General features: G+C 43.0%; 1 protein-coding gene and 1 pseudogene across 1 annotated transcript; one reads left to right on the top strand and one right to left on the bottom strand.

The window, feature by feature from the left end:
- The first annotated feature begins 54,900 nt into the window (after positions 1–54,900).
- Positions 54,901–106,815, top strand: LOC124551305 (1,5-anhydro-D-fructose reductase-like). The gene is made up of 7 exons (XM_047126316.1): positions 54,901–55,021; positions 63,479–63,646; positions 75,790–75,990; positions 83,241–83,497; positions 103,491–103,650; positions 105,123–105,220; positions 106,610–106,815. Exons 1-7 carry the CDS (start codon positions 54,947–54,949, stop codon positions 106,650–106,652), a joined length of 1,002 nt encoding a protein of 333 aa, XP_046982272.1. The 5' UTR covers positions 54,901–54,946; the 3' UTR covers positions 106,653–106,815.
- Positions 84,316–84,433, bottom strand: LOC124551415 (annotated as a pseudogene).
- Positions 106,816–144,179: the final 37,364 nt, after the last annotated feature.

Below are 144,179 nucleotides of genomic sequence, written 5' to 3' on the forward strand. Positions count from 1 at the left end.
TTACTCATGAACCCATCCTACCATCTGATTCCTTCTTTTAGTCAAGTAATGTCCCAAATTTCTCTTCTCCTGTATTTGCGTTTATCCCGTATATGCGTTAATCGCGGATTTGCGTTTTTCCCATATATGCGTTTTCCCATATATGCGTTTTCCCATATATGCGTTTTCCCATATATGCGTTTTCCCATATATGCGTTTTCCCATATATGCGTTTTCCCATATATGCGTTTTCCCATATATGCGTTTTCCCATATATGCGTTTTCCCATATATGCGTTTTCCCATATTTGGCCGTTTTCCCATATTTGGCCGTTTTCCCATATTTGGCCGTTATCCCATATTTGGCCGTTATCCCATATTTGGCCGTTATCCCATATTTGGCCGTTATCCCATATTTGGCCGTTATCCCATATTTGGCCGTTATCCCATATTTGGCCGTTATCCCATATTTGGCCGTTATCCCATATTTGGCCGTTATCCCATATTTGGCCGTTATCCCATATTTGGCGTTTTCCCCATATTTGGCGTTTTCTCCATATTTGGCGTTTTCCCCATATTTGGCGTTTTCCCCATATTTGGCGTTTTCCCCATATTGGCGTTCTTCCCATTACTCATGAACCCTGTAATATTATTGGTATTTCCGTCCTATGAAAACTTTGAGTTCCCCTGGAAAGGCATTCAACTAATTGTATATTAAGTGATCAACTTATGAGACATATGCTTTGAAAGACATTTATTTTATATAATTAACATGAAAGACATTTATTTTATATAATTAACATGAAAGACATTTATTTTATATAACTAACATTACTGTAAAGATGCGCATCTAGCGCGGACGCTAATACATCGATTGCGCAGTCAAAGAAACATTTTAACAGTAGCTGAACGACGTTCCGCTTCGATCTAAATAAAAGATGACAGTAAAAAAACTTTGGTAGATCTTCAGATTTTTTAATGTACTTCTGCCTGTGGTGTGAAAGCGTGAAGAAGGTCGACGTTAAGCTGAAAAAGTGAGCGGTCTTGCCAGCGTGCAGACAACATTATTAATTAATAACATTCAAGTAATTTATGTTCGAAACTGTAACTCGGCAAGCTATTGTTATCGGAGGCGTTGAACAGTGCAAGAATTGTCTTTAACGAAGGAGAAAAGTGACTGTAATTTGTGACAAAATCGCGAACATAGGAGCTAGTACAGGACAGGCTGAAATCTGATCGCACCATAGAGTTAGATAATTACTTATGTAAGTTATGCTGTCTATAAAGTAGCTCTAATTGCTTGTGTGAATTATTAGAATATATTTAGTGTTTACCAGATTTCTTATTCTGTTCTTTTCATTTATACTTTTTTATCCTCCATGCCATATTATTTTTATAAATGTCAAACAGCCTTTACTACAGCAGAGAACACTGCGGCATCCTGGTCGTAGACAGAAGGCCGCTCCTTGTCTTCTATACAACTCATAGCTGCCCCATCTATTAATAATTTCATTTGCAAATGCATTTTTTTTACTATTCATTGTTAAAGGTCCCTTAGGTAATTATAAAATTCATGCTGATTACGTAAAGAAATCCGGGTTGTTCTTTTCCAAATAGTAGAAGTCTTTGCGTAATCAAAAACTAGCCTCCTCCTGACAACGATCAGGAGCCGACCAGAAGACGGACGTCTTCGACCGCTTTCGTGTCTCCTGTGGCAAAGCTGTGCCAAACTGGGAACACGGCTTTCTAGTATGAAATACAGATTTAAATTGAAAGAATTGAGATATATTTAATAGTAATTTTTTTTATCATACTAGATGTGGCGCCCGAACAGGGACCTGATAAAAATTTTTTAATCTGTTCTGTTATTGTTTCATGACATCATCCGGTGGACATCGGGAAGCCGTAAAGGAAGTACTGAACGAAACCGAGGAAGTATTAAAAAAAAAATTTCGAAAAATAACAGCAGTGCGCAAAACGACTGATGTAAGTACGGTTTTCATTACGCATAAAATCTCGCGTCTTGTATAAAAAAAACCTGATTTCCGGAATTTCTTTCCTTACTGCTTCATGTTATCCTATCGCTGTTATTTCCTTGCAGAGTTGCTTATTTATGTAGTTAGAATTCATTTCTGATCATCTCTTCATGCAAAGTTTATTTGTTAGTATTATCAGCATCTTCATTGTTGCTACGGTTAAGAACACAAGATGGATGCCATAATAGCAGTAAGGGATGTGCCAAAGTGCCACCTGCTGCTTTAGTTTTAAGTTATGGCAAATCTCGTTTTTACCAAGTAGTAAAGGTTTTCTTTAAATCCCTCATTCAGACCAGAATGTCTGTATATGTGAAGTATTAACCTAAGTTAAGCTTTCAAAGGATTGATATTTTAAGTCGCTAGAACCGTGTACGATGCAAAACTGATACATTGTAATCTGTAGATTACACCGAATATAAGCAGCAACATATAGTTAATGTACAAAGAAATGAATAATGGTACCCGCAACTGGAGAGCAACTTTATTTATTACTATGAGTCAACCAGTTAAGATATTTGCATTTATAATAAGAATTAGGTCCTGTATTGGAGAAACTTAGAGAGACTATTCCTATGTCACGAGTATTATACGGAAACGGTCAATATTAAGACACCTAGTCGAGGACTGAGATAATCTGCTTATATTCTTCTGCTATGTCCGCATGCCGTGATTTTGAGATATATTTGAAGATGCTTTGGAAGCGGATTTGTGCGACATTTTAATACTGAAGTCAAGTTATGCTACGTGGATGACACTAAAAACGGTGGAGCCGAAGAATGAATTTGCTCAACTAATTATTTCACCTATTATCTATCATCGTATCTTTCATTTCCTTGCACTATCCTATTGTAGTTTTCTTCTTTAGCGTTCTTACCTTTCTACCCTACCCGGTAGGGGAAGAAATTTGGAAATTGGTTCAAAAGACTTGACGTGTGTATATTGTGTGTATTGACGATCGTAGCTCGTTGGTTAATGCGTATCTGCAGTTACTTATCGAAACGTGATGTAAATCTGATTTGCTGTGAGCAAAAGCATCCTAGGAAATAGGAATAATTTTCCCAATTTCTGTTAGATGAAGTTTTGAACGTGAACTGTTCGGCACGCCAAAGTGGGTATATTTTACTGATTATTGATGTAACTGAATGAATGAACAAAGAAACAAAAAAAAAAGGCTGTTATAGAACAATAAGAAAAGGAAAAGAATCAGATTTAAAATATATATAAAATCTAACGTGCTTCAAAAGCACCATTCAGAATAGCAAACACGTTTTTCGTTAGGTCTTGGACAGTAATTAAAAAAAACTATGTATATTTTGTAAATGATCCTTTCATGATAAGTAATTTTAGCATTACCTGTGCTACTCTGTGGTATAGAGACACCTATATGGACACGTATGGATTGCTGCGTGTGACTCAGTGACAAAATAATGGACACGTGTGTAAAATCGTAATTTGACACATGTATGGACACGAAAAGCTAGTTATCTCTTGTGTGAATCAAAACCGTAATAAACTTATGGACACGTGTGATGTTCCGCGTGTGAGGTAGCATTTCAAGCATGCTCACGCTGTAACGACGATACAGTGACTATCAGTCAATGGATAGACAAGCTATTGTGCTCACTGAAATTGGTGACAGTAGTCATTTTCATCGATGACTGTTCTTCGTCGCTGGTGCAGTCAATTTACCGTCAAGGTTGACCATGTCGCCTTGACGAGCTGCTCCAGTACCCACGATTCAACAAAATGCACAAGTTAAAAAAAAAAAGGGTTGGCAGCCACAGAACTGTCTGCCTCGTGCAGGACGCGGACTGCCAACGCTGTTAAACCGCCAGTTCGTTACCACGTGACTGTGAAGCACTGTGAAAACATTCAATGACCGCTCGCCGGCCCGTACTCAACAATAAGCACTCCTCTCCATAACGGGCGCGAGCGTACTCCAGATTTGAGATGAAAATGGACATAAAAATAATAAAACGTTGATAAACTATGCACGATATTACTATATTTACATTAAAATGACACTAATGATGACTTTTCCTTAACTATGAAAATTGCTACGGCAATATTGCTAAATACATTGCTTAAGAAAGACCTGAACAAGACGAAACGTGTTTTGCTAATATTTGCTAATGAAAGAATATAAAACCTAGACACAAAATATGAATAATGTACAATGTATATGTACATAGTGTATGCAGTAATTTTTATTGTCTTAAATTCTTACTCTATATTCCCTTAGATTAAGATGCTAGTTAATGAGCAAGTCCTAATACAGATTTTTTTTCTGTATTTTCATGTGCTGAAACATGAATTGGAATGAGATTAAGACAGCCACCAAACTGTCTCATTCGTCATTGAACCAGTCATCAACTTTCCTGATTCCCGACATGACCCGATGGATCGTCGAGTCAAGAAATATCACTTCCCCCTTCACATAGGGAAATTCCCAGTGTTTTCCACCAGAATGTGAAAAGGTGATCCCCAGTTTTAGTGCAGTGAAAAGTGACAGGTGATGAAAGAATTCCCCTGTGAAAATCATCAGAGTTCATGGGAAATACTACCAACTACAAAGTGAAGAGTGATGTCGCTACGAGAAAGACTGATAAAAGTTTTATGTTCTGTTCACAATTGGCGGAAATGCACCAATACTGTAATAGGATTTTTTTTCTTCTTGCAATATTTATGTATATATGGATCTGTATGTGTATTTAATTTGTACTGGTATCTATGTTAGTATTTAAATGTTTCAATTGACTGAATGAGAGTAATTCTTGAGAACACGCAGAAAAGGAACCTATGTTAAATCCTTGAACACTTATGATGGCATCATGCTACAACCAAGTTTGTTAATGATCAAGCAACTGTGATTAGTTTTGACGACTTAGTGTGAAACGTATATAATTCTATGTGCCTTATGTCATGTTTGTTTTGCTCCCTACAAGGAGAGATCCTTAAATACTTAATTCACGAAGTACGTGAATCCAATAATATTACGATTGCGCGTGAGTCGTAACGATCTTTCAGACTCATTACTCCTCACGCGAGAAGCGATGTAATATTATTGGTATTTCCGTCCTATGAAAACTTTGAGTACCCTTGGAAAGGCATTCAACTATCTGTATATTAAATGATCAACTTATGAGACATATTCTTTGAAAGACATTTATTTTATATAATTAACATGAAAGACATTTATTTTATATAATTAACATTACTGTAAAGATGCGCATCTAGCGCGGACGCTAATACATCTATTGCGTAGTCAAAGAAACATTTTAACAGAAGCTGAACGACGTTCCGCTTCGATCTAAATAAAAGATGACAGTAAAAAAACTTTGGTAGATCTTCAGATTTTTTAATGTACTTCTGCTTGTGGTGTGAAAGCGTGAAGAAGGTCGACTTTAAGCTGAAAAAGTGAGCGGTCTTGCCAGCGTGCAGACAACATTATTAATTAATAACATTCAAGTAATTTATGTTCGAAACTGTAACTCGGCAAGCTATTGTTATCGGAGGCGTTGAACAGTGCAAGAATTGTCTTTAACGACAATTTGTGACAAAAACGCGAACATAGGAGCTAGTACAGGACAGGCTGAAATCTGATCGCACCACAGAGTTAGATAATTACTTATGTAAGTTATGCTGTCTATAAAGTAGCTCTAATTGCTTGTGAGAATTATTAGCATATATTTAGTGTTCACCAGAATTCTTATTCTGTTCTTTTCCTTTATACTTTTTTATCCTCCATGCCATATTATTGTTATAAATATCAAACAGCCTTTACTACAGCAGAGAATACTGCGGCATCCTGGTCGTAGACAGAAGGCCGCTCCTTGTCTTCTATACAACTCATAGCTGCCCCATCTATTAATAATTTCATTTGCAAATGCATTTTTTTTACTATTCATTGTTAAAGGTCCCTTAGGTAATTATAAAATTCATGCTGATTACGTAAAGAAATCCGGGTTGTTCTTTTCCAAATAATAGAAGTCTTTGCGTAATCAAAAACTAGCCTCCTCCTGACAACGATCAGGAGCCGACCAGAAGACGGACGTCTTCGACCGCTTTCGTGTCTCCTGTGGCAAAGCTGTGCCAAACTGGGAACACGGCATTCTAGTATGAAATACAGATTTAAATTGAAAGAATTGAGATATATTTAATAGTAATAATTTTTTTTATCATACTAGATGTGGCGCCCGAACAGGGACCTGATAAAAATTTTTTAATCTGTTCTGTTATTGTTTCATGACATCATCCGGTGGACATCGGGAAGCCGTAAAGGAAGTACTGAACGAAACCGAGGAAGTATTAAAAAAAAAATTTCGAAAAATAACAGCAGTGCGCAAAACGACTGATGTAAGTACGGTTTTCATTAAAAAAAACTGATTTCTGGAATTTCTTTCCTTACTGCCTCATTTTATCCTATCGCTGTTATTTCCTTGCAGAGTTGCTTATTTATGTAGTTAGAATTCATTTCTGATCATCTCTTCATGCAAAGTTTATTTGTTAGTATTATCAGCATCTTCATTGTTGCTACGGTTAAGAACACAAGATGGATGCCATAATAGCAGGATTCAGTGTCTAGTAGGTTTTTCCCGTATTTGTGTTTTTCCCGTATTTGCGTTTTTCCCGTATTTGCGTTTTCCCATACTCCTTCTTTTAGTCAAATTGTGTCCCAAATTTCTCTTCTCCCATATTTGCGTTTATCCTGTTTTTGCGTTTTTCCCGTTTTTGCGTTTTTCCCATTTTTGCGTTTTTCCCATTTTTGCGTTTTTCCCATTTTTGCGTTTTTCCCATTACTCATGAACCCATCCCACCAACCAATTCCTTCTTCTTTTAGTCAAGTTGTGTCCCAAATTTCTTGTCTCACATATTTGCGTTTTTCCCATATTTGCGATTTTCCCATTACACATGAACCCATTCCACCAACCGATTCCTTCTTTTGGTCAAGTTGTGTCCCAAATTTCTCTACACCCATATTTGCGGGCATCACAAATTTGCCTGTATCCCGAATTTGCGTTTACCTCGAATTTGCGTTTATCCCCAATTTGCGTTTATCCCCAATTTGCGTTTATCCCCAATTTGCGTTTATCCCCAATTGGCGTTTATCCCCAATTGGCGTTTATCCCCAATTGGCGTTTATCCCCAATTGGCGTTTATCCCCAATTGGCGTTTATCCCCAATTGGCGTTTATCCCCAATTGGCGTTTATCCCCAATTGGCGTTTATCCCCAATTGGCGTTTATCCCCAATTGGCGTTTATCCCCAATTGGCGTTTATCCCCAATTGGCGTTTATCCCCAATTTGCGTTTATCCCCAATTTGCGTTTATCCCCAATTTGCGTTTATCCCCAATTTGCGTTTATCCCCAATTTGTGTTTATCCCCAATTTTCGTTTATCTCCAATTTTCGTTTATCCCGTATATGCGTTTTTCCCGTATATGCGTTTTTCCCATATTCCTTCTTTTAGTCAAGTTGTGTCCCAAATTTCTCTTCTCCCATATTTGCGTTTATCCTGTATTTGCGTTTTTCCCATATTTGCTTTTTTCCCATATTTGCTTTTTTCCCGTATTTGCGGTTTTCCCGTATTTGCGGTTTTCCCGTATTTGCGGTTTTCCCGTATTTGCGGTTTTCCCGTATTTGCGGTTTTCCCGTATTTGCGGTTTTCCCGTATTTGCGGTTTTCCCGTATTTGCGGTTTTCCCGTATTTGCGGTTTTCCCGTATTTGCGGTTTTCCCGTATTTGCGGTTTTCCCATATTTGCGGTTTTCCCATATTTGCGGTTTTCCCATATTTGCGGTTTTCCCATATTTGCGGTTTTCCCATATTTGCGGTTTTCCCATATTTGCGGTTTTCCCATATTTGCGGTTTTCCCATATTTGCGGTTTTCCCATATTTGCGGTTTTCCCATATTTGCGGTTTTCCCATATTTGCGGTTTTCCCATATTTGCGGTTTTCCCATATTTGCGGTTTTCCCATATTTGCGGTTTTCCCATATTTGCGGTTTTTTGCATGTTCGCGTTTTCCATGTTCGCGTTTTTCCCATGTACTCGTTTTTACATGTTCGCGTTTTTCTTGTACTTGTGTTGTTTTTCATTACCCATGAACCAATCTTACAAATCGATTCCTTCTTCAAATCAAGTTGTACCACAAAATTCTCTGCTCCCGTATTTTTCATTTTCCAATATTTGCGATTTTCCCATATCTGCTATTCTCCGAGATTTTCGATTTTCCAGTATTTGCGATTTTCCCATATTTACGCTTTACCAACATTTGCGACTTTCCAATACATGCGATTTTCGCTTATTTCCAAAATTCCCACATTTAGCTTTCAGCCATATTTGCGTTTCTGCTATATTTGCATTTCCCCATATTTGATTTTTCTCGTATTTGCGTTTTTCTCATGTCTGCGTTTTTCCCATGTCTGCGTTTTTCCCATGTCTGCGTTTTTCCCATGTCTGCGTTTTTCCCATGTCTGCGTTTTTCCCATGTCTGCGTTTTTCCCATGTCTGCGTTTTTCCCATGTCTGCGTTTTTCCCATGTCTGCGTTTTTCCCATGTCTGCGTTTTTCCCATGTCTGCGTTTTTCCCATGTCTGCGTTTTTCCCATGTCTGCGTTTTTCCCATGTCTGCGTTTTTCCCATGTTCGCGTTTTTCCCATGTTCGCGTTTTTCTTGTACTTGTGTTGTTTTGCATTACCCATTTCTGCGTTTTCCCCGTGTCTGCGTTTTCCCCGTGTCTGCGTTTTCCCCGTGTCTGCGTTTTCCCCGTGTCTGCGTTTTCCCCGTGTCTGCGTTTTCCCCGTGTCTGCGTTTTCCCCGTGTCTGGGTTTTCCCCATGACTGCGTTTTCATTTCCCCCATGTCTGCGTTTTCCCCGTGTCTGCGTTTTTCCCGTGTCTGCATTTGTCCCGTATCGTGTTTGCCCGTATTTGCGATTGTCCCGTATTTGCGTGGGTCCCGTTTTTGTGTTGGTCCCATATTTGCGTGGGTCCCATATTTGCGTCAGTCCCATATTTGCGTTTTTCGCATTACTCATGATCCCATCCTACCAACCGATTCCTTCTTTTAGTCAAGTTGTGCCCCAAATTTCTCTTGTCCCATATTTGCGTTGGTCCCATATTTGCGTTTTTCACACATTTGCGTTTTTCCCACATTTGCGTTTTTCCCACATTTGCGTTTTTCCCCACATTTGCGTTTTTCCCCACATTTGCGTTTTTCCCCACATTTGCGTTTTTCCCCACATTTGCGTTTTTCCCCACATTTGCGTTTTTCCCCACATTTGCGTTTTTCCCCACATTTGCGTTTTTCCCCACATTTGCGTTTTTCCCCACATTTGCGTTTTTCCCCACATTTGCGTTTTTCCCCACATTTGCGTTTTTCCCCACATTTGCGTTTTTCCCCACATTTGCGTTTTTCCCCACATTTGCGTTTTTCCCCACATTTGCGTTTTTCCCCACATTTGCGTTTTTCCCCACATTTGCGTTTTTCCCCACATTTGCGTTTTTCCCCACATTTGCGTTTTTCCCCACATTTGCGTTTTTCCCCACATTTGCGTTTTTCCCCACATTTGCGTTTTTCGCTTATTGGCGTTTTTCCCTTATTGGCGTCTGCCCCATATTGGCGTCTGCCCCATATTGGCGTCTGCCCCATATTTCGATTTTTCCTATAATTGCGTTTTTCGCATTAATCATGAACCCATCCTACCAACTGATTCCATCTTTTAGTCAAGTTGTGCCCCAAATTTCTCTTGTCCCATATTTGCGTTGGTCCCATATTTGCGTTTTTCACACATTTGCGTTTTTCCCACATTTGCGTTTTTCCCACATTTGCGTTTTTCCCCACATTTGCGTTTTTCCCCACATTTGCGTTTTTCCCCACATTTGCGTTTTTCCCCACATTTGCGTTTTTCCCCACATTTGCGTTTTTCCCCACATTTGCGTTTTTCCCCACATTTGCGTTTTTCCCCACATTTGCGTTTTTCCCCACATTTGCGTTTTTCCCCACATTTGCGTTTTTCCCCACATTTGCGTTTTTCCCCACATTTGCGTTTTTCCCCACATTTGCGTTTTTCCCCACATTTGCGTTTTTCCCCACATTTGCGTTTTTCCCCACATTTGCGTTTTTCCCCACATTTGCGTTTTTCCCCACATTTGCGTTTTTCCCCACATTTGCGTTTTTCCCCACATTTGCGTTTTTCCCCACATTTGCGTTTTTCCCCACATTTGCGTTTTTCCCCACATTTGCGTTTTTCCCCACATTTGCGTTTTTCCCCACATTTGCGTTTTTCGCTTATTGGCGTTTTTCCCTTATTGGCGTTTTTCCCTTATTGGCGTCTGCCCCATATTGGCGTCTGCCCCATATTTCGATTTTTCCTATAATTGCGTTTTTCGCATTAATCATGAACCCATCCTACCAACTGATTCCATCTTTTAGTCAAGTTGTGCCCCATATTTGCGTTTGTCCCATGTTTGCGTTTGTCCCATGTTTGCGTTTGTCCCATGTTTGCGTTTGTCCCATGTTTGCGTTTGTCCCATGTTTGCGTTTGTCCCATGTTTGCGTTTGTCCCATGTTTGCGTTTGTCCCATGTTTGCGTTTGTCCCATGTTTGCGTTTGTCCCATGTTTGCGTTTGTCCCATGTTTGCGTTTGTCCCATGTTTGCGTTTGTCCCATGTTTGCGTTTGTCCCATGTTTGCGTTTGTCCCATGTTTGCGTTTGTCCCATGTTTGCGTTTGTCCCATGTTTGCGTTTGTCCCATGTTTGCGTTTGTCCCATGTTTGCGTTTGTCCCATGTTTGCGTTTGTCCCATGTTTGCGTTTGTCCCATGTTTGCGTTTGTCCCATGTTTGCGTTTGTCCCATGTTTGCGTTTGTCCCATGTTTGCGTTTGTCCCATGTTTGCGTTTGTCCCATGTTTGCGTTTGTCCCATGTTTGCGTTTGTCCCATGTTTGCGTTTGTCCCATGTTTGCGTTTGTCCCATGTTTGCGTTTGTCCCATGTTTGCGTTTGTCCCATGTTTGCGTTTGTCCCATGTTTGCGTTTGTCCCATGTTTGCGTTTGTCCCATGTTTGCGTTTGTCCCATGTTTGCGTTTGTCCCATGTTTGCGTTTTTGCCATGTTTGCGTTTTTGCCATGTTTGCGTTTTTGCCATGTTTGCGTTTTTGCCATGTTTGCGTTTTTGCCATGTTTGCGTTTTTCTCATACTTGCTTTTGTTTTGCATTACCCATGAACTCATCCTGCCAACCGATTCCTTCTTCTACTCAAGTTGTGCCAAAAAATTCTCTTCTCCCATATTTGCGATTTTCTGATGTTTGCGATTTTCCCATGTTTGGGATTTTACCACATTTGCGGTTTTCCCGAATTTGCGTTTGTGCCGGATTTGCGTTTGTGCCGGATTTGCGTTTGTGCCTTATTTTCGTTTTGCTGTAGTTGAGTTTTTGCCACATTTGCGTTTGTTGCCGTATTTTTGTTTTTCCCATACTTGTGTCTAACGTCTATACTTTGCCATCCTGGAAGCTCAAAGAATATTAATTTCACTTCAGATGCTATGTCCATCAGTAGAGGCCTAAAATAAATCCGCAGTGACCGCACAATGGTCAGTTAAGATGCTAGTCCCGACTAAAATGTTTGTCTGACTGAGTAAAACTAAAAACATTCGTCCTTTGAATCCTAGACTGTCAATAATATTGTGTAGTATTTCATATTTTGCAACATTACTGTCCATCTGTTGGTAATACTGAAGGTTGAGTAATTTGACGGGCCTACTGAAATTAGATTTTGTTGTGCAAAGTCCTTGGATTCCATAGTCTCTATCTAATACAGCATATCTTCGTCATCTCTGGCTCGTCCGCTAAAGTGTTTATTTTGCGCAGTTCGCTGTGTTGTGAAGTAGAAATGGGTTCAAAAAAATGTGTGTGAAATCTTATGGTCCCTAAGCTTACACACTACTTAACCTAAATTATCCAAAGGACAAACACACACACCCATGCCTGAGGGAGGACTCGAACCTCCGCCGGGATCAACCGAAATGGGTTCGTAAACAGGTGAACGGGTTTTTCATTTGAGAATTATTGGAAATATTTAGGAGTTTGGCAGTCTTATGGTGTGTTAAATGAAACGAATGCAGAAATCGCCAAAAGAGAACGGAGAAGTATGATCAGATAATTAAAGAGGTCAAATTCATTGCAGAAAGAATTGGAAAAAAAATTAAGAGATCATCGAAAGGTGGACCTGGTGCTGACGAACTACTGAAGATTTCGCAGGCGCAATATTTTTAGCACAATTTATGCACTTCTTCCTTTTGTTCTTTTTTTAAAAAAATTGGATCTAAGTACATAAATATTACTCAAATATAATGACAATTACAGGTGTGGAGTAAATGTACCAAAGACTGCACTGTCCCAAAGAGAGTGCAGTCCCCGTTCCTGGGAGTTGGCTGAACTGATCATCTCTCCATAGGGCCCAACTGCGAATTCGTACCGCATAGCGTGTTTTCTGGCGTCTCAAGGATAATTTTCGTTTCAGAATGACTTCAAATCACGAGAACCGGACGTGGAGCTAATCTTTACCGAAAAGTTGCTCAGTAAGGCCAGGCAATGGATCGAAAATGGAGCAAACAAGGGAAAGGTAGCGGCTGCTCTTGTGACGAACGAGTCTACTTTAACCCTAGAAACAGCAAACCATTTTTCATAATGAGCATTACCAAAGGTGGGGGAAGGGAGCGTACTTTCTGCCAAGCCTGAAATTATTTTCAAAAAATCGTTAATTCTTGTTAATTGTGTAAGGTGTCAGGCAAATCCAACACCTTCCATGAAAACCCTGACATGATAAGCAAATCCAGTAGTATGTCAAATATACTCCTGGAAATCGAAAAAAGAACACATTGACACCGGTGTGTGAGACCCACCATACTTGCTCCGGACACTGCGAGAGGGCTGTACAAGCAATGATCACACGCACGGCACAGCGGACACACCAAGCACCGCGGTGTTGGCCGTCGAATGGCGCTAGCTGCGCAGCATTTGTGCACCGCCGCCGTCAGTGTCAGCCAGTTTGCCGTGGCATACGGAGCTCCATCGCAGTCTTTAACACTGGTAGCATGCCGCGACAGCGTGGACGTGAACCGTATGTGCAGTTGACGGACTTTGAGCGAGGGCGTATAGTGGGCATGCGGGAGGCCGGGTGGACGTACCGCCGAATTGCTCAACACGTGGGACGTGAGGTCTCCACAGTACATCGATGTTGTCGCCAGTGGTCGGCGGAAGGTGCACGTGCCCGTCGACCTGGGACCGGTCCGCAGCGACGCACGGATGCATGCCAAGACCGTAGGATCCTACGCAGTGCCGTAGGGGACCGCACCGCCACTTCCCAGCAAATTAGGGACACTGTTGCTCCTGGGGTATCGGCGAGGACCATTCGCAACCGTCTCCATGAAGCTGGGCTACGGTCCCGCACACCGTTAGGCCGTCTTCCGCTCACGCCACAACATCGTGCAGCCCGCCTCCAGTGGTGTCGCGACAGGCGTGAATGGAGGGACGAATGGATACGTGTCGTCTTCAGCGATGAGAGTCGCTTCTGCCTTGGTGCCAATGATGGTCGTATGCGTGTTTGGCGCCGTGCAGGTGAGCGCCACAATCAGGACAGCATACGACCGAGGCACACAGGGCCAACACCCGGCATCATGGTGTGGGGAGCGATCTCCTACACTGGCCGTACACCACTGGTGATCATCGAGGGGACACTGAATAGTGCACGGTACATCCAAACCGTCATCGAACCCATCGTTCTACCAGTCCTAGACCTTCAAGGGAACTTGCTGTTCCAACAGGACAATGCACGTCCGCATGTATCCTGTGCCACCCAACGTGCTCTAGAAGGTGTAAGTCAACTACCCTGGCCAGCAAGATCTCCGGATCTGTCCCCCATTGAGCATGTTTGGGACTGGATGAAGCGTCGTCTCACGCGGTCTGCACGTCCAGCACGAACGCTGGTCCAACTGAGGCACCAGGTGGAAATGGCATGGCAAGCCGTTCCACAGGACTACATCCAGCATCTCTACGATCGTCTCCATGGGAGAATAGCAGCCTGCATTGCTGCGAAAGGTGGATATACACTGTACTAGTGCCGACATTGTGCATGCTCTGTTGCCTGTGTCTATGTGCCTGTGGTTCTGTCAGTGTGATCATGTGATGTATCTGACCCCAGGAATGTGTCAATAAAGTTTCCCCTTCTTGGGACAATGAATTCACGGTGTTCTTATTTCAATTTCCAGGAGTGTAGCTCCGAATAAATCGTGACATTAAATTAACCAAACTAATACGAGTAACGAGTGAGCAAATGGAATACCACAGACTAACACAAGAATACGTAAATGCATGTCATACCTACCCACCGTAAGACAGACGCAGTTCCGAGGGGAGAAACGAGAACAGAAGCCGAGAGCAGAACCGTGTTAAGCTAGAAGGCCCTACAATAAGGGACGGACACCCACGTTGCCAGCTAACCGCTAGGACCACCCCCAAGTCCATGTTAAAAGCTAGAGCCCTCCAGAAGAACAGTATAGATCTTACGATAACACTAAAAGGGCCACCCCAGCCGCAAGTTTTAGCGTGAGACTTTTTCGCGTCTCTGTTACGTCAGGACCACCCCCCCCCCCCCAGCCCATGTTGAGAGATAAAGCCCTCCAGAAGAACAGTATAGATCTTACGATAACATGAAAAGGACCACACCAGCTGCAAGTCTTAGCGTAAGACTTTTTCGCGTCTCTGTTACGTTGCAAACTTTAAAAACATTGCCCCACAACGAAAAGTATAACGTTTCTCATTGGATAGACAGAATTTTTATAGGCGGAGCTTGAAGTTAGCATTGAGACCCTGATTGGTCAGATGAAAACACAGCCAGATAGTTTTTTTAAACCAACTTCGGTAAATTGTAGTAAGGAGAAGTTAGGAGAGGGTTGCTTCCGAGACGGCGAGGTGAGCGGAGCTGTGCCGTCCGTCGCCCCCTGACGAACACAGACAAGGGAACGAACGCACGCGATGCTGCATAACAGCGCATAAAGCTTCACTCAGAACTGCAGAAGTCTCATCTGTTACACCCTCTTTTTGCATAATACTAGTGTCATCGTCAATTATAGCTCATGGTATTCACATTTGCCACTTGAAGTAAAAATCTGAAACGCGATGATTTTTCTGTTATATAGTTATTGAGAAGCCACATCAGCCATTGTAATTTACGACAAGTTAGATAAGTAATTAAAGATAATTGAGGGTCACTGTAGACCATTTTGATAGTTTTCTCTTTTGTGAAACTTAATTTAAACCTAGATTATAGATGTGATATGGCATAGGTCATCCTTCGATCCATTGTAGAACTTGGAAACCCACTCAGGGAATATTCGTTCACATTTTTGTTGAACGCAGTTGGTTTTTATCATCCTGTATTATAACATTTACTTTTATCAATAGTGCAATTTATAAACAATGTTTTGTGAGTAGAATCAAATTTCCAATGGTAAACTTAACTGCTTTTTCGACGTTATTTTACCAGCTAACTAAAAATAGGAAAGCCTCGAACCCATTCCACTAAATTTAGTTAGTATTAAGATTCTTTTACAGGGACTGCAGTGGAGCTGACGCTGAAATCATTAAGTATTTGGTTGTATTATCGCTAGTCTCACTGAACTCTTCTGAACTCTACATGTTATGTGTGGTCTGGCGTCTCCTTACCAGCAACGGATCCCAGGTTCAAACTAGTCAATTCCCTAAAAAACACGCTCAGAGCGTCGTTGCGCGAAAGTGGTAGGGAGACACGATATAGAACAAATAGACACCACGCAGAATGTTACAATTGTAATAACAACATACTTTTAAAGAGATATCAATATCTGTTCCGGATGCAGAGTCTGACAATACCTGTTACCAAGTTCTTAGCAATTAGAATGGTCTAACAATAACGTGCATCAACGACTTTATCATTTAAAAAATTCAAAAATTCCCAATTCATTCTATATTGTAGATTTTTACCCCCAGCATATTTTTTAAAGAGATTCTGATGTGTAACTAAGGCCTTGATCCAGGAAATACTGAATACGACCCTCACTGCGAAATGTCACAACAACTAGCGAAGCTTAAACTTTTAGGTTCAATTTAACTAAAAAATCAAGACAGTTGGTGAAAAAATTCATTAAATAACATTTTTTCAAAATTTTAAAATATAAACTGCCTAGATTACAATATTTTCAAAAGGTGGGTACTAAGTACCCCCGCCAACCTCTTTTGTATTGCGAGGGTTTTAAAGAGAAGAGTGACTGAAAGCCGTTATGGCCAGCCGCGGTGGCCGTGCGGTTCTAGGCGCTCCAGTCCGGAGCCGCGCTGCTGCTACGGTCGCAGGTTCGAATCCTGCCTCAGGCATGGGTGTGTGTGATGCCCTTAGGTTAGCTAGGTTTAAGTAGTTCTAAGTTCTAGGGGACTGATGACCACAGCAGTTCAATAGAAAAGTAAATAGTTTGTGATCAAAACAACGGTTGTATCAAAAAGAATGACACGATTTTTTTTTTAAAAAAAATCATAACTATGTTTTTTGAGATATGTGCGTGAATAACATACTGTTGGAAAGAGCAAACTCTCGAGTTTTACATGGTTCCCGCTAGGTAACAACAGTTTCGCCCACTTCAGTTGTAGTGTGGTCGGGACAACAGAAAGCGTTTTGTGTTCTACGTCTTGCACAGTGCAGGTCAGTAATAACTGTTCAGTGTGACTTCCGTACTAGGTATGGTGTGAATCCTCCCCTAGAACTTAGAACTACTTAAACCTAACTAACCTAAGCACATCAAACACATCCATGCCCGAGGCAGGATTCGAACCTGCGACCGTAGCGGTCGCTCGGTTCCAGACTGTAGCGCCTAGAACTGCACGGCCACTTTGGCCGGCCAATATGTCCACCATCATTCCTCAACAATAGCTGCAGTCGAGGAATAATGTTGTGAACATCCAGAGTTATGGTGAGGCATTGGCTTCGGATGTCTTTCAGCGTCCCTAGAGATGTCGGTCGATCACGATACACTTGCGACTTCAGGTAACCCAAAGCCGATAAACGCACGAACTGAGGTCTGGGGACCTGGGAGGCCAAGCATGACGAAAGTGGCGGCTGAGCACACGATCATCACCAAACGACGCGCGCAAGAAATCTTTCGCGCGTCTAGCAATATGGGGTGGAGCGCCATCCTCCATAAATATCGTACGTTCCGGCAGGTGTTTATCAGCCAGATCTGGTATGATTTTTTTTTAGTAATTTAATTGAAAGCCTTGTTGCTTTGGTAAAAGTAAAATTGGTTCTTTTTGTCGTGACAGAATAGATTACTATTAATCACACCAGATTTGTCGGAGAACAGCAGCAACATGTGTAATTGATCCAGCTTTAAGAAATTCTATTACCTTTTAGCGGAAAATTCGTGCGGTACTCTCCGACGTTAGAAAAGTCGTGGTGTTCCGTTCGGAGCAGGAGGCGGCTGTCTTTTCTCATTCGCAATATCGAAAATTACTAAAAAAAATGAACAGAAATTTTTTTCGGAGGAAGATCGCGCGGAGAAAACAGACGGAAGTTACATGAAAGAAACCTAAGGGACCAACTAATTGGATTTGTACGAACATATAAACGGAACTGAAAGAACTTGGAATAAATACTATAACGATGTCGTCACGACAGCCTCCTGTTCCGACAGAACACACGCTGGATCATAAGCTACATAAATCTCTTAAACAGGAAAGATTATCACAAGTATAATTAATGAAAATAAGGTTGAGAGATTTTCTTTGAAATTAAATAAACTTCAAGGCTTCAAGTATTATATTATGAAACGGAAACTTACATTAACATGGCCACCCATTGTGGCGGTGGAGCGAATCTTCATGATACACATTCTCGCTTGTTTGTGGCTACATATATTTTTTAATCACTTAAACTCTTAAAGTTACAATAAAATGATTATATCAGTATGGAGCACAATACTTTTGCGTCCGACTCGCAACACATTCACAGAACAGCTAGAGAGCGGCGCGGCTCCCTGCAGAAGTAAAAATTGGCAATTGTTATTTTTTTTAACATAGGTGCATCGTTTTTTTTTTTTTTTTTTTTTTTAACTGATCGATAGCAGCGTATAACAGTTTATAGCTATCGTGATATTCTGCGCTTTTCAGGAGCGCGGCAAAGATATCTGGTTACGACATTCATTGGTATACGTTAAAAGTTCGCACATACTGACGCGAATACAGAAAAAAACACTTTTACATGTTAAAAATCGCAGTGATAAAGGCTGTAATGTCACAATGCCTCCCATGTGAGGCATGATGATTCCGGAAGGATCATCAGGACTCACATGTAGTTTCAAGACATTACTGTGTTTTATCATCTGTTTACTTTCGTTCTAACATAAAATTGGAATGAGTTTGTCATCTAGTTATTTTGTGCTTCCAGTACAGTTATGAAAACAAATAGTCTTTCAGAGTCTTTTGTGCACTTTGGCACTTCTCTCAGTTCATTGTAAGCTGTCCTTGCACTGTTATCTTAATTGCTGTTACTGTGAAACAAAATATGACAAAAAACAATCTTAAGTCTAACACACACAAAGATAAATGAATAATACTCTATATAGAAAACAAAACATGTCAGTAGACAAACATACTCAGATACATTGAAATAATTACTTAAACAGTCCTCTAAAATTGTCTGTGACCTGTTTGATCTCGTAATGTTTTTTATCCGTTTCATTAGATTCTTTTAGAATGTCGTTGTTAATCAGGACGTTTCACTTGACACTACACTGTACACTTTTATTTGTCACGCGCTCACTTAACCGGAGTCTGCAACGTCTATTCTCGTTCGGTGAGCGGCGTCGTCCGAGAGGTCACGACCCTGGGTAGCGTCTTTTTTTGTGTTCGCTCGTGTTGCCTCTCTAGTGTCTCGCATCAAGCGTCATGTCGTTTACATGCAAATAAACAGAAAGAAACCTGTGTTAGGTTCGTGCTATAATGTAGACTTACAGGTAAAGGTCTTATATAGTTCTGGACAGGATTGATAACCTTCCCTTCCAGTTAACGTTTCAGTGCTCAGTAATGCCTTGTCTTTATTTAACTATCTATCGCAAAATATCCGACGTGACTGATTAAATGGAAATTAATTTGAAGCTAAGACTTCTCTTTTTACAGAATAAATAAAGTTCATAATTAAGTTTCACTGTGATAGCTTTAGCAATGTCTCTTGCGTAGTTGTGAGACGGAAAACATTCTAAGGTCAATGACACGCCTCCACAGCGCGCGCGTCGGTTGTGTTTCAAATGTTAATTGTTGAGTCCAATTGCAAGCAGCTCCGCGCTGTTGCCGGTTACTATTCCAGTGCAACACGCGCTCGTGTATGCTCGTATGAAGTTCAACGTGTGTCACTCGCGCTCTGCTAAAATGAGAACACGCGGAAAACACACGTCTAGTGTCCAGTGTTGCCAATTTAGCGACTTTGTCGCTAGAAATGGCGACTTTTGCCTTCGTCTTAGCGACAAAAAAAAACTTTTTAGCGGCAAAAATTATTTAGCGACTTATCTGGCGACTTTTGGACTACTAACGACTTTTGAAGTACACATCAAAACTATTTTGGGCCAGTATTTTCATTAACAAAACTAAGATTTTAACTATAGAATGGGTATTACACTGACTTTGTTCTCGATTTACTAAGTTGAATTAAGCTCTTAGCAGATCATGTAGCATTGTTCAGCATTTAGTAAGCCTGAATGTAGGAATTGCCTACAGAGTAAGAAAACCTTGACTATAGAACAATTTATTATTCATTACATACTAGCCTATTATCGTCGATAGCGTATCGATCTATAGTTCTTCAACTTTTGAACTCCTTTTATTTTTCGAATTGACAAAAAACATACGTAATATTAAGAATAATAAAATACATTTCTGTCCAGCAACTTCTAATTTTTCGAAATTTTAACTAGCAGCGAAATTATTACCACATGCACAGCGGTAACGCAAGAACAATTCGGTGTGGGTACCTCAGACGTTATTACATTTTAAACAATGAACAGTAGGACTGATATCGAGTTACCGAGTGAGTAGATTGTTTCATGACTTCTAGTTCGCTTGAGTTTTGATTTATTTTCAGTGATTATAAGTTGATGAAACTTATGTTGTGGTGGCTTACATAACGGATTTACTGCAGAAGAAGAAGCAGCACGCTCAAAAACATTGGTTTCAGTCACCCATTGAATTCAGGTTCTGCTTCCCACGCATCCCGATGTTTTTGAGCGTGCTGCTTCTTCTTCTGCAGTAAATCCGTTATGTAAGCCACCACAACATAAGTTTCATCAACTTATAATCACTGAAAATACATCAAAACTCAAGCGAACTAGAAGTCATGAAACAATCTACTCACTCGGTAACTCGATATCAGTCCTACTGTTCATTGTTTAAAACGTAATAACGTCTGAGGTACCCACACCGAATTGTTCTTGCGTTACCGCTGTTGCACATACTTGACATCTTGCCTTGGATGAGTCTCCAACTCTGGTTTCAGCCACCCATTGAATTCAGATTCTGCTTCCCACGCATCCCGGAGTTGGAGACTTATCCAAGCCAAGATGTCAAGTATGTGCAACAGAGTTTGTGATGTTAGAAAGCATTCGAAAACTATTAAGCATAAACAAGAAATTGATTTAAAAAAAACACAAATCACCTTACCTGTGAAAATTGTTCCGAAAACTACAGTTGGAATAGCAAGCAGAGCGGAAGGCGCCTTTTCTTTATTTATTGCTGAACATTGTTCTATTTTAGCTGTAGATCATTTAGGAATACTGTGCAAGAAGCTGTTTTCCGCTGATGAGGGCGCTAAAAACATGCAATTACATCGTACGAAGTGCACTAGCATTATAACCGAAGTTTTGGCTCCCTATTTTTCACAATCATTGGTTGAAGATATAGGTAACCAAAAATACAGTGTACTAATAGATGATTTCACAGATGTATCAATATCTAAAATGCTTGGTATCGCTATACGGTACTATATTGTAAACAACCAAACCATTAGATCAGCATTTCTAAAACTCGCTGTAGTAGAAACTGGAAATGCAAGAAATCTGGCTGCTGTTCTTGTGAATTCTTTGAAAGATCTCGAACTTCCAATCTCTAATATGGTAGGAATTTGCACAGATAATGCTTCTGCAATGGTTGGAATAAACAATAGGCTTTTTGAACAACTCAAGAGAGAATATGGTTTGAAGCATTTGGTATTGATCCGTTGCATTTCTCACTCTCTTCAGCTTGCAGTTTCGCACGCCTCAGTGAATACCATACCTAGAAACATACAGTTTCTTGTATGGGAAACCTACAATTGGTTCTCCATTTCACCCAAAAGGTAAGAGGAATATGAAAAGGTTTATGAGACAAAAAATTGTGGAAAACAGCCACTAAAAATTTTGAAGGTCTGTGCAACACGTTGACTTTCAATTGAACCAGCAATACGAAGAATTCTGGAGCACTGGGAAGAACTAAAGCTACATTTTTCATTTTCCAGGGTTCAAGACAATTGTTACACTGCCGATCTTGACCGATTATGACAACTCAAATCATCTTTACATGTGTTACCTTAAATATGCTTTAAAAGACGTACAAATAGCAATAAAAGCTTTTGAAGGAGAAGACAATGACCCCACTAAATTACTACATACACTTGTACTTCTCATGCAGTCGCTCGGACAAAACATAGTTTTTCCAACTGTTGATTTGTTGACAAAACCAGTTCCAAGCGAATGTATGAACGCAAATCCAAACCTTGGCTTTATGTTTGAACAGAAATTGTCTGAATAAAGTTTGCCTGAAGAAAATAAAGTTTATCTGAAGAAAAGATGCATTCAGTTTAGTCTGAAACTCACAAAAAAAATTCAACAAAGACTGCCAAGTAACGTTACGATCCTGAAAAAAAATGTCAATGCTGAATGTTGAAGAAACACTAAAAGTGAATAGAAATAATGCTGTAACGGATGTAGCCAAAGAATTAGGTTTTAGTGGCGATTTCATAGACGGTGTGCTGCAAGAATGGCATAATATCAACTTCATTAGGTGGAATAACACTACTAACACTGTTCGATTTTGGAGTGAGGTTTTGCAGTATAACAATGCCGCAGGTAATAATCCTTTTTCTTTGATTTCACAACTAGCAATGACTGTTCTATGCCTACTGCATTCAAATGCAGAAGTGGAAAGAGTATTCAGTTCTATGAACATTATAAAAACTAAACAACGTAACAGATTATCGTTAAAGACAATTAATGCTTTGATCATATTGAGAGACCAGCTGAAGAATCAAAATAAAGATTGTGCATCTTTTGATATAACATCAGACGTATTGGAGCTTATTGGTGCGAACAAAAGTTACTCTTTTGCGACAAAACCAGTCGAACTGCAACATCATCTTTTGAGTGATGTTCAACCCTCTACATCAACTACAGTTCTGTCAGAGCATGAAACAGAAGAGTTATTCGATCCTCTGAGTGACGACGATGAATAGCTCACGTACCGGTATGTATATATTTTGTAACCTAATTTGAGTTCATGCTTTGTTTTGTTACAAATATAGTTGTATATTTCTAGTATATTTGACTACTGTGATTGAAACAACAATTTATGTGTTGTGTCAATTATGATAACATGTTTAATTAAACGTTAGTGTATTTTATATGTATGTTGTTGCAAGCGATGCATCATTTAATTAAGACAATATAGCAATTATGTATGAGACAATTTTTATTAATATTTTATTTCCCCCCCCCCCCCCCCCCCGTCCCCACTGGCTTATTGCACCATTCAAATTCTCAGTACAACTCTAGTAAAATCAGTTTTAGCGACTTTCTAGCGACATTTGATATTGAATCTAGCGACTCAGGTTTTTTAGGGTTGGCAACACTGCTAGTGTCCTTTCTCCATCGTCGACCGGCGTATCAAAAACTTGGGTAGAAAATACCACCGTCTGTTTCGAGGATTTCACACGACAGTCCCTGCGACCTGCCATGCTGCTTACACACAGGTAAGTGAAGCCAACGTTTTACATATAGTTTGCAAAATGCTTTGCTGTGATCGCTGTCACTACCTGCACTTGCGTGTACACATGTCACTGCACACGTATTTTGTACACTTCATCACTCGTATTTTGTTTAGAACGTCTTAAAGTGTCTGCAAATTCACATCTCCCATCTCACATGGTGATTTCAAAGTTCACAGTTCAAGTTACTCACAGGTAAATACATGACAAGATTAAACAATGTCCACAAATTACATACATGCATACATACATTTCTTAAGTCTGCTTACAGTCACAAAATTCTGTTAACCTTTTCAGTCACGCCACGCCGGATTAGCGTATTGAATACCACTACTTGTGCATCAAGGCACGATTATTTCGGTTATTCTCTCTCCCTTTTACAAAGGTAAAATTTTTTTTAAAACAAATCTTTTAAGCAGCTTGTTATTTCGTTTCTCTTCAAAATTTAGTGTCACTGTGTATGTAGAGCACAGATTGAACAAATTCTGTCTCTACTGGTCGAGCATACTCATGCATTTCTCTCCGGAAGATTCATGATTCATAAAGTTACTGGCTGCAAGTACTACTCGCGGAATGTATTATAATCTCTCAACATTGCTACTCGCGATACGCGATTAGAACAAAATTTTCGCTAACGGATCTCTTCCACAAATTTCGTTTCCACTTCAACCGTCTAAAGAGCACTCAGATGAGCCTGTCAAATTCTAATCCTCACTTTTTTTTAATGGGATAGGATGGGGAAGTGGAAGAGGAGAGGATCAAATATGAACATAAATACACTATATACATATACAAATTCTAGCACAACTACACTAGGATATTTTTGTGACCTTAGATGCATGACATGCGTCACGTGTGCCTTCAAGTGGTTATTCTTTAATCTAATATCAGATCTTAGTTTTATTATTATAATGTGAGTCATATCTGGTGACAGCTTTCTAGTTTCTCACGCTTCCTTCTGGGCGATTGTCGGGCTTGGCTGTGAAATAGCTAATTACTTTAGTGCATCTTACATGTTTAAAGAAGAAACGTTTACCATCAGGAATACTTCAGACTTGTCAGTACGACGTATATGTTTCCATGTAGTGGCACTCTCGACTACATGACCTAACAGCTGTTGTAAAACAGAATAAAGGAAATGCTTTGTTGCTTAGCTATAAAATCTTTATGAGGCTTACTGTTCGTAGATGATACTTTGAATCTGAGATTGAATCTCCTGAAAACTATCAAATACTACGTGATATTCTCTCTCTCTGTTATTTACTGCTTTTGACAGTTCAAACACTTGGCTACACAAATCTGTTTAATTCTGAAGATCGCGCTAACAAAAGGTATAGTTCATGGCGGTGTTACAATAACGCACAGTTAACACGCAATAGGCTGTACTCTGCACACTTAAAGACTAACATTCCATCTTGAGGGCTGAAAAAGAAATTGCTTAACCTAATATTTCACATACATATATATTCATTGGAGTTGGAAGGTGGCAATCTGCTACTTCCTTCCGTATCTCCTTTCACCAATAACGGCATTCCTCAATGCCAACAGCCAACTTGAACTGCTTACACCTATGACTAACTTAAAACTGAGAATCTGTCCTCTCAAATGGAATGTGCTTTCTTTTTCGTACGCCATAATAAATCAAATCTTCAATTACCTCCATAGTTTATCGCCAAAGTGTGAGTACTCGTATTGGTGTGTTTGAATAACGAAGTGTTTCACAGGTTAAACCTTAGGCTAATGTTCCTTTGCTTGTTACTTTGCCTCGTTATACTTCTTGAGATCCTGGTGGTGATACAATCCTTTAATTCTGCCAGATGCTGGATCCGCTATTAGATAACATCCTGTACGTGGTTTTCTAATTACTACAAATGGTCCGTCGTACAATAGCCTCCATTTCCGATTTCTTTTCAACAACTTCGATGGCTTAAAATGTGTCCGTAAAAGCACCTTTTCATTAATATCATATGTAAGAGCCTTAGATAATTTCTTGTCATAAGACTTCTTGCGTAGATTCGCCTGTACAGCTAAGGATACCAATGCTTGCCTAAGTTTTGCATCTAAATCTAATTCTGGTTCTACAATTTTAGGTATGGGACCTAACCATTCATTTCTTTCCAGATGACTCGTCATTAATTCCGCAGGTGTAAATCCAGTTGAGAAGTGTGGAAGATTGTTGACAATCTGCTCGAATGAAGATACAAAGTCAATCCAACGGGTTTGTCGATTAGGTATGTAGGTTCGAATGAATCTATTGAACTCTTTGAAGATACGTTCGGTGGGATTAGATTGCGGTCTGAAACGAGATATAAGTATTTGTTAGATGCCATGTCTGGCAAGAAAATTGCGCCATTGTCTGCCAGTGAAATTCGATGCATTATCTGATAGAATGGCCTCCGGCTTGCCAAATCGAGGAAAATAGTCTTGTTCGATTCGACGGATGATCGGAAGTGCACTGGATGATTTCACTGCATAAAGTCTCACATGTTTTGTGAAAAGATCCATCAATGCGACTAGGTATTTCACCCCTCCCCTCCCTTGCGGCAGGGGGCCGGCGAGATCAAGGGCCAGAACTTGATTTGGTCTCTCAGTAATAATTGGATTCAGAGGAATTAGGTTCGAATGGTTGAAGGGTTTTGCCTTCTGGCAGATAAGACATGTACTTAACAACTTGTGGATTCGATGGTGTAAGTTTGGTACATAGCAATACGCAGAAATCTTTCGTTTGCATTTTTCAGGTCCATAATGACCCCAGGAAAGATGTGTGTACCAGATAAGGTGTTCAACGTATGCGTGTGGTATACACACACACCATCTACCAGAGAGGAGAGAAGTTCGATGGAATAAAACATCGTTGAGTAGTTTATAAAATTTGGACAAGTGGTGATCGGGTTTTGTTAGAAGAAGTTGTTTGACCTTACGCCATTTGGGATCTGTTTCTTGGAGTATACGCATTTGCTTGCAGAGCTGAATGAAATACTTTCTATGTAGTGGGTCTTTCATTAGAATAATTCGGTAGTTAGACATCTGCTCGATAAGTTCACTGGACTCGGGAAGTCCTTGCGGCATGCGTGACAAAGCATCCGCGATAATGTTGTTTTTACCCTTGATGTATACTATTTCGAAATCATACTCTTGCAAGAAGAGACCTCATCGTGTAAGACGAGGATGGAGAAGTTTACACGAGAGCAAGAAACTAAGAGCTTGGTGATCAGAAAAGACCTTAATTTTCCGACCATGGATGTAGTAATTGAACCTTTTAAAGGACCATACAATGGCCAGAGCCTCCAACTCTGTCACCGAGTATGACCTCTCACATTCTGTGAGAAGCCTACTTGCAAAGCTGATAACTCTTATCTCTTATTTTCCATCAATTACTTCTATTTGAAACAAACAAGAACCAAGCCCCTGAAATGAAGCATCTGACGAAATACAGAATTCTTTATCCATGTCTGGCTGGAACAAAATATTGCTGTTAAGAAGTGCTTGTTTAATGCGATCAAAATCTGCCTGACACTCTGGCGTCCAATGCCAGTGAGTATTTTTCTTTAGAAGATCATGCAATGCTTGACTGTTCATCGACTGGTCCGAAATAAACTTTCTGAAAAAGGAAGTCATTCCGAGGAAGCCTTTCAACTGGCGTTTAGAAGAGGGCACAGGAAAGTTTTTAATAGCTGCTAGTTTGTCTGGATCTGGGGTAATTCCCTGTGATGATACAAGAGTCCTAAAAATTTAATCTCGCTTTTACCAAATTTAGACTTATGTAGATTAGCTGTGATTCCATAGTCAACAAACCTCTGGAAAACTTTGCTTATTATGTCTAAATGTTCTTCCCAAGATTTCGTAGCAATCAGTAAGTCATCAACATACACTGTTACTCGATCCAACAGTTCAGGTCCTAATACATGATCAAGTGCAGCTATGAATACGCCTGAACTCACATTCAAACCAAATGGAACTACTTTGAATTGGTCTGACCTACCTGCAAATATAAACGCTGTATATTTTCGAGACTGCGATGTCATCTTGACCTGCCAGTAGCTCGATCTCAAGTCTACCGATGTGAGGAATTTTACTCCATAAAACCTTTGTAATTGTTCATCCATAGCCTCAGGTCGAGTTCTTACTGGAATAATTATTTTATTCATGTTTCTTGCATCCAAAACTGGCAATAACGGACTACTGTAAGGTGAGTCTGACGGTTCAATGATCTCCCACTTAAGCATTTTACGTATTTCATTTTTCACAGCCTCGCGCCTTGCATACGGGACAGAGTACGTTGCCTTGCAAAAAGTAGAATGGGGAACGACCTTCATGTCATATTCGTAGTCACGTATTACTCCAGGTTTCGAAGAAAAGACATGAAGATACCTCATAAGTAAGTGCAGTAAATCTTGCCTTTGTATGTAATCAAGTTCACTTGATTCGCTTACTTTATTCAAAATCTCTTCTCTAGTCGGAAGTCCGTCATCAGTATCAAAATCCGTCCAACTGTTACCCTGTCTTGTCATGTGTGCTTGGTTCAAAAACATTCGCTGTACCAGTCTGCGTACCTTAACTTTGTGCTCAGTGTTGACTCTTTTGACCTTGCCGCACAACAATTGCAGCGTTACCTCCTGTTCACCTACTCGGATTGTACAGATACCCTTTTCTATATCAATCACTGCCTTATTCTTCCTCAGGAACTCCATTCCTAATAAGCATGACACTGACAAATTCTTAACTACTAGAAATACACACATGAAAGAAGTAGAATTAATCCTTATCGGTACCTGAGCTTGCAAATTGACTCGCTGTGATAAAGATCCGACCGCTCCTGTTACTGAAAAACCTTGTACTGGTAACGTTAAAATTTTCATCCCTGCAGAAACTTTCTGAAACATACATAGTGATAAAGCATTTACGTTTGCACCAGTATCAATAATAGCATCTATTGGTGTATTGGCTATGTAAATTTTAGTCATTGCTTGTACTTCGTCTTCCCATACGTCATTCAAGTCTGTCTCAATATTTTCCTGCAACAAATTGTCTCTCAAGTCAGTGTCGCGATCATAACGTATTACGTTAAGTCGTTCAAGGTCGAGTTTGCCCCCATTATGTCCCGCAGCATCCCCAAGGAGGCAAAAAGGTGCTGCCTTTAGTTTTCCGCTTTCTTGTGATGCGACTGATTTGATTCTTCTGTCACATCACTTGACCATTCTCGCTGGTTTTTTACCCATTGTGTGTGTTGATTTGTATCAAACCCTTGTCGGTACTGCACTTGGTTACCAGGCTGAAAAATCGGTACATTACTTGCCTGCGTAAAATATACCGGTGGATTGTATTGTTTTCTTGGTTTATTGTTATTGTATCTAAAGTCCTGTTGTGGTGGCGTGTACTGTTGTTGTTGCATGAATGGTTGTTGCTGAGGCGTGTATTGCTGTTGTTGCTGGTGTTGTGGCTGCCCATAGGGTTGTGGTGGAGGTAGCTGACCTCCGCAATTTTGATTGTTGCAACGTTTACCCTTGTATTTGTTCCCATTCTGGTAGAAGTTACTACCGTTATTGTTTGATTGGTGTGGGGCATTCCCGTAATACTGTTGTTGCGTGTTGTACACTCCTGGAAATTGAAATAAGAACACCGTGAATTCATTGTCCCAGGAAGGGGAAACTTTATTGACACATTCCTGGGGTCAGATACATCACATGATCACACTGACAGAACCACAGGCACATAGACACAGGCAACAGAGCATGCACAATGTCGGCACTAGTACAGTGTATATCCACCTTTCGCAGCAATGCAGGCTGCTATTCTCCCATGGAGACGATCGTAGAGATGCTGGATGTAGTCCTGTGGAACGGCTTGCCATGCCATTTCCACCTGGCGCCTCAGTTGGACCAGCGTTCGTGCTGGACGTGCAGACCGCGTGAGACGACGCTTCATCCAGTCCCAAACATGCTCAATGGGGGACAGATCCGGAGATCTTGCTGGCCAGGGTAGTTGACGTACACCTTCTAGAGCACGTTGGGTGGCACGGGATACATGCGGACGTGCATTGTCCTGTTGGAACAGCAAGTTCCCTTGCCGGTCTAGGAATGGTAGAACGATGGGTTCGATGACGGTTTGGATGTACCGTGCACTATTCAGTGTCCCCTCGGCGATCACCAGTGGTGTACGGCCAGTGTAGGAGATTGCTCCCCACACCATGATGCCGGGTGTTGGCCCTGTGTGCCTCGGTCGTATGCAGTCCTGATTGTGGCGCTCACCTGCACGGCGCCCAACACGCATACGACCATTATTGGCACCAAGGCAGAAGCGACTCTCATCGCTGAAGACGACACGTCTCCATTCGTCCCTCCATTCACGCCTGTCGCGACACCACTGGAGGCGGGCTGCATGATGTTGGGGCGTGAGTGGAAGACGGCCTAACGGTGTGCGGGACCGTAGCCCAGCTTCATGGAGACGGTTGCGAATGGTCCTCGCCGATACCCCAGGAGCAACAGTGTCCCTAATTTGCTGGGAAGTGGCGGTGCGGTCCCCTACGGCACTGCGTAGGATCCTACGGTCTTGGCGTGCATCCGTGCGTCGCTGCGGTCCGGTCCCAGGTCGACGGGCACGTGCACCTTCCGCCGACAACTGGCGACAACATCGATGTACTGTGGAGACCTCACGCCCCACGTGTTGAGCAATTCGGCGGTACGTCCACCCGGCCTCCCGCATGCCCACTATACGCCCTCGCTCAAAGTCCGTCAACTGCACATACGGTTCACGTCCACACTGTCGCGGCATGCTACCAGTGTTAAAGACTGCGATGGAGCTCCGTATGCCACGGCAAACTGGCTGACACTGACGGCGGCGGTGCACAAATGCTGCGCAGCTAGCGCCATTCGACGGCCAACACCGCGGTTCCTGGTGTGTCCGCTGTGCCGTGCGTGTGATCATTGCTTGTACAGCCCTCTCGCAGTGTCCAGAGCAAATATGGTGGTTCTGACACACCGGTGTCAATGTGTTCTTTTTTCTATTTCCAGGAGTGTATATTGGATTGTACCGTTGGTTGCCGTAATGCTTGTTTTTGTGTTTACCATTACGGTAACCATTGTTTCGGCCTCTATTGCGGTTATTGTACTGTTTGTTTCCGTATTGTGTTTTGTGTGAACCATTTCCATTACTACCGTTTCCATTCGAATACGTGCCTGCGTTGTTGTTCTTACGGTTAGCATTCGCACGCGCGTCTTCGTGTATAAGATCGAGCGAATCAAGGACGGGATAAAAATGCGTCCTGATCTTCCTCTGACACGTTCACTAATTTTTCGCGTATGGAAATGGGTAGTTTTGACTTAAGAATCATAATAACATCTTTTGTTGTTATGGGAGTGTCCCAATATTGCATCTTTCTCAAGTACATTTCAAAGTACCGGCGAAGTCCGCCACTGTTCGAATGGAAAGGTTCGGCGTTGTAGACCTCTTTGCGTAGGCGTTGCTGAACACCTGCGCTCCAAAATTTGCTTAAAAAGTTCTTCTCAAACTCGCTAAATGTTTTGCACTTATCAACCATCTCGGTTCCCCATATAGCACTTTCTCCTTGTATGTATCCGGTAATGAATTGTATTCTCTGTTTGTCATTCCAGGCAGCTGGAAAGACTCCTGAAAAGTTCTTTAGGAAAACGACTGGATGAATATTTCGCTTTTCCGGTTGGAATGGTTGAAAAACTCTGTGTTTCAATACACTCTCCTCTTTCATGAGGGTTGTGAGTGTCAATTGTTCAGTGTTGTTGTTGTGTGAATCGTTAAATTCATTTTTCGGTCGCGGAATGTACTGTGGTGTGTTGTGTTGTCTGGTATTGATGTTCATCTGGCTCAGAAGGTAGTGAGTGTTTCCCGTCCCTCTGGTTATCATACTGTAGTGTTTGAATTTGCTGTTTCAGGTCGGATATCTCATCTGTTACTTGCTTCCGCCATTCCGGCAAATCCCGGGTAAACACTCGTCTAATTTGGCCTAATTCAGTACAAACAGTGTCTCCTGAACTGCCGGGTGCAGATAATATGTCTAAGGTTGCGGATTTAACAACATCTTTCAAGTCACGTGTAACCTTCTCCTCAACAAGCTTCTCTTGTACATCAATCCATTCTTTGTAATGTTCGGTAAGTGCTTTAGTGTGCGAAGCAACACTACTGTTAACTCTTTCCTCAATAGTTCGGTCCGAAATGTCATTCGCCATGGCACTTACATTTGATTCTACAGTGGCTACCGCTGTCGCTAACTCGTCTACCTGTCGTGCAACTGTTTTATACGCAAGTTTTACCGAATAGGTTTCTTTGCGACACGCTTCGATTTGAGTTGTGAGATTCTGACCAATGTTATCAATTTTGTTATTCAGAGTGCTTATCTGTGTTGTCAAAGTGGTTACTTGCGCCGTGACGTCACCCTTAACCGAATCTATCTGTGCTGTGAGAGAGCCTACTTGCGTAGTGAGGGTACCTACTTTCGCATCAATGGTGGTATTTACGTCATTCCTAACTGAGTCAATCTGTGTTGTCATATCCGTTTTCAACTCTGATAAAAACTTATCTCTGTCTTTCTCACGTTGTTCGCGATCACGTTCGCGCTGTTCCCTCTCCTGTCTGTCTAGTATCAATTCCTGTAACATTTTGACAATGTCAATTGATACCGTTATCGGGGAGGTGGGTGTTTCCTGCTGAGTGTCGTCCACGTTAACTACCTCTTGTCTGTCGTCTGTCCTGGCCGTCGTTCCGCGTGAGCGGAGTCGGTAATGTTTGTTAACAGTGCCGTCGCTTTCGTCTGCAGAGTTCGCGCTCGATTGTCCGTCCGCGATAATGAAATTCAACTATTGCCAACTTAAAATGGGTACTGCCAACTGAATTTCTGATTGTCAATTATTCTTGCCGCGCAAGTTAAAGTCGCGGCGCGTTCATCAAATGTCTAATGTTACGTGGGTAATAACTGACACACGTCTGTAGCAAAAAGACAAGATGGAGTCAACGCTGTTACACAGAAAAGACTGAAATGGCATCCATCTTGAAATTACACGAGAATACTAACTACAGTATAAAACAAATAGTCAAGCAAAAGGTTACAGAATATGTTCAAATATTTACGTTAAGCTACAGAAAGGATAGAGTGAGGTCGAATTTTAAGGTCAAATGATCTACTCTTTAGACAGAACTATGGCAAACGAAAATTTGGTACTCACTCGGCGTTGTGTTCAAAACTGCAAATCTGCGTCTTATTAAATCCCAAGATATTTGTGTAAATACCGCGTCCTTCAATATTGCGTATATTTATTGCTCATCCGTAATTTTATGCAGCATTGGGTTCCAAAGAGCGATACATGAAATAAGACAATCACATATTAGTACAGTGACACTTTCAATATTTTAGTCAAGTCCCTGTTCGGGCGCCAGATCTAGTATGATTTTTTTTTTTTTAGTAATTTAATTGAAAGCTTTGTTGCTTTGGTAAAAGTAAAATTGGTTCTCTTTGTCGTGACAGAATAAATTACTATTAATCACACCAGATTTGTCGGAGAACAGCAGCAACATGTGTAATTGATCCAGCTTTAAGAAATTCTATTACCTTTCAGCGGAAAATTCGTGCGGTACTCTCCGACGTTAGAAAAGTCGTGGTGTTCCGTTCGGAGCAGGAGGCGGCTGTCTTTTCTCATTCGCGATATCGAAAATTACTAAAAAAAATGAACAGAATTTTTTTTCGGAGGAAGATCGCGCGGAGAAAACAGACGGAAGTTACATGAAAGAAACCTAAGGGACCAACTAATTGGATTTGTACGAACATATAAACGGAACTGAAAGAACTTGGAATAAATACTATAACGATGTCGTCACGACAGCCTCCTGTTCCGACAGAACACACGCTGGATCATAAGCTGCATAAATCTCTTAAACAGGAAAGATTATCACAAGTATAATTAATGAAAATAAGGTTGAGAGATTTTCTTTGAAATTAAATAAACTTCAAGGCTTCAAGTATTATATTATGAAACGGAAACTTACATTAACATGGCCACCCATTGTGGCGGTGGAGCGAATCTTCATGATATACATTCTCGCTTGTTTGTGGCTACATATATTTTTTAATCACTTAAACTCTTAAAGTTACAATAAAATGATTATATCAGTATGGAGCACAATACTTTTGCGTCCGACTCGCAACACATTCACAGAACAGCTAGAGAGCGGCGCGGCTCCCTGCAGAAGTAAAAATTGGCAATTGTTATTTTTTTTAACATAGGTGCATCGTTTTCTTTTTTTTACTGATCGATAGCAGCGTATAACAGTTTATAGCTATCGTGACATTCTGCGCTTTTCAGGAGCGCGGCAAAGATATCTGGTTACGACATTCATTGGTATATGTTAAAAGTTAGCACATACTGACGCGAATACAGAAAAAAAAACTTTTACATGTTAAAAATCGCAGTGATAAAGGCTGTAATGTCACACAGACTTGGGATGATGCGATTCTGTAACATATCGGCGTACCTCTCACCCGTCACGGTAGCAGTCACTGACGATTTGCTGTCCAGCGCCATCTGTCGGACATTTTGTGAGCTTTGTTTTTTTTTTTTTTTTGTTGGTTCTAATAAAACCCCATGCCATTCCAAATATGTGTGTCAATTTTTACCTCTGTATCTACAGTATTCCGCGGTTTATTAAGTTTTCAAATTTATACCGACTTTTTGATCACCCGGCACTGCGGTTGGTAACGCCTATATAAATAAAACATGTGTCTGGCACAGTTGTTAGAACGGTTACTGCTACTACAATGGAGGGTTATCAAGATGTAAGTGAGTTTGAACGTGGTGTTACGGCCGGCGCACGGGAAATGGAACACGACATCTCCGAGATAGCGATGAAGTGGCGATTTGCCCATAAGACCATACTAGAAGCGTACTAAGAATATCAAGTATTCGGTAAAACATTAAATCTCCGACACTGCTGCGGTAGGAAAAAGTTCCTGCAAGTACGGCACCAACTACGACTGAAGAGAATCCTTCAGTGCGACAGAAGTGCAACCCTTCCGCAAATTGCTGCAGATTTCAGTGCTGGGCCATCAACAAGCGTCAGCGTGAGAACCATTCAACGAAACATCGTCGATATGTGGTTTCGGAGCCGGAGGCCCACCCGTGTACCCTTGATGACTGCACGACAGAAAGCTTTACGCCTCGCCTGGGCCCGTCAACACCGACATTGGACTGTTGATGACTGGAAACATGTTGCCTGGTCGGACTAGTCTCGTTTCAAATTGTATCTAGCGGATGCACACCTACGGGTATGGAGACAACCTCATGAACCCATAGATCCTACATGTCAGCAGGGGACTGTCCTAGCTATGTAATGGTGTGGGGCGTGTGGAATCCCTTATACGTCTAGATACGACTCTGACAGGTGTCACGTGCGTAAGCATCGTCTGAACACTTGCATCCATTCATAGCCATTGTGCATTCCAAAGGACTTGGGCAATTCCAGCAGGACAATGCAACACCCCACATGTCCAGAACTGCTACAGAGTGGCTCCACAAACATTCTTCTGTGTTTAAACACTTCCGCTGGCCTGCAAACTACCCAGACATGAACATTTTTGAGCACATCTGGGATGCCTTACGACGTTCTGTTTAGATTTTCACCCCCCACCCCGTACTCCTACAGATTTATGGACAGCCCTGCAGGATTCATGGTGTCAGTTCCCTCCAGCCGTGCTTCAGACATTAGTCAAGTGCATGCCACGTCGTGCTGCGGCACTTCTTCGTGCTCACGGGGGCGCTGTACGATACTAGCCCGGTGTACCAGTTCTTTGGCTCTTCAGTGTAGACATTTCACCTACAGGTTTTGATGAACGAGTTTGAGAGTCTCCAAATATGTCACATAGGTGGCTGTATTTTTTGATTGCATTGGCTTAAATTTTTTACACCGCCAAGGGAACGTAGACCTCAGCGTTTGGTTCAAATGGCTCAAATGGCTCTGAGCACTATGGGACCTAACATCTTAGGTCATCAGTCCCTTAGAACTTAGAACTACTTAAACCTAACTAACCTAAGGACATCACACACATCCATGCCCGAGGCAGGATTCGAACCTGCGACCGTAGCAGTCCCGCGGTTCCGGACTGCAGCGCCTAGAACCGCACGGCCACCGCGGCCGGCGCTCAGCGTTTGACATATATTTCAAATTGATACGACTACCCGTTCCTGAGAAAAAGGTGCCTTCACACACGGACGATAACTGGCAAAAAAAGTACTTTTTTATTTGATATAGTTATAATTAATTATTTTTGAATGTTTTTCTTTGGTTGTAAAGCGAAACCTTGTTTCTTGCCAGACGTTATGAATCTACGTCAAGGGAAAGTACCGTACTCTATGGGTTTTGATGACTGAGGTTAGAAGTATCAAAACATGTGGTCGTAGTTTTTGATTGAATTGTTTAGAAGCTTATACTTTTTATACCGTTGAGGGAACGAAGACATTAGTATTTGACGCAAATTTCAACTTGCTACCTTCACCTATTCTCCATAAAAAGGGAACCAAAGTGACGGACTGACATACAGAAGGGCAGAAGATGCAAAACCCTTAAAAATTACACGTATTCTTGTTTGTTTTTTTTTTTGGAAAGAATTTATTTATTCGTCTACATCAACGTTAACTCCTTCAAAATATTCTCCATTAGTTATTAAAAACTTTTGCAACTGCATCTTTTGGGATAGCTTTCAGCTATGCTTGTAAAACGGCCGCCCTTTAAAGTTTCCTTTAATTTTGAGAATAGAAAAAGTGACATGGGGGCGATGTACCCATGTCGAACAGAGCAGCTGGATCATCGCTGTAATATTGCTTTTGGGTAAAAATTCAGGAGCATGCAACGAAATGTGGCACAAGCTCGATTTTGCATCCGGTCATTCTGGTTTAGGTTTTCTGTGATTTCCCTAAATCGCGGGATGATCACTTTTTTAGCCATCACTGCCAAATGTAGACGTTGGTGTGCGGTGGAGGAATGTTAAACGTGGATGGAAACTGTCAGGGTGCGCCATATTAAAACTCAGCCGTGATCTTCAAGTATTTTATTATTCCCAGCTAGAGTGCTGCATTCCTCTCTGTCTACGTCAGGGGGTCCCGCGATGCCAAGGACTGTCTGCAAAACAGCTTGGCGCAGAAGCGCTACCTCAGCGACCCGTGCAACGTACTGCGGTGTGCCGGCCGTTTACAGCCGGCAGCCGACTCAGTGGCCTTTGCCTCGGGATGCCTCCAGCGTGTGTTGGGAGCCAACAAGACTGCCTGTGGTAGCGAGCCGTCGAGTGGCCCGCCGCTGGCTGGCTGCGGACCCCCTGTTGGCCTCAGATGGTCGAACCAGCAACCCACTGTGGACTGCAACACTGGCGCCACATCTGCTTCTGTGTGCAGATGGTGGTGTGACACATCCCACCATCCGGGAGAGCCGCCACACTTGAATCCCCCTAGTTAGAAAACCGACACCTATTTATACGCGGCTGTGTGCCTCTGTTTTGCTAATGCACCGCTCCGAGTCACGTACTCATAACACCTAGGTTGGGCCAGTGGCCCCATCTGCGTGTAACTTGCGCTATGCAAACCGCTACGTTTACTCTTTTCGACGGTTCTACGGCCCTGTGGTCTCCATTCTACTTTGCAACCACTGGTAAGCATAACTTACTGTCAACAGGCCCACGCCTGGATGTAACTTGTGCGCTCATAAATATAGCACCGAATCTTTTTCCTATCTTAAACGGTGGTGTCATTACACTTTGAAAGGGCATGGCCGCTTTCCTTCGCCATCCTTGACACAATCCGAGCTTGTGCTCCATCTCTACTGACCTCGATGTAACGGGTCGTTAAACCCGATCTTCATTCCCTCCTTCGAAGAACATGGTGTACATAAACTTTGGATTTGACTGCACTTGTCTAGGTTTTGTCGGCCTGGGAGATCCAGAATGATGCCCCTCGGACGATTAAGCCTTAGAATCGCCGTCATATCCGCAAACCTGTTTTGAATTCCTGTTATGACACGTTTCGGTACTTGTGCATCGTTTATGACGTCATCTAGAAAGTCCTAAGCGACTCACACTCGTTGCTGGTTTTGTTCGAAATAAAACAATTTTGGAACAAATTTTGCTCTCACCGATTTCATACCAAAAACACCCCAAAATCGTTTTTGACTCGAGCGAATCGACATTCAGATATTATCACCGAATTTTCTGATTGAGATTCCGCCATCATTCGTAATAGTTTCTCTTACTTTTTCTTCGATTCAATCGGTTGATGACGTCCTGGTCGGTCGTCATCTTCATCGCCCACGCGCCCTCCTTCGAGACGCTTATCTGACTCAGGTTCGACTCACAGCACACACGCCAAATGCAATATTTAACACTTCTAAGACTTTGCTGCACTTTATTCCCAGTTTCTGCAGCAAAATTTAATACAAATTATCTGCTTGGTCACCGATAGCCCCAAAACACATCTACTCTGTTTGACAGCTGACAAGAGTTTAAGTATCTAATGTGGCTGATTCCTCACAGCCACTTTCAAACGTAAATGGAAAAAAAATCGCCGGAAATGGTCTAATACATCCTACAAAATTGAGAACTTCCCTATTATTTCTTAACATAGCATTTATAATTGCTTCATTCCTACAAATGTGTTTCTGGTGGCCACCAGACTGCAGTTATTTTTTACAACACTTATTCTGAAACAATAATACCTTCCAAACGCGCACTAGCATTAAAAAATAATAGGTTAGATGCGAGTGGGACTCACGCACTGAGTATTCAGTACAAACTTAACTATGTATACAGACAGTTCATCCATCCCGAGAGTTGAGAATCTCTACGATTTTTGCGTATTACCGACATTGATACAGACAGGATATTGGTCGCGGGAATGTTTCAATTTTAAGTTTGATGTAGGATAACAAGTGACAAAAGAAAATCTTTTCGTTTGGTATCATTAATAATAAGCAATTTTCTGATTTTTTTTCCTTAACTTGAACTGTGGTACCTTGTTGCCTGCCGAATTTCATTATTCTAGGTCAGCAGGGCAACCCTATACATGTTGATGATTGAGTTAGAAGCTCAACATTTATACACAATCGAGCGATCATAGACCTCAGTATGTGACAAATTTCAAATTGATACGGCTACACCTCCCTGCCAAAAATGTATGTTAACCGAAGGGTAGGCAGAGAGAGTCGGATAACAAATGACAAAAACCTTTTTTCGTATGAGCTTTTCCCCTTTTACTTGCGATTTCTTCCTGCAAACATCATGATTCTAGGCAATGAGAAGTACCCTATAAGTTTTTATGAGTGAATATGAAAATGAATGGATATGAAAATATGAGACATAAATTGCCGTATCTTTTGATTGTATTGACTTAAGAGGCTTCAGTTTTAGACCGTATGCCTCAGTATGTGACATAAATGTCAACTTGATCCATTCAGCGGTCGGACGGTCGGACAAGTGTCAGAAATTATTCTCTTCCTTTTATATACACTCATGCTCATAAATTAAGGATAATTGCAGAATTTGGTGCAATACAATGTGGCACTACACAAAACTGGCGCTAATAGCATAGGCACATAGGGAACACACACGTCACAGATCTGTAAGTCCACAGTATTGGTGACAAGTTGAGAAAACCATCGCTGAACACATGTGCTACAAAGCGCGACTGTTTCCTGCGCATGTACCCCTACATCAATATGGGATATGATCACCATGCACACGTACACAGCCGGCCGTGGTGGCCGTGCGGTTCTAGACGCTTCAGTCCAGAACAGCGAGACTGCTACGGTCGCAGGTTCGAATCCTGCCTCGGGCATGGATGTGTGTGATGTCCTTAGGTTAGTTAGGTTTAACTAGTTCTAAGTTCTAGGGGACTGATGACCTCAGAAGTTAAGTCCCATAGTGCTGAGAGCCATTTGAACCACAAGTACACAGGCCGCATAATGGGTTGGCATACTCTGGATCAGGTGGTCGAGCAGCTGCTGGGGTATAGCCTCCCATTCTTGCACCAGCGCCTGTCGGAGCTCCTGAAGTGTCCTAGGGGTTTAAAGCGATACGTCGACCGAGAGTATCCCAGTCGTGTTCGATGGGGTTCAGGTCTGGAGAACGGACAGAACACTCCATTCACCTGATATCTTCTGTTTCAAGGTACTCCTATACGATGGCAGCTCGGTGGGGCCGTGCGTTATCATCCATCAGGAGGAAGGTGGGACCAACTGCACCATTGAAAAGGCGACATACTGGTGCAAAATGACGTCCGGATACACCTGACCTGTTACAGTTCCTCTCTCTAAGAGGAGCAGGGGTGTATGTGCACCAATCATAATACTATTGGCATGGAGATTTTTTTAGCATCCATGTACGATTCTCTTACTGATGAATTCGAAGAGTTCAAAGTATGCCAGAATACAGAAAGCGCACCATTGATTTCTAAATTACTGGATTTTTTTTAGTGAGGATCCCAAACAGTCGGGCAGGAGTCAAGACATGTAGGGGTGTACGTGCACCAATCATAATCCCACCCCACACCATCAAACCACGAACTCCATACACGTCCCTTTCAAGGACATGAGAGGTGACAACTAAGTCTATAATACACACTTTCTAATAACAATTTCTATCATATTTTGCTCAAATACAGAAAAAACTTACATTAATTATCAGACAGCGTTACAATGGCGGCCTACCGCTAGACGAAACAAAAACAGGAGAGAGAGTTCAATCAAAGCATTGTCTCTGATCTTCATCACCTATTTTACGCAGAGATTATACAAAAAAAGCTGTTCTCTGTTAATTACATCGATATTTGTGAGTTTTGATGGTAATAATTTACATTCTTCACTATTTGTTATACATCGTGCAGACGTACTTAGTCTTTAGACAATTATGGTTCACACGTCCCATGACAAAAACTTCTTTTCCCTTTCTCCAAATGTCCATTTATGTGACGTACCGTCACACGACCAGGGCGTGTGACTTTGCTGACAGCACGACAGAGACTGCAGCGCCTCTCCTGGATTTGTCACTGTAGCGGTTGGACCATCGACGATTGGAAAACAGCACTACATGTTCCCAAACCAGGATGGAATTTTTATAGATGACAATAAGCCATGTCAACGGGCCACAACTGTTCGAAATTTGTTTGAAAAACATTCTTGCTTGGCCTCCCAGATGGTTTGGCTCGATATATGGAGTGGAGGTGGAAAAGGGGTTGTACTTTTCACTAATAAGGATGATGACGTAAAACTGTTTGTGTCACTAAGACAGTAGCCTCTGTGTGCGAGAACCACAAATGTAAACAAAGTGATCCAGGTAGTTGGTGGATATACCACTAATACATTGAAAATTTTCTTTAAGAGAACAACAAAATTAATTTCCAGGAAGAAGTGTCCTACTGGCTTCTACAGTCACGGAAAAAAAATCGGAACACCAGGTAGCAGCCGCGCGGGATTAGCCGTGCGGTCTCAAGCAATGCAGTCCTGGACTGAGAGGATGATCCAGACCGAGGTTCGAGTCCTCCCTCGGGCATCGGTGTGTGTGTTTGTCCTTAGGATAATTTGCCGGCCGGTGTGGCCGTGCGGTTAAAGGCGCTTCAGTCTGGGACCGCGTGACCGCTACGGTCGCAGGTTCGAATCATGCCTCGGGCATGGATGTGTGTGATGTCCTTAGGTTAGTTAGGTTTAATTAGTTCTAAGTTCTAGGTGACTGATGACCTCAGCAGTTGAGTCGCATAGTGCTCAGAGCCATTTGAACCATTTTTTAGGATAATTTAAGTTAAGCAGTGTGTAAGTTTAGGGACTGATGACCTTAGCAGTTAAGTCCCATAAGATTTCGCACACACCAGGTAGGAGTTGTGCTACATAAACGAAAGTTAGTAGGTGTGTTTCCACACCTGAAAGCTATGAGGATACAAATCAGGTCTGCTTTAAATACACGCTGTAACTGTCAGTGTTAGACGTGGTAAGTTGATGTTAGACAACAATACCTTTAAAGCTACAAAGAGGGCATTACCAACATTTCACTGAGTTAGGATGACGTCGTGTAATAGGGCTACAGGAAGGTGGCTGTTCCTTCTGCGATACCGCAGAAGCACTTGGAAGGAATGTAGCTGCTGTACGTTTTTGCTGGCAACGGCGGTCACTTGGATGTACGTTGGCAAGGAAAGCGAACGCCAGACGGCCACGTGGCACTACCGAGAGGGAAGACCATCGTGTTCGGCGTACGGTTCTGACGAATCGTAATGCATCTGCAGCAGCTGTTTGAGCAGCAGTTGGTATCACGTGACAAAAAGAACTGTTATAAATCGGTTACTTCAAGGACAGTTCCGAACCCGATACCATGTAGCGTTCGTTCCACTGACCCCCAACCACTGTTATATGCGACTTCAGTGGTGTCAAGCGACAGCCCATTGGAGGGCAGGGTGGAAATCTGTTGTGTTTTCTGATGAAAGGTGGTTCTGCCTCGATGCCAGTGATGGCCGTGTGTTGATTAGAAGAATGTCAGTTGAGGGCCTGCAACCATCCTGGTTGCGTGCTGGACACACTGGACCAACACCTGGAGTCATGGGCCGGTGTGTGATTTCGTATGACAGACGGAGCGCTCTCGTCGTTATCCTATGCACCCAGATTGCAAATTTGTACATCAGTCTGATGATTCGATCTGTGGTGCTGGCATTCATGCACAACATTCCAGGGGTGTTTTCCAACAGTATAACTCTCCCTCACATACCGTTGTCGTAACCCAACAGGCTCTAAAGAGTGTCAACGGGTTGTCTTGGCCTGCTCGATCACCAGATCTGTCTCCAGTCGAGCATCTACCGGAAATCATCGGACAGCTCCAGCGTCATCCAGAAACAGCGTTAACAATCCCTCTATTGACCTAACAAGTGCAACAGGCAAGGAACTTCATGCCACAATCTGACATACGGCACCAATAAGACATAATCCACGGACGTTTGCATGGTTGTGTTCAATATTATGGTTGTTACACCGGTTATTACTCTACTAGAATTTCACGTTTGCGGTTGCATTAAACTGTGATCTTGCAGTGTTAATCACTTAAATGTGTTACCTAAACAAATGTGTTCCCAAAATTTCATTACTCTGCAATAATTATTTTCTGGTATTGTGAGTTACCACACCAGTCCATTCTTCGGACAAGATGTTGCAAAGTTTACTGCAGAAAAATGGTTCAAATGGCTCTGAGCACTATGGGACTTAACTTCTGACCTAACTACATCACACACATCCATGCCCGAAGCAGGATTCGAGCCTGCGACCGTAGCAGTCACGCGGTTCCAGACTGTGGCGCCTAGAACCGCTCGGTCACTACGGCCGGCTACTGCAGAATTTCCGTAGCTGTTGAGGAAAAATGGAAACATTGTCAACACGTCTTTCTATTTTGCAACTGATAAACGTGACTGGTCTTTTAGGTCAAGTATGTCATGGCATACACCAGCTGTGGTGTTTCCCCTTCAGAACATCGACACTATCATATACCTCTGTTTTTTATAAGCTGTTTGAGATGGAAGAGTTGACAAATTTTAATCACACTGCATGTAGGGATCTTACACACTTGCATTGACAACTATGTTTCAGCAGTATCTTTATAATCAAAGAAGTCAGCAGATGTTGTTGTTGTTGTGGTCTTCAGTCCTGAGACTGGTTTGATGCAGCTCTCCATGCTACTCTATCCTGTGCAAGCTTCTTCACCTCCCAGTAGCTACTGCAACCTACATCCTTCTGAATCTGCTTAGTGTATTCATCTCTTGGTCTCCCTCTACGATTTTTACTCTCCACGCTGCCCTCCAATACTAAATTGGTGATCCATTGATGCCTCAGAACATGTACTACCAACTGATCCCTTCTTCTGGTCAAGTTGTGCCACAAACGTCTCCCCAATCCTATTCAATACTTCCTCATTAGTTATGTGATCTACCCATCTAATCTTCACCATTCTTCTGTAGCACCACATTTCGAAAGCTTCTATTCTCTTCTTGTCCAAACTATTTATCGTCCATGTTTCACTTCCATACATGGCTACACTCCATACGAATACCTTCAGAAATGACTTCCGGACACTTAAATCAATACTCGGTGTTAACAAATTTTTCTTCTTCAGAAACGCTTTCCTTGCCATTGCCAGCCTACATTTTATATCCTCTCTACCTCGACCATCGTCAGTTATTTTGCTCCCCAAATAGCAAAACTCCTTTACTACTTTAAGTGTCTCATTTCCTAATCTAATTCCCTCAGCTCACCCGACTTAATTCGACTACATTCCATTATACTCGTTTTGCTTTTGTTGATGTTCATCTTATATCCTCCTTTCAAGACACTGTCCATTCCATTCAACTGCTCTTCCAAGTCCTTTGCTGTCTCTGACAGAATTACAATGTCATCGGCGAACCTCAAAGTTTTCATTTCTTCTCCATGAATTTTAATACCTACTCCGAATTTTTCTTTTGTTTCCTTTACTGCTTGCTCAATATAGAGATTGAACAACATCGGGGAGAGGCTACAAACCTGTCTTACTCCCCACCCAACCACTGCTTCCCTTTCATGTCCCTCGACTCTTATAACTGCCATCTGGTTTCTGTACAAATTGTAAATAGCCTTTCGCTCCCTGTATTTTATCTCTGCCACCTTTAGAATTTGAAGAGAGTATTCCAGTCAACATTGTCAAAAGCTTTCTCTAAGCCTACAAATGCTAGAAGCGTAGGTTTGCCTTTCCTTAATCTTTCTTCTAAGATAAGTCGTAAGGTCAGTATTGCCTCACGTGGTCCAGTGTTTCTACGGAATCCAAACTGATCTTCCCCGAGGTTGGCTTCTACTAGTTTTTCCATTCGTCTGTAAAGAATTCGTGTTAGTATTTTGCAGCTGTGGCTTATTAAACTGATGGTTCGGTAATTTTCACATCTGTAAGCACCTGCTTTCTTTGGGATTGGAGTTATTACATTCTTCTTGAAGTCTGAGGGTATTTCGCCTGTTTCATACATCTTGGTCACCAGATGGTAAAGTTTTGTCAGGACTGGCTCTCCCAAGGCCGTCAGTAGTTCTAATGGAAAGTTGGCTACTCCCGGGGCCTTGTTTCGACTCAGGTCTTTCAGTGCTCTGTCAAACTCTTCACGCAGTATCATATCTCCCATTTCATCTTCATCTACATCCTCTTCCACTTCCATAATATTGTCCCCAAGTACATCGCCCTTGTATAAACCCTCTATATATTCCTTCCACCTTTCTGCTTTCCCTTCTTTGCTTAGAACTGGGTTTCCATCTGAGCTCTTGATATTCATAGAAGTCGTTCTCTTATCTCCAAAGGTCTCTTTGATTTTACTGTAGGCAGTATCTATCTTACACCTAGTGAGATAGGCCTCTACATCCTTACATTTGTCCCCTAGCCATCCCTGCTTAGCCATTTTGCACTTCCTTTCGATCTCATTTTTGAGACGTTTGTATTCCTTTTTGCCTGCCTCATTTACTGCATTTTTATATTTTCTCCTTTCATCAATTAAATTCAATATTTCTTCTGTTACTCAAGGATTTCTACTAGCTCTCGTCTTTTTACCTACTTGATCCTCTGCTGCCTTCGCTACTTCATCCCTCAAAGCTACCCATTCTTCTTCTACTGTATTTCTTTCCCCCATTCCTGTCAATTGTTCCCTTATGCTCTCCCTGAAACTCTGTACAACCTCTGGTTCTATCAGTTTATCCAGGTCCCATCTCCTTAAATTCCCACCTTTTTGCAGTTTCTTCAGTTTTAATCTACAGCTCATAACCAATAGATTGTGGTCAGAGTCCACATCTGCCCCTGGAAATGTCTTACAATTTAAAACCTTTGTTCCTTAATCTCTGTCTTACCATTATATAATCTATCTGATACCTTTTAGTATCTCCAGGGTTCTTCCATGTATACAACCTTCTTTCATGATTCTTAACCCTGCTGTTCTGTTCACTTTTACTTGACATATATACTGTTCGGGTCAATATGACCCGACATATCAAAATGCTTTAGAAACATAAATTTTGGTACAGTTTTAGCTATCGACATTGTTGTTCTATTCCAGTACCTTGTTAGTAATAATAATAATAATAATAATAATAATAATAATGGTAATAATAATAATAATAACAATGCATACAACTTTATTGAGGGATATTTTTCATTTAAATATGCACATAAATTTGAAACAACAGACAGTTTCCATTACAGGCATTCAACTTAGAAAGCACTACAGTTTTTCCATACTTCTATTCTTATTGTTGACAGTTTAGACGTAAGTATTGACATTTTCTAACAACAGACAGTTGTCATTACAGATATTCATCTTAGAGCACACTACAGTACAGAACACACTACAGTTTTTTTATTACATTCCAACATAGAAAGCACTACAACTTTAGAATCCTCTCTTCTTACTGATTGTAGTTTAGGCACAAGTATTCACATAAATTTGAAACAACAGAATTTTCAATACAATCATCTTATAAAATACTACAGTTCTTTTCTTACTGCTTGCACTGTGGACACAAGTAGGTTACATGTTTCTTGCAAATATGTTTACTACATTTTCCACACACCATGTTTGTTTTATTGTCATTACTTGATGGACAGAACTTACAGCGTGCACGTTTTGTAGATTTTCTTGTTGTTACCGATTCTGACACACCACCCACATCATTCGGGTTTTGGATGCTTGTGACCATTCTCAAAGAATCTTCTGTTCTTGGGAAATGCGTTCTTGATGCAATATGTTCTTTTATCAGTGACTTTCCAAGTTCCTCCAAGAATATTCTCCTTCTAGTCAATTTGCTTGCATTCCAATTAGGGTCAACCGAAATCCACAAAACGTATGCATTATAAGCAGAAACATCAAGAATATTGTAGAAAACTATCATTGGCCACCTATTACTTTTTCGTTTGCATGTATATGTACCTAATAACTGATCAAGCGTGTCTACAGCACCTTTGGTTGAATTATAGTCCAAAATCATTTTTGGCTTCTTATCAGCCCTGTCACTGATTTCCGCATCATGGTGGAGAGTGCTCATAAGTACAACATTCTTGTGTCTCTTAGGAATATAATTAACCACAGTAGTGTCATTTGTGAAGTAAAATGAAGAGCTGTGTACCTCCTTGTTGGTCATTTTGTGTGGAAGCTCCGGCTTATTTTTCCGTATAGTTCCCAACATAGTCAATTTCCTTTTCAGAAGCAGCTGCCCCAAATTGTACGACGTAAAAAAGTTGTCACACGTGATATTCTGACCACGTAACTCAGAAGTGAGATCAGATACCACCCTCATTCCCTGATTTCTTTCTGGTGCCGCTCCACTCACCTTTCCTGTATAAATTTGGGCTTTCAGTACGTATGAAGTTTTGCTGTCACACATGGTCCATATTTTGATCCCATATTTTGCCGGTTTACTTGGGATATACTGCTTGAATGGACAGCGACCTCTAAATGCTACTAACTGCTCGTCAACAGTAACATTTTCTCCTGGATTATACAGTTTAGGAAGGACCTCTACCCACTTCTCCCAAATACTACGAATTGCGGCAAGTTTGTCAGTACGTCGTCTTTCCTCTCTAGTAGATTTCTTGTCAAATCGCAGGACACGTGATATCTTACAGAATGTTTCATGAGACATGGTTGCTCGAAATATGTTTCGCCCAGTATCTTTATCCCACAAACTTTTTGTAGACTCCCCATGAGATCGATATACACCCGCTAGGAGTAAGAGTCCTAAGTATGCATGGAAAACAGAACCATCAATATCTGTCCACTGTTCACCATAAACTCGCTGCCCTTCAATATTTGTCATCTCTATTATTTCATTTTGAAGCGCTGTGTGAAATACTGCTTCAAATGAACATTTTACATCAGATATTCTGCTGACTGCATACCTGGTAACTCCTGGGGTACTCTTGATGATGTTCGAAGCTGGTAGGCGACCATGTTGTGCTGGTGGATGCAACTGCCATTCTATATTCCCATTTTTAGAAAGAAAAGTCTCTACACTATTTTGTATGGGCTGTGGACTGTCGTAACTGTCATCGGAACACTCGCTTTCAGATGCATTGCTGATGTGATCTTCAAACTCAGAAAGTGATCCTTCATCTGGTGAGGCATTTACTATTTCTTCCAACTCACGATCATTCAATGGTCTCATCGCCATGGTGTCACAAGTCAAACTGGGCAGAAACAAAGCATTCCAATTATTGAGAACTGCCAATTATTATTTCCTGGGGAAAGCAACAAACAAGCCCATTGTTGTGAACGCATGGAGCTTTAGGTGATTGTTGAGAGTAAGTTGGAATGATGCAGTCACTATTCCCACACAACACAACAAAAATAATTTTCGCCATTTCCAGATTTTAGAAATAAATACGAGTTACACTAAACATATTTGTGTCGGGTCATTATGACCCGAACATTACATATGCAACTATTACAGTTGAAGCCCAAACTTCTTAAACTTTTTTAAAACCTTTTAAAACACATGCTGCTCATCCATTTTCAGACAAAGTCACAAAGTTTCATAAATATATATTGGTATTTACATAATGTAAAATAACGTTCATATTCGTTTCGGGTCATATAGACCCGAACAGAACAGCAGGGTTAAACCAAGTGTTAGCTATGATTATGTTGTGCTCTGTGCAAAATTCTACCAGGCGGCTTCCTCTTTCATTTCTTAGCCCCAATCCATATTCACCTACTATGTTTCCTTCTCTCCCTTTTCCTACACTCGAATTCCAGTCACCCATGACTATTAAATTTTCGTCTCCCTTCACAATCTGAATAATTTCTTTTATCTCATCATACATTTCTTCAATTTCTTCGTCATCTGCAGAGCTAGTTGGCATATAAACTTGTACTACTGTAGTAGGTGTGGGCTTCGTATCTATCTTGGCCACAATAATGCGTTCACTATGCTGTTTGTAGTAGCTTACCCGCATTCCTATTTTCCTATTCATTATTAAACCTACTCCTGCATTACCCCTATTTGATTTTGTATTTATGACCCTGTAGTCACCTGACCAGAAGTCTTGTTCCTCCTGCCACCGAACTTCACTAATTCCCACTATATCTAACTTCAACCTATCCATTTCCCTTTTTAAATTTTCTAACCTACCTGCCCGATTAAGGAATCTGACATTCCATGCTCCGATCCGTAGAACGCCAGTTTTCTTTCTCCTGATAACGACATCCTCTTGAGTAGTCCCCGCCCGGAGATCCGAATGGGGGACTATTTTACCTCCGGAGTATTTTACCCAAGAGGACGCCATCATCATTTAATCATACAGTAAAGCTGCATGCCCTCGGGAAAAATTACGGCTGTAGTTTCCCCTTGCTTTCAGCCGTTCGCAGTACCAGCACAGCAAGGCCGTTTTGGTTGTTGCTACAAGGCCAGATCAGTCAATCATCCAGACTGTTGCCCTTGCAACTACTGAAAAGGCTGGTGCCCCTCTTCAGGAACCACACGTTTGTCTGGCCTCTCAACAGATACCCCTCCGTTGTGGTTGCACCTACGGTACGGCTGTCTGTATCGCTGAGGCACGCAAGCCTCCCCACCAACGGCAAGGTCCATGGTTCATGGGGGGGAAGTCAGCAGTATGTACTGGAATTATGTGGAATGAGTTTATAGCTTTACCTGACTCAAAATCGTGTCTAGATCTTGCAGAACAAAGGCCTTGCCTACCTTCCTCTGTTTTTGTATAACTGTGAAATCTCTCTTGGATCTCAAAAAGTTCTACCCATTCGCCAAAAAGGTGGTGTCATCTCTTCAAACAATCCCAGCCGAAACGCAGGAGTCCTTGACGTATGGCATTTGCAATTCTAGAGGGAAGCACTGCTTAGTACAAAGTCCATGCGCCGTATAGTAACAAGTGTATAGTAACGAGTGTTTCAAACATTTTCTCCATTATATGACTTGCATTAAATTTAGGAACATGCAATAGAGTGCCAAGAACTCAATAGCATTGTAAATGCGTTTTGTTAGAAAATATCACATAGACCGTTTGACATTCACGGTCTTCATTTATCGCATAAACAACGCCTAGGAATTATTGAAGAATGTTAGCAGCTTTCACTCTGTTAATAGTAGGCAGAAATCAAATCTGCATGTGGAATGCACTTCCTTGACTCTTATTCAGAAAGGAGTGCAGTATTCTGCCGCATCCTTTTTCAATAAGCTACCACAAGAACTCAAAAATCTTAGCAGTAGCCCAAACACTTTTAAGTCTAAACAAGATTTTCCTCATGGCTCACTCCTATTTTGTCGAGGAGCTTCTGGAAGAGCTGAAAAATTAAGCAAATTCCAGTGTTACATTGTTGATTTTCTTTATTTAAACTTACGAATTGTCGCCTGAATATGTTACTTATATTTCATTTTATCTGTTTCTAATATCGTGTTATAATGTCATGTATTGACTCGTTCCATGACCATGGAGACTTCTCCTTAATTTGATACCACGGAACAATAAATAAATAAATAAATAAAATCCTATCCTTCCTCCCATGGGGCGTTAGTTGAGTATAGCATGGGAGAAGACTCTCAAGAAAGCTGGATATCAACATGGAAGTCGTGCCATTTTCATAATTTGACCCTCTCTGATAGGTGTCCTGGAATGGTTCATTCAGTAGAACGATCAGGATTAGAATTTCGGTCTGGTAGGCAGTTTAAATTTGTCATCACGGATAATCCTCTTATCCTGTCTGGCAGATAGAGACGAGCGAAGGTCTCTTCGCAGCCGAGACTCGAAATGGTTTCAGCCTGATCGAGCAACCAATTCTCATTGCCAGTCACTATCACCAGCAATCAGATCAGATGTCACTTACAAGTACTGCATGTCATTGAATATATATAGCCACTAGTCACCTGGATTAGATAAGGTAAGAAATAACTGTTGTCAGCTCAAGATACGTGCGGCTCTGCTCAAAGCACACATAGAGGCGTGATGCAATAGCAGTCGAGATAAGAACCCCAAACACAGCGGGAGACGTTGTTTGCTTGTGACAAGAGAGGCTGACTGAGACAGCACTCACCTGGTGATGTCGAGAGCCAGCTTGTGCCACAGCAGCTATGCAGCGGAAATTCCTCATGCCTTGACACCAAAGGAAACTATGCGAATGAGTTAGCGTACACTCCACAAAATGGACATCGTCGACATTCAAGAAATGCCAATAACTGGCACCACGAACAGCGAATGAAAAATGGTGCACCACGGTGATCACGAAGGTTACCACCATCAAGATCGAAGGCGAACTCCTTAGGAGCTACAAACCGTGCAGGCCGTTCACCTAGGTATCCACTCTTAAAGAATGCATATCAGCGTAACGTGGTGATGAGAAATAATGGAATGTGATGTCGTGCAACCGGAGACAAAACAGTCTGTCGTGGAGCTTATCGTGGAACTGGAAGTCCTTTAAGGTGTAACTGCAGATAGTGCGATAATATGTTTCATAGGCACCCAAGAAACAAACATCCACAGGCTGAATTTGTGCAGTCGTTCCAGGAGATATGAACTACAAGATCACAAACTTTTCAAGGAGGATGGTCTGCTCTAAATGAGTATGATTTTTATACGCCGTCCAGGAGTCAAGCAAAAGCGAGTTATCTTGACCAGTTGCTGGCCAAAAGCAGTGTTCATAACGTAGTTGTAATTGTCTTTCGCCCATGTTCCCATACTTACTTGTTGTGACGTAAATATTCCCCACTGCCCTAGTAATATCATGCACACGAGAAATAATTGTACGGGACGGAGCACCTCCAACTTCTCGCAGCTCAGTATATAACTTTTCAGCTAATTTATCATCCAGATTAACAGTCGGCTTAATTGTGTACGAATGCGTTAAGGCACTGCTGTTAATTGATCTTGATACAAATCTCTTGGTACCTCTAATTGCATTTCCTCTTCAAATTCAGATTGGTCGGAGCTGAAATCATATTCCTTACTGAACGACGGGATAACTTTGTTTATTATTTAAAATTTCGGTATCTCACTGGAATCTACGTCGCTCGCAATTAGATGATCAAAACGTAATTGGTCACTATCATGCACATCTTGTAAATTGTATCGAGCATCCTTGAAACGTGCAGACACCAATTTTTGTAAGAACTGCTCCCTGTACTTCCTTCAATATACGTCATTCATCTTATGTACTACACGGTCGCATTACTGCGGACATTTTCGAAAGCAGTTCATAATTGTCTTTTTACTATGCTTCGGAGGATCTTCCAACGTGCGCAACTACGTTTAGTAATCGCTCCTTGTACAACGGTTAACTTTTACTACGTTTCACTGGAGACACCTGTTTCAGTACGACTTTCACCTGTTAAGCAGGAATCGTCATCATCGAACTCCTCACGTACACTACTGGCCATTAAAATTGCTACACCTCGAAGATGACGTGCTACAGACGCGAAATTTAACCGACAGGAAGAAGATGCTGTCATATGCAAATGATTAGCTTTTCAGAGCATTCAGACAAGGTTGGCGCCGGTGGCGACACCTACAACGTGCTGCCATGAGGAAAGTTTACAACCGATTTCTCATACACAAACAGCAGTTGACCGGCGTCGCCTGGTGAAACGTTGTGATGTCTCGTGTGAGGAGGAGGAATGCGTACCATCACGTTTCCGACTTTGATAAAGGTCGGATTGTAGCCTAACGCTATTGCGGTTTATCGTATCGCGACATTGCTGCTCGCGTTGGTCGAGATCCAACGACTGTTAGCAGAATATGGAATCGGTGGGTTCAGGAGGGTAATACGGAACGCCGTGCTGGATCCCAACGGCCTCGTATCACTAGCAGTCGAGATGACAGGCATCTTATCCGCATGGCTGTAACGGATCGTGCAGCCACGTCTTGATCCCTGAGTCAACAGATGGGAACGTTTGCAAGACAACAACCATCTGCACGAACAGTTCGACGACGTTTCGAGCAGCATGGACTATCAACTCGGAGACCGTGACTGCGGTTACCCTTGACGCTGCATCACAGACAGGAGCGCCTGCGATGGTGTACTCAACGACGAACCTGGGTGCACGAATGGCAAAACTTCATTTTTTCGGATGAATCCAGGTTCTGGTTACAGCATTATGATGGTCGCATCCGTGTTTGGCGAAATCGCAGTGACCGCCATTGGAAGCGTGTATTCGTCATCGTCATACTGGCGTATCACCCGGCGTGATGGTATGGGGTGCCATTGGTTACACGCCTCGGTCATCTCTTGTCCGCACTAACGGCATTTTGGACAGTGGACGTTACATTTCAGATGTGTTACGACTCGTGGCTGTACCCTACATTCGATCCCTGCGAAACCCTACGTTTCAGTAGGATAATGCACGACCGCATGTTGCAGGTCCTGTACGGGCCTTTCTGGATTACAGAAAATGTTCGACTGCTGCCCTGGCCAGCACATTCTCAAGATCTCTCACCAATTGAAAACGTCTGGTCAATGGTGGCCGAGCAACTGGCTCGTCACAATACGCCAATCACTACTCTTGATGAACTGTGGTACCGTGTTGAAGCTGCATGGGCAGCTGTACCTGTACACGCCATCCAAGCTCTGTTTGACTCAATGCCCAGGCGTATCAAGGCCGTTATTACGGCCAGAGGTGGTTGTCCTGGGTACTGATTTCTCAGGATCTATGGACCCAAATTGTGTGGAAATGTAATCACATGTCATTTCTAGTATAATATATTTGTCCAATGAATACCCGTTTATCATCTGCAGTTCTTCTTGATGTAGCATTTTTAATGGCAAGTAGTGTACATTATCCGCGCAATCGAACGTGCACGACACTACCCTACACATTCCCTGACTCATCTTGCAAAAACGCTAACATTTCTTGTGGCACTTCTTTCTCATTTTGCACAATTCCTTGGTTCTTTTCTGAAGAAATGCCAACTTCGGCAGCTGTTGTTGTAGATACGATGTAACGTTTGCTTTGTTTATTGTTGGCATTGTTTGCTCTGATGTATCAACACCACTAGCACTGCATCACTGTTGTGAGTTACTGAGCAGCTCAACTACGCTCTGTAGCCTCATGCTGTGCTCAGCATCGGATACCTCTAGTCCCACCTCCTGTTGCCATTAGCAGCCAATTTTGTCGTTGTATGCAAGACAATATGTTTTGCTTCGAATGTCATAAACAGTGTGGCATATGCCTTAAACGAGACAATCATCGGTGACGTGTTTGGAGGCAACCCGGTTAGGCTGAACGCCTTAGACGCACTGTCAAGCGAGTGCAGCAAGGTGGGGGTTCCCTGCTGTTGTGGGGTGGCATTTTGTGGGGCCGACGTACGCCGCTGGTGGTCTTTGAAGGCGTCGTAATGGCTGTACGATACGTGAATACCATCCTACGCCCGACAGTGCAACTATATCGGCAGTATATTGGCGACGCATTTGTCTTCATGGGCGACAATTCGCGCCCCCCCCCCCCCCCAATCGTGCACATCTTGTGCATGATTTCCTTCAGAATAATGACATCGCTCGAGACTAGAGTGTCCAGCATGTTCTCCAGACATGAACCCTATCGCACATGCCTGAGATAGATTCAAAAGGGTGAGGTGACCGACCAACCACTCTGAGAGATCTACGCCGAATCGCCGTCGAGGAGTGGAACAATATAGACCAAGAGTGCCTTGATGAACTTGTCGATAATATGCCACGACGAATACAGACATTCATCAACGAAAGAGGACATGGCACTTGGGTTTAGAGATAACGGTGTGTACAGAAATCTGGACCACCACCTCTGAAGGTCTCGCTGTATGGTGGCACAACATGCAATGTGTAGTTTTCATGAGCAATAAAAAGGGCGGAAATGATGTTTATGTTGATCTCTATTCCAATTTCCTGCACAGGTTCCGGAACACTCGAAACCGAGGTGATTCAAAACTTTTTTTTGATGTGTGTGTATGTGAATCAACTTGAAGTCTCATCACATAATAATAGCGGTCATAATAATTCACCGAATGAGCAGTGCTATGACGAAATCCCGCAATCAATACACGGAGGACTGCGTTAGTTCATTTCAATAAGCGTATGTATTTCGTATTATATGCGTTATCATAGTCATCCCGACGAATTCCACTGCTGAATTCTTCTCTATAAATCATTTGTTTCTGCTGGTTTCTGAGAGACGTTTAGACTATTTTCCTAGTCTTCATCTGCTGGCGACGAATCTGTGTCCTGTCAGGTGGTGTTATTTACCCGTTGCTGGTCGTGTCTTTGATCCCCTAGGGTCGTTCCAGGTTGGCCAATAGCAAGCATATTAAATCCATTCAACAATACATTTGCCACCGTACACTTACGATTATGATGGTGAGGCACATAAATGACAAGAGTATCCGACCCAAGCTGTGGCAGACTCTCACACCAATGTACTGAAAATCGTTCTTAAAATGAAAACCGCGTTGCTTATAATTTACTGTTGTGAAAATATATCCTTGCAGCTTTTGAAATGATATGTCGCAAAGTGTTTCACAGACATGTGTGTTTCATTTTGTTGTACATAATTGTGCAACTGCTGGAGGGGAAACATGGGCATTCCTTGATAAGTCTAGCATGGCGGCATCGCACTGTGCTTCAAATGTTTCCTTTGGAGTCCCAGTTATATAATCTCTTATTTCGGTTCATATCTAATCTCACTCAACTTGCCTTTTAATTGCGCTGCATACGCCTCTCGAGATAACAGCATCACTGTTTCAAGTGCTGCTACAGGTACAAAACACTGGAATCTATGTGGGAACGAGAGAGCACGCAGAAACTTTGCCTTTAGCATTTGCCTCGCAGCAGCTCAAGGCTAGGACGACATGGTCGGCACATTGCAGCACATCACTTTCTACAATGGCCAGAAGATGCCCATTGTAGGCCTGGGTACTTGGCAGGTACGTTCCACCTTCAAGTGTCACATACACAGGGTTACCAACCGTCCCGTATTGTGAAGAATCTCCCGTAATTCATGGATAAAACAACAGTACCGTATGGACCTATTGCACGGGAGGCTACAATCCGTATTTAATATTTTTCCGCTAATTTGTCTTCTTCTTGTAACTCGTTTATCAAAATTACATTAATGTTAGGCCTATATGTCGCTGACCAATAAACTGGAATGTGAATCTGACTTACAATACTTTCGTCCGAGTAACAATTAGGTGCACGACATTACATATTTGTCATTACACAGTGCATTTGCCTAATTTAAATAGTAGCCTAAGCCAGTTGTGAAAGTGACTTGAATGGTACAGTCAATGTATTTGTAAAAACATTTTGACGTTTTAGAAATTCCATTATTTAAACGAGGCACTGCGGCTCCAGCTCAAAGGCAATTCAGCGTGGACAATAGGCGTTTGTCGTCAACTGTCAGCACTCGACTGACGTACGAATACGATTAACATCGAAATAAGACAGTCTTAGTTTACCTCATAAGCGAGGTGAATGGCTGTGTAGGTATTCATAAAGGTGGGATAAGTGAACAGCATGTTGCCCTAAGACTGATTAACATAAGTTTTCTGGTTACTACATTGTGCACGTTGTTCCCTTTGCAAAATTTTAGCTGATCGGCGTAAAAATTGGAAGTTCTCATTGGTGTCCCTTACTGTGTTGCTGAGTATGGCAAGCTTACTCATACAAATGCTGACCAACAGACATTCCCTTCGAATCTGTTGGTGTCCCTCTTATCAGTTGTTTTGTTTGGATACACAGCCACTTCGAAAATCATCTTATTTGTAGTAGGGACTTTATTTCATGTCGTTGCGTATTAGCAAATTCCTCGGTCTTGAGCATTGTGAGGCCAGATGGTGGCTAGAATAACAAAAATAAAACACACATTTTTTGCTACTAGTGTCTATATATTTATGCATAACTGACGAGGATGATTTTATTATTGTTCTTGTGAGTTATGCTAGACAATGGCTAACAAGCCGAATCCTACGTTGAAAAAAAATAAACTAGCGAAAAATGTATCAAAATGAGTGTTTCACCAAGTCCTCAAAGCGAAATAACCAAAAAATATTTAGAAACGTTTAATACAAAAAGTAAAAATTTAAATTAACGGCCATTTGATGAAACATTTTTATATGTGCTTGAAATTCTACATTACTATAGTTGTTATAAGGATAACAACACTCATGCTCATAAAATAAAGATAATGCTAATACTGGTGGGTAGTTTGCGGGTTTAAATCACCTCGGGGTATGACCATGCGGTGCATTTGACCTGCGGTCGTCGCACGGTGACGCTGGCAGCAGTTCACATACGCAGAGGTACGTTGGTGCATGTCAGAGTACGGTGCAGCGAGTAAGTGTGCAGACGTGCTAATGATGACTCTGTGTTGAAACTGGCTCAGAGAACACATATGGATGACGTTATGAGGGAAAGAATACTAGGGCGACTGGAGGCTGGTCAAACACAGCCGGTCGTAGCACGGGCCCTACGTGTGCCATAAAGTGTGATCTCAAGTTTATGGCAACGATTCCAGCAGATAGGAAACGTGTCCAGGCACTACATTACGGAACTTCCACAGTGTACAACACCGCAAGAAGACCGATATCTCACCATCAGTGCCCGAAGACGGCCACGGAGTACTGCAAGTAGCCTTGCTCGAAATCTTACCGCAGCCAATGGAACAGTTGTCTCCAGACACAGTCTTTAGACGACTGAACTGACACAGTTTATCCGCCCGGAGAGCTGCAAGGTGCATTCCACTGACCCATGGTCACAGAAGAGCCCGTAAAGCCTGGTGTCAAGAACACAGTACATGGTAATTGGGACAGTGGTCCCAGGTTATGTTCACAGACGAGTCCAGGTATAGTCTGAACAGTGATTCCCGCCGGGTTTTCATCTGGCATGAACCAGGAAGCAGATACCAACCCCTTAATATCCTTGAAAGGGACCTGTATTGAGGTCGTGGTTTGATGGTGTGGGGTGGGATTATGATTGGTGCACGTACACCCCTGCACGTCTTTGACAGAGGAACTGTAACAGGTCAGGTGTATCGGGACGTCATTTTGCACCAGTATGTCCGCCTTTTCATGGTTGCAGTGGGTCCCACCTTCCTCCTGATGGATGACAACGCACGGCCCCACCGAGCTGCCATCGTGGAGGAGTATCTTGAAACAGAATATATCAGGCGAATGGCCTCCCTGTTCTCCAGACCTAAACCCATCGAGCACGTCTGGGATGCTATCGGCCGACGTATAGCTGCACGTCTTCACACCCCTAGGACACTTCAGGAGCTCCGACAGGCACTGGTGCAAGAATGGGAGGCTATACCCCAGCAGCTGCTCGGCCACCTGATCCAGAGTATGCCAAACCGTTGTGCGGCCTGTGTACGTGTGCATGGTGATCATATCCCATATTGATGTCGGCGTACATGCGCAGGAAACAGTGGCGTTTTGTAGCACATGTGTTTCTGGACGGTTTTCTCAACTTATCACCAATACCGTGGACTTACAGATCTGCGTCGTGTGTGTTCCCTATCTGCCTATGCTATTAGCACCAGTTTCGTGTAGTGACACGTTGTGTGGCAGCACGTTCTGCAATTATTCTCATGCGCAGGAAACAGTGGCGTTTTGTAGCACATGTGTTTCTGGACGGTTTTCTCAACTTATCACCAATACCGTGGACTTACAGATCTGCGTCGTGTGTGTTCCCTATCTGCCTATGCTATTAGCACCAGTTTCGTGTAGTGACACGTTGTGTGGCAGCACGTTCTGCAATTATTCTCATTTATGAGCATGAGTGTAGATTATCTCGCCATACTTTGGAGAACATGGTAATAATTAACGGGTACTGCAGTCAAGTGAATGCTCAGTTCTTGATGTAAGCGGAAATGAATAACGTTACGTTATATTGTACATGTGAAGCACTAACCTAGACCTAATTTTTGCTGCAGATAACAACGATAATTCGTGTAGCGTAAAGTGTATTAAGTGGTTTAATTCTATTTTTAAGAGTATAATCTGTGTTGTGATGCGCAATACGCGTGCGTGTTTGCTGCAGGATAGTCAAAGACTAGACTTTGCAGACTATGGGTTGAAATTTCACTGGAGTGGCTGTAGTGGTTAACTGAATTTGGAACTCAACGAAGCTCTCCCGCGGAACTGCAGGCTTTGCAAAAAAGAGAAGAGAATCGCTGGGCAGGCGGAAAAGATGTGAGCCTTTCAGGCTGAAGAAGCTCACGCGGAATTTGAACTCGATCGGCTGAAGGAGGAAAAAGATCTTGGAAAGTGGGTAAAGGTAAGAAGTAATGGGCGAAAGGGGGATAGTTCTTCAACTTCATCTACATTTAAGCTAACAGTATCGAACAAATTTGACTTGTTACGCGAAGCAGGAGGGGAAGATCCTCATCCAGCTGCAGGTCATAGTAGGGTGCAGCAGACTTCTAGGAAAGAGACTCGTGTAGGTTGGTACAAAAAGCGAGAATGGGAAGAAAAATGTCTTGCTGCTAGGTAGTAACCATGCGGGGAAGGGGGGAAGGTGGAGGGGGGGGGGCTAGCCGGCATGGTACAGGACAAATCAGGAACAGGGTACCAGGTCACAAGTACTGTGATGCCAAGTACTAGGCTTATTGTCAGCCAGGTGACAGAGGACATCGGAAATTTGCGCAGTGGTTTTTGCAAAGAGGATCAGGTTACTACAGTAGTTAGAGGAGGGAACAGCCTGACTAAGAATAGCAATTACGGCATTAGGGGTGACCTGGATGAAACAGGAGCAGCAACCACACACACAGATGTGAGTTTTGCGGAGGTTCTGCAGTACCGTGGCCAGTCCTGGATTAACAATGCTGTGAGCTTTGCAAACACTGAGATGAGCAGGTTGGTGCTGACTGTAAAGAGTGCGTGCGCGTTGCTACCAACGGGAGATGGGGATATACTAGGCTTGGTCTACATCTGAATGGGAGAGAGAGGAAGGTAGACTGACTGAGCTTATTGCAGGTGATATATGGTGGCCACCAACGCCAAGCAAGAGCCCTGTGGTTCCTGGTGTCAGAGGAGCGCCTTTGTTTGATGAGGGAAACAGGACTGAGGCACCATATTTTGAATGAAATGAATATAACACAAGAGCCCCACTAAACGATTAAGATTGCACAGAAACTTAAGGTCAATTTATTTCGTCAAAATATTGAAAGACTGAGTAATGAGACAGAAGAGCCTTTTGTCTTTTCGGGAAATGTAGAGAGATCTGAAAAGATAGACTTGCTCTGCCTGTGTAAGCACCACATAGCCAGAGGTTAGATAAGTTGCATATAAAAGATTACACTGTAGCAGCTGACTGATGCAGATCTGACATGGGAAAAGGAAGAGTTGTTACATATATTAAGACACAACACAACTTCCAAAACGTGAGGCACTTAGATTTTATAATGATCAGCACATAGAAGTATGTGCTTGTGAATTAGTACTGAAAAATAGTTCACTTTTAATTGTAACGATATATAGATCTTCACTGGTAAATTTTGAACTGATGGATAAAGGAGACAGTAGGACCCTATTGGATAATATTTGCTTTAGTGAAGCTCAAAGTAAGAGAAGAACTATTGATTCCATAACAGATACTCTCTTTTATCATGATGTATAGTTAATTAGGACAAATATAATAGTGCATTTTAGTATGGACACTCTTCAGTGGAAATCAGTTAGAATAATTAATGACACCACGACAAATGTTTTTAAGAGAACTTTACATGAGATGACCTGGGATGAAATTTTTAATAAACCAATTACAAACATAAAATTTAATCTCTTCCATGATAAATTCACATCATTATTTGAAAATAGCTTTCTGAATGAGCTAATCAGAAAGGACACTAAACTGCCATGTAAAAACCCATGAATCGCTTTAGGAATTAGAATATCTCGTGCAAGGAAAGCGGAAATGTATCTCTTGGCAAGAACAAATAGGTATCCTGCAGTAGTTACACACTTCAAAAACTACTCAAAGTTACTGAGAAATGTTTTAAAAGTCAATGAATATGCAGATACTGACAGAAATCAGTAATTTCGACAACAGACTTAAGGCTACATGGAATTTAGTGAAACGAAAGACAGGGAAACCACCCATAGAACAGGGTAACATCACTATCGAACTACATGGACTGCCTATAAATGATAAGCCAGAGGTAGCAAATGTATTTAATAATCATTTCTTAAGCACAGTAGAAAGCATAAGAACAAACAGTTCAACAGAAAAAGCATAGCAGAATGTTGAAAATGTAGCTCTCATACAGTTCAGTTATATAAATGTATCATAAACTTCTCATCCTGAAATGAAGAATATTATACATTCTCTCAAAAATGAAAGCTTATCTGGTTTTGATGGTGTCTCCAATCGAGTACTAAAAATTTGTTCCAATATAAAAAGTCTGGTCTTATCTGGAGTACCGGTACATAATGCTTCACTAACTCAAGACATTTCTCCAGAGAGACTAAAATATGCTAGCGTCAAAACCCATATTTAAGAAAGATCGCAAGAGACATGTCAATAACGGCCGTCCTGTTTCACTGCTGACAATCCTTTTTTTTTTTAATTTTTGAGGTGATGATGTATCCTAGAACAGTATCTCACCTTTACGACAATAATATCCTCAGAAAAACACAGTTCGAGTGTCGCAAAGGTTCCTCCACTAAGAATGCCATTCACATGTTCACTCACCAGATTAAATAATAAAATAGCGCCGGTTGGTATTTTCTGCGACCTGCCTCATGAATTTGACAGTGTGAATCACAGTACTCTCTAGATAAATTGAAGTTCTATGGGACTGATGGTACAGCCAACGAATGGATAACGTCATACCCATCCAACAAAAAGTATGCAGGAAGTTGCACTTAGTAATTCAACGTACATAGGCAGGGGACATAATTCTTACTGGAAAGAAATCACATATGGGGATCCGTAACGCTCAAGTCTACTATTGTTGGTCATCTGTGTAAACGATATTCCGTCAGATACACAAGCAGATTTAGTTCCTTTTGCAGATGACCACTAGAACTGTTATCCGTCCAAGCATTCATCTGGAAAGAGAAGAATTGGTGAACAATGTCCATGAAGTATAAATGACTGATATTCTGCGAGTGGTCTCACTCTCAGCTTTAAAAAGATAAAACGTATTCAGTTCTGAACATCTAGAGATACATCAGTGATAAGAGTAACACAAGGTGAGAAAATAATAAGAAATTAGGTGGGAACTTAAAAATTCCTAGATGTCCATATAGAACATAATTTAAACTGGAAAATGCAAACTTTGGAACTCCTAATACAACTTAGTTCAGCCACATTGCGCTTAGAATCATTGAAAATCTTGACTAGAGGCAAATCTGGAAGTTGACATATTTAGGATATTTTTATACAAAAATTTCATATGGAATAATGTTCTGGGGTAACTCATCTTTAAGAAAGACACTCTTCACTGCGCAAAAACTTTCTACAAGAATAATAAATTGAAGTTCTATGGGACTGATGGTACAGCCAACGAATGGATAACGTCATACCCATCCAACAAAAAGTATGCAGGAAGTTGCACTTAGTAATTCAACCTACATAGACAGGGGACATAATTCTTATTGGAAAGAAATCAAATATGGGGATCCGCAACGCTCAAGTCTACTATCACCCACGATCACCTTGTAGACATCTGTTTAAGGAGTTCAGCATTCTGATTACTGCTTCATCCCATGATGTCTGCTGCAAATAATTCGCAACAGTTCTAAAGGAACAATGATGTACATAATTACAATTCCATAAGAAAAAATGACATTCATTACTTCGCATTAAGGTTGCCTTTAGCACAGAAGGGGCTGCAGAATGCTGCAACAAAAAGTTTTGATCACTTACCAGTGATATAAAATATCTCACAGACAGCGAAGTGAAATTTGAAAACAAATGGCGCACGTTTCTCCTTCTTCTCTGTTGGAGAATTTCTATACTGTAATGAGTAAAAAGTGGTAGATAGGACTTACTAACTCACAACATCTGTACATCGTTTTTAGTTTTGGAAAAAAGTAGCTAGAAATGTTCAGAATGTAATCATACGTACAAATTACTTTGCGATCTGAATGTAAAATGAGTCTTTCGACATCACTGCGATCTATCGGACAAAATCACCCATGGAACATGAAACCAATTAAGCAAATAACTAACTTCAACAAACATGCACAATGAAGTTTCGCAGAAATTTGTTAAATACTAGTTTTGTTGTTATTCTTATCATCGGGTCCCTTGGTAATTCCCATGGGGCCGTGAGGTGCTTATGCCAATGACAAACAAAAGGAGTCCCACACACTAAAACAGTTTGTCTCAACGTCTCACTAATTCCTTACTCAATCAAAATACGCAGACCACAAGACAGGTGTCTTCAAACAACGTGCTACTGGGTGTGAAGGGTATAGGCTGTAAGAAACACAGCTGACCATTGAGGTAACTGCCCTTGTCGTCACACATGTCCTGTGGGTCAACATTGCTCGTATACTCGATTACAGTGTGTTGATTAAAGGAAAATTTCATTCAAAAATCAGCATTAATTAATAAGCAATAAGATCCATTTTAGCTCAACACATGATGATAACACATAAAATGCTTAAATATCTTCACATAGCATAGTTTTAATTATTCCAGCATAAAATCCAATGCTTAATCATGAAAATGTAGGGCAAAGGAAACTTGAGGCTACTAGCTCTCTGTTGATTACAATTTAGTACTGACACTGCAATGAAGGATGTTAACAGAAAAAAAATTTCAGAACAATACCGAAATAATTAGAGGCCGAATTAAAGGGGTAGTTGCTCCAGATGAACTATGTTTTATTTTAAAACATGAAAATGATTTCGCTATCCTTACGTTTTATTTGATTAGAGAAGTAAGATTTTGTATAGACTACTAAAATAAAGAGACACAAAAATAGAGCAGCATTAGTGGACAGTCTCAGTATCAGAGATCACTTTATACCATATGTAACTCTCTGGTCTGTCGCCGTACAACGTTTCCTGCATTCCGCAATACTTCCCCACCGGAACTATTCGACACCAACGGGTGATGGCTGTTGTTTATTGTGGGCAAGCAGCAATGCCGGTGCGCGTAATGCCGTGTTGTCATGGAAGATTCGTTTGAAAGTCGCACTGCAGAGGAAGCAGCTCGATCACGCATGCGCAACTCCCAAAGCAAGCCTTCATAAAAAGACCATCGCAGAGCAGAAAGCTTTTGCTACTGTTATGGAGGGGGCTGATAACTTGCTCCAACATTATTTCTCATTCCTGTACACTCAGTGAGGCAATTATTACGTTAGCTGCAGAACTACCTTTCCCAAAGACAAACGACGGTCTACCTCATCAACCTCGTCACAATTTCAGGCCAAGGTGGGTGAAGTGGGTATAGCCGTGGATGCGGCCCTAGCAGCAGGCTACAGGCACATCGATACCGCCTACTCCTACCGCAACGAGAAGGAGATTGGAGACACCCTCAAGAAGTGGTTCGACTCTGGGAAGCTGAAGAGAGAAGACGTGTTCATCGTCACCAAGGTAGGAAGCTAACTAGCGTTTGGAAGCATGAATTAAGAAAACCTTTAGTCACAAATTTTCGTACATTATTAAATACACCATGCATTGTAAGTTGTCTTAATACATGATTTATTTTTGCTCTAGAATGAAGTGAAGTGCCTGTTCCCGTCATGAAAAGGTTTGATGCTAGGTTATAAATTCAGTAAGTCACATGCGGAAAATATGTTCGAAACAACGGAAAAAATGAGCGGTGTAAACCAGCACATAATCCAAGGAAAGTGTTTTAAACTTTTTGACACCATCATGCAATGGTTTCTTCATTCTGTTAATATACATCACTTCACTCAAGAGCCATATCTGCATACACACCTTTGTAAGCGCTTCTCAGTTGATGATGTACATGGTGTGATCGAAGATGAATTTGTTAGAGATCAAATTATTACACAATTGACACGTGCAGTGAATAACTTTAATTTTAAAGTAGATCTTTAAAATTGCTGAAATAACTGACTTCGAAATCTGTCTGCTCATTTAAAAAACATTTTATATATACATGGAGGTGTATTTGTCTGTATAAATTGCCAGTTGATCTGTCTGTGTAGTCATTATTTATGCCAATACTTTTTACTGTATCTAGCTCATTCCTGAGGCTGTTTTCCTCTAAATCAAGAGAGTGTGTATCAAAGACCTAAATGCAGCATGCTTCTGTATGTTGGGCTGGCATGATGAGTTCTCCAGCTAGCTAATGCGTATCATATTCCACCTGGAACTACTGTCAAAATCAATAATTCCATATCTATTCATCCTCACACATTTTTACTTTTAACATTTTTGTTGTTGTAGTGTTTGATCTGAAGACACGTTTGATAGAGTTCTCCATATGGGTCTATCCTCTGCAAGCCTCTTCATCTCTACATCACTATTGCATCCTACGTCCATCTTATCCTTCTTACTGTGGTCAAAGATCAGTCTCCTTATACGATCCTCTCTGCCCTCTATTACCATTCTGACGATTACTTGATGCCTCAAAATATGTCTTGTCAACCCAACCTTTCTTCTACTCAGGTTTACCTGTAATTATCTTTCCTTCCCACTTCATTAAATAGCAGATATACTCATCCAATAAACCGCACTATTTCGTCACGGCACATCTCAACATTTCAAAATCTTCGTTTCTCCTCTTGTCTGAACTGTTTATCAACTACACTCCTGGAAATTGAAATAAGAACACCGTGAATTCATTGTCCCAGGAAGGGGAAACTTTATTGACACATTCCTGGGGCCAGATACATCACATGATCACACTGACAGAACCACAGGCACATAGACACAGGCAACAGAGCATGCACAATGTCGGCACTAGTACAGTGTATATCCACCTTTCGCAGCAATGCAGGCTGCTATTCTCCCATGGAGACGATCGTAGAGATGCTGGATGTAGTCCTGTGGAACGGCTTGCCATGCCATTTCCACCTGGCGCCTCAGTTGGACCAGCGTTCGTGCTGGACGTGCAGACCGCGTGAGACGACGCTTCATCCAGTCCCAAACATGCTCAATGGGGGACAGATCCGGAGATCTTGCTGGCCAGGGTAGTTGACTTACACCTTCTAGAGCACGTTGGGTGGCTCAGGATACATGCGGACGTGCATTGTCCTGTTGGAACAGCAAGTTCCCTTGCCGGTCTAGGAATGGTACAACGATGGGTTCGATGACGGTTTGGATGTACCGTGCACTATTCAGTGTCCCCTCGACGATCACCAGTGGTGTACGGCCAGTGTAGGAGATCGCTCCCCACACCATGATGCCGGGTGTTGGCCCTGTGTGCCTCGGTCGTATGCAGTCCTGATTGTGGCGCTCACCTGCACGGCGCCAAACACGCATACGACCATCATTGGCACCAAGGCAGAAGCGACTCTCATCGCTGAAGACGACACGTCTTCATTCGTCCCTCCATTCACGCCTGTCGCGACACTACTGGAGGCGGGCTGCACGATGTTGGGGCGTGAGCGGAAGACGGCCTAACGGTGTGCGGGACCGTAGCCCAGCTGCATGGAGACGGTTGCGAATGGTCCTCGCCGATACCCCAGGAGCAGCAGTGTCCCCAATTTGCTGGGAAGTGGCGGTGCGGTCCCCTACGGCACTGCGTAGGATCCTACGGTCTTGGCGTGCATCCGTGCGTCGCTGCGGTCCGGTCCCAGGTCGACGGGCACGTGCATCTTCCGCCGACCACTGGCGACAACATCGATGTACTGTGGAGACCTCACGCCCCACGTGTTGAGCAATTCGGCGGTACGTCCACCCGGCCTCCCGCATGCCCACTATACGCCCTCGCTCAAAGTCCGTCAACTGCACATACGGTTCACATCCACGCTGTCGCGGCATGCTACCAGTGTTAAAGACTGCGATGGAGCTCCGTATGCCACGGCAAACTGGCTGACACTGATGGCGGCGGTGCACAAATGCTGCGCAACTAGCGCAATTCGACGGCCAACACTGCGGTTCCTGGTGTGTCCGCTGTGCCGTGTGTGTGATCATTGCTTGTACAGCCCTCTCGCAGTGTCCGGAGCAAGTATGGTGGGTCTGACACACCGGTGTCAATGTGTTCTTCTTTCCATTTCCAGGAGTGTATATTTCACTTCCCAGATAAATGCCTTCGGTAAACGGTTCCTACCACTCAAAGTAATATTTGATGTTATTTTACAGTAGTACTTTCTCTGCTATCGCCAGCCGGAATTTTATGTGCGTTTCACATCCATCTTTGTCATTTGTTTTGCTGTCCAAATGACAGAATTCATCTAATACTTCTTGTCTCATTTTCTAGTTTAACTTCTTCAACATCACCTAATCTAACTGAAATACCTTCCATTATATTTCCGTTACTGTTGTTGATAGTCATCTCATAACCTCTAAGACACTCTCTTTCCCGTTCAACTGCTTCGAAGTTATTTGACATTTAGGACAGAATTGCAATGTTATTATCAAACCTACAAGTTCTCTTTAAATCTATTACTTTCCGCTAAAGTAAAATATTCTTTGTAATTTACTTCGGTGGTATAGTTCAGACTAGGTACAGTTGTCTTACTGGAGGTATTTCTTTTTGACTGCTACCAGTACTCTCATTATCATTATAATGCTTGTTATTGTATGAAAGATTTCACCCGCATACGCTGTACTCCTTGGCATCTCGATAGTCTTCCACATAGTTGAGTATAGTCGCATAATAAACAAAATGCAGCAGTACCTAGCTGAGTCACAAGCAGCAACAGGGAAGTAACCGATTTTGTCACTTTCACGAGTTCCTAACCAGGAGCGAATTTTATAATATCATCTGAGTGTGCTTTAATAGTTTAGTTTCTCGAGTTTCTGCATGTTTATTTAATATTTAACAGCCACAGTTCTCGCGTTTTCGTTTACGTCGGAAAGTAAACCGATCTTGTGACATAATACAAGTTCATAATCAGAGGCGAATTATTTAGTTCCACCTGAGTGGTTCGGTACTTAGGTTTTTGAATCTCTGCGTATTAGTCTAACTTATTAGACACAGTTCCTGCGTTTTCGTCAGGGTCTACAGTAGAGTTGCGCAGCACGTGCCGATACTCCGTTTATGTGCGTAGTTTAGTATTCCACGGTCGTTGGTACGAACAGGGACTGCAATTGTTGTGTGCGGATGGGAGCCGAGTTGGCGACACTTCGGTCTCAGCTTCAGGCTGTGATGTCTTCGGTTACACAGCTTGAGGCTGCAGTGGATGGGCATCACTGTTTTGGGCCGGCCGTGGGGATCCAACGGACGTCCAGCACGTCCGAGTCCTCCGATCGGTCCTCACCAGTGGCCAGCCCAGTTACTGCTCGCACTGAGGTTGACCCCTCACGTGTGGTCGAGTGGGAGGTCGCCCCAGGGCGAAGCAGACGGCGAAAGACTTCCCAGGAGGCCGCATGTAAGGCCTCCCCGGTTTGTCTGACAGGTTCCAGGTGCCGTCTGTAACTGACACTGTCGCTGAGCCAGATGCTGTCGCCTGTCCTGTTTCAGAGGAAACCAATCAACCTGTAAGATCCGAAGAAATTCTCTCTGGTTTCGAGCGGCTAACAGAAGTGGTTAAGGCTGCCAGTCTTGCTTGCAAGCTGAAAGTAGAGCTGACCATTTGCAGCATAGTCCACAGGACCGATTGCGGACCTCTGGTACAGAGCTGAGTGGAGGGTCTGAAACAGAGGCTCAGACGGTTCTGCGACCGTGTAGGCTGCAGATTCCTCGACTTGCGCCAAAGGGTGGTTTGGTTTCGGATTCCACTGAATAGGTCAGGCGTCCAAGCGCTAATAGAAAGCACTCAAATCGTTATAGGCACTGAAACCTGACTAAATCGCAAATAAGCTCAGCCGAAATTTTTGCGAAGAACCTAACGGTGTTTCGAAAGGATAGGCTAAACACTGTTGGCGGTAGCGTGTTTGTTGCTGTTAATAGTAGTTTATCTTGTCGCGAAATTGAAGTAGATAGTTCCTGTGAGTTAGCATGGGCAGATGTCAGTTGGCAACCGGAATAAAATAATAATTGGATCCTTTTACCGACCTCCCAATTCAGATGATACAGTTGCTGAAAGGTTCAAAGAAAACTTCCGTTTGATTTCAAACACATACCCGACTCACACGATTATAGTTGGTGGTGACTTTAATTTACCCTCCATATGTTGGCGAAAATACATGTTTAATTCCGGGGGTACGCAAGAAACATCATCCGAAATTGAGCCAAACGCATTCTCTGAAAATTATTTCGAGCAGTTAGTTCATGAGCCCACGCGAATAGTAAACACAGTTGACATCATAGCAACAAATAATCCTGAGTTAATAACGAACATCAAAACGGATACAGGGATTAGTGAACACAGGGTTGTCGTAGCGAGATTGAACCCCCAAATTCTCAAGAAATAAACGAAAACTATACCTATTCAAAACAGCAGATAAAAATTCACCTGCCGCCTTCCTGAGAGACAATCTCCACTCATTTTAAATTAATAATATAAGTGTACACCAGATGTGGCTTGAAATCAAAGACATAGTATCGGCAGCAATTGAGAGATTTATTCCAAATAAATTAACAAAAGATGGAGCTGATCCTCCTTGGTACACAAAACGGGTCAGAACACTGTTGCAGAAACAACGAAACAAACATGCCAAATTTAAACAGACGCAAAATATCCAAGATTGGCGATCTTTTACAGAAGCTCGAAATTTAGCGCGGACTTCATTGCGAGATGTTTATAACAATTTCCGTAACGAAACTTTGTCCCGAAACCTGGCAGAAAATCCAAAGTATTCTGGTCGTATGTGAAGTATGTTAGCGGCAAGAAACATCGGTGCCTTCTCTGGGCGATAGCAATGGAGATACTATCGAAGACAGTGCTGCCAAAGCAGAGTTACTAAACACAGCCTTCCGAAATGCCTTCAAAAAAGAAGACGAAGTAAATATTCCAGAATTTGAATCAAGAACAGCTGCCAACATGAGTAATGTAGAAGTAAATATCCTCGAAGTAGTGAAGCAACTTAAATCACTTAATAAAAGTAAGTATTCTGGTCCAGACTGTATACCTATTAGGTTCCTTTTGGAGTATGCTGATGCATTAGCTCCATACTTAACAATCATATACAACCGTTCGCTCGATGAAAGATTCGTACCCAAAGACTGGATAGTTGCACAGGTCACACCAATATTCAAGAAAGGTAGTAGGAGTAATCCACTTACTTACAGGCCCGTATCATTAACGTCGATATGCAGCAGGTTTCTGAAACATATATTGTGTTCGAACATTACTTCGAAGAAAACGGTCTATTGACACACAGTCAACATGGGTTTATAAAACATCGTTCTTTATTCGGATGAAGTGTTGAGTGTTATTGACAGGGGATTTCAGATCGATTCCGTATTTCTGGATTTCCGGAAGGATTTTTACACTGTACCACTCAAGCGGCTCGTAGTGAAATTGCGTGTTTATAGGATATCGTCTAGTTATGTGGCTGGATTTGTGACTTCCTGTCGGAGAGGTTACAGTTCGTAGTAATTTACGGAAAGTTATCGAGTAAAACAGAAGTGATTTCTGGCGTTCCCCAAGGTAGCCCTTTGCTGTTCCTTATCTATACAGGGTGTATCATAATTAATGGGGAAGCGCATACAGTTGAAAGCACACGATACTAGAAGCAAAAAAGGCTCAGTAAACATAGGGTCGTAAATGCATACCTAAAGATCTACGAGCAATTTTTCATCTTCGATACTGTGAAGCAAATCTCTTCTAATGCAAGCTCTTTGCTTTCCACATTTTGGGAAGTAGTAGTATGGACCAAAACAAGAAAAAACGTCGAGTAAACATTTGCTCTAAAATGCACACCTTAAAAGTTATGAGGAATTGTTCATTAGAAGAGTTGCGTTTCCAAGTAGCGAAGATGAGCACGTGCTCATAGCTGTTAAGATATGCATTGTAGAGCACATGTTTACTCGATGTCTTTTTCTTGTTTTGGTCCACACTACCATTCCCCAAAATATAGAAAGCAAAGAGCTCTCATTAGAAGAGATTTGCTTCACTGTATCGAAGATGAAAAATTGCTCGTAGATCTTAAGGTATGCACTTTCGACCCTATGTTTACTGAGCCTTCTTTGCTTCTAGTATCGTGTGCTTTCAACTGTATGAGCTTCGCCATTAATTATGATACACCCTTATAAACGGTTTAGGAGACAATATGAGCAGCCGTCTTAGGTTGTTTGCAGATGAGGCTGTCGTTTTTCGCGTAATAAACCTACCAGAAGATCAAAACAAACTGCAAAACGATTTAGAGATAATATCTGTACGGTGCGAAAACTTGGCAGTTGACCCTAAATGACGAAAAGTGTGAGGTCATCCACATGAGTGCTATAAGGAACTTGCTAAACTTCGGTTACACGGTAAATCAGTCAAATCTAAAGGCTGTAAATCAACGAAATACCTAGGAATTACAATTACGAACAACTTAAATTGGAAGGAACACATAGCAAATATTATGGGGAAGGCTAACCAAAGACTGCGTTCTATTGGCAGGGCACTTAGAAAATGTAACAGGCCTACTAGGGAGACTGCCTACACTACGCTTGTCGGTCCTCTTTTAGAATACTTCTGCGCGCTGTGGGATCCTTACCAGACAGGACTGACGGAGTTCATCGAAATACTTCAAAGAAGGGCAGCACGTTTTGTATTATCACGAAATATGGGAGAGAGTGTCACTGAAATGATACAGGATTTGGGCTGGACATCATTAAAAGAAAGGTGTTTTTCTTTGCGACGAAATTCGAATCACCAACTTTCTTCTCAGCATGCGAAAATATTTACATTGTCTTCTTTTGTGAAGGCATTTCGAAAGGCTACGTTCAGTAACTCTGCTTTGGCAGCACTGATAGTATCGCGCAGAGAAGGCATCTATGTTTCTTGCCGCTAACATACTTCACATACGACCAGAATTACTTTGGATCTTCTGCCAGGTTTTGAGACAAAGTTTCGTTGTGGACACTGTAGTAAGCATCTCGCCGTTCACCGTGTTCCCTTACGTTAATACGTCAAATCCTTGCGAAGTTCAAAACAGTACAAAAATTTATTAGTTGTCCTCTTTACTTAAAACAAGGACTCGAAGCTGTCCATGTTTCTACCCTTCAACAATATTGCGCTTTTCTTATAATTTTTTGAAAGCAGAAATATAATGTAGAAGTAAATATCAGAACTATTGCAGTGTTCTACAGAAATAGCACTGACATAACATGATCAACATGTAGTATTCCAATGTTAATAAAAATAAAATTTGAAAGTCATCCTGAGGTGACAAAAGTCATCGGATATAGATATACACATTTCGACAAGGAGGCAGTATCGCACACAGAAGTTATAAAAGGGCCCACTGTTGGCGGGATTGTCACCTCTACTCAGGTGATTCATGTGAAAAGGTCTCCGACGTGATTATAGCCACTCGACAGGATTTAACAGACTTTGAAAGCGGAATTGTAATTGGAGCTAAACGCGTAAGACATCCCATTTCGTAAATGGATAGGAAATTCAATATTCCGAAATCGACAGTGTCAGGAGTGCGCCGAGATTGCCAAGTTTCAGGCATTACCTCTCACCACAGACAACGCAGTGTCCGACGCATTCGCTTAACGACCGAGAGCAGCGGCGTCTGCGTGGACTTGCCAGTCTTAACGGACAAGCAACACTGCGTGAAATGATCTCGGAAATCAATGTGGGACGCTTGACGAACGTATCCGTTGTGACAACGGGGCGAAATCAGCCGTTAAAGGGCTATGGGAGCAGACGACCAGCTCGAATGTCTATGCTAACAGAACGAAATCGCTTGCAGCGCATCTCCTGTGCTCCTCACCATATCGGTTGGACCCTAGAAGGCTGGAAAATCGTGCTCTGGTCAGACGAGTCTCGATTTCAGTTGGTAAGAACTGATGGTAGGGTTCATGTGTGGCGCAGACCCCACAAAGCCCTGGAGCCAAGTTGTCAATAAGGCACTGAGCAAGCTGGTGACGACACCACAATGGTCTGGGTTTTATTGACATTCGAACTGACTGCATCCTCTGATCCAACTGAAGCGATCGTTGACTGGAAATGGTTGTGTTCGGCTACTTCGAGACGACTTGCAGCTACGATGGAATTTTTATGGATGACAATGCGCCGTGTCACCCGGCCACAATTGTTCGCGATTGGTTTGAAGAACACTCTGAACAGTTTGAGTGAATAATTTGGCCCCTCATCGAACATTTATGGGACTGAACCGTGATTTATTTTCAAAGAATACTCTTAACAATTTATCTTATTTACTAGCGATTCATCAAGAACGTTAACACATTCAATCACACTATGTAACAATGGAATTAGTTGCCAGGGAGTAACTGATGAAATCATAAGCAAATTCCTTTTTAACAAATGGTAATTTATTCACTTTAATGGTGAACAGATTTAAAATTATAATCAGAAATGCCCTTACAAATATCAAGTTACAATTTATTCAGAGGCAGAAAGAAACAAATTTTTGATTGTATGGGGTTTCGGGCTGAGAACCTTGCCGCTCACTTTTGACACGACCCTAGTTACTACCGCTCACAACAACCTCTGAAAGACTACATTGGAGCAAATCTGCAACACACCACATTACTTTACACTAAGAGTTTTAACAATTCACACAAGCACACAAACTATGCACCCCGTAGGAGGGATGGAAATGGTACAAAACACTGACACTAAAATATTAACTTTGCCACCGAAGGTGCAACTTGATTTTAACTTGTAAGCAAGCCTTACGGTGAAAGGATGGCAAGTTTATATACTAAAATGACAATTTAAATAAAAGCCCATGAAATGCAATCTTATTTAAAATTATACAAGGTTGGCCAAACAAGTTAACATGATCTACAGTACACAGATACCGCCTCTCAAGATGATAGGTAAGATTAAAACATATTTCAGGAATTAGGCCGTTACACTCCAAGCAATAAATTCGCTAACACACCAAATCCGACAAACATGACAGAGGCAGCTACTAACGTACGGTAGATTGATAGGGAGATTACCGAACAACCCGAACCGCAGGTTGCTCTAACCCGCCCCTACTCCACAAGCGAAAAACGGACGACCTTCCCACAGGTGGGCTAACGGAGAAGAATGGTGGGACGACCCCAAAACACCAAGAAAACAAGTACAATTTAACAAGTAAATGAAACATCACCAGTCACTTAACTTCTAATAAACTGAGACTTCTGGAGAAGACCTAGCGCAGCACCCCCAAATCGCTCTCCCGAACAGTCCGCTGCCAGCCGCTTCAACGGACGCAGGAAGGCGCGCCGATCTCCCGTCTCACGGCGTCGCAGCTCGCACCAGCCAGACTGATGTCGTGGGTTGACTCCTGTTGCTCTCGTGTCGACCGCGAAGCCACTACCCCTCGCTATGCGCCGCGGCCCACTGGACTCACGTGGCGACCTCACATGCGCCGACGCTCAAGACGGACAAGTCATCTTGTGTCTCAGTGCGCGACCGACCGACCGATCTATCCAACCGCCTTGACCATTGCCTTAGCAAACTCGAGCAGACTGGCGGCCTAACGTGCAGAATTAGATGCAGGAACTAATCCCCGGCCGGGCGACCACTCGCTGAGTTCTCTTACTGGAGGAGTGGAAAGACTCTCATTTTGCCGGCCTTAAAGGTTGATCCGAACTAAAGACATACTAGCACTCCGGACGACAGACAGACACTAACTGTCTCACAAATGCGGACGAGAGGGAGACTAGCAAGCTGGGGACGAGAGACTCACCCAGACTGACCCCAGACTGACCGACTGGCGAGCTGACAGCGCCACTTAAATGCGCGTGAACAGGCAACCTTTCCCCTTTCCCACCAGAGGGAGACACCAAAGCTGCGATTGCCACAGCGGTGCCACCGCCAGGAACGGAGGACGACTGCTTCACACTACGCGCTGCGGCGCGCCCTTCAAAACAGCAATTTTTACCACGGCTCAGGGACAATGTTGATCTCAGTTCGCGCAAAAAAATCCTGCACCGGCCGCAATTTCGCATCTATGGACAGTTACAGAGGTAGCGTACGTGCCTCAGAATTTGTGCAAGGGACTTCCAAGGACTTTTTGAGCCCATGCCACGTCGAGCCCCTGCACCACGCCGGGCAAAAAAAGGTCCGACACGCTATGAGGATGTACCCCATGACTTTTGTCCCCTCAGCGCATGCCAGCGTACAGAGAGCATAAAGGAAATGTTATCCTGACAAAAGAGTGGGTCAGTAAGTGTTAGCTTGGACAGAGCTGAAAAGAAACAGCTCAATGTATCGAAATCTTTTCTTAAGAATCATTTCGCAGCCAACCTACCCAGTAACATCCTTACAAGGTTTTCATACTGTTTCGAACCATGCTGTATAGTCAGAGAAACTGGTACACCTGCCTAATATCGTGAAGGGCCACCACAATCACGCAGAAGTATATAAACACGACGGGGCATCGATTCGACTAATGTCTTAGGTAGTGCTGGAGGGAACTAGATCCACGAATTCTGCAGGGCTATACGTAAATCCGTAAGAGAACGACGGTTTGGAGATCTCTTCTGAACAGCAGGTTGAAGGCATCCCAAAAATGCACAATAATGTTCGTGTTAGGAAGTTTGGTGGCCAGCGGAAGTGTTTAAACTCAGAAGAGTGTTCCTGGAGACACTCTGTAGCAATTCTGGACGTGTGGGTGCCACATTGCCCTGCTGGAATTGCCCAACTTCGTCGGAATGGACAATGTACATGAATGGATGCAGGCGATCACCTGTCAGAGTGTCACCTGTCAGAGTCGCATCTAGAAGTAGCAGGGTCTCATATCACTCCAACTGCATACGCCCCACACCGAGCCTCCACCAGCTTGAACAGTCCCCCACTGAGATGCAATGTCCATGGATTTATGAGGTTGTCTCCATACCCGTACACGTCCGTCTGCTCGATACAATTCGAAACAAGACTCGTCCGACTCGGTAACACGTTTCCAGTCATCAACAGTCCAATGTCATTATTGATGTGCCCAGACGGGGCGTAAAGCTTTGTGTCGTGCAGTCATCAAGGGTACACGAGTGAGCCTTCAGCTCCGAAAGCCCATATCGATGATCTTTTGTTGAAGGGTTCGCATGGTGTTGATGTCCCAGCATTGAAACGTGCAGCAGTTTAAGGAAGGGTTGCACTTCTGCCACGTCGAGCGATTCTCTTCAGTCGTCGTCCGTCCTGTTCTTGCAGTATCTTTTTCCGGCCGCAGCGATGTCGGAGATTTGAAGTTTTGCCGGATCCCTGATATTCATGTTACACTCGTGAAATGATCGTACGGGGAAATCTCCACTTCATCACCGCCTCGGAGATGCTGTGTGCCATCGCTCGGTCACCGACTATAGCACCACGTTCAAACTCATTTAAATGTTGATAACCTGCCATTGTAGCAGCAGTGACCGATCTAAGAACTGCTGCAGACACTTGTTGCCGACCATAGCGCCGTCTCCTGCCTGTTTACATATCACTGTATTTGAAAACACATTCCTATACCAGTTCCTTTGGTGCTCCAGTGTAGAAGATAATCCCTTTGTAACTGATCTTGTTTATCGAGGATACTGAGCTGGTAATCTTTTTTTTCAGCTGCCATTGATCGGTATGCGGCATTCTGGGGTGGAGAAGTACCTCAAGAAGTCCCTGTCCAACCTCCAGGTGGACTACGTGGACCTGTACCTGGTGCATAACCCCATCGGCTTCCAGGACGTGGACGATGGAGGCTACCCCAAGGACAAAGACGGGCAGGTGCTGCTAGACATGACCACAGACCACATCAGTATATGGAAGGTATTGTGCTTATTGCAAATAAGGGCGCCATACGTAGTCACGCACACGCCGGCCCCAGATCGAATCCGCCCGACGGATTAACGATGAGGGCCAGTGTGCCGGCCAGCCTGGATGTGGTTTTTCGGCGGTTTTCCACATCCCGCTAGGTGAATACCGGGCTGGTCCCCACGTTCCGCTCCAGTTGCACGCGTCGCAGACATTTGAAACACGTCCGCACTATTTCACGATGTACACTACACGCACACAGTTGGGGTACACTGATTCCGCCCTGGGGGGTACGGGGTAGCGGCAGGAAGGGCATCCGGCCACCCCTGACACTAACACTGCCAAATCCGTTGTAACCAGGCCGACGCTGCGATCGCTGCGGGACTATGGCGTGAGCGAAAGAGAGAAAGCGAAAGAAAGACGTAGTCACGCACAGAAAGCAAGAGCACTGAATCTCTGACGCTCAAAACCAGTTTTTTTTTTTGCGGTAAAGTTAGCAGCATTGAGTTTAAGGATAAGCTATGCATTCTACACGCACACACGTTCTTCTTAGTTCAAATGTTCAAATATGTGTGAGTTCTTAAGGGACCGAACTGCAGAGGTCATTGGTCCTTAGTCTTACACACTACTTAAACCAACTTAAACTAACCTGTACTACGAACAACACACACACCCAGGCTCGAGGGAGGACTCGAACCTCCTGCGGGAGGGGCCGCACAGTCAGTGACATGGCGCCCCTAACCGCAGTTTTTCTTAGTCGGCTGAATGTCTTGCTGACTCCAGTCAGTTGTGAGGTGAAGAGTATTACTCGGTTTCTCCTTCGAAACTGGGTTTCTTCCTCCAATGGAAACACGCCCTTTCACATTTTGAACGAAATCAGTGGGAGTGGGTAACAAGTCGTACTAATGCGTTAAAGTGGCATCGTGAGTTTAAACCTGGTGGAACGAATCTTCATGATGAACGTAAGAGAGGGTTTCATTCAAACATGACCGATGAGACGGTGAACAAGGCTGAAGAAGTGATCGTCGGAGACCATTGATTGGACTAGACGAAAACAATGTTTCCAGATGTATCCAGGTTTCATCTCATGGAATTATTATTGAAACGTTTGGTTTCCAATAACTGTTTGCGAGGTGGGTATCAAAAGAACTCACAAACACAAAATCAAAGGAACAACATCTTCATCTGAATTTCTTGAACACTTTCAACTGCAAGATGAACCACTAATTGATTCTGCTATGACTGTAATAAAACGTGGGTGGCTGCTGCAACCGGACACTGAAAAACAATCAGTACAGTGGCGACGTCTCTCCAAAACAACAGTGAAAAATTCAGAACAGTCGTTTCGGCCCAAAAACTCATGGCCTCTATCTTTGAGATCGTAAATGGAGTCTCCTCTTTTAGTATTAAACCTAAGGGAAACAGTTAATGCTGTGCAGTGCTATGAAACCTCCAAGGGCGATATAGAGAACGATGAGGGGAATCTGAACGAAGCGAATGGCACTTGTTGCATGACAATGCACGTCCCCACGCAGCAAAACACCTCTTGCATTTATTCAGTTGTGATATCATCAACCACCCTGCTCACAGGCCTCATTCGTTCCTTCAGAGTTTCATCTTTTCACCTCTCTGAAAGTGTCTGTGCGTGAATAAAGGTTTTCTGTCGATGATAAGATCCAGAATCCTGTCAAAAAATGGCCAAATGAGAAAATGGGAGTCTTTTCTTGCTAAATTATCAGAAAACTAACCCCTTGGCTAACCAAGTGTGCTGAGAACGAAGACGACTACTCGAACAATAGTGTTTGTTGTACGTCCGTGGGTCTGTAAATTTTCCGTAGATATATTCCCTTTCCGATTTTAAAACAACTGGGTACTGAATTGCAAAGTTATTATGGTTCAATGGTGTCCACTGCAGTTAGTGGTCGTATCTGTCCCAAAACTAATACTTCATTTGTAGTGTCATCGTTTCCATAATGATATACAGGGTGTTCGAAAAGTCTTTCCCTGATTACATAAATTGATGACTCAGGCTAGAAGTAAGATACAAATATGAAACTTGTGTCGAATTGTTTACAACTATCAAAGTTTTTTTTCTGTTTTAGGTTCGCAGTACGTAAGTAGTGGATGAGGTGCAGTGCTCAAGAAGCCATGTTAAACAATTAGGAGAAGGCACAGTGTGTCCTATGGTACCACGAGACACGATAACCAACCACCGTGCAGAGACACTTCCAGACAACATTTGGAAGGAATCCACCTGATGTCAAGAGCATTAACGCCTGGTATGAGAAGTTCAAGAACACAGGATCGGTTGCTGACCTTCCGAGGTCTGGTCGACTAAGAACCTCAGCAGACAGGGTGGAAGCTGTAAGGCAGTCTTTTCTGCGAAGTCCGAAAAAATCGGTGCGCAGGGCCTCACGTGAATTACAGATGCCAAAAAGCTCTCTCTATGACATTTTACACAAACGTTTATTGTTTCGTGCATACAAAGTGCAAATCGTTCAGACCTTGTTGCCCAATGACACTACCCGTCGATATGACTTTGCGGTCGAAATGCTATCACGTATTGAGGACGATGATGGTTATCTCAGACAAATTGCCTTTTCCGACGAAGCGACCTTTTTTGTCAGTGGTGTAGTGAATCGCCATAATGTGCGCATTTGTGGTTCACAACCCCCTGGCGAGGTCATGGAGTGCACAAGAGGCAGTCCAAAGGTGATTGTTTGGTGCGCGCTATTGCACGATCGAATTATCGGGCCATCCTTCTTCGCTGAGGCTACCAACACATCTGCAATGTACATGTTGCAACTGTATGCTGTTCTTCAGCTGCTTCAGTATCACCCCGATGTCTTGTTTCAGCAAGACGGTGCACCGCCTCATTGGGGTTTGAACGTCCGTGTCTATCTCGATATGACCTTTCCTGGGCGATGGTTTGGTCGTGGTGGGCCAACGGTTTGGCCTCCACGCTCTCCTGACATAACCACATTAGACTTCTTTTTATGGGGTTATGTCAAGGACGAGGTCTACCGAACACGTGTGCCAGATCTTGAAACCCTGCGGCAACGGATAACAACACTCGTTGAATCGATCCCTCCAGTGATGTTGGCTAATGTGTGGACGGAAATTGAATATCGCCTAGATGTGCTAGTGCTACCAAGGGTGCTCATGTGGAAGTTTACTGATGTGTGAAAAAAACTTTGGTAGTTTGTAAACAATTAGACACCAGTTTCATATTTGTATCTTACTTCTAGCCTGAGTTATCAATTTATGTAATCAGGGAAAGACTTTTCGGACACCCTGTATAATAAACGATGTTCTAATTGACTGGAATCTGAGGGCTGGGTTGGCCAACCTGCGTATGGTGAGTTTTCTGCCCTCTAAAAAGGCTAAATCTGTGTCACTGTGACCGAAAGATTTTCCAGTGGTTGAACTGCTTTAAAACACGATGAGAATCGACATGTTGAAAAGAGAGTAGGCAATCTACTTGGAGATTGGACAGCAAGGCAGACACAGCTGAGAGAATTATTCGTGATGCTCGTCATGCCAAAATTGACAATACTGTGCATGGGTTTCACATTAGCCATCAAACTCTTAAGCTATCAGAAAGTTTTTGCTCGTTGTGTACCACAGCAGCTGCTAGACAAACGCAAGGAGGAGCATTTGGAAGTGTCGAAAACACACTTAAGGTGTTTTAAAGGTAAGGAGAACACTTTCTCGGTCACATATTAAATGTTGACGGGGTGGGATCCATTAGCACGAACCACAGAGAAACTGGCAGAGCGTGTAGTGGGAACATCGTCTACAGAAAAGAAAGCCCAAAAATTTGCAGGAAAGCAGGCGATCACAGTATTTTTGAATATGAAAGCCCTGCAGGTGATTCACTACTCTCTAATGATGAAGCTATGAACGGTGACAGTAACTGTGGACTATTGTGAAATCTCTAACTGAAAATGTGAGTGATGAGCTCGTAGAAGGCAGCCCCGAAATGTGTGATTTTGCTTCACGGCTGTCAACTTAATTATTATTATTGTTGCATTAACTTTAAAGATACAATCTAAAAACCTACGTGTGAGGCAAATATGACGAGAAAGCCGCATTCTCTTTTAAAACTATTTTTTCTTCCATAAAGTCTCTACTTCGCCTTGGAACTCAGAGACAACTGTACACAGGCTGTAAACGATTATAGTTTACAACGTAGCCTAGTTGTGTAGAGTAAGTCGAATAGTTGAGTAGAGGAAGTCGAGACGAACAATTTTGTACAAGACACATCGAGTTGGGAAACAGCCACAGACGGGTACATAAGACCACCTGAGCTACAGCCCACGAGTGTCGCGTGAGATTTTCATGTTCTCTTCTCTAGCTCTTTACACGCAAACTATTAATGCTGCAGAAAAATGTATACGACCTTTTTTTTGCAGGAAATTTAACGAATTTAACGTAGATAAATTTTGTAGTGGAAACGTTTTCGCTAGAGGCCACGATTTTTCACTTAGTATAGAAAAGCATAGAAAAATGACCTTCAAAGCTTTTGCATAGTACATCACACATGATTATCAATATTGAACTAGTAATACATTTCTGTTTCATTTTATTTTCATATACATCTGTGTGTAAAGTTTATATTTTAAGTACAGTAAAACGTAATTGTAAAATTTCATATTCGTTTCACGGTCGTCTGTTAAAGGCTGCGTCATGCCCGTACACAATTAGAAGTTCTCTTTCCTAAAGTAACTGTTGACTGATACTATTCGCGAACTCTTGACCCCTTCTTTCTTTTCACGTATAAAGTTAAGACGCTTTTCCAGCATCTTTATGTAGTTGTCGCTATTGCTGATACAAAGCTTCTAATTTAGTATGCTGTTTCTCAGCTCCCGTGTCGGGATTCGCGATTTATATGAATAAATCTTCATTTCCCGCACTGTGGGTACGGCACTTTGATGCGTAGGATAATGTGACGTAGACACCAACAAACTGTAAAAGAAAACTATTAATATTGGTTTGACAGATGACTGTTACTTGCCAGTTATTTAATGCGAGTAATTCCCTTGCTGGTAAGGCAATCTACTGTACTCTAAATTTTAATTTCGAGCTGCTGGAGCACCCATTGTACAGTCCTATGGCAGCTCCAAGTGATGTTCACCTTTTTAGTCTGACAGAGAAGGACGAGAATGAATCCAAGTTTTTGTTGGAGAATAAGACTGTTGAGGCGGTGCAGGAGTGGATGTGGACAAGGGCACAGAGCTTCTTGAAGGACGGAATTAGGATAGTTGTCAAAAAATGGACCAAGTGTATAGAGGTTGAAGGGCATTGTGTAGAATAATGATGTTATTGGCAGTGTTGATTTACCTACTAAGCCGTGAATTATTTTCAAAGAATATTCTTAAGAATTTATTTTATTTACTAGCTATTCATCAAGAACATTAACACATTTAATCACACTATGTAAGCATGGAAGTAGTTGCCAGGGAGTAATTGATGAAATCATAACCAAATTCCTTTTAACAAATAGGAATTTTATTCACTTTAGTAATGCCTAAAAGCATTTTTTAAAAGAGATTTAAAATTATAATCAGAAAGCATCCTCTAAATATCAAAGTTACAATTTATTCACAGGCAGAAAGAAACTACTTTCGACTGTATGAGCTTTCGGGCAGAGGACCTTGCCGCTCCCTTTTGACACAGCCATAGTTACGACCGCTCATAACAGCCTCTCAAAGACTACACTGGTGCAAATCTGCAACACACCAGATTACTTTAAACTAAAAGTTTTAACAATTTACACAAGTACACAAACTATGCTCCACCGTAGGAGGGATAGAAATGGTACAAAACACGAAAAATTAAAATATTAAATTTGCCACTGAAGGTGCAACTTGACTTTAACTTCTAAGAAAAGTCTTACGGTGAAAGGGTGGCAACTTTATATAGTAAAATGATCATTTAAATAAAAGTCCATAAAATGCAATCTTATATAAAATTCTACAAGGTTGGCCAAGCAATAGTTAAGATGCTCTACAGTACACAGATACTGCCTCTCAATATCATAGGTAATAATGTCAAAGTTTCCAAAGATCAAAACATATTTCAGGTATTAGGCCGTTACACTCCAAGCATTAAATTCGCTAACACACCAAATCCGACAAACATGACAGAGGGAGCTACTAACGTACGGTAGATTGATAGGGAGATTACCGAACAACCCGAACCGCAGGTTGCTCTAACCCGCCCGTACTCCACAAGGGAATAACGGACCACTCAATTTATAAACAACCACCTTCCTTCGGGTGGGCAAACGGAGAAGAATGGTGGGACGACCCCAGAGCAAAACGGCTGGTGACCTCAGCAAGAAAACAAGTAGAATTTAATAAGGGTAAATCAAACAACATATCACCAATCACTTAACTTCTAATAAACTGCGATTTCTCGAGAAGACCTGGCGCAGCACCCCCAAATCGCTCTCTCGAACCGTCCGCTGCCAGCCGCTTCAATGGACGCAGGAAGGTGCCCGTCTCACGGCGTCGCAGCTCGCACAGTCCAGACTGATGACCCCAAAGCAAAACGGCTGGTGACCTCAGCAAGAAAACAAGTAGAATTTAATAAGAGTAAATCAAACAACATATCACCAGTCACTTAACTTCTAATAAACTGCGATTTCTCGAGAAGACCTGGCGCAGCACCCCCAAATCGCTCTCCCGAACCGTCCGCTGCCAGCCGCTTCAACGAACGCAGGAAGGCGCGCCGATCTCCCGTCTCACGGCGTCGCAGCTCGCACCGGCCAGACTGATGTCGTGACTTGACTCCTGTTGCTCTCATGTGGACCGCGAAGCCATTACCCCTCGCTATACGCCGCGGCCCACTGGACTCACGTGGCGGCCTCACATGCGCCGACGCTCAAGACGGACAAGTCGTCTCGTGTCTCAGTGCGCTACCGACCAACCGATCGATCCAACCGCCAGTGACCGTTGCCTGAGCAAACTCGAGCACTGGCGGCCTAACGGGCAGACTCAGATGCAGGGCGACTGCTTCACACTACGCGCTGCGGCGCGCTCTTCAAAACAGCAATTTCTACCACGGCTCACCTACAAGAAGTTCCTTTCAGACAACTGCGTTTGTCTGTTGCTGTGGCAAGCACTGTGTAGTTCAGGTGAGGTTTTAATGATTTAATACTATAGATTTCCTCTCTGTGTGGACCAGTCCATTCTTAACGTCTCAGCAGTGTTGTTAGTGTAAGAGTGTGATCGAACTACTTGTGGGCTTGCTCTGTGCAGGGGATGGAGGCTCAGGTGGACGCTGGACGGGCGCGCTCCATAGGGCTGTCCAACTTCAACGCGCGCCAGATCAAGCGGGTGTGGCAATCGGCGCGCATCAAGCCGACCAACCTGCAGGTGGAGATGCACGCCTACTTCCAGCAGCGCGAGCTCAGGGCCTTCTGCCGGGCGCTGGACATCACCGTCTGTGCCTGGGGTCCACTGGGCACGCCTCAGATCTACTCCTTCGTCGAGAAGCAGGGCGGCGATGTCAGCAAGTATGTACATCCTGATCTCTCGTTAACTGTGAACTTACACACAGAGCAGGCAGACGACATGTAAAGGTACAAGGGCACGAGTCGCTCATCGACTTGTAGACCCTATGCAGAGCACCTGATTGGAATGGGTTCCTGATGTCCAACATTTAAACACGCGGTAGCCTGACTCACAAGTGCACCATCGATAGCGGAGGCTGTGAGATATACGTTCATCAAACACTTGTGACCATCCAGTATGACAAGTTTGAATGTTTGCAAACATTGTCTCCGCAATACTGGACATCCACCAGTGATGCTGTTGATCTCAAAAACACAAATTCTCGTGTGGTCTTGGCTGGACTATGAGCTGTGCGTCATCATGTGACATCTGCATTATTCAATGTGTAACACACTGCTCAGGTATCATGTCCGTGCTAATGACATATGCCGTATCAAGCCGTAACACTCGGAGCCTGTTCGTGGCAATTTTCAAATTGGAGAAACCTTCCTGTGACTTTTGGCGACTCAGTAAAGTGGTCATGACGTTGCTATGAGAACTCATTGTGGAGCTATTAATACACTGAAGACCCATTATAATATTAGCCTACCATGACACAAGCTAATGTTACCTTCTGAAAGTACTCCGTCTTCAGGCCACGAGTGGCCTACCGGGACCATCCGACCGCCGTGTCATCCTCCGAGGAGGATGTGGATAGAAGGAGCGTGGGGTCAGCACACCGCTCTCCGGATCGTTTTGATGGTATTCTTGACCGAAGCCGCTACTATTCGGTCGAGTAGCTCCTCAATTGCCATCACGAGGCTGAGTGCAGCCCGAAAAATGGCAACAGCGCATGGCGGCCTGGATGGTTACCCATCCAAGTGCCGACCACGCCCGACAGCGCTTAACTTCGGTGATCTCACGGGAACCGGTGTAACCACTGCGGCAAGGCCGTTGCCGTATCCTCTGAAAGGATTTTGGAATTTTGAGCGCGTGTTCGTCTAATGGATAAGGGTATTGGACTGTAATTTAGAATCTATTGCAATTAATAGAAAAAACTAAACAGACTTTAATTTTTGGGGTTAATGAAAGTAGTAAAATTCATATACGAATGAAAAATGGAACGGTCGCCAGCCTAATTAGGCACATTAATTTGAAAATATATGTTTAAGAAAATTGAATATTTGTTGTTGAAGTGACTTTCATTAAGATTTCCCTTTGAATAGGACATAGGATACAAACCGACACAGGGCACTCTGAGCTATATGTACCAGCAGTCACCAATTATGCACGTAATAGTAAAAATAAAAAGCAAAATTGTACCAAACTCACACTAATAAGAGCTAATAAGATTGTTGCTTGGATCAGTACTGAAATGTTCCTGGAAGAAGTGCAAAACTGAAATTGCCCAGGAGAGGCTTCTGACAAATAAAGATAAATAATATCATAAATACACTGTTTGTATCCCTCTGCTTAAATTTGTTTCCTTTAGTAGTCCGAGGGAGGACTCGAACCTCTGCCGGAACTAGCCGCACAGTCCATGACTGCAGCGCCCCAGACCGCTCGGCTAAGCCCGCGTGGCTTATCTTTCTAATATGAGAAGAATATGGTGGGGACGCATAAACTGATACTGTATCTTCAAAAAAAAAAAAAAACGTTCATGATAGTAATCAAGGCTAAATTATGTTTCAAATAAGTTTAACTCATATGCCTTTTTCAGCACCTGTGAAGCAGGTATTTTAGACAGCAACATTTACACAGGCTGGCACTAAATTTTTGCAAAACGATACTTTGCAATAAACTAAGAGTATTTTAGCAAAATTCTAACGAACTCCAACTTTTGCTAATCGTTGCACATTTGACAAACATAAATAAACGACTAGTTCATTTGAAATGGGTTACTCGGTTTCATAAACACTTAGCAGAGGACCCTGCATAGGTTCATGGTCAGGATAGAAGATACGGTCCCAAACACAGATTTATAACATTTGGATTATTATTAAAATCACTCACACAAATTAACTGGTCCATGCTGTGATATATCTCTGTATGCATGAAGTTGGTGGACCATTGGCGAAGTTGTGGTGGCAAGTCACGTGGCGGCTAATTGTAATCACGACCCTTGATGTTTGAATGCTCTATAAAATTTCTTCTTGGCGACGGATTTTTAAATTATTAGAGCCATTCCTTATTGCCGAGAGTACCAAGCAACAGGCAAATCCAAATCCGAGGCAAAATTCCTTGCGAAGCGGCTTCTAATTGCCTCCCTTGCACCGTCGATATGTACCGTGCAACGGCTAGCCACTGACTGCGTACCGTTCACAACAAGGAGCCGCCCAGTTCGACCGCCAAAACCACCTTTTAGATCGCGCCATGCCACTTCCGTTGAGGAGGGACTTCCCTACCTCTTTTACATTTTACAATACAAGTGCCCTAAGCAAGAACCAGCTTCCAATACACATTGTTTATCTTATAAACATGCACATATTATAAAATTTCATTGTTTTAAACAATCATTTATCTTTTTTCATTAATATATATATTACAAACTTTAAATTTTCTGTCACAAATCAATGACCATAACTAACAAAGAATAAAATCTTGATAATTACAGTCACAAAGTTACATGCACTACTGGCCATTATAATTGCTACACCACGAAGTTGACGTGTTACAGACGCGAGAATTAACCGACAGGAACAAGATGCTGTGATATGCAAATGATTAGCTTTTCAGAGCATTCGCACAAGATTGGCGCCGGTGGCGACACCTACAACGTGCTGACATGAGGCAAGTTCCCAACCGATTTCTCATACACAAACAGAAGTTGACCGGCGTTGCCTGGTGAAACGTTGTTGTGATACCTCGTGTAAGGAGGAGAAATGCGTACCATCACGTTTCCGACTTTGGTAAAGGTCGGATTGTAGCGCCGGCCGAAGTGGCCGCGCGGTTAAAGGCGCTGCAGTCTGGAACCGCAAGACCGCTACGGTCGCAGGTTCGAATCCTGCCTCGGGCATGGTTGTTTGTGATGTCCTTAGGTTAGTTAGGTTTAACTAGTTCTAAGTTCTAGGGGACTAATGACCTCAGCCGTTGAGTCCCATAGTGCTCAGAGCCATTTGAACCATTTGCCATTCGGATTGTAGCCTAGCGCGATTGCGGTGTGTCGTATCGCGACATTGCTGCTCGCGTTGGTCGAGATCCAATGACTGTTAGCAGAATACGGAATCGTTGGGTTCAGGAGGGTAATACGGAACGCCGTGCTGGATCTCAACGGCTTCGTATCACTAGCAGTCGAGATGACAGGCATCTTATCTGCATGGCTGTAACGGTTCGTGCAGCCACGTCTCGATCCCTGAGTCAATAGATGGGGACGTTTCCAAGACAACAACCATCTGTACGAACAGTTCGACGCCGTTTGCAGCAGCATGGACAATCTCAGCTCGGAGATCATGGCTGCGGTTTCCCTTGACGCTGCATCACAGACAGGAGCACCAGCGATTGTGTACTCAACGACGAACCTGGGTGCACGAATGGCAAAACGTCATTTTTTCGGATGAATCCAGGTTCTGTTTTCAGCATCATTATGGTCGCAACTGTGTTTGGCGACATCGCGGTGAACGCACATTGGAAGCGTGTATTCGTCATGCCATACTGGCGTCTCACCCGGCCTGATGGTATGGGGTGCCATTGGTTACACGTCTCGGTCACCTTCGTATTGACGGCACTTTGAACAGTGGACGTTACATTTCAGATGTGTTACGACCCGTGGCTCTACCCTTCATTCGATCCCTGAGAAACTGTACATTTGAGCAGAATAATTCACGACCACATGTTGCAGGTTTTGTACGGGCCTTTCTGGATACAGAAAATGTTCGACTGCTGCCCTGGCCAGCACATTCTCCAGATCTCTCACCAACTGAAAACGTCTGGTCAATGGTGGCCGAGCAACTGGCTCGTCACAATACGCCAATGGTATAGTGTTGAAGCTGCATGGGCAGCTGTACCTGTACACGCCATCCAAGCTCTGTTTGAGTCAATGCCCAGGCGTATCAAGGCCGTTATTACGGCCAGAGGTGGTTGGTTGCTCTGGGTACCGATTCTATGCACCCAAATTGCGTGAAAATGTAATCACATGTCAGTTGTAGTATAATATATTTGTCCAATGTGTACCCGTTTGTCATCTGCATTTCATCTTGGTGTAGCAATTTTAATGGCTAGTAGTGTAATATAAACCTACTTCTAATCGATATAAGCGTTGCACCACGAGATGCTAAAACCATATATCGTAGTATGATTCATATCAGACACCTAATCATTCTTGGCTGCGCAGCACCAATCATCAACACTCACCTTAGAATGGAATGAGATGAATCTCTTGTTGGTTGGAGGATTAGTACAGCTCTCTATGCATCTCCACTAGGCTCAACGTAAAGACAACTGCCCATGAGATTCCAGTGTCTGCATGAAAAATATTCTTTACTGCGTTCTGCTTTGCTAGTGTAAGAATTCGTGGACTGTTTCTCTACAGAAAAACATCTCAGCCGCCAATCAACTCTTCAGTTCTCTGTGCACTACTAAATGAACAGCTATCTAGCAAATCAAAGAAGCGTTATAAAAATAATAGCACAAAATACGTTTAAGTTCACTGAAATGCGAATTGAAGAACAGATAACAAGATACGGACCAAGCCATTTCAAATGAAGATGTTACATTCGATCTGACAAAATAATTGAAATTGGTCCCTACAGATGAGTTTCTGGAAATGCAAGTCACTACATAAATAGTTTCATGAATGTTTCGCCGAAGATAATAAGATCCTTTCTGTATGATAATAGAGTCACATCTGTTATCAGTTTGAAACCTGAGGACTTTCGCAAAAACTGACATATTGTCTCTCCATAGTCGATTTTCTACAACCAATTTTATTACGCATCTACATTTGATACTTCAAGGTAGATTATTACTGTGTGTCAGACTGGTTGTTGAACATGGCTTTTTGCCTTTCACTGGGGCATGCTCCACCAACTGTGCTAATGCCCCCACTGCTCTCCTACGTTGCAAACTTGACGGACGTCCCCCTGCATACCTCAGACTACTGCCATTGCTGGATGGTAGGTGAGAGTAGCTGGCGGAAGTGCACCTATGAGGGCAGATCGCGAGACATACAGGGTGTTTCAAAAATGACCGGTATATTTGAAACGGCAATAAAAACTAAACGAGCAGCGATAGAAATACACCGTTTGTTGCAATATGCTTGGGACAACAGTACATTTTCAGGCAGACAAACTTTCGAAATTACAGTAGTTACAATTTTCAACAACAGATGGCGCTGCGGTCTGGGAAACTCTATAGTACGATATTTTCCACATATCCACCATGCGTAGCAATAATATGGCGTAGTCTCTGAATGAAATTACCCGAAACCATTGACAACGCGTCTGGCGGAATGGCTTCACATGCAGATGAGATGTACTGCTTCAGCTGTTCAATTGTTTCTGGATTCTGGCGGTACACCTGGTCTTTCAAGTGTCCCCACAGAAGGAAGTCACAGGGGTTCATGTCTGGCGAATAGGGAGGCCAATCCACGCCGCCTCCTGTATGTTTCGGATAGCCCAAAGCAATCACACGATCATCGAAATATTCATTCAGGAAATTAAAGACGTCGGCCGTGCTATGTGGCCGGGCACCATCTTGCATAAACCACGAGGTGTTCGCAGTGTCGTCTAAGGCAGTTTGTACCGCCACAAATTCACGAAGAACGTCCAGATAGCGTGATGCAGTAATCGTTTTGGATCTGAAAAATGGGCCAATGATTTCTTTGGAAGAAATGGCGGCCCACACCAGTACTTTTTGAGGATGCAGGGACTGCAAAATAGGGCTTTTCGGTTCCCCATATGCGCCAGTTCTGTTTATTGACGAAGCCGTCCAGGCAAAAATAAGCTTCGTCAGTAAACCAAATGCTTCCCACATGCACATCGCCGTCATCAATCCTGTGCACTATATCGTTAGCGAATGTCTCTCGTGCAGCAATGGTAGCGGCGCTGAGGGGTTGCCGCGTTTGAATTTTGTATGGATAGAGGTGTAAACTCTGGCGTATGAGACGATACGTGGACGTTGGCGTCATTTGGACCGCAGCTGCAACACGGCGAACGGAAACCTGAGGCCGCTGTTGGATCACCTACTGCACTAGCTGCGCATTGCCCTCTGTGGTTGCCGTATGCGGTCGCCCTACCTTTCCAGCACGTTCATCCGTCACGTTCCCAGTCCGTTGAAATTTTTCAAACAGATCCTTTATTGTATCGCTTTTCGGTCCTTTGGTTACATGAAACCTCCGTTGAAAACTTCATCTTGTTGCAACACTGTGTTCTAGGCGGTGGAATTCGAACACCAGAAAAATCCTCTGTTCTAAGGAATAAACCATGTTGTCTACAGCACACTTGCAAGTTGTGAACAGCACACGCTTACAGCAGAAAGACGACGTACAGAATGGCGCACCCACAGACTGCGTTGTCTTCTATATCTTTCACATCACTTGCAGCGCCATCTGTTGTTGAAAATTGTAACTACTGTAATTTCGAAAGTGTGTCCGCCTAAAAATGTACTGTTGTCCCAAGCATATTGCACAAACGGTGTATTTCTATCGCTGCTCGTTTCGTTTTTATTGCCGTTTCAAATATACCGGTCATTTTTGAAACACCCTGTACATGCGGCAGACGAGGTCTCAGGACATGGATCAGCACACAGTTTTACTCTGGTAGGAAGTGTAAATAAGCACATACTGCTACAGAGTGAAAATTCGTTTTCCAAACAATCCTCTAGAGCAGGGACAGCCAAGAATTCAGCAAGCAAACACTGCTCTTGCGCGTGTACAGTAGCCCTCTTGCCTGGATGCTCTCTTACCCCACCAACATACCACGCCATACTAGCTGAGCGTGACGAGGGAGAAAACTGGGGAACTACGGAAGTGCTGCATTTAAACGGTGACGCAACCGCGCTGCTTACGACTTGATTTCATATTTCTCAACAACATACGCTACATATTTCTGAACAACAATTCATAGGATAGCGATATGCACATAAACAGATGGCGGTAGTATCGCGTACAAGTATAAAAGGGCAGTGCATTAGCGGAGCTGTCATTTGTAATCGGGTTATTCATGTGAAAAGCTTTCCGACGCGATTAAGGTCGTACCACTGGATTAGTAAACTTTGAACGCGGAATGGCAGTTGGAGCTAGACGAGATCCATCGCGTGAAGAGTGTGACGAGAATACCAAATTTCGAGTGTTACACGACTGGCCATTAAAATTGCTACACCAAGAAGAAATGCAGATGATAAACGGGTATACATTGGACAAATATATTATACTAGCACTGACATGTCATTTCATTTTCACCTAATTTGGGTGCATAGATCCTGAGAGATCAGTACCCAGAACAACCACATCTGGCTGTAACAATGGCCTTGATACGCCTGGGCATTCAGTCAAACAGAGCTTGGATGGCCTGTACAGGTACAGCTGCCCATTCATCTTCAACACGATACCACAGCTCATCAAGAGTAGTGACTGGCATATTGTGACGAGCCAGTTGCTCGGCCACCATTGACCAGACGTTTTCAATTGGTGAGAGATCTGGAGAATGTGCTGGCCAGGGCAGCAGTCGAACATTTTCTGTAATCCAGAAAGGCGCGTACAGGACCTGCAACATGCGGTCGTGCATTATCCTACTGAAACGTAGGGTTTCGCAGGGATCGAATGTAGGGTACAGCCACGAGTCGTAACACATCTGAAATGTAACGTCCACTGTCCAAAATGCCGTTAGTGTGGACAAGAGATGACCGAGGCGTGTAACCAATAATGGCACCGCATACCATCACGCTGGCTGATACGCCAGTATGGCGATGACGAATGCACGCTTCCAATGTGTGTTCACCGCCATGTCGCCAAACACGGATGCGACCATCATGATGCTGTAAACACAACCTGGATTCATCTGAAAAAATGACGTTTTGCCATTCGTGCACCCAGGTTCGTCGTTGAGTACACCATCGCAGGCGCTCCTGTCTGTGATGCAGCGTCAAGGGAAACCGCAGCCATGGTCTCCGAACTGATAGTCCATGCTGCTGCAAACGTCGTCGAACTGTTCGTGCAGATGGTTGTTGTCTTGCAAACGTCCCCATCTGTTGACTCAGGGATCGAGACGTGACTGCACGATCCGCTACAGCCATGCGGGTAAGATGCCTGTCATCTCGACTGGTAGTGATACGAGGCCGTTGGGATCCAGCACGGCGTTCTGTATTATCCTCCTGAACCCAGCGATTCCATATTCTGCTAAGAGTCATGGGATCTCGACCAACGCGAGCAGCAATGACGCGATACGATAAACCGCAATCGCGATAGGATACAATCCGACCTTTGTCAAAATGGTTCAAATGGCTCTGAGCGCTATGGGTCATCAGTCCCCTAGAACTTAGAACTACTTAAACCTAACTAACCTAAAGACGTCACACACATCGATGTTCGAGGCAGGACCGTAGTGGTCGCGCCGTTCCAGACTGCAGCGACTAGAACCGCTAGGCCACCCTGGCGGGCCGACCTTTATCAAAATCGGAAACATGATGGTACGCATTTCTCCTCCTTACACGAGGAATCACAACGTTTCACCAGGAAACGCCGCTCAACTGTTGTTTGTGTATGAGAAATCGGTTTGAAACTTTGCTCATGTCAGCACGTTGTAGGTGTCGCCACCGGCGCAAACCTTGTGTGAATGCTCTGAGAAGCTAATCATTTGCATATCACAGCATCTTCTTCCTGTCGGTTAAATTTCGCGTCTGTAACACCTCATCCTCGTGGTGTAGCAGTTTTAATGGCCAATAGTGTATTTCTCACCACCGACAACGCCTTCTCTTAACGACCGAGAGCAGCGGCGTTTCTCAATGTTGTCAGTACTAATAGACAAGCAGCGCCGCTTGAAATAAACACAGAAATCAATGTGGGACGTACGACGCACGTATCCCTAACGACACTGCGGTGAAATTTGGTGTCAATGGGCTCTGGCAACAGACAACCGACGCCAATGCGTTTGCTAACACCACGACATCGCCTGCTGCGCCTCTCCTGGACCCGCGACCGTAACGGTTGGACGCTAGGTGACTGGAAAATCGTGGCTCGGTCAAATGAGTCCCGATTTCAGTTGGCAAGAGCTGATAGCAGGATTCTAGTTGGCGCAGACCCCCGAAGCCACGGACCCAAGTTGTCAACAAAGCACAGTTCAAGCTGGTGGCGACTCCATAATGGTTACGAGTGTGTTTGCATGGAATGGACTGAGTCCTCTGGTCCACCTGAACCGATCATTGACTGGAGATGGTTACGTTACTGGGCCACAATTGTTCGCTGTCGGACTGGAGAACATTTAGACAATCCGAGCGACTGGTTTGGCCACCAAGATCGCTCAACATGGGATATAATCGAGAGACCAATTCACACGCAAAACCTTGCACCGGCGACAGGCAGTTATGGACGGCTGTAGAGGCGGTGTGGTTCAACATTTCAGCAGCGGACTTCCAACGACTTTTTGAGTCCATGACACGTCGAGTTACTGCGCGACACCGGGCAAAATAAGGTACGACACGGTACTAGGAGGTATCCTACGACTCAGTGTAGATCACAAACGAAACAAATTTATAATACTATTTAATTATTGTAGGTGTACGGAAGGCCCAACACAATTTTTAGCTGGTGCCAACAGTCGACATCTACGGGTGCATATTAATCTACATGTCAATTCTACAGTTTCAGTAAGTGCCTGACGGAGAGTTCATCGAACGATTTTCAAGCTATATCTCTACCGTTCAACTCTCGAACAATGTACAGGGAAAACGAACACTTCCGACCATCGATTTTCTTATGATTATCATTACTCCGCATGTTGGTGGGCACGAAAAAATATTTATACACTCTGAGGAGAAAATTGATAGTTCAAATTTCGGGAGAAGATCTTACAAAATAAAAAAATGTTTTATTTTATTGATTGCCTTTCCAATTCACGTATCATATCCCAGTCGCTCTCTCCGCTATAATACAAAACGAGCTGCCCTTCTTTGACCTTTTTCGATGTCCAGTCCCAATCCTCATACGGCTATCACACCGCACAGCAGTACTCCAGAAGAGGTCGGACAAATGTGGTGTAAGCACTCTCTTTAATAGACCTGTTGCATCTCTAAGTGTTTTGTCAACAAATCGCCGTCTTTGATTTACTTTCCCCACTACATTATCTATGTGATCGTTCCAGCTTAAGTTATTCATAACTGTAATCCTTAAGTATCTGGTTGAATTTACATTTGATTCAATTAAAAGCCTTTAGCTTTGTGTGATTTTCGTATAGCCGAAATTTAGCTGATTCCTTTTAGCACTCGTGTGGATGATTTCACACTTTTCATTACTTATAGTCAACTGCCACTTTTTGCACAATACAGATATCTTATCTAAATCATTTTGCAGCTGATTCTGATTATCTGATGATTTTGCAAGTCTGTGAATGACAGTATGATCTCCAAACTGTCTAAGAAGGCTGTTCAGATTTGCTCCTAAATCGTATATGTAGATCAGGAACATCAGAGGCCATATAGCACTTCCTTGGGGCACGCCAGATGTTACTTCAGTTTCACTCGATGATTTTCCGTCAATTACTACGGATAGGAAATTATGATTTCAGTCACACAAATGAGGCTACACTCCATAGACATACAACTGATTAGAAGCCACTTGTAAGGAACAGTGTCAAAAGCCTTCTGGAAATCTAGAAACATGGATTCAATTTGACATCCTCGGTAGATAACCCTCACTACTTCTTGAGAATAAAGAGCTAGTTGTGTTTTACAAGAACGATAGTTTCTGAATCCGTGTTGGCTATTTGTCAATAAATCGTTATCTATGAGGTACATCATAATTTTCTAGCACAGTATATGTCCCAATATCCCACTGCAAATCGACGTTAGTGACATGGGTCTCTAATTCAGCGGATTACTCCTATTTTCTTTCTTGGGTACTGGTGTGTCGAGCAACTTCCCAATCTCTAGATACACATCTTTCGACAAGAAAACGTATTTGATTGCTAAGTATGACTGTACTGTATCAGCGTACTCTGAAAAATACCTGACTGGGATACATTCTGGATCGGTAACCCTGTCATTATTAAGTGACTAACGCTACTGCCACAAACGTAAGGGAATTGTATATACGTCCTAATCACCTTCTCTCCCCTCTATGCCCATCTCCTCATCCACTACTCTTCGTCCACCTCTTCCTCCTGCCCCCTCTGCCTGTCCAGCAACTCCTTCTCATCCTCCTTCATCAACTCCTTCGCCATCCCCTTCTCTCTTCATCTCCTCCAACATCATCTCTCTGTCCATCTCTCCTCTCGTTATTTCCATTTCCTCCCCCCACTCTGTTCATTTCCTCTTCCCATCTCTCTCGGGCCTTAAGCCTTGTTTATTGTTACTGAAAAAATTTGTTCAAACGGCTCTGAGCACTACGGGACTTAACATCTGAGATCATCAGTCCCCTAGAACTTAGAACTACTTAAACCGAACTAACCTAAGGACAACATACACATCCATGGCCGAGGCAGGATTCGAACCTGCGACCGTAGCGGTCGCGCGGTTCCAGGCTGAAGCGCCTAGAACGGCTCGGCCACTTCGGCCGGCTGTTATCAAAAATTCAGATTCCATAGTAGTATTCTAATCATAAACCAATAATCCAGGACTACAGCTTTCCTGTTTTCTGTGACAACTGACTGTGAGGAAGAAAACAAAACGGCACATTGTTACGTATTGAATTTATCACGCATTGTTGTTGTTGTGGTCTTCAGTCCTAAGACTGGTTTGATGCAGCTCTCCATGCTACTCTATCCTGTGCAAGCTTTTTCATCTCCCAGTACCTACTGCATCCTACATCCTTCTGAATCTGCTTAGTGTATTCATCTCTTGGTCTCCCCCTACGATTTTTACCCTCCACGCTGCCCTCCAATACTAAATTGGTGATCCCTTGATGCCTCAGAACATGTCCTACCAACCGATCCCTTCTTCTGGTCAAGTTGTGCCACAAACTTCTCTTCTCCCCAATCCTATTCAATACTTCCTCATTAGTTATGTGATCTACCCATCTAATCTTCAGCATTCTTCTGTAGCACCACATTTCGAAAGCTTCTATTCTCTTCTTGTCCAAACTATTTATCGTCCATGTTTCACTTCCATACATGGCTACACTCCATACGAATACTTTCAGAAATGACTTCCTGACACTTAAATCAATACTGGATGTTAACAAATTTCTCTTCTTCAGAAACGCTTTCCTTGCCATTGCCAGCCTATATTTTATATCCTCTCTACTTCGACCATCATCAGTTATTTTGCTCCCCAAATAGCAAAACTCCTTTACTACTTTAAGTGCCTCATTTCCTTATCTAATTCCCTCAGCATCACCCGACTTAATTAGACTACATTCCATTATCCTTGTTTTGCTTTTGTTGATGTTCATCTTATACCCTCCTTTCAAGACACTGTCCATTCCATTCAACTGCTCTTCCAAGTCCTTTGCTGTCTCTGACAGAATTACAATGTCATCGGCGAACCTCAAAGTTTTTATTTCTTCTCCATGAATTTTAATACCTACTCCGAATTTTTCTTTTGTTTCCTTTACTGCTTGCTCAATATACAGATTGAACAACATCGGGGACAGGCTACAACCCTGTCTTACTCCCTTCCCAACCACTGCTTCCCTTTCATGTCCCTCGACTCTTATAACTGCCATCTGGTTTCTGTACAAATTGTAAATAGCCTTTCGCTCCCTGTATTTTACCCCTGCCACCTTTAGAATTTGAAAGAGAGTATTCCAGTCAACATTGTCAAAAGCTTTCTCTAAGTCTACAAATGCTAGAAACGTAGGTTTGCCTTTCCTTAATCTTTCTTCTAAGATAAGTCGTAAGGTCAGTATTGCCTCACGTGTTCCACGTATATAAAACGAAAAATAATGTGTATGTTTGAGAAACAATCGTCTAACGGTTTAAATTTCCTACCATCGTAGTTAAAACTGAGTGCAAAACAGAAAACAAAACCACGTTTTCACGGCAGAGCACAGTACAGTATTATCAGTCTCGCAGTCAGGTTTAAAACAAACCTGTGAATTGTTGTTTACAAAAAATATGGTCTATGTCTGACTCAATATTTATCAGAAATGCGCGTAAAAATTTGAGGTTAATCGGTCAAGTACGTTTAGAGATTTTTGGCAACAACTTTTCTCCTTTCTATATTACACATACATTGGCAAGCAAAAGCTTAATGACCAATGCCCCCCGCGTCGTTGGATCGCGCCTGGTGGCGTTATGGCACGTGGCGCGGTAACAAAAGTAAGTAAACTGTCCAGACACGGACGGGGAATCACCCCAGCGAAGTTATGGGCTGCAAACTGGAAATCCCCGCGGATAAGCAACTTTGACAAAATACAGATTATTTTTACGCGGAGCCTGTGACCGATTATTATCGCAAAGCGGCCAAACTGGTCGAATATTCACGTGCTGCTGTCTTGAGCATCTTCGCTGAGAGGTAGGAGGGCACCGAAACTGCATCTACATCTACAGCCATACTCCGCAAGCCACCTGGCGGTGTGTGGCGGAGGGTACCTTGAGTACCTCTATCGGTTCTCCCTTCTATTCCAGTCTCGTATTGTTCGTGGAAAGAAGGATTGTCGGTATGCCTCTGTGTGGGCTCTAATCTCTCTGATTTTATCCTCATGGTCTCTTCGCGAGATATACGTAGGAGGGAGCAATATACTGCTTGACTCCTCGGTGAAGATATGTTCTCGAAACTTCAACATAAGCCCGTACCGAGCCACTGAGCGTGTAATTACTAAATGATCCTGTAACGAAGCGCGCTGCCCTCCGTTGGATCTTAACTCTCTCTTCTATCAACCCTATCTGGTACGGATCCCACACTGGTGACCAGTATTGAAGCAGTGGGCAAACAAGTGTACTGTAACCTACTTCCTTTGTTTTCGGACTACATTTCATTAGGATTCTTCCAATGAATCTCAGTCTGGCATCTACTTTACCGACGATCAACTTTATGTGATCATTCCATTTTAAATCACTCCTAATGCCTACTCCCAGATAAATTATGCAATTAACTGCTTGCAGTTTCTGACTTGCTATATTGTAGCTAAGTGATAAGCGATCTTTGTTTCTATATATTCGCAACACATTACACTTGTCTACATTGATATTCAATTGCCATTCCCTGCACCATGCGTCAATACGTTGCAGATCCTCCTGCATTTCAGTAGAGTTGTCCATTGTTACAACCTACAGCATCATCCGCAAAAAGCCTCAGTGAACTTCCGATGTTATCCACAAGGTCATTTATGTATATTGTGAATAGCAACGGTTCTTACGACACTCCCCTGTGGCACTTCGGAAGACTTCTCTCCACTGAGAATGACATGCTGCATTCTGTTATCTAGGAACTCTTCAATCCAATCACACAATAGGTCTGATAGTCCATATGCTCTTACTTTGTTCATTAAGCGACTGTGGGGAACTGTATCGAACGCCTTGCGGAAGTCAAGAAACACGGCATCTACTTGGGAACCCGTGTCTATGGCCCTCTGAGTCTCGTGGACGAATAGCGCGAGCTGGGTTTCACACGATCGTCGTTTTCGAAACCCATGCTCATTCCTACAGAGTATTTTTCTACTCTCCAGAAAAGTTATTATATTCGATCATAATACGTGTTGCAAAATTCTACAACTGATCGACGTTAGAGAAATAGGTCTAGAGTCCTGCACATCTGTTCGACGTCCCTTCTCGAAAACGGGGTTGACGTGTGCCCTTTTCCAATCCTTTGGAACGCTACGCTCTTCTAGAGAAACTACTAGGCGCAAAGTGGTTGGATCTCCAAGACTCTTCACAGAGCGTCGGATTCGGAGGCTTGTCTGCTCTGTAAAGTTGGATAGGTGGCCATCTATGGCATCTCTGCCGAAAGAGGACAATGAAGGTGCACGCACAAGCGTTTCGGAGCACACCGTTCATCGTGCATTATTGAACATACAGCTCCGCAGCAGACCACCCCTACATGTCCGCATGTTGACCCAACGACATCGTCAGTTACTCTCAATGTGCACGGGATCATCTGAATTCGACCGTCGATCAATGGAAACGTGTAGGCTCTCCGGATGAACCACATTTTTGCTACACTAGGTCGCTGGTCGTCTCCACAAACACCTTCATCGAGGTTAATGGTGGCTCGAAACGTGGAGCGCGCCACAACACAGGTTGATTGGAGCAGTGTTATGGTAGGAGACATTGTCCTGCGCTCTCATGGGACCTGTGGTAGTAATCGAGGACATGGAAGCAACTGCGAACCACCTGCTTCCCTTCATGCTTGATGTCTTCCCCCATGGCGATGTCATTTTTCAGCAGTACAGTTGTCCTTGCGTCGGAGTACGAGGTAGTGGAGATCTCTTCTGAACAGAACGTTGCAAGGCATCCCAGAAATGATAAATACTGTGCTACAGTGCTTTGAGGAGCATGAACTTACGTTGATGTTTCAGCGATCAAATTCGCCTGCACTAAAACCTGCGGAACCCGTCTCTGTCGCTATCGGGTGCCATCACCGTGTACGTAAATCAGCGGCCCGTTATATATGCGAATTACATGACCTGTGCCTAGACTACACTGAAGCGCCAAAGAAAGGTATAGGCATGCGTATTCAAATACAGAGCTACGTAAACAGGCAGAATACGGCGCTGGGGTCGGCAACACCTATATAAGACAACAAGTGCCTGGTGCAGTAGTTAGTTCGGTTATTGCTGCTACAATGGCAGGTTATCAAGATTTAAGTGAGTTTGAACGTTGTGTTATAGTCGACGCACGAGCGATGGGACACAACGACCCCGAGGTAGTGATGAAGTGGCGATTTTCCAGTGTACCGTGAATATCAGGAATCAGGTAAAACATCAAATCTCCTATATCGCTGCGGCCGGAGAAAGATCCTGCTAGATCGGGCCATGATGACTGAAGAGAATCGTTCAACGTGGCAGAAGTGCAACCCTTCGACAAATTGCTGCAGATTTCAGTGCTGGTGTCAGCGTGCGAACCATGCAACGAAACATCACCGATATCGGCTTTCAGAGCAGAAGTCCCACTCGAGAACTCTTGATGACTGCACGACGCAAAGCTTTATGCCTCGCCTGGGGCCGTCAACATCTAAATTGGACTGTTGATGACTGGAAACATGTTACCTGCCCGGATGAGTCTCGTTTCAAATTCTATCGAGTAGTTGGACGTGTATGGGTATACAGACAACCTCATGAATCCCGTAATTCTACATGTCAGCGGGGGACTGTTCAAGCTGGTGCAGTCTCTGTAATAGGGTGGGACGTGTGCAGTTGGAGTGATATAGTACCCCATGACATGCCTAGATACGACTCTGGCAAGAGACACGCACCTAAGCATCCTATCTGATCACCTGCATCCATTCACGTCCACTGTGCATTCCGACGGACTGGACAATTCCAGCACGACAATGCGACACCCCACACTTCCAGAATTGGTACAGATGGCTCCAGACACGGTCTTCTGAAATCAAACACCTCCACTGGCCACCAGATTCTCCAGAAATGAACATTATTTAGCATATATGGGGTTCCTTGCAACGTTCTCTTCAGAAGAGATCTCCACTGCCTCGTACTCTCACGGCCGCGCAGGATTCATGGTGTCAGTTCCCCCCAGCACTACTTCACGCATCAGTCGAGTCCATGCCACTTCGTGTTGCGGCACTTCTGCGTGTTCACGGGGACACTACATTATTTTAGGCAGCTATACCAGATTCTTTGGCTCTTCACTGTACTATAATGCCGCATACGTCCACAAACCTACCAACGAACTGCCACACCACTGATACCTAGAATCTGTGATGTATTTCGTTCCGCAGGTGGACAAACAAGCTATTAAGCAGGTGGTCATAATGTTATGGCTCATCAGTACGCAAGGCACCTCTCCTAAGAGTTGTCACGCGAATTTTCTGCATGTACATCTACATCTACATCCATACTCCGAAAGCCACCTGACGGTGTGTGGCGGAGGGTACCTTGAGTACCTCTATCGGTTCTCCCTTCTATTCCAGTCTCTTATTGTTCGTGGAAAGAAAGATTGTCGGTATGCCTCTGTGTGGGCTGTAATCTCTCTGATTTTATCCTCATGGTCTCTTCGCGAGATATACGTAGGAGGGAGCAGTATACTGCTTGACTCCTCGGTGAAGGTATGTTCTCGCAACTTCAACAAAAGCCAGTACCGAGCTACTGAGCGTCTCTCTTGCATAGTCTTCCACTGGAGTTTATCTCCGTAACGTTTTCGCAATTACTAAATGATCCTGTAACGAAGCACGCTGCTCTTCGTTGGATCTTCTCTATCTCTTCTATCTACCCTAAATGGTACGGATCCCACACTGGTGACCAGTATTCAAGCAGTGGGCGAACAAGTGTACTTCCTTTGTTTTCGGACTGCATTTCCTCAGGATTCTTCCAATGAATCTCAGTCTGGCATCTGCTTTACCGACGATTAATTTTATATGGTCATTCCATTTCAAATCACTCATAATGCCTACTCCCAGATAATTTATGGAATTAACTGCTTCCAGTTGCTGACCTGCTATATTGTAGCTAAATGATAAAGGATCTTTCTTTCTGTGTATTCGCAGCACATTACACTTGTCTACATTGATATTCAATTGCCATTCCCTGCACCATGCGTCAATTCGTTGCAGATCCTCCTGCATTTCAGTACAATTTTTCATTGTTACAACCTCTCGATATACTACAGCATCATCCGCAAAAAGCCTCAGTGAACTTCCGATGTTATCCACAAGGTCATTTATATATATTGTGAATAGCAACGGTCCTACGACATTCTCCTGCGGCACACCTGAAATCACTCTTACTTCGGAAGACTTCTCTCCACTGAGAATGACATGCTGAGTTCTATTCTCTAGGAACTCATCAATCCAATCACAGCTCTTCAACCCAATTACACAATTGGTCTGAAAGTCCATATGCTCTTACTTTGTTCATTAAACGACTGTGGGGAAGTGTATCAAACCCCTTGCGGAAGTCAAGAAACACGGCATCTAGCTGGGAACCCGTGTCTGTGGCCCTCTGAGTCTCGTGGACGAATAGCGCGAGCGGTGTCTCAGCAGATATTTGCAATTTCGTTTTGCATTGTGTGCTTGGAGTCAGACCAATGAAACAGTGCTCATCAAGCCTTCCGAACGACACCAGTGTCGACAGAAAACGTCGATTTGTTTCCTGTTACAAGCAAATGATCTTCAAAGCTGAATTTCACGTGCCCATTTGTTACAACGTTTCCAGATTAGTGTAGCGCGATTCTTGTTTCATCGGCATGTATACACCTGGGACAGCAAAAATGGTATATTAACCAGTATTCGAGCACCGACAGCACTAACCTGGCCCACACTTTTTGCTACCGTCAACCACCTTGCGCCACTGAGTCGCAGTTTGTTTAGCGTTTATTCTTCGTGTTTAACTGTCGCTGTTAATATCTATCGATACAACGAATAAGGGACTGTACTCATTCGGATTAACAATACTTTTGTTCGTAACGGGAAACAAACCGATGCTTTCGGTCCTTTACATATGAACAGAATTGTATATTCTGCCAGATTTCGAGACAGAGCTTCGTTGTAGAAACTGTTATAATCAATTGCCGTCGATGTTATTGCTTTGAGTTCAAACTACATGTGGGCTATCCTTACCCAGTCAGATTGTAAGGAGTGAAAACTATCACTTCGTCAACCATCAAGTGAATTTTTATCTGCTTTATTAAACAGATGTATTTTGTGTATGTTTTCGATTGGTCTTGATAATACGTTCTTCAGTCACGCTGCGACAAGCTTGTTGTCACTAATACCTCTATCCGTCATGATTTTCCCTATTTGCTCAGAATTATTTGTTGCTAAGAGGCCATGTATGTTTCCGCAACCATTTACACTTCGAGTGGGCTCCTGAACTAACTATTCAAAGTAATTTTCTGAGAAAGCATTCAATACGATTTCGGACGACGATTTATGCCTATCACCGACTTTAAACATGTATAATAAACTGAGGGTAGAATGAGATTTTCACTCTGCACCAGAGTGAGCGCTGATATGAAACTTCCTGGCAGATTAAAACTGTGTGCCGGACCGAGACTCGAACTCGGGACCTTTGCCTTTCGCAGGCAAGTGCTCTACCATCTGAGCTACCCAAGCACGACTCACGCCCCGTCCTCACAGCTTCACTCCTGCCAGTACCTTGTCTCCTACCTTCCAAACTTCACAGAAGCTCTCCTGCGAACCAGGTTTAACACATTACGTGACTCGCCAGATGAGGCGAAACCTTTCTGTCCATGCACTGCCTATCTCAGTGACCTTGTGCTCATAGCATTCGCAATTATTCATGTTGTTGGGTCGACATGGGAAGACTGCTGCAGAACCCCACGTTCAACAATTTGCACTGAAAGCGTGTTCTGCAGTACGTGTGTCTGCAACAGCATTCGACTCTATCGACCAATCTGCCACAGATCACCATGTGTCTTGCTTTGCAGAATGGTCCAGCTTCCGACTTCCATATTCTAAGATGATGAGCGGACATCCAACACCTTGCTACCTTCTCACGTTTCCAACATCCTTCAACCACTTCCCATAGATGTCACAACAGTGGTACGCAAACAGACGACCAGTTTCCCCGTTTCCCGTCCCTAGCCACAGCAATCAGCCTTTTGATAATGACTCTTTTGCCAGTGGATGTCACCATTTGCGTCCCATACCATCACTAGAATTATTGTCCACTCGTCTTGCTCTGTTTACATATGTTGTTTGACACGTCACGTGACAGCAGCTCCACAAGTCGGCATTTAGCCACGTGGTAACCAGTGGTCATAATGTTTTGTTTACATTTGCAAATTCCAGACTGCCGAGGTATGACCTGCTGGGAGATCCAGTTGTGAAGCGCATAGCGCAGAAGCACGGCAAGACCACTGCCCAGGTACTGATCCGCTTCCTCATGCAGTTGGAGGTCGCTGTCATTCCCAAGAGCTCCAACCCCACTCGCGTTGAAGAGAACTTCGCGGTGAGTATGCACCAGTATGATGCTGTTCAGAATTTATTATATTCTGCATTTCCTACAAAAGGATCTCCCTGGTTTGTAAAACTCCAAAAGTAACACTTCTATGGCAGTTATTAAGAGAAGTAACACATTTTGCTTGGTGTATACGAAACCTAACCGTAGCGTACTTAGCGTTTCTATAAAGGGTGGCATCAAAATATCTGTTGCCGAGTTTGTTCGACGTTAAGTCAGTTGAAAATAAATAGACATTGTTTCTATAACTTGGTGTAGAAATACGGGCTAAGTATGGATAACATAAAAGGGCGAGGGTAACTTTTGGTAATCAGGAGGCAAAACAGGGGTTAAAGGAATGACATAGAAGAAATGAAAAGAGTTAGCGGGGATCATAGTGGGGTAATGAGATTATAGTAGAGCTGCGTCGATAACAAGCAGATCTTCTGGTTAAAAGAGGTGCGGAGAAACGTAGTAAAGCAACAGTTTTTTGGATAATGGGCAGATAAGGCATGTAGTACACTAATAGTTGCTAAATGAAGAACACAGATGGCTTAATGTAGTAACATTGCCGTAACTGGGGTAACAAACAGTTCCTGCAATGAAAGGAGGTAAGTAGTAATGTGACATTTACTTTCAATGATGGGGTGGTAATAGGAGGAGTAATAGGTAAAATAGAAGTGAAGGAACGAACCAAAGGGGATTATGGTGGGATAATTGAGTAGCACTGGAATAACTGAGGATAGCACCTGGATCAAGAGGTTAAAGGGTGGGTAAGGCAATAAGACAGTGAGACGTAGAGGTGACAGAGGGTTAATGCAAGCACAGGGTAATGAGCGTCGATTAGAGGGTGTTGTATGAGGGGGTAACATGGGGTGTTAATGCAGAAACACAGTGTAATGAGTCTCGATAAGTTGGTGCACCTTGATCTGCACCAGTGATGTGTTTTGAGTCTAGAGTCTATTACAACCATGAGGACATTACAGCAGTCATACTGTCTCATTGTTATATACATACTCTAGTATTTTCTCATTGTTGTATACTGTCCAAATCACTAGTGCTACCCCACAATCTCCTGTGATTTCTATTGACCGTGCTTCCAAAGTTGCTTTCATGTTTTGAATGATTCCGTGATACATGTAACTGTTACCTTTTTTAAATTTTCGTGCTACTACGTAATTCCAGTTTTAGGCAATTTTTCAAGTCCTTGATAGTAAATTATCTGCCGGTGGAAAACATATCCCAATTAAAATAATAGTTCAAATGGCTCTGACCACTACGGGACTTAACATCTGAGGTAATCAGTCACTTAGAACTTAGAACTACTTAAACCTAACTAACTTAATGACATGACGCAATTCCATGCCCGAGGCAGGATTCGAACCTGCGACCGTAATGGGCGCGCGATTCCAGACTGTAGCGCCTAGAACCTCTCGCCCACCCCGGCCGGCAATTAAAATAATAAATAATTTACTAACTTACAGGTATTTGATTTCGAGCTCTCTCCAGAAGACATGGAAGCCCTGGAAGCGTTGGACAAGGGACGTGAAGGCAGATTGGGAAGCGAACACTCACAACCTGGGTAACTACATCATAGTATTTTATTCACAATATAATTTATTACATCTTTCCAATAAAGTATTTGTTCGCTGAAGTTATCTACTTTCAGACTTGACTGTTAGAGCTTTTAAACTTATTCTGTAGCAACGAACACTACAAGACTCGATATAAAAAAACTACTAGGTACTAACTCAAATAGATGCAACAAAACCTTAGACATTCCGATTAAAAAGGAATGAGTGTCTGATTAATATTAATCGTAATAATAATAATAATGGGACCTCGCCTTCGCGGGCAAGTGCTCTACCATCTTTTTTTTTTTCGTTTGGTCTGGACGGACGTCACATGACATCTGTTCAAGTTGATCATTGATTCCTTTCCTCAGTTTATTTTATTACAAAGGGCGAGCAGCTCTGACCGAACACGCTGAGCTACCGTGCCGGCATAATTTGTGCTGCGACCGGGACTCAAACCGGGGTTCCATCTGAGCTACCCAAGCACGACTCACGCCCCCTCCTCAGAACTTCAGTTCCGCCAGTACCTCGTCTCCTACCTTCCAAACTTCACAGAAGATCTCCTGCGAAACCCAGTTCGAATCTCGGTCTGGCACACAGTTTTAATCTGCCAGGAAGTTTAAAATAACCGCACACTCCGCTGCAGAGTGAAAATCTCATTCGGGAATAATAATAAAAATATCAGAGGAACATAATTATAAAACAGGAACATAAAAACCAACGGGATCAAAGCTGGAATGGAGGAACTGGCATAATAACCGAAGTGCAGATTCCGCACGTAAGCTGAGAAACCAATAGATCGCATCTTGAGCTGTTACTAGTAACACCTCTCAGGTTATTACAAGCAGAGGCACAATGGTGTGGAAGAAATGATCCACTGGAACTTGTGCCAAAATTGCCATCTTCTGATGGCAAGTAAGTGGTGGAACCACAAAACGGTAGAAGTTGTCGAACACGAACGTGCCAAGTTACTGTGCGACGTCCGACTGCAAACAGATGGAATGCTGACAAACAGTTCACCAGAAATCACAACAGTGAAGAAACAGAATCTGTAGATCATCTATCTCAGGTGATAGCAGAACCGACAACAAAATAAGTTAAAAACTTACCAAATACGATGATTTGAAAATCGAACTACAGTAACTCTGACGTGAAGGTGGTCCCACTGGAGCAGTGCCAGAAGAACGTAGTGGGCCCTTGAAGAGCATTAGTGCTGATTACGTCACGCAGTGCCAGAGACTTGCAAGTTGTCTGGATAGTGATAACATACAAAATCTAGCGAAGTGATTTCATTTGCTGAGTTTTTTTGCAAAAAAATCAATAGTAATAAAATTATTCCGCCATTAATAGCCTCTGCTTTTATTGATCCTTTTGGAACTGTCATATCTCTGTTTCAGGAGCGGGAGGCATCCTGAATGGCCGTGGTTTGAACCCTACTAGTAGAGAAGAAGACTACCACCAACAGCAGTCTAGCTGCGACTGAAACGTACCTGTGTTAGAAAATGCTCAGCTATATTGCACTTTTTTTAATGACGTTAAATTCGTGACAATAAATCGTGTACTACAAAAGAAATCACTACGAAACCACGACAGACAATTTTAATTATTTATCGACATTGAAATAAAAAAAAAAATCCATTCAGTTTCCAAGATTGAAAATAATTTGGTTTTTACTACCATAAATTTTTGCCTTGTAAACATGTCGGTACTGATTACTATGTAACATATTCCCACATTAACGATTTGATTCCAGTACATGTCTGCCCTCGCAGCTACATCCGCTAGCGTAATTGTAAAGAGATAGATAGAGTTTGACCTAGTGCGTAGCACGTGGGACGATCGACCCAAATTTGGATAGTTCAGCTGACCGCATAATCAAATTATAACCTTATTTCGTTATGTTAAACGATATGAACTTGTTCTTGCTATTCTGAGGTAAACAGAATTAAATTAAATTTATTGTTAAACTGGTAATCACTAAAGTGCTTTTGATATACTTTAGTGCAAAACGCAGAAAGCAGAAACAATAAACTATAATAAACATTATCCTCTGTATGATGCGAAAAGTGGCAATTGATCCTGCATAAAGAAAAGTGTGAAGTTATTCACCTGAGTACTAACAGAAATCCGCTAAAGTTCGATTACGCGATAAGTCACACAAATCTGAAGGCTGTAAATTCAACTAAATATTTAAGGATTACAGTTACAAATAACCTAAATTGGAACCATCATTATGTGTGGCAGAGCACTTGGAAGGTGCAGCAGGTCTACTAAAGGGACTGCTTACAACACGCTTGTCCGCCCTATTCTGGAGTATTGCTGTGCAGTGTGGGATCCACATCAGGTGGGACTGACAGATGACATCGAAAAAGTACAAAGAAGGGCAGCTTGTTTTGCATATCACGAAATAGGGGAGTTAGTGCCACAGGCATGATACGTGAATCGGAGTGACAATTATTAAAACTAAGGCGTTTTTCTTTGCGACGGGATCTTCTCATGAAATTTCAATCACCAGTTTTCTCCTCCGGTTCCGAAAACATTCTCTTGGCACCCACCTACATAGGGAGAAATGATCATCACGCTAAAATAAGAGAAATCAGGACTCGCACAGAAAAATTTAAATGCTCCTTTTTCCCGCGCGCCGTTCTAGAGTGGAACGGTAGACAGCTTGAAGGTGGTTCATTGAACCCTCTGCCAGGCAATTTACTGTAAATAACAGAGTAATCACGTAGATGTAGATGTAGATATTAATTCCCACGAGTAATTCATTTCTATGGTGGTAAAAAACATTCTTTTTCGTAACAGAGCTGCTGTATGTTTTTTCTCAACGGTTGATATGTTTTTGGGATACTGAATCCGACTGTCATGTTTGCTGCATTGTAAGAAGTCAGCAACACAAAGAGTAACCCAAAAAATTAAAATTTTCGCAATTTTTTTAAATTTTCGTGTATTTCTCGAACACTATACGTTTTTCGAGGATGACCGCACACAATTAACAGTGAACGAAATTCCGCACAAGATGTACTAGTCACGTTGTAAGGCGTCGTGGTCTCCTGACCTTCATTACTTACATATTCCGCCCTCACAATCATATTCCGAACATCAAGACGCTTCATTCGAACCCGAACTCGATAAGATAAACTCAATGTTGTATGAATTCATGTAAACGATATGCAAATAACAAGTGCGCACCGGGGTTGAAATACCCGAGGCTGGCGTACACACATACCGGGTGATCAAAAAGTCAGTTTAAATTTGAAAACTTAATAAACCACGGAATAATGTAGATAGAGAGGTAAAAATTGACACACATGCTTGGACTGACATGGGGTTTCATTAGAACAAAAAAAAAAAAAAAAATTCACAGAATGTCCGACAGATGGCGCTGGACAGCAAACCTGCTACCGTGACGGGTCAGAGGTACGCCGACATGTTACAGAATCGCATCATCCCCCGCCTGGCTGATAAACACCTGCTGGGACGTACGATGTTTATGCAGGATGGCGAGCCACCCCATATTGCTAGACGCGTGAAAGATCTCTTGCGCGCGTCATTTGGTGATGAGCGTGTGCTCAGCCGCCACTTTCGTCATGCTAGGACTCCCAGGTCGCCAGACCTCAGTCCGTGTGATTATTGGCTTTGGGGTTACCTGAAGTCGCAAGCGTATCGTGATCGACTGACATCTCTAGGAATGCTAAAAGACAACATCCGGCGCCAATGCTTCACTATAACACCGGAAATTCTTTACAGTGCTGTTCACAATATTATTCCTCGACTACAGCTATTGTTGAGGAATGATGATGGACATAGTGAGCATTTCCTGTAAAGAACATCATGTTTGCTTTGTCTTACTTTGTTATGCCAATTATTGCTATTCTGATCAGATGAAGCGCCATCTGTCGGACATTTTTTGAACTTTTGTAATTTTTTTTTTTTTTTTTTTTTTTTTTTCTAATAAAACCCCATATCACTCCAAGCATGTGTGTCAATTTTGTACCTCTCTATCTACATAATTCCGTGATTTATTCAGTTTTCAAATTTACACTGACTGTTTGATCACCCGGTACAATCCAGACACGACGGTCACAGGAGATTTTAGTTCGAGAGAGGCAGACCACACACCGGGAGGCCGGTCCCTTCAGAGGACGAGTCAACCTCGGCCGCCCGTGGAGCAGACAGCGTGTGCCCGAGTGAAAGGGGGAACGACCCCGTGTTCAGCTTAAAAGCAAATTCCGCTACATTGTGTGGGACCGTCCAACCTACGCATTCTTTACACATAGCACGCAGTTTCAGAAATTTTCACGATACTACAGATTTCCAGATTGGTTGCCTTAAACGAAACGTCATTCTCCCATTTTAGAAGAGCAATGTTGATTGGCAGACCATATTTCTGATGCCTTGAGCTGAAGAATATCAGATCAACCCCACGCTCACAACGTTTGTTCTCCTGACGAAAGGTATCGGAGCCGATGCGTGCTGAATGGCAACCATTTTTCCGTTCTACCACGAAAACGTCAGAAACTCCCTCTCCAACTCAATACAATTTGAGAAATTTACATATTATCACCAAAAACCCACCACATCACGTGAAAGTACATTAAATTTCCTACAAGAGACTTCTCCAACATTCAACTTTTTCGTAGGGGGTGGATGGAGGGGACAAACCGAAACTTAGGAAAATTGCCTTCTGCACTCTACAGTCAAACGACCCTTCCCACATGTCTCTCATATCCGCTATACCTTCTGTGTATTTTACTTAAGATGTTGTTTTGAATGAATTGATGAGAGACCATGTTGGATACATACACACATACACCACACACACACACACACACACACACACACACACACACATACACACATACACACTTATTTGGTCAGGTGCATGCCCCTATGTGGTGCCGGCTATACTATTTTCCGACATGTGTACTTTTTGCGCTGGGAACAGTGTCTGGCAGGGTGGGAAGAGGGAGACGGATACAGGAGGCAGGGAGAGTGACTGGGGTGTGTGACTAGTGGCTCGGAAGGGGCAGCTAGGAATGTGGGAGGGGCGGGGTACTACTGAAACAGCTAGTTGGAAGTGGGACATGCTGAAGGCGATGTAGTGTATGTGAACTGGGAGGACGTGATGGGCAACATATCCACACTTGGTGCCACCTCCCTATATTCCAACATCCGTCATGCCCTTGACCTTGCCGCTATCGAACTGTTCCTCTCGCAACGTCCTTCAAATACCAAATGCACCTCAATTCCTTACACGACTTATGAACTATATCGTGACCCACAACTACTTTTCCTTTGAAGGGTAGGATTGCGAATAAATCTGTGGCACTGCCATGGGAACCTACATCACACCCACCTATGCCAATCTGTTTATGGGCCATCTAGAGGAACCTATCCTGGACTCCCAAATCTTTCATTTGGGTTCACTGATTCTATCTTCATAATCTGGTGCAGGGCCAAGTCACCATTTCCACATTCCCTCCCAACTTCAACAACTTTTCTACCATCCAATTCACCTGGTCCACCTGTAACCACCTGTACCTTCCTGGACCTTGACCTCCAGCTTTCTGATATCTCTATCCATACCTCTTAAACATGAAGCGCACTAACCATCAGCAGTGCACTGCACTTCTACATCTGCCATTCCCTCCCATAACAGACCCCCCCCCCCCCCCCCCCCAGGATCAGCTAAAAATTATCTCCATCCATACCTCTTAAACATTACGTGCGCTAACCATCAGCAGTGCACTGTATTTCTACATCTGCCATTCCCTCCCATGACAGACACCGCCCCCACGCCCCCCCCCCCCCCCCCAGGATCAGCTAAAAATGACTGTCTTGTCCCCTCATCACCCTGAACTGGAACTACTGTAAACCAGAGCTTTGATTACCTCTCAACCTGCGCTGAAGTGCAGGACTTCCTCACCCCTCGTAAAGTGATATTCCAACACACACCCAACTTAAACAACATCCCAGTCCATCCCTACCCCACTCCCAATCCCAACCCCTTGCCCCCAAACCAGCCAGCCAGTACCTCCTACTCCAGTCCTGTCACAGGCTTATACTATCCCATAAGAGGCTAGACCATGTCATATACCAACTCTGCTTGTAACACTGGTCTCCATTTCAGGTAGCCCACTGTCATGGCAAGCCATCCTGGGCTAAGATTTCAACAATATATTGCCCCTCCACATACGGCGAGAGTTTCTATTAGTTGTATTCGTGCTTCCCAACCTTGACCAGTAAGGTTGCCATATCTCTGCCCAGTTGAGAATGTTTGGAGCATCATAGGTAGCTAGGGATATCGACGATGTAACGCGCCAGTTGGACAAAATGGTTCTAATGGCTCTGAGCACTATGGGACCTAACTTCTAAGGTCATCTTAGAACTACTTAAACCTAACTAACCTAAGGACATCACGCACATCCATGCCCGAAGCAGGATTCGAACCTGCGACCGTAGCGGTCGCACGGTTCCAGACTGTAGCGCCTAGAACCGCACGGCAACCACTTGAGCACTAAGGGACTTGACATCTGAGGTCATCACTCCGCTAGAACTCAGAACTACTTAAACCTAACTAACCTAAGGACACCACACACATCTATGCCCGAGGCAGGATTCGAACCTGCGACCGTAGCAGTCGCGCGGTTCCGGTCGGAAGCGCCTAGAACCGCTCGGCCACCGCGGCCGGCGCCAGTTCCATAGAATGTGGCACAATATCCCTCAGGAGTACCTCCAGCAACTCTATAAATCAATGCCAAGCAGAATAACTGCTTACATAAGAATCAGAGGTGCAGCAGCGCATTATTCACTTGCTTGTGAAGCTCTTTCTCTTGAATAAATGATCCAATTTTTCTGAAATAGTAATCATTTGTTTGTCTGTACATGCACATCATATCTACAGGTTCCGTCCTATTCGGCCAATTCCTTGTGATGCCTCTTTCTCTCTCTTACGGTGAACAACGACTTGAAATGTATAATTTATCAAATTAATTGTAAAGGCAACGAAAAAATTTTCCATCCATCACGATTAATGAAACGGTAAATTACACGTATATAGCAAACTGCAAACCTTTATGAACCTATTTTTTCTAATGAATGAGTTTTTTCGTGAAAAGGCCGTCATTTTGATGTGCCATTTTGACTTTCGAGCAAAAATATCATATTAAGTATCAGTAACCTTCTAAACAGATACCAAGTTTTTTTGTTTCAATACGAATCATTTTTTTAAATTTTTGTTCGCCTATTCCTCAAAATGCTCCTCAGTGAGGCGTCCTACCGAATACCATTAGAGTGTCGAATCACACACTTAGCCTCCAAGATCGATTAAAAAAAGAGAGGTGTTTACAGTGAATATACGCTGCCAGACCAAAAATTGAGGTACCCCTTAAGGGAGGAGTAAACCAAGTGAAACTTCACGGCTTGAGAGTGTATGTGACGTTATTTCAGTGATTACTCCACCGAATCAAAGAATTTGGCAGTATGAGCCCACTTGTCAATATGACGCTGCACCCCCTTTGGCCTGGATGTACACAATGATTCCATAGGCAGTGTTGTCATAAAGCTGTTGTATCCTGTCCTGACGCACGCTGACCCGCACCTGTTATAACTGGAATAACCATTTGATGATGTACAGCAACCAGCCACAAATTTATTTTAGGTTACTTTATTTAAAAAGTTTCGATTTTTTCACAATTCATCATGAGACTGTTTCTTTCGTGCTTTCATAAACAAAAATTATACATTGGTTTCCTGTGAGTTGCCTAGGATAAACAATAAATCAAAATTACAAACCTGTGACCATATGGGTGCGCTACATATTTGTGTTGGAGTGCGACTTACATGAAATGACCATCTGGCGCATTTGTTTTCGCAGTTTTCTTGCAGTGAAATACATTTTCTAGCATGTTCGTATGTTTCACAGTCACAAGCATAGCACTACATTGTAAATCACTTCCGTTCACTCACAAAACAAATTTTCAGTGGACACCACATGTTCTGATTCACAGTATCCGAAAGCAAATACACAGTTTACAAGGCACATGAGTGTCAAAGATGCTGCAATGCAATGATACAAAGATACGGCATTTTTTGGGAGTGGAAGCTTCAATTACTTTTGTGTTGGATTGACAAAGTGCTTGAAACCTGGTTTCGCGTGACAGAGCGGATCAGGTTGTGGAAAGGGGCCAAGGCCAATTACTGTTAGTTATACAAGAACACACACAACTTTATTCCTCAAACCAATGCACAGTTTTCTCTTTAAAACAACAAAGATCAATTCACGGCTGAGGGCCCTAGTAACTTCTGCAGAATAAATGAATCCTTTTAAAACAACATGATTTAGAGTAACGGCTGAAGGCATTACTTAAGTAAAATTGCAATATCTTCTCCGCTAAAGGCCGAAATAATATTTCAGATCAGCTAAGGACATTCTTTAAAAGCCAAGAATATACAAATTTCGGCTAAGGCCATATTAAGGAAAATTCAAATTAATTCTTCGGCTGAATTAAAGACCACCTTAAGATAAACATTTGCAGAACACGGCTGAAGGCCGTTTCAAGAATTCAAGATAATTAAAGAGAAACCTTACAGACAAGGATTTACATATTAAAGGTTCTGAAACAAACGCGGCTGAAGGCCTAAAAACAGAGCAACCAGAATTTTAAATAAAACATGGCTGAAGGCCTAACCTTAAAATAGTTGTCATGATGTTTGGCTGAAGGCCATATACTAAACGTACAACAGACAATATTAACACGCGGCTGAAGGCCTGGCACAGTACATGCGACCACATAAAATGACAAAAAAATGGTTCAAATGGCTCTGAGCACTATTTGACTTAACTGCTGTGGTCATTAGTCCCCTAGAACCTAGAACTACTTAAACCTAACTAACCTAAGGACATCATACACATCCATGCCCGAGGCAGGATTCGAACCTGCGACCGTAGCGGTCGCGCGGTTTCAGACTGTAGCGCCTAGAACCGCTCGGCCCATAAAATGACAGTCACAAACAACAAAGAGTGATGCTCAGAAATGTTCCAATGGTCGGCCTGGGCAGGAAACTCGAACCACAGTTTAGATGAGACAGGCAGCCAAGCGTAACACTAAACAATCGGGTTGCAACACGACTTAAGGACGGCTGAAGAACCAACCAACAACCTAATAAATTCCCTCTGTCGCAACCGACCAACTGCCTATTCCAGTACACAGACAGCATTCATTTGTTCAGTGGAAATCACGGAAGCTACACACAGCTTCACGTAAACACACTTGCGCAAGAACTTGGACAATGGTGAAAGCAATCACCGTGGACCAACAAGGACGAATCAATTCGACGCACAGAGAGTTTCCACAAGCAGTCGGCGACCAAATGCACGTAGTCCGATGAAACGACCGACCGAACGACCAACCCAGGTCGTTCCCAATCAAGTTACGTGTGTCGGCGATGGTCGAGCGAGTCTTGGCTGTCCGAAGCTGACTGCAGCTCCAACCCGACTCAACTCGATGTCCGTTCGGAACTCAGAGACTCGGCGACCCGGGCACACTGGCTCGGACCCACCCATGCAGAGGTAACTCTTGCCCATTGGCCACGACATCTCTGTGCAAGGAAGGAACCGACCCACGTCCGGCAAGATGACCAACTGATACCCAACTGATGAAGCCCAGAAACGGTCAAAAGACCAAATACACGTCGCCCGATGAGATGACCAACCGAACGACCAACCAAAGGTCGTCCCGCTCCAATTTCCTTCCGTCGGACACTTCATGTGTGTCGCCAGCGGTCGGCGAACACTGGCTGTCCGCACCTCACTGGAACTCCAGCCCTGACTTAACTGCTGCGGTGTCCGGACTGAACTCTCCACTCAACTCCAGACACGACGACCCGGAAATACTATTGGTCGCTCCAGGTACAGAACGACAATGCAATTATCGATAAGCACTGCTGCTGTCACGCACGGTCAGGTAAGGCAGGAAGTTAGTGACGTCAGTAAATGGAAAACGAGGCGGCAGTACAGCAAGAGAAGATAACAAACAATAAACGGTATGAACACTAGCTCAGTGTTTTGCATTAAATCTGGGGCATTAAATGCAGACAAAAACAACACATAAAAGGGGTTTTGTGAATAACAGTGCTGCAAAATTATATAAAGACAGAGATGCAGATGTGCTATTTGATCATCGATGATGATAACACACTATAATTTTTTATTAGTATTTAGTGTTATAAATAACACCGACTATTGTAGGTACATACAGTATTAATCTTATAATATTTATATTAGCCGGCCGCTGTGGCCGAACGGTTCTAGGCGCTTTAGTCCAGAACCGTGCTGCTGCTATGGTCGCAGGTTCGAATCCTGCCTCGTGCGTGGATCTGTGTGATGTCCTTAGGTTAGTTACGTTTAAGTAGTTCTATGTCTAGGGGACTGATGACCTCCCATAGTGCTTAGAGCCATTTGAACCATTTATATTAACCGGACAGCCCTCCCCCTCCCCCTCCCCCTCCCCCTCCCCCGCACCATATTGGTGACGCACAATGAAATCCCTCTGAAGTCTGACAGGTGCTGCTAATGCTGACTCAAACACGTACACACCGCATTCAGTGTCCTTCGCAGTGGTTAGACACTGGACTCGCATTCGGGAGGACGACGGTTCAATCCCGCGCCCGGACATCCTGATTTCGGTTTTCCGTGATTTCCCTAAATCGTTCCAGGCAAATGCCGGGATGGTTCCTTTCAAAAGGGCACGGCCGACTTCCTTCCCCGTCCTTCCCTAATCCGATGAGACCGATGACCTCGCAGTTTGATCTCTTCCCCCAAAAACAACCAACAACAACCTTCGCAGTGATTGCTCAACATCTGACGCTGTTCACCCCGTTATATACTCTGTTAGGCCTGGTTACAACACGAACAACACTAATGCACTCTCATGGTGGTTCTATCTGTCACAAAGAATTCCAAACCCAATTACTGACATATTGGTGTGTACATGTATAATGTGACGTTGACTTCTGAACATGTATTCTCGATGCACAACTTTTTTTCCCAAGCTATGAACCATTGAGGTATAGGACCTTTCATCAGAAAGTTTTTTTTATGTAGTGTAGCGTTGCACAGAACTGAAATGTGGACAATAGACAGTTAAGCCAAGACGAAAATAGGAGGATTTGAAAAGTGGTATTATATAAGAACGCTGAATGAAGGAGAAATACCAGTTCCCGTCAGATCACCGAAATGGTTCAAATGGCTCTGAGCACTGTGGGACTTAACATATGAGGTCATCAGTCCCTTAGAACTACCTGAACCTAAGGACATCACACACATCCATGTCCAAGGCAGGATTCGAACCTGCGACCGCAGGTCGCAGCTTCTGGATTTCCTTACACACCGAAACTCCATACATCCAAACATTAAATTCAAGAGCTACATTATGGCCCCCAAGATGTGAGTTTCATACGCAATCAGTCCTACTGTTTTCACCGATGACGTATCACTTTTTTCTCTCCTGGAAATTTTTGGTTGTGTGAACAAATACTGAGTGGCATTGTGACTCAACGTCCACTTTAAACAGGATATACGCCTGCACCTCACTCAATATGCTAGTTCACAGGTTGGAGGAAAGCAGTGGCGTAACATCTCCAATACGATCATTCTTAGCAAAGTGCTGTGGTCTTCTCGCCAAGCCTGGTTTAAGTTCAAAGCTGACACAAGTGCACTGCTAGCCATTAAAACTGCAAGAGCGGGGAGGACAGCTAATAACAAAATGTTACTGTTGAACACTGAAGAGCCAAAGAAACATGTAAATCTACCTAGTATCATGTATGACCCCAGAGAGCATGCAGAAGTGCCGCAAAACGGCATGGCATGGACTCGACTAATGTCTGAAGTACCGCTGGAGGGAACTGACTTCATGAATCCTGCAGCGCTGTTCATAAATGCGTAAGAGATCTCTTCTGAACAGCACGTTGCAAGACTCCCAGATATTCTTAGTAATGTTCATAAGTGAATAAACTCAGCAGAGTATCCCTGGAGCCACTCTGTATCAATTATGGACGCGTTGGGTGTCACATTGTCCTGCTGGAGTTGCCCAAGTCCGTCAGAATGCACAATGGACATCAATGGATATCGGTTATCAGACAGGATCCTTACGTACGTGTCACATGTCAGAGTCGTATCTAGAGGTACCAGGGGTCCTATATCACTCCAACTGCGCACGCCCCACACCATAACAGAGCCTCCACCAGCTCGAACATTCCCCTGATGACATGCAGGGTCCATGGATTCATGAGGTTGTCTCCATACCCGTACACGTCCAACTGCTCGATAAAATTTAAAATTAGACTCGTCCGACCAGGCAACGTGTTGCTAGTCATCAACAGTCCAATGTCAGTATGCATGGGCCCAGGCGAGGCGCAAAGCTTTGTGTCGTGCATTCATCAAGGGTTCACGCCTGTGCCTTCGGCTCTGAAAGGCCATATCGATGAGGTTCCGTTGTATGTTTCGCACACTGACACTCGTTGTTGACTCAGCACTGAAATCTGCAGCATTTGCGGAAGGGCCGCACCTCTGTCATGTTGAACGATTCTCTTCAGTCGTCGTTGGTCCTGTTCTTGCAGCACCTTTTTCCGGCCACAGTGATGTCGGATATTTGATGTTTCACCGGATTACTGATAGTCACTGTACACTCGTGAAATGGTCGTAGGAGAAAATCCCCACTTCATCGCTATCGCTGAGATATTGTGTCCCATCGCTCGTGCGCCGACTATAACACCGCGTGCAGTCTCTCTTAACTGCCGTTGTAGTAGCAGTCACCGATCTAACGACTGGGCCGGACACCTGTCTTGTCTTATATAGGCACTGCCGACCACAACGCCATATTCTGCCTGTTTAAATATGTCTGTATTTGAATACGCATGCCTATACCAGTTTCTTTCGCCCTTCAGTGTATCTACCCAGTACTATAGGAAGCACACATGGTAACTTATAACACGAAATGGAGGTGTACAGGATGTGAATGAAATTCAGTACACAGAGCAGCAACCTCTGGCGGCAGCAGCAGCTCTATCCCACCTGAGTATTGAGTAGGAGAGTGGATTAAGGAACGACGCGCCATCTCATGCTGATCTAGCAGTATACCAGAGCTCAGAAAAAAAAAAAAATCTGGGTTACTGCGAGTAGGACTCGCTCTCCGAGCGTTCCGTACAAACTTCGTTATGTATTTAGACAATTTAGCCATGGCGAGAATCGAGAATTTCGATGATTTTTGCCAGTCGTCGGTGTCGATGCTGGCAAGATGTGAAAATACGTAAGTGGCCTTATTCTTGAATGTGTTGACGTAGAACCGTACATTTTTACACAAGGTACAATAAACCTCAATATTTGACATCAATTTCAACTTGATTCGTCTACCCGTTCCTCAGAAAAGAGGTTTTAGCAAACGGACAGACAGACTGTCGCATAAAATTCACAATTTCCAGAATGAAATTTTCACTCTGCAGCGGAATGTGCGCTGATATGAAACTTCCTGGCAAAGGCCCCAATCTCGTTCCGGCACACAGTTTTCATCTGCCAGGACTTTCAAATAGACAATTTGTTTTTCGTGTGATATAATTGTAAATTAACAATTTTCTGATTCTTTTTCCCTTTACTTCTACTATGGAACCTTGCTTCCTGCCAAACATCATAATTCTGTGTCTGGCACGCCAGCAGTTAATGGAATGGATCTCTTTAAATGTGCTATGAAATTTGTAGATTTTTTTTTATGAGTTACTTCCAATATAGCGTATAAAATATATGACAAAAAGGACGAACACAGCTGTTTTTTGCGAATGTCTTTATTTTATTACACCTTTAATTTCGGCGCCACATTACTCCCAACCTCAGACCCCACCACTGCCAGAAGAGTATTTGATTTCCTTGGCGCATTTATTGTGGGATCATTGTTACTAGCACATATGGGCTAGCTTCCATCACCAGTCTGTGCTCGATACCGTGTTGTCTCCAATGACCAATGCATGTGTCCAATGCATTGGCGGCTCCTGATGAAAACTAGCCCACGTGTACTACTAACAAGAATCCCACAGTAAATGCGCCAAGAAATCAAATCCTCTTTTGGCAGTGGGGCCTCAGGTTGGGGGTAATGTGCCGCCGAAACTAGTCGTGGCATAGAACAGACATTTTCAAGATGCAGCTGTGATGGAACTTTTTCTCATATACATTATCAGCTGAAGTCTCTCGTCCACGTAATAAGATGGTCATCCACAAAAATACTGTATAAAATTTTTAATACGTTTGTTCATGTGTCCTTCGTCGTTGAATAGTATATTAATAGGCGAGCCAAATCGGGTACACCTGCAGATAGTGTAATGTTCAAATGGTTCAAATGGCTCTGAGCACTATGGGACTTAACTTCTGAGGTCATCAGTCCCCTAGAACGTAGAACTACTTAAACCTAACTAACCTAAGGACATCACACACATCCATGCCCGAGGCGGGATTCGAACCTGCGACCGTAGCGGTCTCGCGGTTCCAGACTGAAGCGCCTAGAACCCCTCGCCCACACCGGCCGGCTTAGTGTAATGTTGCCATCGATAGTTGTGTGATATTAGCTGTAAGCATATTTTCGACAGTATCATAAAAGATGCTTGCAATTATGGGGCAGCAGGGCTCACAGTTACTGTTACCATTGCATGGCATTTTGCATACTTGAAAATCATGAACTACGGTTAAACGTTGTAAATTGGGTCGCAAGTGGAAAAAGGGGTAACGTCTGCAACAGAGTGTTTACTTTTGGTGTAATAGAGGGGTGAATGCAGAGGAGGCAGCTCGAAAGATTTTAACTGTGGGTGTTGCGAGTGCTTCTGGAAAAAATACGCCAGAAAAGGATATTCATTTTTCAACAAGATCGTTCTGGCATGAATGATTTTCCACATTAAGGAAGTCTCGACTACTGATATAAGTGATGGATTACCGTTTAACCATCATGCGACATTTGCATTCAACAAGCAGGACTCACACGTCTGGTGTAGGAGTACTGCATGGCCTAATTCGAAACAACTAAAATCAACAGAGTGACTATTATTGCAGTTTTTCTTGAACGTCATCAGGTCGCTCATCGAGCATTCCTATGCAGTACTGTTACTGGTGCCATGTTATGGTGCCTTTATAGTTAACTTCCTAAGAAATGAAAGGCTGAGCCCTACCAAAAGACGTAAACTGTAACAAAGAGTAGTGTAAACATAATATTTTACATCTGATAGCTTCAAAAGTGTGTTTTGCTCTACGAATTCTTCTCAAAGGATGTGTCCATCACAGCTGGAATCCGTTGCCAACAACTGAGACACCTCTCGGTCGCAGTGTATCTGCGTATTTGATTGGCGCTTGTGTTCTTCAATAGGCAGAAGTCGTTACTCTCACTGGAATCAATGGCTGTGTGTGTGTGTGCGTGTGTGTGTGTGTGTGTGTGTGTGTGTGTGTGTGTTTTCGTGTTCACGCACAATCTGAATCAATACTATTAAAAAAAAGTGTCTCTGAGCACTATGGGACTTAACTGCTGAGGTCATCAGTCCCCTAGAACGTAGAACTACTTAAACCTAACTAACCTAAGGACATCACACACATCCATGCCCGAGGCAGGTTTCGAACCAGCGACCGTAGCGGTCGCGCAGTTCCAGACTGAAGCGCCTAGAACCGCTCGGCCACACCTTCCGGCAATACTATTAACATCAGAGAGACAAGCAACAATAAATATTGTATCAAACATAACTGTAAAGTATTTTAATACAATGGCTAGTTGCTACAAACTGATTTTTTATCCAACCCATGTCCTGCGTATTACGTTAAGTAAGATGTATTAACTCCATAATATCGTTAGCAGAGACAGTGCGCTCTTGTAGTCGCGGCTCACGACAATTGCTGCGATTAGCAGTGCCCATTGCCGCCGCGATTTGTTTATGTTGGCTGAACGGGGAAACTGCAGCAGACGCTTCGCCATAAACAGGAAGAAGTCACCTTGACTCTGACTGCAGCGGGCGGACATCACAGCCTGTATGTTCTTATACTAACCAACGTGAGACTCTACTCTCAGGTGCCATGGAGCAATTGCAACGAGTAACGTGCTATTAGTCATCAGAATATTAACCAGTGATGAAATGTTCTCTCTATTTGAATCCCAAGAAAATAGGAACCTTCTCACAATGTAATGTTAGGTTGTATCAAAATTTATCCTACACACAAAAGTTAACTGCACAGCTTTCATGCACGCAGTAGTAGCACACAAGGAAATGTTATGTCTTAGAAGTGTATACTTTATTTCCTCCTCTCATATCAACGCCCTTTTTTTTAGTATGAAGTGAGAAAATAAACAGAAAAGCTAAAGTTCCTGAGAAGCATGTAAGTGATCTCCTCTTATCATATCATAGCTTTTGTTTCAGTATGAAGTGAAAAATAAACAGTTCAGGGTTCTGGAGTACAATATGACACCAGATTCTTATCGTATGCCCCATCGGAAACGCAAAAAGCTGGGAGCTCTCCATTCTTTTGTCCAACAGTCTGTTTCCTTTCACGCAATTAGCTACCGCTCGCAGATTCTTATTTAAGGACTTGCGGACGTCAAGTTCTTCAGCAGAATGAGACTTATGTTATTGTGCTAATTATGGCATGGAAAAAATGCAGCAGAGACGACGAGTTCCCAGAGCAGTGAAAATATTTGCACATGTCCGTATTCAGCATTGACTGCCAGCTGTCACAACACACTACAGAATTCATGCGGTAGGCAACACAGCTGTGTGTGCACTTCAGACTTCATTCAGTAAGTCATCAGAAACCGGACGGAAACGACAAATTAACGTCGCTTTCTGAGTCATATTCAATCCAAAAGGAGGCGTTATTAAGCTAGCTGAGTGTTCTAGCAATTACACTTTGATAATTCCCATATGAGTATTCCGATAGCCAAAAGAACCCGCTAGTGTGACACCATCTCGAACTACATTGATATCAAAGTGCAAGAACTCAAGACAATACGTGGACTCTTCCCTTCGCTGGGTAACCTCTTACTGTTATTTAGGATTCTGTATGTCCTAGGCGTGTTGCAAATGGAACTTCACATTCATGAGGCGCTTCCTGCTGTTCTTGACAAACATCAGTAACTTGTAATCACTGCGAGTACCAGTATTGTGACGATAATGGTAAGATTGTCAGTGTTATGCTGTCAAACTGCTTACAGTAACGTTAATGGTGGCGCACATAAGCTAGCGCTGACTACCTAGGCAAAGATAGTGTGGTGGCGTCGTCGCTTCCCTTTATTTGGCATCAGCTTGAGTAATCTGATTTAACAAACATTGTTCACCAGCTGCTAATGATAATGACTACGTAGATCATCGTGCGGGTATTACATTAATTCTGCAATGAACTGCTTGACAAATATTAATGTCAGCTATGCAGCTGAAATGACTCACTACGCAGGAACTGTATGTTACACTTGGCTGACTGATCAGCTCGCTGCAATCCTGTTTTTACTGTCCGTAAATGCTTGCATACTGACCGTTCGTTATTTGACTAAATATGCGCTACAGTCTGATTTGCATGCATATGGCATGGGTTTGCGCCATCACAAAGCAGTGACTAAGGAATGGATTCCGGTGAAGTCCCTGACATTGATGACAAGACAAATGTTCGCAAACCACCTGTATTGCCTCAAAAAAAAAAAAAATTATCTTAAATATCGAAGGCCAGATGTCCACCCTGTCACACAGCGTTGAAATACAGCAACGGCGGCAAATGAAAATTTGTGCCTGATCGGGATTCCAACCTGGACCTCCCGCCTACTAGGTAGACGCGATGACCTTTGCACTATTGGTACACAACGGCCAACTTGCCTGCAGGAGCTATCTGCACACGGTCCTCGTCAGACACAAATTCCCATCTTTGCCGCTTACCACATACGCCGTACCCCCCCCCCCCCCCCCCTGTCCATTATTCCACTCGCCCGCAACTACACTGTATTCGGACGATGACATGAGTCTAGCACAACCTTCGATGGCCCGTCGAGACCTGAATAATTATACAGGATGTTTCGTGAGGAGTAAATATTGAAGGAGGTGGTAGTATAGACAAATTGCATAAAAATGCCATACAACACGTGTCCAACTTCTTTTGAGTACATATAGCTGGGTTCAATGCATTTTAGTTTCGTTTATTGGTCCTTACAGGACCCCATTGTCAACACGTCCATGAAAATGAGCTTCCAGCATTATTGGAAGAGGTTCCTTTGACTACAAGACTGCGTATGTTCCTCCAGCATGATGGAGCTCTGCACATTCTAGCCTTCAGATGACACATCATACAAACCTAAAATTCCAGAATGAGATTTTCACTCTGCAGCGGAGTGTGCGCTGATATGAAACTTCCTGGCAGATTAAAACTGTGTGCCGGACCTAGACTCGAACTCGGGATCTTTGCCTTTCGCGGGCAAGTGCTCTACCAACTGAGCTACCCAAGCACGACTCACGCCCCGTCCTCACAGCTTTACTTCTCCAGGAAGTTTCATATCAGCGCACACTCCGCTTCAGAGTGAAAAATCTCATTCTGGAAACATCCCCCAGGCTGTGGCTAAGCCATGCCTCCGCAATATCCTTTCTTTCAGGAGTGCTAGTTCTGCAAGGTTCGCAGAAGAGCTTCTGTAAAGTTTGGAAGGTAGGAGACGAGGTACTGGCAGAAGTAAAGCTGTGAGGACGAGGCGTGAGTCGTGCTTGGGTAGCTCAGTTGGTAGAGCACTTGACCGCGAAAGGCAAAGATCCCGAGTTCGAGTCTCGGTCCGGCACACAGCTTTAATCTGCCAGGAAGTTTGAAACCTAACATTTCCCAGAAGATTGATCAGTAGATGTGGGCACTTTCTATCTTGGTCGCCAAGGTCCCCGGACTCTATCCTTTTGAATTTTTGCCTGTGGGGATTGTTGAAAGGCGAAGTGTAGAAAGAAAAAGTAAACCACCGAGCCAGTTTGATCGTTCGGATTAAGAATAGTGCAACCCTCATAAAAGAGAGCAAAGACGACCTTAGAAGAGCTACACGTGGTGTTATTAAGAGCAGTCAAGAGTGCATGAAAGTTGGTGGGGGAATTTTTGAAAATCAACTTTGAAAGTAATTTGCCTTTGCTATGAGTTTGTTAGGGTTGCATACTAACAGCTGTATCTCTGTACTCAATAAAAAGTGGACACATTTATATGGAATTTTTTATGCAATTCATCTCTACTACCACCTGTCAAAATGTCTACTATTCATTCTGAAACACCTTGTATGTGCTTATATATGTGGTGTCTGTTGTTTCGGACATGACCGAAAGAAAAGACACCACGAATCCGGCTTCGAACTGATCAGGCACAAATTTTCATCTGGCACCGTAGCTGTATTTTAACGCCCTGTGACGGCCTGGACATCTGTCCTTCGATATTTAGTTGATTAACAAGCTGTCTGTTTCGATTCGTAGTGTCTACTCTTTCAGACATGTCCGAAAGAACGCACGCACACACACACACACACACACACACACACACACATATATATATATATATATATATATATATATATATATATATATATATATATATGTGTGTGTGTAAATTTTCCAAATCGCAGTCACTTGTTAAACATGAATTGTACATATTTTAACGCCCTGTGACGGCCTGGACATTTGGATTTGGAAAATTTACGTTTACGGGATGGTTACTTTATACTTTAATTAGTGTCTCTCATCGTTTACTTCATGGGAAACCTACTTCTTTCTACCCTAGCCTATGCTACAGCAATGAGTGAAAGCTCACATTCTTGATACCTCACTGGATGTGCTACTGCAACTGTAGCCAAAGATTCAAATCTGGCTGGAAAAGTATATTTTAAGTCAGATAGTTTTGCCCCTCCTCTACTGTCATTGAAAACGACCACAACGAAATTAAGTATAGGAATTCTACGAAACCCTTGAGTTCATACTGCGGTGCTGTGCAGATGAAAAAAATAGTTTTTCACAATTATCTGATTCCACTAATTACGACTGCATTATTAATTGTTTGTTCACAGGCGCTTTTCTGCCGCTTATTGTAAGTATTTTTTGAATGTTAGAGCTGGAAGAATAGAAACATCAGATTTTCACCATATGGAATATTCGAATTCACCTTTAAGTCTTCGTGTTTCCAGCAGCGGCAGATTATCCGTCAGAAAAGCTGACAACAAGAAGCCAGGTCATGCCTGTCTTCTGGCGGGTGTGCCAATGACAGTGATCTCAATAACAATATTCTATAGCAAAGATACGTTGCCAACTCAACCACTAGAGAAGCTCCAAAATCGCGTCTGGCGAATACACTTTCAAGGTTTCGGTAGGATTAAGACAGTAAAAGGCAAAAGATTGTCGCATTTATTAATTTGTGACGTTTCGTTTGCATTCAGTGCATCAGTGTATTACAAGTAATTACACTCTAGCCCCTAAATCTAGTTACAGAAGACTCACAGACATATAATGAGGATATTCCGGCCCTTGTCACCCACAACTTTGAGACGAAGTTGTAGTCACTTCCGAGGTCACTCACAGAACACGTCAGCTGTTGTCCTTCCTCGTACTATAATTGAAACTTGGCAATAAGGCATAATATGTTTGGCAACTCTGTGGCCGGCGAATAACTTCCTTGATGGACCAGAACTATCCTACTAAATTCATTTGATATTATCGTGTGAAATGGTTTAAATGGTTCAAATGGCTCTTAGCCCTATAGGACTTCACAGCTGAGGTCATCAGTCCCCTAGAACTTAGAACTACTTAAACCTAACTAACCTAAGCACATCACACACATCCATGCCCAAGGCAGGATTCGAACCTGCGACCGTAGCAGTCGCGCAGTTCCGGACTGAAGCGCCTAGAACCGCTCGGCCACCACGACCGGCTATTATCGTGTAATTTCAATTGAATAATGTGAGTGATTTTCTCTTGAGATGTGATACAAGGATATCAGTTAATGCTTTTGAGTCAACGAAAATCGTTCCACACTGCAATGACTACTGAGTCAGTAAGTAAGAGGTAATGTGCTAGCCTACCATACGCAAGCTGCTTTCGTTCGCCTTTTGAGACTCGCTGAAAGCCATATTTTTAATTCTTTTAAAGCAGAGCTACAAGCAGGCAGATAGAAACTCAATAAGGGAATCGTAAAATAACCTCGAACAAAATTCGTCTTGCTACTTTCAGTACCCGTTAGTATCAGTGTGAAAACCTTATGGTACTGCAAAATTAATAATGGCACTTTCGTTTTCTGCCGACATATTTGTTGTTGTTGTGAATACATAATTTTATCTATCAACTGCCACATTTTCATACTACTTCAGTTCGACACAAGACATGAAGCAAATACGTATCTTTTCGAAGTCAAAAGTCGCTAATATCCTACTAATTCGTCTTACTGCCGTCATGATGTTTCTGTAGAAAGTTGAATTTAATCTGTATTAGTAAGTGAATATTTTGTGTTCTCCATTAGTTTATTGAACACAACAGTTATCACCAAAGAGAAGTTAATCAGCAACAGTATATCCTTTCAGAATATTTAAAACAACCTGACAATGTTAAAGTAGTTTACAAATTCTACGCCTCTAGAAACCTACTGGTTTTAATGATGACATTCAACAAGTGTAGTTTGAAGAGCATTTTCGTCTAGAAATAAATTGCCTTGGCGGTTGATCGATCGAGAGCAGGAAAGGTAAAAGTTTACGAGTGTACGATCAGAGGGACATGTACTTGAGAGATGACTTCCCTATGAATCTCCTGGATAGTTTTGTTTCTCAAATCAACAAAGTGTGTTATCAAGCTGTAGCACAAGTGATGTAGTTTTGTCGGTCGATTTTCTTACTTTGCAACCGAAAGGTGTCTCAAGCAAAACTGCAATAATAGTCATTCCGTTGATTTTTGTTGTTTCGAATTAGAGCATGCAGTACTCCTACAACAGACTTCTGAACCTTGCCTCTTGAATGCAAATGGCGCATGATGGTTAAATGGTAATACATCACTTATATCAGTGGTCGTGACTTCCTTAATGCGGAAAATCATTTACTGAAGAAAGAATATCTTTTTCTGGTGTATTTTTCCCAGAAGCACTCGCTCCACATACAGTTCAAGTCTTTGGAGCTGCCTCTTCGGCATTCACCCCTCTGGTATACCAGAAATAAATATTGTGTAGCAGATGTTACACCTTTTTCCACTTGCGGCCCAATTTTGCAACGTTTAGCGGTAGTTCATGATTTTCAAGCATGCAAAATCCATTGCTAAACTGCAAGATGATAACTACAACTTCAAATTCGAAAATGACCGTTGATACATACACTGACAGCGTGGCGCAGCGTTCACATGGGCGGCGCCGGATTTCAGGCGGCGGGTGGCGTCTGGCCGGTGGCCGGTAGCTGCTGCAGCGCGAGGAAACGCTCGAGCGTAAGCTGTTATGACCGCGACGCAGCCACGAGCTGTCCGGCGGAATTGTTGCTGGAAGTATTTGTTATTGCTGGTGGGTAGAATGTGAAACGAATTATCTTCAATGTTCAATCAAATTCATAATTTTAGATTAGGGCCGAAATGTGAAAAAAAAACAAAAAAAAAAAAACGGTTGGACGCGAACACGTGACTATAAGTTTAGAATGCACGACGATTACCACTTTCTTTTTTTAATCTCATTCTGCTCGTTTCCGTCAGTTGCATCTGCTCGGGGCGGACGTCGTAAGATATCCGTTTTAGTTCGTCGTTGTTCCATTAACCTAGTTTTCTTATTACAGAGAGCACCTAACCCTGTGACCGAACACGCTGAGCTACCGTGCCGGCAACCAATAAACCACCAGCTGACACACCACAACACCATTTAGGAGGTAGACAGAAGTTCCTGCCGACACTTCTGCATCTTACAGTGTTGCCAGATTGTGCAGATGGCCGGGTCGGTCGGTTTTATTGGCCACTTTAAGTGAACGACTCGGAATTCGTCTCTGTGGCGGCCGGCCGGCGGTCAGTTTTTATGTCTAAGACTGTACACTCGGGGGTGCCGAAGGAAACAGAAAGAAAAAATGAAGAAGAAGAAATGGTAGCATTCAATTTATGTGTGCTGGTGTCTTTTTCTCAAATTACAAAAATTATTCTGTGCAAGTAGTATTGACACCAGTTAGCGCTTGACTTTCCTTTGGAATATCAATTACCACATTATTACTTAAGTTTGAGTTGATTTTCCCTGTTCATATGTCCCACATACCAAGTGGAACATTTTGGCAAATGTTGGTTTTGCCAAGGATTGTAATAATTCAGTAGGAATGTCGCTTACTGCAGCTGCCTTTTTTGGATTTTTTGATTTGATTTCTTAAGCCTTGCTTCTGTCCACTATTGTTACTTCTCCTCCCCCCCCCCCCCCCCGCGAACCCCTTGCCCATCACCTCCCTGTCATTACCAGACTGAGCATTCCTTGTCGCCACAAGTTGCGTTCCATTAGCCGACTCGTTCTTTTACTCGAGCTGTGCCACAAATTACTTCTTTCCCTAGTTCGATTGAACACCTCCTCATTTGTTGTTCTATGTGTCCTTCTAATCTCCAGGATACGACTGTAGCACCGTATTACAAAAGTTCCTGTTCCCTAGTACGAGGCCAGTCCAGAAAGTAAGTTCCGATTGATCGCGAAATGGAAACCACAGTGAATATCAGAAATGTTTTATTTGTAACAGTTAGCTACACCTTCCAGATACTTCTCTAAGCAGTCGCCGCTCTGACTTAGACGTTTGTCGTAGCGTTGTACCAAATTTTCAATACCCTCATCATAGAAGGCAGCCGCCAGTGCTTTCCGCCAATTCTCCACGCTGGCCTACAGCTCGTTGTCTGTGACAAAATGTTGTCCTCATAGCCAGCGGTTCATGTGAGCAGAGATGAAACTCAGGGCTCTATTGTGGGTATCAAACATTTCCAATTGAAAACGATGCAGGAGTATCTTCATTGCCCCTGCAAAATGCGGCTGAGAATTATCTTGAAGAATAAACAGCACGACAGTTATGTAATGTTGGCTGCATAGCTTCAGGCGAAATTTCTCACCAGGCCCTCGTGCCTGGCGGGAGACACTATTTTCTAGACACCTTTACGCGCTCACTGTGAGCTCAGAAATGAGAAGAGCGACATGATGTTATCTGGGGTCATACTAGAGACACTGCCCAACACATCTGTGCAAAGCTGCATCGGATTTTCATAGTCGTTTCCATTTCGCGACCGATCGGAACTTACTTTCTGGACGCCCCTCGTTATCTTCACTGTTTAACCTCAAACTCTCTTCTGTTCCAGCCTACACTTCAGGCAGATACCTTTACAATAAAATTCTTAACACTATTGCATCTTGAATGTGAGAAAATTTCTGTTCTTCGCAGGCAATTTTCGTTATGTTATAGGTCTATATCCTCTCTATTTTCACCAACGTCAAGACATATACCAAACACCAAAACTAATTTTTGAGTTTCAGTTCCGAATCTATATCCCTTCTGTAATCCTTGTATCACTGTTTACCTACAGAATTACGTCATAGGCTAGTTTAAAGGACTTATTTTTCTTGTTCCTTAACTTTAATTCCCTTCTCAAATTGCTCGTTGCTTTCCTTTACTGCTTACTCAATGTTCAGGTTGAATAACGTCTGTGATACACTACAACTCTCTTCTCAATTCCTACCTCCCTTTTATGTTCTTTGACTCTTGTAACTTTAGTTTAGTTCTGGTACAAGTTGTACATAACCTTCCACATAGTGCTGCCTTGAGCATTCCAAAAAGTATATTGCAGTGAACATTGTCGAAAAGCTTTGTAACTGAGGACGGCAATTACTCTTTGTTGTTCGGTGAAACTGAATCCGAACCGATATAGTGAGTTGCTGTTACAGCAAGTCTGCCTAAGCGAGAGCTGCGTCACATCACCCAGTCTGAAGTAGCAGTGACGCAGCCTCTTCAGCTGCTATGCTGTCACAGTGCCCACCCACACGTCCTCGCACATTTCTCTCGTAAGTAAAGTCGGCACACATTTAGACAACTAGAGCGGCTGTCGCGATGTGGCCAATACAGGCTCTAAACGTCGACCGCTCTGCTGCGATGCCGCCCGCTGTATATTGCGCCTTGTGAGAAAACTATGCAAACCTGCTAGACACCTGAAACGTTTCCAGCAGCCAGAGAAACGCTCGTCATCCAGGTCTGTGGGTCGTAGCGAGCAGACCACCAGTTACACAAAATCTGTTTATACCTCATGGCCTTCTCGCACGGCTGGAAAGGTCAAATTTTGACCAACAACTTCTCGGTCTTACAGTCCAAAAGAAATGAAAGCACAATATCACACTAAACACTATAATAGCATCTTCGCGCCTGGGAGAAAAATTGCTGAATAGAATCATGGTATCAGATCCTACAACAAATTAGCTTGAAAAAATAGACTAATAAAGTACAGTAAGTCTTCATGATCGGCGAAACGAATGTAACACTGAGTGTGAAAAAGGTAGCGTATTAGGAGCTCTGCTGTTCTCAGAAAAAGTGAACAAACAGGATCGGCAACATCGCAACATTGTTCGCTGGCAGTTCTGTTCTGTGCACGGAAGGATCGTCCATACGTGACGCGTCTCGGTCCACTCACACCCAAATACTCCCAACATGCACACTCGCATTTTCAGCGGTGCGAATGCCAGTTTAAGTCGATTTTCGTATAGGCGCTGATATCCTCGATGCTGAGCGCCCCTAACCCACAGTTCAAACACACACACACACACACACAGATACACGTATACACAATGCGCTATGTATGCCGGCTTCCGAAAGAACTTGGTCTTCGGTATACATGGTACGCTTACATAATGAAGATGAAATGTAATGAAAAGATATCAGTGCAAACCGTCAGATGCCGCGAACCTGCAGTGAGTGGAACGTATATCGAGAACTGAAAGTACGAGGGCCGGAACTTAAATAGTGGCAACTATTTGTTCACCATCGATACAAAAGACTTACATATTTGCACCTTTTGCAGTTCTTCTAAGTAGTCACCAGCGTTGTGTAGAACCCGTTGCCAGCGATGTGGGAGGCGTAGTATACCGCTAGCAGTGCCTGTTGATGGTGCGAATGGAGCCGTCTACTGCCTGTCGAATCTCTGGAGCAGTTCTGAAGCGAATGCCATGAAGTGGTTCCTTCATCTTCGCAATCAAATCAGAGTCACAAGGATTTAAGTCCGGGGAGTATGGTGGATGCTACAGTACTCCCCAGTCCCATCGACCGAACAGAGCAGCCACAGCTTGCGCTGTATGCGCCCGCGCATTGTCGTGCAAAATGATGGGTGGGTTGCGCAGAAAGTGCCGCCGCTTCTTTGGCAAAGCTGGTCGCAGGTGATGCTCCAAAAACGAACAGTAATACTGTGCATTGGCGGTATACTATGGAGGAACGTAATGCGTTAGGATAACGCCATCACAGTCGTACGCGAGAATGACCGTAACTTTAGACCGCTCCATTCGCACCATCAACAGGATCTGCTAACGGTATACCAGGCCTTCCACGTCGCTGGCAACAGGTTCTACACAATGCCGGTGACTACTTTAAAGGACAGTAACAGGTGCAAACATGTAACCCTTTTGTATCGGTTGTGAATAAATAGTGGCCACTATTTAAGTTCCAACTTTCGTATAACGCAAAGCAGGTGGTAAGTTCAAAATTCCCAATAACGAAGGCCACTGCTCGGTTCACGATTAGCAGACAAATCCGAATCTTGTGCAAATTCTCAGTATTGGTCCTGCTATTCTAAGCGATATTTATTATGTCAGTCTCCACAAGAGAGGATTTTCAACAGCCGAAGACAAAGAGAGGCATCTAATGGTCATACTAAACATTTCAGCTAAACATTGCGTTCTGCAAGGTGTGTACCATAGCAGAACACATACGGTACAAGTGATCGCAATATGCGCTGGTCGATTCAGATATTCAGCTCAAAACCTGTTACAGCACTTCATTCTACCAAGCCATCAATCTGAGGCAGAAGCACAAATGGACGCAGGCATTATTTTATTAGGGGGTAATCAAGTCCTGTTTGAAACTACTGCATCTATTAAATAAATCGGGGCGATTCAGTGTGTTCAGCTTGCCGTAACGCCATCAGCTTCCACGTCACCTATAAGTAAGAAACATCAGTCATAACTCGAGAATGAATAACGATATGCTTAATTGAAAGTCACCATTGCTCTTTGTCGTGTAATTCCCTATCTCACTGATACGTCGCTCGATCCTTTTCCCATAAGACAGCTGAGTCGCGGCGCTCGTTACTGGCGCGCCAGTCTCTTGGATGTCCATTATCGATCCTTCGATGTTTCTTATCTTTGCTTGCCTTGTTGTTTTCCGCATTCGCGGGGCGAGTTGACGTTTGCTCGGGCTACCTGCTGAGACGCCGCGAGGTACGAGGTGGGAAGCAACCACGTATATGTGGAGTTGGTTGTACGCGGTCTGCCGGTTCAGGATGGAGGATATGTGTTGGCTACCTGCCTGTCTGCTCTCCTGATTTTGCTCGCCGTGCCTTGCGACCGCCTAGCTTGGGTTGTTGCCTGGTGTACCCTACACGGGCCATACCGGACGTCCAGCAGAAGTTAAGCAGCCTTGTGTTTCTTTTAAAGAAAAGGAGCAAATGTATAAGACTTTTTGTAACCAATTTTGGTGGCCTCTTAAGTGTGGCCTTAGCGTTTACGCTGCCTTTGGGGAGAGCTAATTCTTTTAAATTTAAATAGTTGGGGTTCCCTGCCCTTTATAATCTTTTGGGGGTTTTATTTGAATTTTTTCTTTGGGGTCCTTCCTTGTGCATTGTTAAATGTTTACTTGTATAGCGGGAAGTGACTCCTGGTTAAAACTCGGAGAAGGTGTTTGATGTTACTGCCGCCTCCGGCATTCGTCTTTTCAATTAAGTGTTGTCATCCCTTCGAGCGACCTGGTGTCACTCCTCGTTAATTAATGCTGACTTAATTTAGAATTGGCCATTTGAATTAATATTTTGGAGCGCAGTATAGCACTAAGACAACCTCATTGTATACCACCTTGCGCCCGGGTCTAGTACCTTCATTTTCAGTGGTACGAGTTAGGTCCACTAATGTGCTCCCATCAAAATCTTGTGGTGTATAAGTTTGCCTCATGTGTGTCTGGGAACACAGAGATGAGCTTTAGTGTGACTTCAGTGCTAGTCAGTTAATGGAATCTACATTTTGACTTGGCTTCCACTGAAGTGTTTGAGTGGAGCGTAGTGTGTTTGATTTGTTATTCATTTAATTACTGTAAGTTTGTTTATTTAATGGGGAGCAAGACATTTAAAGACTGTTGGTATTATCTCCCCTAGTTGCTGGGTGTTGCTAATTCGTTCCAAGTGGCCTACTACTTATTCAGTGACAAGGCTGTTGATTAGTTGGTTACTGTGAGTACAAATTCACGCTATTCATTTGTTGCCGAAATTGTTAAAGTGTCTGTGTCGTGATTCAATCACTAGCTACGTGTTTGAGCTAAACTGATATAAACTTTACATTGCCTCCTTAAAATTTGTTGCCAGCAGAAACCCTTAAGAGAACTAAGTTTTGTCACTGCTTATGTTAACCTTTACTGGGAGCAATATTCCATGTAGCTATATTTTGTCTTAAAATGTGTATTTCTCTGATGTAATAAACGAGTGATAAAAGAAAAAAGCAAAGGGGCGTGGTCCTTCCTATCGTCTCCGGTTTGTAACACGTTTCAACAGCTACGAGTCGCATCTGACATGCCTGCTTCTGTAATACTAGGCCATGCTAATGACATAAACTTTCCCGCTCTTCCATCCGATACTACTTGGCTTTAATTATCTGCTTTTCTTTTAGAAAAGTCGTACCACACCAATGGCTCGCCCTGAGCTCCAAACCATGTTTTATTCTGCTGCTTTTCCGGCAAACGTAGAGCACTCGGAGCGCCCGAAACGATGCAACCCAACCAACACCGCAGCTGTCAGGTAGAGGAAGCTGCAGTCACGAAATGGCGTGAACAAAACAGCGACATCGAAAGCGGCTTGGTTATTAGCACATGCAAATCATCATTCGCGAGCAGTCGTCTTTTATACCTTTGCTGTAGGTGATAATTCAGTGAAAGAAATTGGAGCTTATGGACGCAAATGTTTCATTCGGCAGAGAACACAAAGTGTAAACTAGCAAACGTGACCACCTGAATGTACCATAGAATGTGACGTAACTGTTATTTCGATCGTATTTTACAATTCAAGCGTAGTTGATAGTGTAAATTTTCGACGTTATGTTATGTTATGTTAACCGGGGACCTAGAAACGACGTAGAGGCTCCGTCCCTGCCGCAGCCGCAGTGGTCAACGACTCCACGACGACTACCACAGTCCACTTCACCCCACCGCCGCCCCACACCGAACCCAGGTTTATTGTGCGGTTCGGCCCCCGGTGGACCCCCCAGGGAACGTCTCACGCCAGACGAGTGTAACCTCTATGTTTGTGTGGTAGAGTAATGGTGGTGTACGTATACGTGGAGAACTTGTTTGCGAAGCAATTGCCGACATAGTGTAACTGAGGCGGAATAAGGGGAACCAGCCAGCATTTACCGAGGCAAATGGAAAACAGCCTAAAAACGATCCACAGACTGGCCGGCTCACCGGACCTCGACACAAATCCGCCGCGTGGATTCGTGCCGGGGACCGGCGCTCCTTCCCGCCCGGAAAGCAGTGCGTTAGACCAAGAACTAAATTTTTTTTGGTACTAACATCAGAAAAAGTTTTGCATCACCCCAGATCCCATAACTCCTGAAAATAGACGTTGACTGTGGATATTGTATGACAGACACAGTCTCTTTGACTGTTCAGAGATGGCACTAAACCCGCACAAAGATGTAAACAACCATGCATCAGCAGCGCCTATTAGACGGAGGGGGTCTGACAGCCGATTAGTTCCAGTCATTCCACCAAGAAGGAGGTACATGGCTCATGTTGTCTGTAGTTCAACCGTGCCTTAGATGGTCAATGTCGCGGTTCGATCACATCCGCATTGTTACTTTGTGCCAGAAATGGCTTTCAACAAGCGGCTCGCGATGTGAGATTCGGTCGGCGGCAGTGACAGCGCATGGAGTATCGCGAGTAGTCAGTCGGCGCTTGGTGTGCAGAGTGCGGCATGCGGTGTTGACATTGCGGCACCTGGATCTGGCGGCGACCGCAACTGGAGTGCAGAAGCAATCACCGGTCAACCTAGGCTTTGTCGAAGAGCCGTATCTATCTTGAATGCTTCGGAGGGCGCGGGAGTTTACGCTGGCGTGCATGTCAACGACGAGCTCCTGGACCAATTTTAAATTGTGACCCATCTTGTAGTGGAACTTTTGCATGTCATTGCCCCGCGTAGCCACTTTGATTTTCGCTAGTCATTCCGTAAACCACTTGGACATGGGTCCGGCATACTTGGTATTGCAACTCCATTTACTGCTCTGTGCCCTGGTCGTGCTGCATAACAAGTGAGGCCGATATTCGGCGATTCATTTTATTATTGTTGTTAACATGTTAAGTGGTCAATTTTATGAATCAAAGTTTATTCTCTGTATAAAACTTCAGCCGCCAATTTAAATTGGAATTTGCAACTTCTTTCCTTTTTGGCAACTACACTACTAGCCATTAAAATTTGTACACCACGGAGATGACGTGCTACAGGCGCGAAATTTAACCAACGGGAAGAAGATACTGTGATATGCAAATGATTAGCTTTTCAGACCATTCACGCAAGGTTGGCGCCGGTGGCGACACCTACGATGTGCTGACATGAGGAAAGTTTCCAACCGATTTCTCATACACAAACAGCAGTTGACCGGCGTTGCCTGGTGATACGTTGTTGTGATGCCTCGTGTAAGGAGGAGAAATGCGTACCATCACGTTTCCGACTTTGATAAAGGTCAGATTGTAGCCTATCGCGACTGCGGTTTATCGTATCGCGACATTGCTGCTCGCGTTGGTCGAGATCCAATGATTGTTACCAGAATATGCAACAGGTGGCTTCTGGAGGCTAATACGGAACGCCGTGCTGGATCCCAACGGCCTCGTATCACTAGCAGTCGAGATGACAGACATCCTATCCGCATGGCTGTAACGGATCGTGCAGCCACGTCTCCATCCCTGAGTCAACAGATGGGGACGTTTGCAAGACAACAACCATCTGCACGAACAGTTCGACGACGTTTGCGGCAGCATGGACTATCAGTTCGGAGACCATGGCTGCGGTTACCCTTGACGCTGCATCACAGACAGGAGCGCCTGCGATGGTGTACTCAACGACGAACCTGGGTGCACGAATGGCAAAACGTAATTTTTTCGGATGAATCCAGGTTCTGTTTACAGCATCATGATGGTCGCATCCGTGTTTGGCGACATCGCGGTGACCGCACATTGGAAGCGTGTATTCGTCATCGCCATACACGCGTATCACCCGGCGTGATGGTATGGGATGCCATAGGTTACTTGTCTCGGTCACCTCTTGTTCGCATTGACGGCACTTTGAACAGTGGACGTTACATTTCAGATGTGTTACAACCCGTGGCTCTACTCTTCATCGATCGCTGCGAAATCCTACATTTCAGCAGGATAATGCACGACCGCATGTTGCAGGTCTGTACGGGCCTTTCTGGATACAGAAAATATTCGACTGCTGCCCTGTCCAGCACGTTCTCCAGATCTCTCACCAAATGAAAACGTCCGGTCAATGGTGACTGAGCAAGTGGCTCGTAACAATACGCCAGTCTCTACTCCTGATGAACTATGGTATCGTGTTGAAGCTGCATGGACAGCTGTACCTGTACACGCCATCCAAGCTCTGTTTGACTCAATGCCTAGGCGTATCAAGGCCGTTATTACGGCCAGAGGTGGTTGTTCTGGATACTGATTTCTCAGGATCTATGCACTCAGACTGCGTGAAAATGTAATCACATGTCTGTTCTAGTATAATATATTTGTCCAATGAATACCCGTTATTCATCTGCATTTCTTCTTGGTGTAGTAATTTTAATGTCCAGTAGAGTGTAACAGAAACAGTTTTGCGCCCTCTAAAGGTGCTTTGGTATTTAACGCTGTATGCGGATTGTCTGGTCATTATGACCTTGAGCTAGTTGTGGTTAATAAATTTGTCAAGTGGAATTTCACGTCATTTGAGATTGTTTAATATATTATTGCTTTATAGTAACTTTGGTTGTCACACTATAACACTTAACATCTCTTCCTGCATTTGGCGCTACCCAGTGCTTGACTTTTGGATTTAGTATTTTAGTGAACTGTGTATTAAGGGGAGGCTGAAGGCAAGTGGACTTCAAAAAAGTAATTTTTACGTTATAGCATATTTCAAATGCCTGGTCTTTCCTGCGTGAAACAGTTTTTGTTTTATATAAATAAGACAATTTTTTGTGACGTATTATGGTTTTCCTCTGTGCAATCAGGCATTTAAATGCCACGTCTTCCTCTTTGCGCCTTCAGAGATAATGCACAGCATTCTTTTACTCCTTGAAAATTATTTCATGCTTCTATTGTTTTATTGCTTCAATGTTCCTACCTTGTATCTACTATCGATACTCGTTTTTCCGATTGTGTTTTTTCCTGTTCGAGTTGTACTTAGTTAAGTTTGTTGTGAGTGAAATACGTATTGATTTGTACTTTCTTTTGTTCCGCGTGTTTTCATAAAAATGCCGCGAATAAAGAAATTCTCGCCTAAATTAAAATTCAGAGGAAATAAATACGTAAAGGTAAATGAGGTTAGTGGGTCAAAGGACCCAAAAACGTTAGACATAAAGAAAATCAGCACATCAAGAAAGGAACTGCAGTGTCTTCAAGGCATTTCCTCCAAGTCAGCTTTTGGAGATTAACATTCATTTGGAAATATTATGGTGAACCTTAGCATGCTCTGTGATTTCATTTCCAAAAATACTGTGTGCAGAATATGTGGTGGTGACGTATCTTTTGGTGAGAATCAGTGTCTTCGTAAAGGGATTTTGTCAAACCTGACATTGAGTTTTACAAAATGTGGTGCAGTTGCTACAACAATGACACCAAAAATGGCAAATAATAATTTATATGAGAAAAACATAAGGCTAGTTTATGGTCTCAGATATATTGGTAAAGGAATGGAGGCAGGCAATCTCTTATGTGCGTTACTTGACATTCCAAATCCTACTGCAAAATTCATGACTTACAATAATGTTATTGGTACTGCTGTTAATGAAGTTTGTAACATCTCCGTGAAGGAAGCAGCTGAAGAACCACTCAAGGAAAGTGATAACAGCGAAAGTGGCGATATTCGTGCATGTTTTGATGACAGCTTTCAGAAAGCTGGACACACTTCGCTAAATGGTGTCGTGACAGCTACATCATTTGATACTGGCAAGGAAATAGATGTAGAGATTCTAAGCAAGTACTGTAAAACTTGTACCAGTGGAACTGCGAAAGAACATGAACATAACTGTCAGATGAATTATACTGGTCCAAGTGGTGGGATGGAAGTAGCAGGAGCTCTCAGGATTTTTAATCGTTCAGTGGCAAACAGAGGTGTCAGATTCACACAGTATTTAGGGGACAGTGACAGCAAGGCTTATGACTGGGTGTGTGCAGAACAACCCTATTGTCCTAATGTCACAGTTTCTAAATTACAGTGCATTGGGCATGTCCACCAGAGAATGGGGTCCTGGTTGAGAAGATTATTGAAAGAAAAGTCAAAAAAAATTTTGGAAGATGGTAAGAAGATAGGTGGTAAACGTCGCCAGACAAATTTTGAAATAGATAGATTACAGAATTATTATGGCTTGGCCATAAGAAGAAATGTAGGAAATTTAGAAAACATGAAAAAAGCTGTATGGGCTATCTTTTTCCGTAAGACTTTCACAAATGAAAATCCAGTGCACGGTCTTTGTCCTAATGATCCTGACACTTGGTGCAAGTACAGGAGAAGTGCCAAATATGACCACGAACATTCTTTACCTTCATCAGTAACGAATGAAATTAAACCCATATTTAGAGACCTTTGTAGAGATGCCATGTTGGAGAAATGTCTTCACGGGAAAACCCAAAATTTAAATGAATGTGTGAATTCTGTCATTTGGAACCGGTTACCGAAAACTGTATTTGTTCAGCTTATAACCCTCAAACTTGGTTTTTATGATGCTATTTTTTTCTTCAATGATGGTGTAATTAGAAAACTGGATGTTTTGGAATTATTTGGCAATAAATCTAGTGGAAATACTGCAAAATCCTTGGTGCAAATAGATAAACAGAAAATCCACAAAGTAAATATTGCTAGTTTAAAATGCACAAAAGAAGCCAGACAGAAAAGAAGAGGGACCAAGAGAAGAAAAGAAGATCAGTGCGATTCAGATGATGCTCAGTATGGTGCAGGAAAATATAAGTGGTAAGTAATTCTCATCAATGACTATACTAGAATTGCAATATTAAACTTTAAATGGATTTTTCTCAAAACTACTTTTTTTTTTACTTTCAGGTGGCATTATTTGATAAACTAATGGGGTTAGAAACATGAAATTTGGTCATTTTCTATTACAGATGGCAATACGTTATTACAACTAAATTGCGAACCACCAAACAATCAGAAACTGTTATATAATAATTAATGTACAAAAAAGTTAAATTTTAGTAGTGAAAGAATAATTTTTTGTCTTCAAAACCATAAGAGATATTATATTCATTTTACTTGTAAATTGAGGCATATTTGTTATATATATATATATATAGTAAAAATTTCATTGTTTTATCACTTATAGTTCTTTTGAAAAGTGTACCTATTGAAAGGGTAAAATAGCATTGGCAGAATAGGGACAAAAACTGCCTTCCGTCTCCCCTTAATACTGGTTTTTTGTGTTCTAGAAGCCTTTACTGGTATGTGCAGGCCCTCCTGCTTGTGGTCGCTTGAGCTCTTGAGCACGGAATTCAAACGTTCGGCCGATGTGAACGCCAAACGTCGAGAATGTGCCGATCGCTGTGCAGATCTTTCAGGCTATCATATCATATTGCCGAATGTTTTCCATAATAGCTAATTCACGTATTTATGAGATCTGGCTATTTGAGTATTTTTTTAAACCAAATAGCTTTCATAAATTGTTTTTTTTTTTCGTATTCACAAGCCCTAATAATTTACTAGTGAGTTCAGATCTGTAGCTATGCTAAAGTTATATTTGTCTAAAGTAATTTTTTATTAATTTAAAGTTGGGGTCATAAAGCTGTCTCTCTATTAATTTCTTAATTATTCTCATTGCTTTTATACAATTGAATAATAGGTACAGATCACCGCAATTTCAAATACTAATTAATCATTGTTTTGTTACCAGTGCTCTGTTTTTAATTAACGTGGTGAAAATAAATTTTTGTATACGCAAATGGGGTCAGCATCCCACTGCAGCAGCCCATGTGCCCTGCTTACCAATCCTATACCTTCCCACGTATGTTCTGGTCTTCAGTCCTAAGACTTCTTAAGTAATAGAACCCATTACGTGGTCCTCGATGGTGAGTGTTCATCGGAGGTGAGGGTATCATCTGGAGTGCCTCAGGGAAGTGTGGTAGGTCCGCTGTTGTTTTCTACCTCCATAAATGATCTTTTGGATAGGATGGATCGCAATGTGCGGCTGTTTGTTGATGATGCTGTGGTGTACGGGAAAGTGTCGTCGTTGAGTGACTGTAGGAGGATACAAGATGACTTGGACAGAATTTGTAATTGGTGTAAAGAATGGTAGCTAACTCTAAATGTCTCTCTCTCTCTCTTTATTCGTTTAGTCGGTTCCGACTCATCGTGACCCCATGAACCAAATCACACCACTTTTTCATGTCTTGCACTTTCTCCCGTAGACCTTCCAGGTTGGAACACATTGCTTCTGTGATGCCATCGTTCCATCTCATCCTCTGACGTCCTCTTCTTCTAGTTCCTTCAATCTTCCCCAGCATTAATGTTTTTTTCCAGTGAGGCATGCCTTCGCATTGTGTGTCCAAAGTAGGTCAGCTTTTGTTTTAACATTAGACCTTCCAGGGAGATGTCTGGTTTTATTTGCTCCAATATTGATCTGTTGGCTCCCTTTGCAGTCCATGGAACTTTAAGAAGTTTCCTCCAACACCACAATTCGAAGGAGTCAATTCTTCGCCGTTCAGCCTTTCTAATGGTCCAGGTCTCACGTCCATACATCACTACTGGAAAGACCATAGCCCTCACAATACGGATCTTTGTTGCTAGTGTTATATCTCTGGACCTTATAACCATGTCAAGGTTTGACATCGCCTGTCTACCGAGCAACAGGCGTCTCCGGATTTCATGGCTGCAGTCGCCATCAGCAGAGATCTGGGAACCGAGATAACTGAATGTGGTCACTACCTCCATGGTTTCTCCCGCTATATCCCACGAATTGGTAGGATCTATCATCCGCGTACCTGAGGTTGTTTACATTTATTCCAGCTATTTTAATTCCTGTTTCTTCTTCATCTAGACTCGCATTCCTCATAACATGTTCTGCATACAGAATGAATAAGTATGGTGACAGTATGCAGCCTTGCCGGACCCCTTTCTGAATATTTATCCATTTCGTTGTTTCATACATAGTTCTCACCGTGGCTTCTTGGTCAAGGTATAACCTCCGTATCAGGTGAATTAGGTGATCTGGTACACCCATGTTTTTCAGTACTCTAAATATAGATAAATATAAATTAATGCAGATGAATAGGAAAAGGAATCCTGTAATGTTTGAATACTCCATTAGTATCGTAGCGCTTGACACAGTCACGTCGATTAAATATTTGGACGTAACATTGCAGAGCGATATGAAGTGGGACAAGCATGTAATGGCAGTTGTGGGGAAGGCGGATGGTCGTCTTCGGTTCATTGGTAGAATTTTGGGAAGATGTGGTCCATCTGTAAAGGAGACCGCTTATAGAACGCTGGTGCGACCTTGAGTACTGCTCGAGCGTTTGGGATCCCTATCAGGTCGGATTGAGGGAGGACATACAAGCAATTCAGAGGCGGGCTGCTAGATCTGTTACAAGTTGGTTTTATCATCACGCGAGTGTTACGGAAATGCTTCAGGAACTCGGGTGGGAGTCTCTAGAAGAAAGGAGGCGTTCTTTTCGTGAATCCCTACTGAGGAAATTTAGACAACCGGCATTTGAAGCTGACTGCAGTACAATTTTACTGCCGCCAACGTACATTTCGCGGAAAGACCACAAAGATAAGATAAGAGAGATTAGGGCTCGTACAGAGGCATATAGGCAGTCATTTTTTCCTCCACAATGAGTGGAACAAGGAGAGAAGATGCTAGTTGTGGTACGAGGTACCCTCCGCCACGTACCGTATGGTGGATTGCGGAATATGTATGTAGATGTTGATGTAGATTGGTCTGAAACAGTTCTCCATGCTAGTCTATTCTGTGTGAGTGTCTTCATCTCTGCATAACGACTACAACCAACGTCCATCTGAACCTGCTCAGTGTTTTCAACAGTACTTGGTTGCTGTTTATAGTTTTCACCATGCCACACTTCCAAGACCACACTAATGCTTCCTTCACGTCCGAAGATGTCTGATATCAATCAGTTCTTTCTTTAGTTAGGTTTCCCAACAAGTTTCCTTCTAGAATGAGATTTTCACTCTGCAGTGGAGTGTGCGCTGATGTGAAACTTCCTGACAGATTAAAACTGTGTGCCGGACTGAGACTCGAACTGGGGAGTTCGAGTCTCGGTCCGGCACACAGTTTCAATCTGCCAGGAAGTTTCAAGTCACCTTCTCCTCCATTTCGTGTCAATACTTCATTACATATTTGATTCATCTAATCTTTAGCGCTCTTTTGTAGCGTTCCATCCAAGATTGAACTCCATGCAAATAACTTCTGGAAAACTTTCTACAATATTGTGTTCAAGTTTATTTCTCCTGAATCGGCCTACCCTATACTCTGTCCACCTTTTGGCCTTCCTTTCTTTGCTTATTATGGATGCCATCTGAGCACTTAACGCTTCTGTTCTCTTCAGATCTTTATGACATGAGTTGGTTATAAATTTGATTTCTTATTATTTAAATACCAGTATAACATTGTGAAATTTTTCGACTGTAGATGCGTAAGGAACATGTGCATAAAAGTATTTTAAAATATTTTAAGTAGTTGGTTAGATACCTTAATAATGGCATATATAATGTTCAGGTCATAAATTAGATTACTGTAACGTCAGTTTTTAGTTTTCTGTTACCCTATGAGGCAAGGACGATTTTCATCGTTCCAAATTATTCCAAACAACAAACAAAACTTCAGCATTTACAAGAATGTGATTGTTTCGTGTGTTTCTTCCAAGAAATTATGTATCAGTTCTCACTGATTTGACTTTTTATTAGTTTCAATTAGTCTGAACTGTGAGACCATGGGAACTGGATCATTGACTGGCGCTGAGTTGGAAGAACTAGTAAATTCCCCAAAAGATGAAGGAAAACTTTCCAAGTTTAAGTATCATGGAAGTAATGCATCTCGAAGCAAGTGTTGTGATTACAGTGATGACAGTACACGGTGTCTATACAGCTGTGTACTGTCTTTTCCTTCTAAAAATGGGAATATGAAATGGCAGTTACACCCCCCCCTCCCCCCCCAGCACAACATGTTCGCCAAAGTTGTGTAAATGTGGCAAGTGTACCAGAATCAGTGACACCAGGAATACATACTAAACATGCACACTGCAAGCTGCGTCCAGAGAGCAATGTCAGTAAAGCACACATTTTTCTGGAAAATTGAATCAATATGTTTGCATAACATACAGCATCTACTTATGTCGAAACTTCGATGTGTAAGAATAAAGTTACAAAATAAATGTTAATACTTTCAAAACTCATTGCCTGTATTAAAAAATGTTTGATACTGATGATTTTGTCGATATTTACCTTTATTTTTGTGTAGCCTCTTTATATCAGTTA

Source organism: Schistocerca americana, chromosome 9 (assembly GCF_021461395.2).
Source record: "Schistocerca americana isolate TAMUIC-IGC-003095 chromosome 9, iqSchAmer2.1, whole genome shotgun sequence".
Taxonomy (NCBI): Eukaryota; Metazoa; Arthropoda; class Insecta; order Orthoptera; family Acrididae; genus Schistocerca; species Schistocerca americana.

Coding starts and splice junctions, on each gene's coding strand:
- LOC124551305 (XM_047126316.1), top strand. CDS start 54,947: ATGGTCGGCACATTGCAGCACATCACTTTCTACAATGGCCAGAAGATG. Junction 63,647..75,789: donor ACGTGTTCATCGTCACCAAG/GTAGGAAGCTAA, acceptor CTTTTTTTTCAG/CTGCCATTGATCGGTATGCG. Junction 83,498..103,490: donor CAGGGCGGCGATGTCAGCAA/GTATGTACATCC, acceptor TGCAAATTCCAG/ACTGCCGAGGTATGACCTGC.